General features: G+C 39.9%; 3 protein-coding genes across 6 annotated transcripts; 2 read left to right on the forward strand and 1 right to left on the reverse strand.

The window, feature by feature from the left end:
• Nucleotides 1–59,835: 59,835 nt before the first annotated feature.
• Nucleotides 59,836–86,841, reverse strand: XKR9 (XK related 9). Of its 2 annotated transcripts, XM_055800999.1 has the most exons (6): nucleotides 86,223–86,841; nucleotides 84,934–85,006; nucleotides 80,205–81,338; nucleotides 76,777–77,341; nucleotides 67,452–67,675; nucleotides 59,836–65,531 (listed from the first exon to the last, which is right to left on the reverse strand). In XM_055800999.1, exons 4-6 carry the CDS (start codon nucleotides 77,049–77,051, stop codon nucleotides 64,888–64,890), a joined length of 1,143 nt encoding a protein of 380 aa, XP_055656974.1. In that variant the 5' UTR covers nucleotides 77,052–77,341; nucleotides 80,205–81,338; nucleotides 84,934–85,006; nucleotides 86,223–86,841; the 3' UTR covers nucleotides 59,836–64,887. The 2 variants fall into 2 exon arrangements, with proteins under 2 accessions (XP_055656974.1, XP_055656975.1); XM_055801000.1 differs by having other exon boundaries at nucleotides 76,777–81,338.
• LACTB2 (lactamase beta 2) lies at nucleotides 86,838–101,080 on the forward strand. Of its 3 annotated transcripts, none has more exons than XM_055801004.1 (7): nucleotides 86,838–87,053; nucleotides 87,544–87,707; nucleotides 89,001–89,124; nucleotides 91,404–91,582; nucleotides 95,912–96,060; nucleotides 97,642–97,719; nucleotides 100,304–101,080. In XM_055801004.1, exons 1-7 carry the CDS (start codon nucleotides 86,932–86,934, stop codon nucleotides 100,430–100,432), a joined length of 945 nt encoding a protein of 314 aa, XP_055656979.1. In that variant the 5' UTR covers nucleotides 86,838–86,931; the 3' UTR covers nucleotides 100,433–101,080. The 3 variants fall into 3 exon arrangements, with proteins under 3 accessions (XP_055656979.1, XP_055656977.1, XP_055656978.1); XM_055801002.1 differs by having other exon boundaries at nucleotides 86,839–87,053; nucleotides 88,998–89,124; nucleotides 97,642–97,723; XM_055801003.1 differs by having other exon boundaries at nucleotides 86,840–87,053; nucleotides 97,642–97,723.
• A 3,900-nt stretch (nucleotides 101,081–104,980) lies between these two features.
• On the forward strand, nucleotides 104,981–121,476 carry TRAM1 (translocation associated membrane protein 1). Its single transcript, XM_055801001.1, has 11 exons — nucleotides 104,981–105,256; nucleotides 108,099–108,162; nucleotides 108,736–108,857; nucleotides 109,049–109,165; nucleotides 110,075–110,133; nucleotides 110,536–110,620; nucleotides 114,170–114,240; nucleotides 114,349–114,453; nucleotides 115,066–115,209; nucleotides 116,212–116,372; nucleotides 119,611–121,476. Exons 1-11 carry the CDS (start codon nucleotides 105,134–105,136, stop codon nucleotides 119,682–119,684), a joined length of 1,125 nt encoding a protein of 374 aa, XP_055656976.1. The 5' UTR covers nucleotides 104,981–105,133; the 3' UTR covers nucleotides 119,685–121,476.
• Nucleotides 121,477–121,896: the final 420 nt, after the last annotated feature.

The following is a 121,896-nucleotide window of genomic DNA, read 5'->3' on the forward strand; positions in this document are numbered from 1 at the left end:
TCACATTTGGTCCAATGCTCCTAAGCAAAGATTTTATACAAGGTTTGATTATAAATTTCATCATCTATTTTGGTTATTGACCAGGAAGCTTCAAGAGTAAGTATACCTGAACTCACCAAACAAGCCTAATTAATGTTTGAATTCATGTCTGGTTCATCTTTTCAGTAGTGCCTAGCAACAGGACAAGGGGCAAGGACTGCAACACAAGAAGTTCCTCCTGAATATCAGAAAGCACTTCTTTACGTTGAGGGTGGCACAGCACTGACACAGGCTGCCCAGAGACGCTGTGGAGTCTCCTTCTCTGGAGACATTCAAAACCTGCCTGGACATGACTCTCTGGAACCTGCTCCAGGTGGACCTGCTTTAGCAGGGAGTTGGACTAGATGATCTCCAGAGGTCCCTTCCAACCCTGACCATTCTGTGATTCTGTGTTTACAATGTGCTGAAGCCCATGGGGTGATGTGGATTAACCCTGGTGGTTGGCTCAGGCCCACTTAGCCACTCATTCATTCTCCCTAGAGGGATGGGGGAGACAATCAGAAGAGGAAAAGTGAGAAAACTCGTGGGTTGAGATAAAGACAGTTTAATATCTAAAGCAAGAGCTGGATGTGCAAATAAAGCAAAATTAGGAATTGATTCACTACTTCCCATCAGCAAGCAGGTGCTTAGTCATTTCCAAGAAAGCAGGGCTCCATCACATGTAACAGTTATTTGGGAAGACTGTAACTCTGAACATCCCCACTTCCTCACCTTTTCCCAGCTTTTCTTGCTAAGCATGATATCATATGGTATGGGATATCCCTTTGGTCAAGTGGGGTCAGCTCTTCCCAGTGTGGGCCCCCCCAAATTCTTGCCCCCCCCCGCCCCCCCCCCCCCCCCAGCCTCCTCACTGACAGGGCAGCGTGAGGAACAGAAAAGGCCTTGACACTGTGTGAGCACTGGTCAGCGATAGCTAAAATACCTCTATGTGTTTCACACTGTTTTCAAAACAAATCCAAAACAGCACTATACAAACTACTGCATGAAAAATTAACCCTATCCTAGCTAAAACCACATGGATTGATGATCAGCACAGACTTGGGGCAGCATCTCGGGAGTCTCTGGTAGCCATCTCCACAATATTTCTGTTTTGAGACTTGTCCTTCCAGCAAGACACCTCCCACCACAGATTCACCTGAATTCCTGCAAACACTTACTAACTCTGAAGTTAAATCTGAAACATTAAGCATCATTAGCACTAAATTAGTCTCTGGTTATCTTTGCTAAGGAGGACAAATGTACCCTGTCTATTTTTAGTGTATCAAATACTGAAGCTGATATAGAATAGGTCCTTGCAACACACTGAAGGTAGACCTGACCTTAATGTTGATTCAAGTTACCTGACTCTTAGAGTCTCGTAATATTTCTCACATCTTTATACAGCTTTTTAGATTGAGTTTGGCACTGTGATAGCATGGCCCTGTGGGTTCAGTCACATGCACAGCAAACTTATTTTTGCCCACTATATCCTATTTTGTGGGTATTTGCTTCCCACCTACCCTCCTTGTGCAAGGCAGCCTGGAATACCCCAAGAAAAGATGCATTTCTCTGGAGACCATGCAGTGTTTCCTAGTCAGAATCAATTCCAAATCTCAATAAGAAGGAGCACTTTAAGGCTGGATGCTGGAACAGCAGAACTGCTAATGTTGATCTGTCAGTTATCATCACTAGATCTGAAACAGGAAAAAGCCAAGGAAACCATGCACTAACTGATGATCTCAATCTATACCCTCAACCATTTGCACTTCTCTCATGTGCACTGTCAATGAGTGAAATCCATTTCATTTGTGCTGTAATTGCATTTTTAATCTATGTCTCCTTTTATCCATGAGTCCTGTTTTTTCTCTTGTTTGTGAGCAAGTAATGGACTAGTCTAGTCTTGTGATAATTAATGACTGAACACTGGAATTGAAATGGTTTGCATGCGCTGTGCTGAGTCAGGACTCTTTGATCACAGAATGATAGAATGATAGAATTGTTTACGTTTGAAAAGACCTTTAAGATCATTGAGTCTAACTGTTAACCCAGCACTGCCAAGTCCACCACTAAACCATGTCCCTAAGCACCACATCTACACATCTTTTAAATACCTCCAGCTGGGAAGCCTGTTCCAGTGCTTGACAACCTTTTCAGTGAAGAAATTTTTCCTAATGTCCAATCTAAACCTCCCCTGGCACAACTTCAGTCCATTTCCTCTTGTCCTACGTCAAACTTCATCCTCCTGTCTTTTCTTACGTAGCAATAAATAATAGTATACAATATTCAAAACCAGACATGGATCTGTTGGGATGAATCCAGAGGAGAGCCACAAAGATGATCAGAGGGCTGGAGCACCTCTCCTGTGAAGCCAGGCTGAGAGAGTTGGGGTTGTTCAGCCTGGAGAAAAGAAGGCTCCAGGGAGACCTTACAGCAGCCTTCCAGTACCTGAAGGGGGCCTGCAAGAGAGATGGGGACAGACACTTTAGTAGGGCTTGTAGCGACAGGACAAGGGACAAAGGTTTTAAACTAAAAGAAAGTAGATTTAGATTAGATAGTAGGAAAAAAATGCACCACCTGTGAGCGTGGTGAGGCACTGGAACATGTTACCCAGAGAAACTGGGTACTTAGTACACAATAACTGTCCTTACTACACAATAATGCAATAGAAATTTTAGATCAGTTTTATATGGGATGAGTGAGATTCAGGCAACGATTACATTGGGATTTCTTCGCTGGTATTCCAGCTGCTCCTAATGTGGATGTAATTGTGCTGGTAACTGTATCACAAAGGACCGCAGTCTCACATTAGAGCAAACTTTGTATCAAAGGAGGTGTTGGAGCAGAGATGTCAGAGAGCGTAGCGGTAAACATAGATCCTCTCTGCACATTTCTGACAGGTTCTCATGTCTTCATGGACTAGGCTGGAAGCTTGTTCTGAGGAACAAGAGAATGTCCTGGGTAGCAAGCCTGTGCCTATGGTAGGTGCTTCCTCTGGTACCGGTTAGGTAGCAGCTCAGTTAGTTTTGTCACTGGTTAACGTGTACCACCACCGGTCAGGTTTTGAAGGCTCTTAGAACAAACAGGACTTCAAACAGGGCCAACTGTTTTATCTGCACAGCATCTGGATGTCCAAAAGCATGACACATGAGTGGGAGGATCACAACTTATTCCATGAACAATTTTTGACATCTGAGGAAATCTTTTCTGGAAGAATATTGATAATCTGTTCATAAAAAAATCAGGTTAGCTAATGCTTCTGCCCTCATAGGTTTTGCCACCAAAGCAATTAAGCTTTCCACAGGGCCATGTTAGCACAGCACCATAATCAGCTGTATGGGGGATACACTGGGAGAACCCAACAGTCACATAACTTTTGAATCAGTGTTAAATCATGCCTGCCTTCAGTACAGTGTAAGACGTGCTGTATCAGCTCCCGTGTTTTCAGTATAGCCCCAGTGCTACAGCCAGGCTCTCGAACGTCTGTACATACTCTGCTCTGCTATGCGCTAGATGACAATTGTGGTAACCAGCACCATCATGCACTTAAGGCTCTGGTGGGGCTCCAGGTATTAGGAACAACTGGCCCATGAAAAAAAGTGTTTTTCAGCTGCGATATGGAGAAGCAGGCTTCACTGGTAAAGAATTTCAAGATCTACTGTTTTCTACCCAAGTGAGAAAGAAATGCTATGGCTAAAATGAATATACTAAACTCCTGATGCAATATCAAAGTCAGGGATTTCACTGGTCCTTCTGTTTGCACCAGAAGAAAAGCCAAGTTGGACACATCTGGCTGAGCAAAGCCCAGCATCAGCAGCTTGTGATGCAGACTGATTGTCTGGTTTTTCAACTAAAAAAAAAAAAAAAGATCATAGGATAATGAATCTTCCTTCAAAATAGTGCAGGAGGGAACTGGGCTGACACCTGATCAATGTGTGATGAGATGTCATTTTCATTGCGAAGATAAGAGTGTATCTTTAGCTGTTTCCACCAGCTGCTGAAAATACCTCTGCTAAAGTCTGTGACGTGTGCTAGCACAGAATGTCATGTGGCCAGTGGTTATTATGCTGTGTGATCAGGAAGACTCTGCAGGTAGGCATCATAGTCCAAGATCTAAAACGTGGCTCCAACTAAAATTTCTGATGCATCTTACAGACCTTCTGATCAGTCTTGTGCTTTGCCTTTGATAACTTTCAGGGTAGCTAAGGTGAAATTGTCTCTGCAGGTTTGTTTTGCTGAAATCACTGCTGATGGTGGCAACAGATAACATCAGCTGATGAATGTGTTTCTCAGATACTTGAAATGTTTCAAAAAACTCACCACTCTTTGTGAAGCACATTATCATCGCCAGGCTAATTATACCCAAAGCTGATACTCTAAAGGAGTTCAGGGATTTCCTTTTATATAAGAAAGTGAGATGATTAAATGCCCTTGCAGTGTCTGTTTCTTTCAACAAATGGATTTTTGCAGAACTGTTACAGTCTGAAATGTCCCAGATGGTGCTTTCCAGTTGCACTGGAGCATGTATTTCCTGGTAATTGCACAGCTTACCTAATTCCCTTGATCATGAAGTCTATTCTTTAGTAACAATCTTTTTTTCTAAAGGCAAGCATCTGTTTTATGCAAAAATATGCTTACCATTTTGAAGGGGTTGAGATGTGGAGGACATAAGAAGCATGACTTTGAAGACTTGGAGTGACAGTAGGGACGCATCTGGAAATTAAAGGAAAAACTTGAGAAAGTTGTAAGTAAATGGTAAAACTTGAAAAATTGTAAAAGTAAAAGGTAAATCTTGAAAGACATTGAAAGCCAAGATTAGCCTAGGATATATAAAGACGATTTGTAAATCAGGCCTCTGTACACTGTGGCATCTTATCTTGTCTCTCCCAAATTACTCATTATTTTGTTCACAAATCTTTTTTACTTTATCTTTTTTATCACAGTAAAGTGTATTGTGCTATAGCATTCTGTCTGATGCTTTAATGCGAGCAATTACTGCATATAGTTAAATGCTTAATCAGATACGTGGAGTGAAAAAAATTCTTCGAGGTACAACTGTGCTAGTAATATTCTGATAAAATTAATCACTAATAACACAGGCACTACCCACTACCTTAACACAAAATCTTTGGGAAAGGAACCAAGTTAGGCCCTGTGACTAAATTGTAAAGACTTTTTGCCCAAATGAGATTGGCAGAGACTACTGAGGATTAGGCAGAGGAAAGGGAATTTTTATTTCCCTGGGAATGGGGGCAGCTCTGAGGAATGATCCTAGGAAATTATCTTCACAAATAACTTCATTGACCAAATTCCTTTCCAACAAGAACAGCCTGGTGCATTGACAAAACTCTCAGTGACTCCTGATCTCTTTCAAGGGTGCATGGTAGTTTTTACAGTTTTTAAAGTCTGGGCATTTTTTTGTACTGGAGGCTTTGCATTTTCCACTGAGCATGAAGGAACTGTGTGTGGTGGAGGAGGGGATTGTGCCAGAGATGGGTGGACAGCAGAGTGAGTGTGAGCCAGATGTGCCTGCAATGAACAGCTATTTCTGGGGGCTTGGGACAAGGACACCTGAACTTCAGCATGAAAAAAAAGAAAAAAAGAAACAGAATTGAAGGAATTCAAATCCTTTGAGATTTTGCAACAGACCTGATCTATCATATTTGCACTCTTCAGTGACACATGAATACAAGATCACACCGGTAGCTGGCATTAGGCTATCCCAGAACAAGCCATAAGTTAATGAAGTGACATTGCAATTTTCATTTTTGAATCAAAATAAGTTGAGTGACAAATAGCCACGAGAATCAAACTTTTTTTCCCATATATTTTATTACTTTACACTCTGAATAAGATAGAGGAGAGGAATAATGTTTTGCTTGAAAATGAATGTCATTCTCTGGCAATTGATTCTTCAATTAATACTTTGAGCTGAATAGTGATCTAACGAGTATTTGTATTTTTGTTATTAGTGAAATGACTGACTTCACTGAAAAAGACATTAGCACCATTAAAATAAAATGCCACATGCTTACCTTTTTGGTTGTTGGTCTTGGGTTTTTTAGTTAAAAAAAAGGGGGGGGGGGGGGGCGGGGTATCAAACTAACTAAAATCAGAAATCAAAGCCTAGTTTTCCTGAAGCCACACAAATGCTATATTGTGTGTTTCCTTTATCAGAACCAAACTGGACAAGGCTGCTTTTGTCCATCCATCAAAATATGCACTGGCAACAGACATGGAGATGCATTTAAGAATCAGGTCACAGTTCTGTGTTTCTTTTGTGTTATTTACACCGTGTTCTCCACCATCACAAATGGGGTTACATGGTCTTTATCGCATAACCCATAATTCAGAAAAGTTTCTCCCAAGACTGCCCTGAGGACCTCAAGCCAAATGTGTGACCCAATACCCAACAAATGCCTGCCTTCATCCTCAGAAAAAATCAGGTTCATTGTACTGGAGGTCTGTATGCATGAGCACAGAGAAACAGCAAGCCAGTGACACCCTGAAAATGCTGCGATGTGCATGCTTCTGCAATTCCTATCAACTCATATCATGGACACTTCTGACCTAACTAACTTTATGTGGCCCCTGACTTGTCCACCCATTCAGTAGCCCACACTGCAGTGTTCACACTCCTAAACAGTAGCCATCTTTCCAATGTCCGCAGAAACTGCAAGCAGACACCTCAGTCCATCCCTCCGTAACTCCACAGGAGTAAAGATGAGCCTTGCAACAGTTCTGTTGCATCATGTTGTTGAGCTCTATGCATCAGGCTGTTCACTGAGAATGATGTTCTCATGTCCTGAAAGAGTACCAAAACCTGCAGCAACGTGGGTAAGGTAACACCTCCAGCACTTAACAGACTGGTATATGGCTAAATAGGAGCCCTAGCTTATGGCTTTGGCTTGTTAGGAGATATCTGGCTGTTTTTACAGAACACAGACGTGCATCCAAATTCCCTTAGCATCACTGAGGCCCTTTTTCTGATTTCATCTGTTTTTGAATACCTCAAGTGCAAAGATACTGCTCCTTGTGTGAACATCCATTAACCCTAATGCGTGCCTGGACCTGCCCCAGCTTCCTGAATCACCAGTTCAGAAAGCATGAAGAAGAAAAACCTGACAAATGCTGGTTTAAATTGAACTGAGTCCATCTCTACAACTACATAACGCAGAAACGGAGGGGCCTCAAAATACTGTCTAGGCCAAGCTCTACTCTAAGGTATGTTCAAGTTTACATCTAGGCTGTCCCTAGCAGGTGACACGTGGGCTTCCAGAGATGTAGTTAATCTTTTTATATCCCAGATGAATCTTTAATAATTAACTTAATGTCTCCTGTGGGTTATGTTTTATATATCTCTTTTGCTACTGCCAGTTCAGACTGTCTTTAATTGATCTGCACCTTTTTTGAAAGGACATATGCCAATATGGAAACAGTGGTCCAGATAAATCCTAACAAAAGTTTAAACATCTTTTCTTGAGTTCTAGCTAAAATGTTTTTGACACTAAAAACCAGAACCACATTTTCCTTTGGCCCTTATTTTGTTTACTTGTTTATTTTTACCTCAACCAATTATTCTGCCTGTCAAATAGGCCAGGCTGGATGTGGCTTTGAGCAACCTGGTCTAGGGGAAGGTGTCCCTGCCCATGGCAGGGAGGTTGGAACTAGATGATCTTTAAGGTCCCTTACAACTCAAACCATTCTATGATTCTATGATTCTATGAAGAGGTCTTATTTTTTCTTTCCTTTGCATTTTTCTCTATGGGACTCAGTTAATCCAATTAATTGATTTCTGACTTTCTCAGCTTTTCAAAGACACTTTCAATGCTGATCCTTTCTTCTAGTCTGCTAATAATCCTTCACAGACTTTTTCTATTTGCTTACTTTGTAAACATGTTCTCTAATCTACCAGCCAAGTCTCTACTGAAAGTGTTGAATGATACTGGCTGAGAATGTCCTTCCAGAACCCTACTTACATGGATAACAGAAAGAAATAACTACTGTTTGGGTACAGGTTTTCAAGCAATTCTGCATCTACTGATCTTGACCTAGGCTTGACCTAGGAAAGTCAAAATACTCTTTTCCTATTCTTTATGAATATGGCTCATGGAGATGGTATTTTTAAAAACTTTCCTAGAGGCAAAATATGTCACTATTATTGTTTCCTGTCTATCCATCACACTACTTATTCAACAAGGAAGAAAATTAGATTTGGAGCTAGCTTTGGCTCAATCTGGTCTTGGCAATCTGTTCTGACTGCTTCTCATCATTTTATTATTTATTATGTTTTTATTAATGTTTCTCATTACTTTATCGCTTACAATTTTGTTTTGTGTAGGACAGTTTCTGTATCTTCCTGGGGCCCTAAGGTTAAGCTTGAACAACTCACAATTCTCCAGAATGTCACACATAAAGCGTCCATTTAGCCCAGTGAAATCTTTCTGGCTGAACAAGTGTGATAGGCATGAGCAGAGACATTACTTTTGTGATTTATTTTACATTAGTGAGTTACGTTAAAAGCAGTCCAATACATGATGGTAAGTCATGCTGATGCTTCAAGCAGATATACTTTTCAGGACACAGAGGAAAATTAGGATTTCTACCCCAAGATTTATAACCTCCTCCATATTGAAACTACTCAATTCCATATTCTAGCTATAACAGGTTTTTTGAAGCCCTTTAGCTACAGAAGATAAACTTGCTCAGATATGCGAAATATCCTTTTACTTCCCTGGCTGCAATCATGCTTTTTTATTTGAAACTTGTATTATAATGGCATATACACGGAGCTGTGGCTAGCTTCTGCAGTTCAGTTCCCAAAATTCTACTGACTTTTTGAGTGATTTATTCAAAGCTTGTACAAACTAGTAAGGAATACCTTACACACAAGACCTGCATCCAAAACTATAATCACAACTCTTGAAATATCCTAGCATTTAACCTTTCCCATCCTCTCCCCCTGCCTTGCCAAATACATCTGTAGAAACAGATAACCTTGAAGGAACTGTATGACAATATCTAGATTATGAGGAACCTAATGTAAATAGTACCTTTCAGATTACTTATTCATTTTTTGTTTAGTCCTCTCAAGGCAATCATTTTCAGGAAGGATGTTATGGTAGATCAGAAAGTACAGTTCTGCCAGAGGTTCCTCATTCCCACCAGCACTAAATCTACCACCTACGTTGCCAGAAAAGCTATGTATACTCCAGCACATCATGAGTTAAAGAAGAGGAAAAGAGCAGCTCAACTTCCAGGATACTTTAGAATAAAGAAAAGGAGGAACATGTGAAGAAATGGTTGCATGAGACATCCAAGCTAATAAACCAAATGTAAGCAAGCATTTACCTTTTTCCAACAAGACACATGGGACCCTGGGAAGCTACTTGCTTCAGTGAACTGCATGCCTGAAGTGGACTGCAGAGTTCCCAATCACACAAACTTTTCCTATCCTATATGGACAGGAACAAAATTCTGATTCTTGGATTTTTCTGGATGTATAGTTTCTCCTATGACAATTCACCTGAAATAATTAGAAACTGTGGCAGAAGGCCTGAATGTCACCCATACAGAAGCCATGCATCATGCATGTTATACCTTTGAGATAATCAGAATTCTGAAAGGCAAGAAAGAAGTTGAAAACCATTAAAATCACATCTAGATCTGTGACCTCCTATTTACAGTAATAGGAAAGGGATTTCTTTTTTTCCTTTTCGAATGTTGAATTTGTTCATATAAAAACATCCACATGAGGTACAGAACTGCTTAGAATAAGGAAAATGCTGAAGGGGGTGTAAGGATAAAACCAGGGGAAATCCTAGGGACCAGCGGCATACTGAAAAGGCAAACTGAGAGTGCGAGAGGCTAGGAGGTTTTGAAAGAAAATGTGGGGCTCTGTCAGAGATCAGATGGGAGCAGGAGGCTGGGATCATAGCAAAGAAGGATGTGAGGAGAAGCAGAGGAAGATAAAGGCACATTGATAGGGTACAGGAGCAGTGTACCTCACCTCAGAGTCTTAGGGTAGGAAAAAGAGGTCTGCAATGAGCAGGAGGCACATGTTTTACTATATGCGCTGAAGTCTGAATTTTTCAGACTTAGGAAAACAAAATCAAGGATAAGACCACATAAGGAAGCTCAAAAGTAGGAAAACATTTCAATATATTTTAATGCTTCTGATATCATTTAGGTATAACACACTTGATTGTTTTAACAACTGAATCAGTCACATTATAAACTGTAGTGCATTATAAACCAGAAATAACCAGTGTTTCAAAGTGGTTTTAATGACCTGGTCCAAGAAGAGGTCAGGTTGAAAATGTAAACATTTAATCAGGAAATTAATCTGTAGGATACAGGGAATTAGCTATGTCCCTTTCTTGATTATTACATTTGGATAAGGCCCTTCAGTAGGAGGAGTCTGAATGAACAGAAGATTAATTACAATGTATGACTTTCAGGCACATTATTATTTCGTCTTTGCACTTTTCAGTTGGCTTTCATTATCACTCAGCAAAAAATTTCTTCATCATCATCTGTTAGCTATTTACAAATCTCAGTTATCATCTCAGAATCCAGAAATCCAGATCTCCCTGTACTCCTTCCTTTTCTGCCAACAATCTTTACAGAATATAGGAAAAGAATGGAAAGCTTTGGCCAGTGAACAGGACATAGCCGTAATTATCTTGTTTCCCCACACAACCGAAAGCCCCATTCTATGCCTACTGAGACATGCTTGATGACATCGTCCGGGATGATGGCTGTGTTTATGCTGTGTTTCAGTATAGTATTCATTGCACTGGTGGCTCTAGCACAGGGGTCCTCGAACTTTTTAACCAGGGGGCCGGCGAGCGGATGAAGTGGCAGGCAGTCATCTGCGGCTGCTTGGTTTCCCCTCCCCCAACCCCGGCGAGGGGGGGGGGGGGGGGGAGTTCTGTAAATACCGGGGGCCGGATTGAGGATCCTGGGGGGCCATATCTGGCCCACGGGCTGTAGTTTGAGGACCCCTGCGCTAGAATCACTAAGAGAGCTGTTGTGTCTACAGGAACACTACTGAAGATGGATTAGAAAAATCCATTTGCCTAGAATGGACTCACAGTCTTTCTCTGGACAGAGACTGCATGACACAGTAGTATATTTTTTATTGTCTCAGGCAGCACAAAAGAGTAAGGCAGGCATCAGCCTTCTTTTTTCCTCTCTCCTTTGTATGGAATTTTTTAGAAATGTTACTTTGATGTCATTTCAGCACCTGTGATGAGACCAGCTATTCCACAGAGAGCAGGAAAAGTGTGTAAAGCAGGAGCTACAGGGCAGTGGACTTCATCAAAATAGATGAAATTCCTTGAAGCAATAGATGCATAGACCTCTTGATTTCTTTGTGTATCGAATTTAAACACTGATGTTCATGAGTGTAGAACAAGGCAATGTAGATTTATAAGGTTGTTTTAGTCCATAATCTGTTCATTTGAACGTAGTCCGTATGTTCCTATTCTGGGTTTTCTAATGAGCTTGCCTTAATAGGGACAAACCATGTTGATTTCTATATAGCAGATTTTTGTCGTTAATCACTGGAAGAAGTTATTACAGTGATCTGGTACAGCATGGTGATTTTTGCTGCTCTCTTGTTGTGCAAATAAAAATGTTCCAAAGTGTACAGCATTTCCTTCAGTGACTTCATATAATCTATTTGGCTTTTTTTAATTACCTGTATAAGGCAGAAAATAGATAAATTTGTATTCATATTTTTCTACACAAAAGTCACATCGAGAAAAATGAAGTATTAACCCCATATTAACCCCATGAACTGAAAATCAATTGAAAGGAAGCCAAAGTAGTAGCTTAATCATCTCATCTTAACATGATTCTTTTTTGGTGAACAAGACAGTGAAGAGAAAAGACTTTATCTTATACTTCTGTCACTGAAAAGCTTTCCAGGAAATGCAGAGTGGTTAACTCCTACTCCTACTGCTTTCAGTACATATTCAGCACCTCACAGGATATACTTAATATGTCAGAAAACTGGACTCAAAATACTAAAAATGGAACTACTTAAAATGAAATTATGGTGACTATGAAACACTTTGTTTTGAGAGCTAAAAAGAGAAAAACGTAAGAGGAAATAGTGGGATTTTTTTTTCTTTTGCCATTCAACCACCCCTAATACATGACTGACAACCCCAGGGAGCATTTTAAGCTCACCATATGCAGATTTCTGTGCACATATTCAGATAGAATATATGCTTCTATGAAGTGACTGGGATGCTCTTTTCTAAATTGCCCTATTCTTCCATGTGCAGAAAGCTTTCAGCACACTTGCACCATTTGGAAATGCACTCTGCTAGCAGTACTAAATAAAATACTCTCTGTGCTTTTCTTACAAGTTGAACCTGGGGAGGAAAGAGCAAGCGGAAATAGTGAAACACAAAGCTCAATGAAACTAAAACAGTGAAGGAAAAAAAAAAAAAAAAAAAAAAAAAAAAAAAGCCTAACAGCTTTATCCAAGAGTAATGCAAGAAAAAGAGAGTTTTGTGATCTCACTGTTGAAAAGTCTGTCAGGAGCAGATGAAGCTGAATAGGTCAAGTACAGGTCAGAAACAGTTCGGCTTGCACTGCTTTTAAGTTTTATAGAAGGCAGCCTTCATTTGTCAGAAAGTCAATGGGACAAAGATATCCTATCTAAGTAGCTTAGGGTCAGTCAGTCTTCTTCCAGTATACAGATAGTCTCACAAACAAAAACACCCAGAAAACTCTACGAAAAAGGACTAAAACACAGCAGGCATGGAACAAAAGCTTCCTGCTATGTGATCTGCAAAATCACTAATTTTTGTCTTGTACCTAATGCACCCATGCAATCAAAAGTTCCTGAGTTCAGTTAAAAACTTCAGGTGCAAGCGAGCCAATTTCAAGGCAGCTCAGCCAAGACATACAAGAAATGCCCCACTCCCCTCACTGAAACACAACCTGCCTCGCCTCTGACCCAGAGGAATTCCAGTTGCTCTAAAAAGTCTTCTGTCTGAGCTTGTAGAGCAAGCTGGAGAAGTTACCTAATGCTTAAACATCAGTACACTTTGAACAAGGGTCTAAAGCAAGTCTTAAAATTATTTTTTGCAGCTCAGTTTAGCCCTATGACAAAACATTTTTTTAAATCCCTTAGAGGGAAGCCTTCATATGAGAGCCAGTGAAAAAGCAAAACCTAAAGGGTAACTATGAACAAAAATAATAGCATGCAAAACTTTAGACAAAATGGTTTCAGTCATTTTGTTTAAGTATCAGATACAACCAGCACCACTTACGGATTCAGACGTTCAGGGGATCTTTGCAACAGCATATAGAGACGTTGACCTAAACATTATTCTCAGGTCATAGGCTTCTCTCATACAGGCTAACTCAGACATAAAGAGGGTCATGTGCAACTGACCAAGTGTCATTGGCAACTCTGGAGGGGTTGCCCAGAAGGGTCCTGAGGTCATGAACATGATGGCTGGGATCCATGGAAGCTGTGGGCTGGGAGACTGTGGTGGAAATCTTTCTGAGCTGTTCCTCTACCTTATCTGCCTTCCAGCAAGCGATTTCAGACTTTTTTAACTCCATTCATTGGTACCACTGTCCTTTCTTCCTCCACATGGTCTTCCTGCCCCTTTTTACTTGAGGATGTATGAAGGAGCATGTACATGCTCTCTGATTTCTGTGCTCTCACACAAGGAAGTCAGAAAACAGGCTCGGGTTCCCAGGGCCACATGCGGGGCGAGTTGCTGTGCTTTCTACAGCGTGGGCAAGAGAAGTATTACCCAAAGAGGCACTGTTACTCAGTGTGATACTAAGGAATGTATCAGTGTGATGCACAGAACCGAGACACTAAGTAACATTTTGTGTAGGAAAAGCCATACCATGCCAAAAAAGACTGGCAAGCCTGCTGGCTGGTGTGGCAATAGCAAGGCAGCTGCAGGTCAGTTGGAATCTGCGGAATTACAAGTGCATTGTTAACTTCAATGATTATTCTCAGAATGAAAGTTAAGCTTAGACGGCTTTGGTGGCCTTTACTGAGAACACCACTTAAGTTGGTAGGTCTACAACACACAAAGTTTAAATATGGGTGCTGCGCAGTTAGACATGCCGACCTTAAGTCCTTTGAGTATTTACAGAGCACTCACTTTCTAAACGCAGTGTTCTAACAGGCACTTGAGGCTGTGAAGTGTCAACAAATATTTATACTGCTGTGGAAAGAACTCCTTCACACAAGTGTGGGGGGAAGCTTTGGAGAGCAAAGTAAATTAAAAACCCGCTGTGCATGTGTGTTGTGTTGCTTCTGTGCTCTACACTCTTTTCTTTGGCTGAAATCCAGGCTGAAGTCCCAACACTCTCCACGAAGGTGGGATAAAGCTGTCTATGGAACCTAGGCTTTTATCTCCTAGATTAGAATTGAATAGAAAACAGGAAATCTTTTCTATTTTTCAATGTAAAGCTGTTTTGCAAACAAAATCGTATTAATAAAAAGCTCTGCTATTTGGAGAAAAGAATTATGAAGAATCTCTCCTTGTCAGCCGGGTGGAAATCCCATTACCTGCCTCAATTCACCAGATATGGTGCAAATGGTAATTTCACACACTGCTTGTTATTGATCCATAATTATATATACACTAAAATACAAGACAAAAGAAAACTGCTGTTAGTATGGAAAACAAAGAACCAGTAAGGCAGGAAAGCATGATCCAAGAAAGCTCAGGTGACACTGAGTGGCTGTAGCCACCAGAGAATTTACTACAATCAAAACCAAAAGCAACCAACCAACATCCTTACCTCAAGAAAGGAAAAAAAAAAAAAATCAAAATTAAGAAAAGTAGAGGCTGCTGGTTTCCAAAACACTACCATGGCGCTCTGTATGCCAGACTGCATGTGTAAACACAACGTGCTGTCTGGGCAGGCTCTCTGAATCTGCGCTGTGATCTCCATGAGATGGTGAACCATGACAATGTCATATCACGATTCACTGGGGAGCTGCGTTTTTCCCTGCAGTGCACAGCCCACTAAGACAAATAAACCAACATAAATATAATCCCCATGAATCTCTGAGGCAATATAGGCAAATAAGTAAGACTTGGTTTTCAGAAATTTCATTTTTCAACCCCAAGAAACAAAAATTTCCACAGGAAATGGATGCTTTTTTAATGAAAAATCACACTTCATTCACAATCCAACTTTTCATCAGTGTAGTTTATCTGAAAAATCTGACTGGCTGATGAATTTCAGGTTCGTTATCTCAAGAGGCCAGATTCACACATGGTGTAAATGATCACAGTCCTATTGAGCTCGTCGCTGAGTTTACACCAGCTCTGGCCCTACATGCAATTATAACTAAGTACATGCAAACATTAGTTTTAATTGTCTGTGGTACAAGAGAGATCCCTGCTGCTGAAGCGTAGCTATTCATTTCACAGTAGTTTAAATGATGCATACTTGGCTTTTCTCTATGCCAACAAGCACAAAATAATAGTAACTACGTTCCTTACAGGAATAAAAAAAAAAAAATCCAAGCCCAAGTGGAGTATTTCTTAATTTTAACAACAAACTTCTGAATCTTAAAGTGTTTGTTCTTCAGGTACTTTCAAGGGAGAAGTAAAAGAAAGACCAAATGAAAGGGAAAGACTAAAACAACCTCAGAGAAGTGCAGCCTGAGGCTGTGATCCCGCTTTCAAGGGGAGACATTAAAAAGAAACCTCAGAAAAGCCTTCAAATATCAGGTGGGAGAGTATAAAAGTCATCCATGCTGGTTTTGATGTGGTGCCCTGATGTGGATCTTGGAATTGTTTTTATCAGCTGTAATTGAATTGAGATGAAGGAGACCCTTCACACACCCTCCCCATATCAGGCTGGAGAGCATCAACGCACGGCACTGCGCGGTCAGTACTCCATCCACTATCGGCAGGGCAGAAGCCTGAGTAAGAGCCCCTGACTTGTGCAGTTTTGCCGCTCTCGTAGAGTGCCCATAAACATATGTATCTTTGGAAAACTCTCATGTGTTTTCAACTTCCTGAAGAATTCTTGTAAAATATAACTGAACCACATTATCCTTTGTCCTGTGCTTTTATTCCACTAATGGACAAATTGGGAGGAGGCTGAGAACAAATGTGCTATTAATTACCCAGATGGCTTTTTAATAGAACCTTGGATGATTGCGCAGCCACTAAACATTGTCCAGAAATTTCTTAATAACGCTGGTGAACGAAGCATTCCTTGGGAGAGAATAAAGATACCATTGACCAGGAGGCTAAGTTATGTCAGGTTAGTTTAAGAGATAGCAGACAAAGGGTGTGTATTGTATAGAAGGAATGACAGGCCATATCCTAGCTGTCCGGCTCCTGCAGCAATGACAGATTTTCTAATTCGCTGCAGATTCTCATAAAAGTGGGTGGTCAGTTCTGGGGAACCAAACAGTGGACCTATTGATAGTGGGTGGGAGAAACGTAGTTCATAATTAACCTAGGTTGAGTTAATACAGCAGAGAGTCTTAGTATCAGCATAAAATTAGGATTAATACATTAAATGTTAGGTCAGAATGTTAAATCCCATTGCTGAAAGACCTACATGCAATCAGTCAAGGCTCAATATGAGTATTTCAGTTAATTAAGGCTACTGTCTGGAGTGTGCCATGCTTCCATGGCAGGAATGATGCATGAAGAAATTAGAAACTTAAGACACTTTCATGCTTTCTCTGCAAACAGTAACTTTAAACATTCACATTTTTAATCTATTTATGTTCATGCTAATTTTCCTTTCACCTGACATCAAAATGGGTAAGACAGTAACTGGCTCAGGCTTGTCCCAGCTTTCTTGGAATAATCTCACAAAAAGAAGAGCAGTTCCACATGTTTGCTGTACATACTGCAGTTCGCTTCTGCATTCACTTTCATAGAAGATTTTTGATACACAAAAAGCTGTATGGAAAATTATCTTATCCAGTATCATTATAGTTTTTTGGGCAATAGGATTTGAACTCGGGAGGAAGAGAACTGATTTGGCTTAGGGTTTTTCCTGCCAGTAAACAGATATTTAACACACACCAAAAAAAAGAAACCTAAACAGTTGTGAAAATTATGAGAGCAGCAGTGAGGAACAGGTAGCAGTAAACAAACCAGATGTGATGCTGCCAAAGGAAATACAATAAGGGAGTTATCTGGAGTTGAGGACAAAACAGAAGGCAATAAGTTCACATAAAAAGAAAAGCACTGTATAGGAACAGATTCAGCGTCATGAAAACTGGGATCTTCACCTACTGTAACATTCAGTAATGTTTGCCTTTTTGCTTCAAAAATTAGGATTAGTGGGAACTTAGTCCATGTATATTTTACAAAGACGTGATATGAAGTTAGAGAAGTAAGAATTTCTTTCAGCAGCACTCCCACTTTTGGGGGGCAGCTGACACTCCATGAGCTCTCAGCATGTTTCACAAACCACCGAGATGAGGTTAGAGACCAAGAGCTGCAAACCCAGCACGCTGAAGTCAATATGCTGGTGCACAACAGTGTGCTCTCCACTAGCCAGTCTCATGTCCTGCAACTGTTCTGCCACCTGAACATTTGACTGCACGGATTGCCTCTGTGGTGGCACCACTGTCCTCTGCTCACCGTTCTTACTTTTGTAGTCTCCTGCATGTTTGCCTTACCGTGCTGACACTTGTGGGTGATGACTGCAGGATCATAATCTAAGGAAAAAGGGTTCCTATTCATAATTTCATTGTGCAAAACTGGCGGTAGGAAAAGCGGCTAACCCAGCTAGGAACAATGGCACATTTTTATAAGGCCATATGATGTAGGAATTATTAGTGGTCCAAATAATTGGTCCATTACTAGGTCAAAATGGTTGTTTAATTTTTACATGTTCAGCATTTAAAAGGAACCCCCACCCACCCCCCTTATTTTAATTTCATTGTCAATTATTCTTTTTGCGTCGCTTAGGTCTGTCACTTTCAGCAGTGTACAATAGTCCCTCTGGTTAATCCAGTTCTTCTGCTTTAGGCAAGTTCAATAGAGTGAGTTAAGGTGTCGCTTACTTGTAAAAATATATTTATGCTTTTTTTATTCCTTTCTTTTCTTTTTTTTTTCTAACATGCAATGAGCCCACCCAATGCAGTCTTCACAAGTCAGAGGAAAATCTCCTGAGAAGTCCTTGATGAAGTATAAGTATCCTCTTGTGACCATCACAGAATAGCTATTACTTCTTTTGAATTTAAGAAGTTGATGTATCCCCATGAGACTGCTGTATTTTCAAAGATATGTACCCTTCAGCCTCAGATTTTTGCAGTGCAACTGCAGGGCAATTGGCTGAAACAAAAAACTCATCCACTGAAACAAAAGATAGTTTTACTACCAATGTTGCTTGTTCCTCTAGAGTACATTAAGTGCAGGTTATGGTTTTACTTAAGGAACTCTAGTTAAATAAAGATGAATAAAGCACTTCTACTTGTACTGCTTTTGCTCATCTTGGTTTGTTATGATGACATTACACAAGTGATCGTAACACACCTTTGCTCTCTGCTGAGTAACAGCCTTTCCGCATCAGGTCCACTCACTATGAAAACTGCTGTGATGTCAAAATAGACTCTACTATACTGGTCCTATATGAACAGCATATTCTTATACATTTACAATAGGCTATATAGGCTATATTACACCCATCTGCAAGCCTGAAATAGCACCTCCTTCAAAGGAGAGATTTTATAGTACAGTTCACTGAAGAACCTCAGAATTAATGAAATGTGGGTCCCCAAGGAATGTCCTTAACCAGGTTCCCAGCTTAGCTCTTACAATCAGTAAATCCCAATTTACTGGCTTTACTGGGAAAAGGATGAAATTCAGTAATTTCACATAGATTAGCCATCTATGCTAAAATAACCACAGTGTTGAGGATCTGGACAAGGAAACCAAGAGCACCATGGCTAAACCCAGCCAAATCCCACATTTTTAGGCAGGTTGTAGAGTCACACTTTAGCTTTTGGAAGTAGTCCATTGTAATTACAAGCTGATTCTCCAGCAGGGTTTTTACAGGAGTCTCTACAGTCCACCAGTTCCAACAAAACAAGATGTGAAGGCTGTGCGTGTTAAATGGTCACAGAGGTGATACCACGGGCATCTGCACTGTCCTTCCTGAGATGGTGGGAGAAGGTCAGAATGTGGCAAAGTGTGTCCGCTCTGCTGTTTTTTATAGATTTAACTCTGATCCTCCAGAATATTTTGCCATCAGTATTCCCATTTCATTGCAACATACCAGTGGGATAAACAGAGAAGCTGCAATCAGTCCACGCTGCAGTGCTGGTGCTCTTTTTAAAGAAATGGAAGGCTCTTTGGCTTTCAGCCTCTCTCAAAGGCTGCAACAGAAAGCCTATCAAACGGTGAATGTCTGCTTCAGTATTCAGAGTATTAGAATAGAGACTATTTAAGATTTAGGCAGTCCTGGAGATTCTTGCCTTAACTCTCTTTAAGCCCAGAAAAAACTTTATGAAAAATCCCTGCACAAGGAAAAAAAAAAAAGGGGGGGAAGGAAAACAAGAACCAATAAGCATTAATAGCTTATGAAAATATATTTTGTTCTCAGTCCTTCAGTGTTACTTTTGAGCAGAGAGCTACCTCTCAGAAACAGGTACTAGCACAGAAATGGGAACTTAAGTACAATGAAGCATCAAGGAAAATACCTGGAGAGTGTCATTTTTTTCTTTCAAAGACAACACTGCTACTAATGTACAAAACAAAATATGATACATGGGGTCAAAACAGAAGTTGCTTAGCTCTAAATGTGCTGGCAGTGTAACAAGCTAAGCTTTCTGTCTGCCAAGAAATACCTGGCCAATACAGTCTAATATCCTTTCTTGTTTTCTTTTGGACATATTTTTGTAATTGCTTGTCCTCAGGTACAAAGATGCTTACGGGAAGTCATTAATCTTTCATGAGACTGTTCTACCATTTCTTAATTCAGAACAATAAAAGCTTGGAAAGGCATGCATTCTCATGTCACTGTCTACTTCAAGGGAAAGGAAGTTTTAATGGAAGATAAATCTGATCAAATGATAGCAAAAGATAATGAAATAGCTGTGTTAAAAAGAGTAGTGTAACAGAGAAAAAGAAAAAGCCCTTGAACTTCACTCTTTTTTCTCTGGTACAAGACCAGATGGGCTCTGCAAACTTCATGAAATATTACAGCTGAAAGAGGTGTGATTGGTCCAGGATTTTTCATCCTTCTCTCCCCCCCCTATCTCACATAGCTCCCACCCCAACCCCCCTTTTCCTCCAGATCCGGAAGATAAAAACACTTCTTGTTTGCTATCTGAAGCAGGTGTGGTTGAAGTAAATGTAGTGAAGATGTCCAGCTGGAGGGACCCATCAGCCAGCTGCCCAGTGCAGGCTGCTTAGATAAATACCACCTGCTTCTAAAAAGCAGGAGAGTGGGGAAGAAAAACAAACCAAACGAAACAGTCACAGAGTTGAAGCCTGCTGATCCACTGGTTATTGTGTGAATGCTTTTGTAGCTGGGTAGTCCCCAAACTCCACATGAGTTTCACAGAAATGAGTGTATGCAGTATGCTTAATTTGATTCTGGACTATGATGAGACACTTTCAGACAATCAGGGGAAATAATTCAACTGATACTCATAGCACATGTGCAGAATGATAAACATCATCCAGGAGGAACGGGGGAGGATCCAAAAAAGGCACAAACAGCTTTACAGGTGCCTTCCAAATCAAAGACCATGTTGAAGGAAGGTTTAGCTAATAAGATTACAATCGTGAGAGCCCTGAGATGATTTATATTCCTCTTGTACTTAAAATGTTTATTCTGCCTCGCAGTGCACCACTAATATAATACAAAGTTGCTGTCCCTATGAATAACAGCCTGCTTTTCTAAATCAGTCTGTACAAAATGTCCTGTACTTTTTATTTAGAGCATTTTACAGATGTGGTAATCTCTCAAACATTATTTGATCTGAAAGCAATTATTAAGCAGTGATTACAACACATCTGTACTACTTATGGCCATATATGAGTGATTCATTTGACTAAGACAGACTGTTTCTTAACACTGTGAGACATTTCTCTTTCTGCTCAAATAGCCCCAAGGCAAACAACATTTTTTTCCTCAGAAGCAGTGAAGCACTGTGAATGTCCACAATCATGAGATTGTACTCACAAAAGTAGTTTGAATAGGACTGGAGAGAAATAATCACCCTTTTGAAATGTCTTTGTCTCCTTTGTTAGCAATATTGCAGATGAAATTAGCCCTAACTCGGGAAAGTGGCATGGTCCTGCGCTTAGCGTTAACCTGAGCCTGAAAATGTGAACCCTCTTCCACGCCTGCTGCTCTGCATGGCCTGTGTGACCTTCAGTAATTCATTTGCTCTTTTTCTGCCTCAGTTCCCCATGTATGCAATAGATACCCAGCTATAGCAAGGGAAGCTGAATTCATGGAGTCTGAATCTCATTTTAGGAAACTTATGGAAAATAAATGGAAACAAAATCCAAGGGCCTGGGGATTCAAAGGAAAGTACAGTTTTTGCAGGACCGTGGTTTCAGCTACGCTTCCACACCTACTTGTAGCACAGCGGTTTTGTAGACCCAGTTGACATTTTTTTTTTTTTTCATATATTCTGTAGATGGTGTGCATATATAAACATATGTTTGTGTTACAACCGCTACATATCTAAAGTGTAATTTATATACACTAAATACCCTTATACAGTAAATTTTCCAACAGCCATTTTTGGAATATACATCTTTTTACATTTCTTTCAAGTCTTACCCTCTGTGGAAAGCTAAAACCCATCTCCAGCTTTGCCTGTTTAAGATGCAAATATTCTGCATCTGTGCCAGGATGCTTCTGGACATGTTCCTGGGAGCTGTCACCTACTGCTTTCTCTGCTCAGTCAGCATCAGAAAATTCTGGGATGAGAGGTACCAGAGAAGAGTGAGCACAGCTCTTGTAAAGGGAAGTCACGACTCAGAAAACGATTACAGTACTTCAAATGAGGGACCAAGCTTCACATAAGCAAGAGTGAGTAACAGAAGCAGAAATTAAGACTAAAAAGTCGCTTTCACAACAAAGAAGGTGACCAGGGGAGTTCCCAGGGCTCTGAGGCAGGTGTCACTCAGTGTGCTTATAGACGAGGGGCAGCAAGGTCTGCTCACCATCACACAGCTGCATGGAAAGTCTGCCCACGTCTCCAGCGTTGTGCAGCTCAGATCCCTCTTCTCACAAAGGATATGGTAGATGGAAAAAGACTGAGAGAAAAGCAACAGGGATGATCAAAGGGACAGGAAACAGCGAGGACTTTTCAGCCTGGAAAAGACATCTGAGGGAGGCTGTGATAGAGGTCTGCAAAAATGAAGAGTGGCACAACAGATACAGATCAACTACTCATCTCTTCCTAACCACAGTCTAAGAGGCATCACATGAAATTAGTATGTGGCGGGTTTAAAGCAGAAAAAAGGTATATAGGCATACATGCACAGCAAATAACTAAACTCTGCAACTCCCTCCTATTGCATGTAATGAAAGGTAAGAGCTTACCCAGGATTTGAGGCCCTTGAACACCAGGCTCTTTTACACAGATCTCACAAAATATTTGCTAATGGTGTCCTGGCTTTCTTTTCCCTTTCTGCCAGGTTTTATGTAATTATGTTAGATGATGCTTTAGTCATTAGCGGTACTGCTGAGCCATACCAGCTTGCTAGCATGGTGTGGTACTTTGTTTCACCTCAAAAACCAAATTAATGGGGAGGATCTTGATTCTGCTAATTACTAATAATAATGATAGTGAATGACATGTAATTTCTGAATGTAAAGGACCAATAAATGCTTTATGCATTGCAATTGCTTAGATCTACCAAACTGTCCACATCAGCACTTCTAAAAAATTTTGTTCTTGTCAGATCTGCATTATTCCCTTCCTCTATCACGGTAAGAAAATGTTCTTTAGGACAAATTTGTAAGGAAGATTATTAATGTTTTCCTTTCTCTGACGCTGTATAACGCATTTCTCTGTGAGGAGGGTCTCCATTTTCTATCATCATTTTTTCATATAAATATATATATATGTATGCAATTTAAAAAAGTATATAGTTTTTAGTCTCTTAAACCTCTTTAAAATCGTTGACTTAACTGCTCGGTTTGCCTATATGAAAGCTAGTGACCCAGACTCTATTCTAATACTTAACATACAAATAAATGTACTTCAACTTGGATAGTGCATTTTTCTTTCTGTTTTACCTGTGGCATGGCATAAAGGGAATTCTTTATACACTAATAGTGGGTTCATCTTTCTAAATTGCAAAAAAAAAAAAAAAAATTCCTAGAACTATGGCCCAATAGTCTGAGGCCTTCTTACATGTCACTTTATCTGTGTAATCTGACCATGTACTTCAGTTAATGTCTGTCCCATTTCTGTGACCCACTTACTTTACTAATGTTTGTAAAATAATGACTTTCAGTAACGATCAGCACAAGTTGCATATAAATGACCAGGGAAAAAAAAAAAAAAAGAAAACCCTATAGAAGTTTCCTATTCGCTTATTTTACTCCTAAAGGCCAAGGGCTAGATGTTGTGATACCATATATGCTAAAGGAATTTATTTTGGATTTAAGAGCTTTTTGAATGACATCCTTTGTAATGTCCTTTAAAACATGGGCTTTGTTTTAATACACCCAAAAATAAATGGATCAGAAAGAAATACACCAAAAACTTATTTGATTAGAAAATACAGAAATGCAAAAAAGCTACTATACTACTATGCTCCTTTCTAATTACTGTTATCCTGGTATTTTTATTGAGAACATTCTTTAGTTTTCCACGTGGCATCCTTGGTTCCTCTAAACCACGTGTGCCTGGAACAAACAGCCCAAAACTGAACACATGGGTGCCTTTCTTAGCCATCTCCATTGCAGTCCAGTTGTTGTCTGTCTTTCAAACAGCCCTGGCTTTGGCCAGCATCTTTTAGGTTAAACATAAATAAAACCAATAACAAAACCCTGGGAAATGCTGAATATTTAATGTTTATTATTATTATTATTTAAAAGACATTCAAATTACTTGTCTTAAAGGGAAAATATGTTAACTTGGTCTTTTTCATGATTTTTACACATGCATCCTGTAGAATGCATGTGTAAGAAACCTGTAGAATTTTTTCTACATATATAGAGAATTTCTACATAAATAGAGAATCCTGTAGAATACCTCTTGTTCACTCAGACATAGCAGCTGATTCCACAAGATGTCATGTGCAGACTTCTGCACTTGAAGTCTGCACATGACATCAGAATTAAGCTTTTCAAGTCTAGAGACAGCTTACAACACAACTAAAATGGGTAATTTTTGTTCCTTAAGGTACCTATTTCTAATTCATGGTGATTTCTTACCTAAAAAAAAAAAAAAAGGACAAAATTTTAATAAACTCAGAGGCATGTTAGATTATCACCATGTTCTACAAAATACACTTTGATTTTAATCAGCTATTTCTCTATTCCTAAAATATTTCACTCCACTCCACTGATTACAGAGGGTTACCCTAAAGACTCTCACGTCTGAGGAATAATTTTTGAGAAAATGCTGTGACAATATGTATGAATAGTGAGTTACATAGACTAAGAAAACTGTTAGGTTCTTAATTTTTTGCTAATTTCTTGTAACATTCATTATATAGAGCAGAAAATAAGTCTCGAGTTTATTTTGGAAAAGATCAATAAAGAGTAAATTATAAAACTTAACTAATAATCAGATGTCACCAATCAGAGGGACTCTGACAGGCTGGACAATTGGCCTGAGCAGAATCTCATGCAGTTCAACAAGGAGAAGTGAAAAGTCTGGCACCTGGGGAGGAGCAACACCTGCACAATGACATGCTGGGGGCCAAGTGGCTGGAAAGCAGCTTTGCAGAAAAGGACTTGGGGGTCCTAGTGAACACCAAGTTCAACACAAGGCAGAAACACGTCCTCATGGAAAAGGCAGGCAAAAGCCTCCTGAGATGCAGTAGGCAGAAATTTCTCAGCAGGTCAGGAGAGGTGATCCTTCCTCTCTGCTCAGCACTGGTGAGACTCCTCTGACATGTTGGCTTGAGTTCTGGGCTCACCAGTACAAAAAATATATGGACTTACTGGAGAGAGTCCACAAGACCACAGAAATTATGAAGGGTCTGGGGAAACTCTCCTGTGAGGAGACAGAGAGCTGGATCTGTTCAGCCTGGAGAAGAGAAAGCTCAGGGCATCTTATCAATGTACATAAATACCTGAAGAGAGGCTTCAAAGAGGATGGAGCCAGGCTCTTTCCAGTGGTGCCCAGTGACAGGACCAGAGGCAATGGGCACACAATGAAACAGAGGAGGTTCCTTCTGAACATCAGGAAACACTTTTTCACTGTGAGGGTGACCAAGCACTGGCACAGCTTGTCCAGAGAGGCTGTGGAGTCTCCATCCTTGGAGATACTCAAAAGCCACCTGGACACAGTTCTGGGCAACTGGCCCTAGGTGGCCCTGCTTGAGAAGGGGGTTGGACCAGATCATCTCCAGAGGTGACTTCTAACCTCAACCATTCTGTGATTCTGTAAATATCAACAGAAGTAATTACAGACCTTTTCTTGTAAGGCTTTTTGTGAGTTCTTCCCCTCTTATGCGGTAGACAAATAGTTTTACCTTCATTTATAGGTTGGAAAATAGTGATCTATAATGATAAAGTACAACCAGTCTTCAGCAAATTCAGGAATATCATCCAGCTTCTCTGAGTCCAAGGACAGTACCTTATCCACCAGATCAAGCTGATGTAAATACCAGCCAGGGCAATGGAGAATGGTGTTTGCTAACTGTGATATTTACAGTATGTGTGATGAAAAAAACGCAGCCTAACAAGAGATGAAGCTCAGTCTAAAAAGAGCTGATCTGTTTTCAAAGCTGATATTGTGTTCCCTGTGTGTTCAGAAAATGTCTTGTGTTGATATTTATGCAGTAGAAAGCCACAGGAGCATAGTTTGGTTTTCATTTGAATGTCCTGTCATTTGGACACCCCATCCCTCTCCTGTGGGATGTACAATTTTCCATCTAATGGGATCAAGTTCTGACTGCAAATACTTTTTTTGGAAAACTCAGGTCCAGTGTTGGATTTTAATCATGATCTGTTGAAAGTATTTGTTTATTTAATACTTTCAGCTTCTTTGCAAAATTAACACAATGAAACAAGCCTGACAAGCTGAAATATGCTACCCATATATCTGATTGTTACTGAACACTTACATATTGTTTATAGGTTTTACGTTTGTAATTTTATTCTTTAGTAATATGTGATATCTATAAAAATATGTAAAATATGCCCAAATGATCTAACAAATACTGCCTTTTCTCATTTGAGGAAACTACCTATGTTTTCCTATCATTTCTTACTGAGAATCTGCATTAGTTTACATGGAAAATAAAGACAAAACATTGCAAAGTAAATGTGTGTTAATCACAGTAAGCTAAATGTATTGATAAAGCAAAACCTAAAATGTGCCCTAAGGTTGGAATTTTATTTTTTATCATTCAGGTAAATCACACCTCCTAAAATGAAGCAATAACAAATTACAAACAAGTTTGAGTCTGTGACAGGTGGCTACATCATGTCGCAGAAAAAATATAAATTATTAGAAATTCCATTAAGTTATTTGCTCTGGTGATATACAAGAAAATAATGTGATACTTACAATCCATTCATTGTGAGATACTTTGGGTTTGGTTTGTGTCTTTTCATTGCTGACTTCATGCAAAAGCCATATTACTAACTAGCACATCAGCTCCTACATTTGGTACAATGACACACAGCTGGACTATTCTGAATGTTCTTTACAAATTTAGCTGGTTTTCATAGAAAAACATTTCTGAATTGAGACTAGCTCTCTCTGAAGAAATCTTCCTGGTTTCTGAATGGTTTTAACAATAATTTAGACCACTGAACCCAGCCTTCTCACCAGCCCTCTGCCAACAATATACTTTTGATAGGAACTTCTGGACAAAGCATCCACAATTCCTGGCTGATAATTCCAAACTGTAATTCCTGAAAAAATTCTGCATGCATTCAGCTGCCTGATCTAGCAGTTTGCTTGCATGCCCATATGAAAGCTGCACCTATATTACAAGAGGGGGCAGGTGGCAGCATGGCCAGACATACCCACAGCAGCTTGGATTTGACTAGTTTGGGTAACCCTGGAAGACAAGTCCAGGGAAACCATGGTGCTGTGAAATTTCTGGAGCTCCGAGCTCTCCTTGAGGAGATCCAGACTGCTGTATTTTTACTTCTGTTGGTACCAGAGTTAGTTTGATCAAAAGCTGTTGATCAGAACCTCCCCTGTGCTACACATCTGACTACAGAGTAATCATAGTTCCTTTACAAATACTGTGCTAAGAGGAAGAGGTCATTTTAATGCACGTGAAACCAAGCCCAGGTCTGTTTCTGGATTTAAGTGGTCAGGATGATGTCTGACTGTATAGCTTTCAGTCAGTACCCGAATTCTGCAGAGGAGCAATAACTTCTTGTTTGAGCCAATAAATTCTTGTTAAATCACCATAGCAATTGAAATCTTTCACCAAAGAGAAAACAGTCAGCAAATTGTCTTGTTCTTTTTCCTGGTCCTTATGGTAAAGTGAGTTGCATGATCTGTAGCAGAGATGTTGCTGGAGTACATCGTGGTGTGGAAAGGTGAAATGTGTCTAGCACAAGGCAGGGTAATCCATTCCAGACTTGTGTGTAATGCGGGGGAAACAGGTGCAAACAATTGAGCTCGCTGTCAGTAAGCTACGGTGATCGCTTTTGATATCTTAATCGTTAGTTGATCCATGTGCAACATTGGCAACATCACTGTCATAGCTGACTGCCTTCTGCACATCTGTAAACCTTTTCTGGGCGCTTCTTGATGTGTGTGTGAGTCCACGAAGTCCTGACATCATGAGAAACTAAATTGGGCATGATTGCTGCCATTTCCGTTTTCCTGCTGGAAAACCAGAGAGTTGACAAATGTCAATAACTGCTAATAGCCTCACTACTGTTTCTCAGATGCCACACAAGGCAGGTGTGAAGAGAAAGCAGCCTGTTCCTCTGAGCACCACTCAGCAACCAATTCATTTGTGAAACTGCTATCCAATTGCTTTCGCAGATAAAGAAGTTGCTGTTGCTTCACTTCGTGACACCCTGGTAACAGTTCAGCATTAAATATGTTCCCACTGTGTCTACTGACCTCCAGCAAACTGTGCTGCAGATTTCCTTATAGGTATTAACAACAGTTTGAAAACAATTTTTAGGCCATAGCATAGCTTTATGTATAATGCTGTTGGCTAACAGATTAGCCACCTCCTCTCTCTTTTCCCGCAGAAAACACAATTATATACACCTAATTTATGACCTCCCCACAAAATGTGACACTGAAACTGACGACACAGGCTGCTGTGGTGAGTACTTCTATTTCCACCTCCACCAGGTTACACCAGCTTGAGGATAGCAGGTTTCCATGGTGTTCAATAAGATTTGTGTATTCTGCTTATTTAAAATTTTGATTTACTTTTGCAACAATAAAATGGGGGTTGTACTTCTACAGCCAGTTTGTATTCACAGCAGGATTTCAAGTGAAAACTGTTTCTTCTTAGAGGGAGGTTTGTTCATGCAAAAATATAGCCAGTGCTCTATATACTTCACTAATTTCTTCAATAATGGTTTTGGATCCCTATCTATTTTACATTATGATAGTGAATATTTTGACTGGCTAGGAAATACATTTCAGTCACCATTGAGTCAACTATTTCTATTTTGAAGCATTTCTTGAGAATAATATCATTACAGGGCTGACATGCAAGTGGCTGATCTTTTATTTCATGCTTTTATAAGTATATGACTGCAACATGTTCAACCGAGGGTCTCCTCCATTCACTGCATATTTCTTCTAACACATTTATTAACTTCCCCAAGAAACCAGACTAAAGAAGTTAATCAAGACATTTGATTTTCACCACTGTTTGATCCACTCTGGCTCACTGCTTTAGCTTAGGTAGGTATTCTCAGGCACCTATCTTCTAAACAGTCCCACAGTGAGGAGTTCCGTGAAGACCTTGTATTTTCTGCCAAGGAATCCTTTCAGAAGACTCGGTTTTCAGAAAATGCCTACAGAATTACTGTATCCTGGCTGGTATAAAATAAAGGTATGGGGAGTGTGGTTTGTAGGTTAGATCAGACTCAAAAATAATAATAATCCTTCTTTAACTATTCATCAATAAAAGAAGCAGATGGGTAAATAAAATCTACAATGGTTTTCCAGTATCATCAAAAGTAATCAGAAAATACAGACAGAGTCTGATGGTTCCTTATTAAAACTGGCAAAATCAAAACAGGATTCATTTCAGGTTGCCATGCCTTTGGTCATCTGAGTACCCACTGCAACCTTATGTCAAAGGCAGCATGCAAGTCAGTCTTGTTGAGGATTACATAGGATGCTTGATTTCAGTTGTTTCAGGACCAATGCACACCGATGATAAGAAATCTGTGTGCTCCACTTATTAAGGAATAATAAAATAAACATAAATTCTAATTACACTGAATGTGAGAAAGACCAATGTGTGTTGGTGCCTCGCCTTCTCCATCAGTGTAATACCGCAGCAAGGAACGACAGAAATTCCTACAGCCATACGTAACCTATCTATTGCCTTCTCTGTATTGTTATATCAGTTTTGGGGAGGAGCAGCAAGACTTTATGGAAGAGTATCCAACACAGTATTGCGGTTCGTCTCATAGAGTTAGAAATCAGAGCTGGATATGACTATGAGCCATTATTTAATCTGGCCCCTTCCTCCCACGCAAAGGAAGATCATCTATACAAGCCCTGATATGTTTTCTAGCTTCTCCTAAAGCCTTACCATAAGGAAGATGTCTCCTATTTCTTTTCTTTGCAGAGTTTGTTTAGAGAGAGATTTATCTCATGTCAGGACTCAGATTCAAATAGAGCATCACATATAGTCACTCTGTTAGACTGTGTCATTTCCTAACATAAAACCAGATGGGACACCTTTGATTTTTAGAATTGATAACACTTAGAAATTAGGGTTGGGGTGGTAGTTTCAATATATTTTATAAGATAGTTATTTTTATATATATGAATATGTAGACATAATACATATATTCATTTAACATATTTATATTTACAGGCATGTATAATCAAATCTATTTAGACATAATCATAAATAGCCTCCAATGCCTTTTTAATGTCAGTCTCCTTGTAAACACCTACAGTTAGTGCTCCTACTTCCCCCATCTTACCTTGAAGGGTTAACTCTTTATGACTGAGAATATATGTAATGTTTATGATTGGAAAATGACCAGCACTTTTTCATATGCTGAAAAATAGGAAGTTGTATCTCTAGGGTAAGAAATGGCAGTACCTTTTCACATCCAGATTTCACACTAACCAAACTTAGAAGTTGTAGGAGAGCAAGCTTCACCCACATTGACACCCACAGTGATCAGACGATCTCACTAATGAATTAAATTTTATCACTGTCAGTCAGAAATATGCTCATCACTTCTTTTTTTTTTTTTTTTTTTACTTTCTTTTCAGGAAGTTTTCAGACACCCTCTGTCTCAACTAGGAATCTGCAAAGTGGCATGTGTGGTTCCAGGAAGCTCATGTCTTACAGCCTGTAAGAAAAGCACCAACTCTGGTTTTGTTTGATATATTTGCAAAGGCACAAAGTTCTACCTATTCTCTCTTTTTGCAAGCTACATGTTTTTATGTAATGCTGTTTTTCCCCATTGGAAAGATTTAACTTCTAGTGGTAACCCTTTGGAGCACCTGGCTCAGGAGAGAAAGGGAAAGGAAAGCTTGATTTATAGAGGATGCCAGTGACTTTCTTCTGGCTGTAAAACTTAGCACTGTCCATCTGATAACTTTTAAAGCACAACCATGTGTGAAAAATAATGAATCTTTGTAACTTCCTTTACCTTTTAAAACAAAAAGGTAATATTTATTTAAAAAGCTGTTTGCTTTTTTTAGACTTATATTTCATTTCAAAATCCATTGCTTTATACAGCATGGATCATTTAGGATGGATGCTGATAGGTAATCCAATAGTATACCCTTATGGTTCTGTAATATAATTAAATATTAAAGCATGAGAAAAAACATATCTGAACAACATGACTGACCTTTGAAAGAAAAGCCTCATCAGACCACAAAGAGTTCATGTAATTTTATGCAAAATTATGACCATGTAGCAAGTCAAGCCCAGCTGTACTCCGTGACATAATGCCACATGTGTATTCCCTCATCCAGTCACATCCGTCCTCTATGAAGTGTGCTGCAGTTTGCACCTAACCACATCTGCACTTTGGATTACACACGGCCCCCCAGTACATGTCTGCCAGCAGCCCCCTGGCTCTCAGCAGCCTGGAAATGATTCCAGCGGAGCCACAAGGCAGCCCAGCTGATGGGGTCCCAGCCCGCCACCAAACCAGGGGGTTTCTCTGCAGCAAGCACTCAGGGAGGGCTGCCAGGACAGCGCAGGAGAGGGGTCAATAATGGTGGTAAGAATTTGCGTACTGCAGACAGGCAGGTGCAATGTTATGAAGTTTGACTCCCATTTTGCCTGAAAATGTGTGGCGGAGGGAATGAAGAGAGGTGAAGGAATGAGCAGGAGAGTGCCAGTACAATGTGTGTGACCACTAAAAGCCTGGTGCAGAGGGAACCAGCCTGGGCTGCACTGCAGCGTTCTGCTGCTGTGGAGAGGCTGGGAGCATTGCAGGCTTGGGGATCCACAGGCAGATCCAGCAATCTGACAAGTAAGTTTTTTGGTTTGGCAGCCAGCTTTATCAGATAGTCTCAATAACTCAGCCTTACAGAGAGTAATGTTTTTTGGCACATTCAGCTACATGCAACAGTAATGAGACATAATGTCTATATTAGAATTTGAGATGGAAAGATATGTATGACTGATCAGAGGTCTTCAGCATAGACTAAAATGCTTAGTCTGAAGAAGAGGCAATCAAGGCAGTAAAGATGGCAATCTGTAAAATCTTGTAGTATGAAGCTGAAAGGGGAGAAACTGCTGTCAGACAGTATACTAGAAGTAGGTGGCATCAATAAAAATTATCTGGAATTATGTTCAAAAGGAATAGAAGAAGCTTATCCCAGTACCTAGCAAAACCCTAAAACATAATGGATGGTGAGAGGTTACATGGGTTTAAGCAACTGACTGTACAAACTCACAGAAAAAAACTCCATTGAGGGCTATCAGATAAGATACCAAGATAAATTGTCTAGGTGAAGAAGATGCTGAGCTGCAAACAGGCACTGGACTTATGGCTATCTATTTGCTCTATTCTTTCACATTTCTGTAAGCATTTGCCATTGGACGCTACCAAAAACAGAACACTGGACTAGATGAATCTCTAATCTCCTGCTATACAGATTGATTTCTATAGATCCTTATTTGCACTGCGGGGAAAATGGGGGGAACAAATAATTCAGCAGTTAGTTGGCATTTCCACCTTTCTACAATGAAATCTCTCATCTAGTCAGAACAACAAAAGACTGTCCAATACTTTTTGGGCACAGTTCTCCTCCAGTCAAATCCAGTCCTTTGGCCAACTTCTGGATTACAGCCTCAGCATTTGGCCTATTTTTATCTACTTTTATCAGCTTGCTCAGCCAGGATCACCACAACCTTTCAGAAACTCCTGTATAGACAGAAAAAGTCCACCACTTTGACATTAAGGGGGCTCCACTGTTGAACCAATAGAAAGAATAAAGAAAACTTGAAATTTATCCGGAGGCCAGGTGAGCACAGCTAGCTAGGCTTGTGCCAACACATAAGGAACCAGAAATGATCCAAAACCTGCAAAAAGGTTGTCTTGACAGCTATAGCCAGGCTAGCCTTTACGTCCGTAACTCGCATCGAGGAGACTCTGGAAAGAATGAATTGTTCTGGAAGAAGCTGTATAAATCATGTTTTAAATTATTTTTGTGGGAAGGGAGCCTTTTACTTTATTAACAAATGGCTTGCAAACTGACCCTGTATTCTATTTATGTATTAGCTGAATAGTTTAATGCATTTCAGCTTTTTGTGAGTTGTTCCAAAACAGTCTGTCAATGGTTACATGAGTCATAGGTCATGGTTTCTGAGAGCTGATTGGATGGCTGCAGTTTTTAATAAGGAGACAAAATGTGAAAAATAGCACCCAGAGAATAAAACACTTTAAAAGGTCTGTGCCAAAAGATTAATCAATTATGGTGAAACGCTTTAGTTTGAAGAGTTACAGCCTTTTATGCTGTCTGAGCACTCAAAACACATGGGTGACATGACCTGCAAATAACAGTTAGCTGGATTCACCACTGTAGCTTGGACTGTTTCATACTCTACAGCCATATCTATTTTATGTGACTGGAGTCAAAACATAAAGTGTGTTTCTTACAAAATACATTTTTCATTTACTCTAAGCTGTTGATGGCAGACAGTAAATGCACGCCCTTGACTGCAGCCGATCTGAGCTGTTTCTCCTTGCTTCTTATCCAGTGAAAAGCAGCTGCACAATCAACCTCAGTTTAAGAAACACAATAGTCCTGTTGCAGAACCACGCTCCTCTAACTGCTGGTGTACGAGTGCTGATGGTGCATCACTCCTGCGCCAGGCAGCATCTGCTGCTGTGCCATGGATTTCCCTCCAATGAGCCCCAGAGGTTCTCAAACACCACACAACAGGTGACAGTGCAGGAATCTCCCCCAGGTGCCTGCTTTATGAAAGCAATGCAAAACAAACTATTCCTTTTTGCCCCAGCAGGTGCAAAATAGCTCTTCAGGAGCCCCAGCTCCTTTGTGTTACTGCATCCAGCCTGGAGTGGCCTGTCCTTTCCCCATCCTTGCCAGCTTTGGTTCTTCCTGCATTTGACTCAAGGGATATGGCTTTGCAATGTTTTGAGGGCCTGATCCCCAGAGCAAGTTTTCCTGTCGGTGCAGGCAGTGAGTCTCCTCGATCATCTGCAAGCCCGTCCACAGGCTGCCCTTGGGATCATGGCCACTCCACATACACCACTTAGCATTTCCCATGGCCACAGTTTGCCCCCAGGATGCTCTCACGAGCCATGGGCCCACCTTGGAAGTCTGTAGCCACAGTGCCCAAGCCATTCTTCCTGAAAACCCTGTTGACCCTATTCCTTGAGCATTAACTGCTTTCTGTCCTTGCACCATTGCTTCAGCTTGCAGGTACATGGTCATTACAAGCCCTTTTGCCTTGTACACCATAAGGACACTTTTCCGGTAGCTCTGCCCACCTGGCTGCAGGCTGCAGTCACTCAGGTTGACTACTGCAATGGGGTCATCTATGTTAAACATAGACATCTATCTAATCACCAAAGTCAGATGAGACGAAGCCCTTCCCAGCCTCTAAACTCTTGAGTAAAACCATGTTTCCTGAGGCCCAAAGCAAGTACAGAGGATATATAGCCTGAGGGCCCAGGGCTTTGTTCAGCATCACCCAAGCAATCATTCATAAATTGTTATCTTAAAACCAGCAATGGGTTTTAAATCCTCCTTTAAATGCTAAATATTCAGTTCTTTGGCTTAAATATTCAGTTCTTTGGCTTCTAAGCCATTAAAAAGCCTCTCTTAATGTTTTTGTCACAATTTTTGAGGACCTATAAACTTGTTGGGGTTTAGTTTAAATTTAAAGAAACTGGATTCTCATGAAACTCTCCCTGGGACTTCTAAGAAAAACACCAAACATCACCACAGCAATCAGTCTTGAGAAGCAGTTACTCTGCTTTTCAGTGGCATTTAACTCTTATATAAATCACAGCATTTGAACTGATTCCTTGACTCACTATTAGTGATTACAGAACAACAAACAGAAATGTAGTTGAAATTTAGGCCAAATCCACCACAGACTGAAGGAAATGGTTGTGAGATCACTTGCACCACAGCAAGGATCCCTGGGGCAGGTGGTGGGAAGGATGCTTGTAAGTGCAGTTAGAAACAAAGTCAGTTATACTGACTGTCAAATTTATCACTTTATTTACAGACTTACCTAGACTAAATAGTTGGGGGTTTTTTGGGGTTTGGGTTTTGGTTTTTTTTTTTAGTCGCTAGTTGATTTTTTAGTACCTGTATTGTTGGGAGCTGAATTTGAAGCATGAGGTAAGAAAAGTGGTCAGCACTTCCTGAAATAAAGCTATTTTTATAAAAAAGCAGGAGGAGACAACCTAATTATCCATTCAGGTCATTCATCTTGCACAGATCCTGGGGTCTTGCCTGATTCCTGCCAGTTGTACATCATATCTTTGGCACAAACCTCCCCTTTCGATGTGAGAAAAAAAACCTACTGAGAAAGACACCCTTACAAACTCTTCCCATGACATTTCTCATTGAAGGTTTTCATATTGTTTTACATTATCTGGGACATATGTGAAAAAGTAAATGCTGCATGTGATTTTTTGTGTTCTTTGCTTTCAGAATATTCTATGGCTCTATGAAACATGCACCAAAGCAATTTTAACTTTTAAAGGGCTTTTTATTTAGGACCATGAAGTCACCTGGTACCTGAATGAAGAGGCAGACTACCCAGTCCCTCGAGTAGCTGATATCTAATTAGATAGTGGTTGTCCACATACGTTAGACAGAGGGGGAATTTGGATCACCGTTTGCCCTGCAAGCATCTGCTGGGTGCAAGAACTGAGAGCAGGTGCTGACCTGACTACCTGCTGCTCTTCAGATCGTGAGTACCAGCAGTCCAAAAAGCCAAAACTTCAGAGCATCTTAATTGAAGGAATCTGTAGCTGCTCCCTTAGAGCAGTTTGCCGATTGATTTTCATTGGCACAGGAAGATCAAGCAGCTACAGCTAACACCAGCACAGATGCAGTACCCTGTTGAGCATCGGGAGTTATTAATTGATGGTTTATTTCTGGGAGTGGATGGTGAGAAGGCAAAGCGGAGGATGAGCCAGCTAAATGTAGGGTCTATGGTCAAACACCACATCCAGCAAATCTCAGGGTTATAAAAACTAAGCCAACCATCCAAACCACTTCTTTTTACATGGACTAGCACTTATCTGTCTTTCAGCCTGTCAGCAAATGGACTTATTTCATGGGCTAACACATGGGCTTTCTTCCTAGATGATACTACCACACAGTCTTGTGGTGCTAGGCACAGTAGGTATGTCCATGGAGAATCTCACAAGGAAATTATACTACTTGGAGGATTCCTAGATCCAATTTACCACAAGATCAGTGCTCCTTGGGATTGATAGGTCACAGACAAAAAGAGTGGCAATCCCTATGTTGGAGGATTTTTACCCCAGAAGTTCTCCAAGGCTGTGCCAAAACCTGCTTTGGGCCACCAGCACAGCTTTACAAGGACTCAGGGTCACATCACTGTCTACTTCACCTTTTGCTCTGTATTTAAGTAGAAGAAATGTGTGACTTAGTTTAGCCACCTTTGTAGGAATGCTTGGAAATTTCCATAGTTTCTCCTTTTTCCTATTGTACCTTTGTGCTCATTTTTATTAAAATCTTTGTTTTATTTTTGAGTCAAGAGATCATATCCCTGGAGGTAGATTGCATAATTTTGAAATCATAGAGACCAGAGAATCAATCCCGTAAGTACTCCCCAGGGCAAAACCAACATGGAAACTGAAGAAAAAAAAAAAAATGTTCTCCCAAGGCTGGTGCCTCCCAGACAGTCATAGCTTTCAATGTTCTGTCATCTTCTGTCTCGTACATAAACCATAAGACACATGGCCTCTTTGCATCATTATTTTGCAGCTGCTTTTGTTACTCCATCATTGACACTAGAACTTGAAATGCAGGCTGGAAGCAAAAACTTTTACAGTTGCTGAAAAAAAAAGATGGTTGACCTGACTTTCTTGTCTTGTCTTTCATAATTTTTTCTTTATTCTAGAACTGATTTTCAACCTTTTCAAAACTACCACAAAGGAAAAGCTGATCTGCCATAACCCAGAGAGGAGGAACAGCTCAAACAGTGCCAAGGAGTTGGGCAATCTTTTGTTTTCAGAGGGATTTCATCTTTTCTATGGTGTGGTCCAGTCTAACACATGCACGATAAAGGGGAGAAGGGCACTTTTTTTACCTGCCTAATAAGAGGATTTCATCCCATCCAGTCATCTTCCTCCACCTCAAGGCATTTTGTTTAATTTCCATATACATAACAGAAAGCAGCTGGATGACTCTGCCCAGACTTCTTTGTCCTGAGTTTGTCGGTGGTGAATTCTCAGGGGGAAGTGAGAAGGCTCAGGTGGTGCAGGTCAGGTCAGATGAGCCATTAGAAATAAGTCTACATGTAAGAAGAGATTCTCCTGGCCCCAGACCCTGCAGGATCAGCACAGGCTGAGACCTTGCTGGTCTTCACTGCACTGCACTGTCCTTCTGCCATGCCTTTTGCTGAGGAGGGACCTGTGGTCAGTGCACTGGGTGGCAGCCACCTCAGCAGAAGGTGCATCAGAAGAATTACTCTGGTTTCTGCCCAAAAATCCCTGAGACCTAAACACCTTTGTCTCTGCAGCAGAGCACCTTTTTAAAAAAAAAAATGTTGTTTGCATAATTTTTGAAAGGCTAGGGTCTTTTTATTAACTCTACATATCATGATTTACTTCTTTTACTGCAGCTTCAGACTGGAATTACGCTTTTAGTTCATGTTTCTCTATGCTTCTAGTGGACTTTGGCCATGTACTCCACAGTCAAAGCTGTAATAATGGCTATAAATACTTTTGCTAACAGAGAATAATTTGGCTTCTCATGCCAGAAGCCAGAGCCTGCCCCTGAGGTACCTTTGCTAAGGTAAAAACCCCTGCTCCCTTCCCACCCTGGGCTGATCGATTTCAAAACCTTCCCAAACATGAGGAGGGGGAGCTCTTTGATACCTCCCATCTATTTGCCACAGCGATCTATCTTGTGACAAAGTAAACACAAGAAGATGTCAAGATGTCCTGCTTTCTCTGGTTAGCATTATTCACAGTAGATACGATGTTTTCATGAGGGGGTAAGAGACTTTAAAGCAAAAGGTAACATCTAATTGAGGAAGGTTGGAGGGTTATTTAGATATATATCAGTTTAAAGCTTTTGATATAACATTGTGATGTCAGCTTGGGTTAAACCTTTAAGATTGAGACTGGATATAATAGGGATAGTCCATCACGGGGAATGGGGTTTCCAGAGATCTGTAAGGTTAATCTAAATTATCCCGGAGATTAGCCCTGAGACAGTGAATGGTTCCACAAACATCACCGCTGCTGTCCCAAGCAGTCATGTGATACCTTCAAACCTTGGTTAGCATTTCCAAAAAGACTAATCCTGAGCTCACCGGTGAGGAGAGGACATAATTTTATAGGTGAAGCTGTCACTCTCTCTCAGGGTGAGTTATGGGGCTGAGCTGGCAGTGGAACAGGAGCATACAAGTTACAGGTCAAGCTCTTCAAAGACTGTCAGCTCAAGCAAATCCACTCGGCAAATTTAAAGCTCTTCACCCTGAAGCGTCAAGCAATTTATTCTGTTTTGGAAGAGAAATAAGCTGTGACCCTGTTTCTTATATTTCTAGCTACTATCTTTGACTTATTGCAGTCATCATTCAACCACTTTGTGAGAGGTAAGTAGCATCGGTAACACAGAAAATTCCCAGAAAGCTTCTCGGCACTTAACTCTGCAAGTCAAAAAGAAAGATGCTAAACTACCTGCTCTTTGACTTTGGAAAGTACAGTTTGCTCTCTGCAGAGATTTGCAACACATTTAATTCAGGGAGTCTTTTTTAAAATAAACTTTGTATGCCACTATTGAAACCACACACCTGAAAAATGACTGAGCACCATGACTACAGGTAAAATTTGTGTATGTCATTGTCCTCCCTGTATGTGCACATGGTCCGATACACTCAGCTGATACATACAGTTTTCCTCGTAGAATGTAAACATCAAGTTTTCCCTCTTTGTCCCTAACTCATTTCATAAATCACATAAGGAAAACCTGCACATACTTCAGGTTCCAGTTGTGCGAATATTTGCTTTGGTGCAATTTTAAGGGAAGGCAGCAGATTCCCATTGCTAGAAAGCAGATTTAAAGAGCGCCATGGACACAAATAGGCCTGTAATAGATTAGGACAACTCAGAGTATGTAGCAGGGGAAATGACAAGGACAACGTGAATTACATTACACATTCAAATAACACCAGATCACCAGTTAGCTTCAAAATCATGTTTAGATAATTATAAGCACTATCTCAGTAGGCAAGTTAACACAGAGTAAGAATTCAAACTTTAAAAAGTAAGAATTCAAATAAAAATAATGTGTAGTTATGGAAGGATTGTGAAGCCAAGGACCAGTGCAGATGCTCTAATTATTTTTACTCAATTGCGTTTTTAAAGTGGTGGAAAAGGAATAAATGATGCACTAAAATTCAGGTAATATTAAATATAAGACGATTTAAAACCTCTCTGAAGCCAGTGAATTTTTATTTCAAGTGCCTGAAACTGCAGAAAACTAGAGGCCCACGTAACAAAAGCAGTTTTCTGTTTCACAAGTCTCATCTGACTTTCTTGTTCAAAGTGGAAGTGATGTGCAAATCGAGGAGTAGGAAAGTGTGTTTCTTAAAAATCTACGGGGATGTGCTGTCTTAACACTGCTGCTTCTAATGTCATTTTTCATATGAGGAAGTTTCTCACTATTGGTACTCTGAGTGTAAGAAAGAAGTGAGGAGACAGCCACAACCATTCGGGCACGCTCACATCTGCACACCTTTGCCCTTGTTACCACCCAACACTAGTCATCCGCTAGAAATGCTAGAAGTTTCGAAACATTCAGGTTTCATTTCTAGTTTCTGTTGAGAATCGGAATTGTCAAATACCACACACACAAAAAAGAAAAAAAGGCAGTTGGTCACATTTCCAGCTCAGTTTTCCAAATTCAAAAAACGCAGGCAGATTAGACAAGCTTCAAGTAAACACCCAAACCATTCAAAGCAGAGAGGTATGTCCAAACCAATCCAAGAACCTGGATCTGAAAGTTCCCGCATTTCATAGACGCTTGGATCCAGATCCAAAACTCTCTGTGGGCCCTATATGTACAAAGGGGTGAATCTAAGCAACGTCCAAATCACCTTTCTCTTCTTCGCCCTCCTGGAGCTGTGGAGGTGTTTGGGTCTGAAACCCAGCCTGGACATTGATTCCCTCGCTGCTCTCTGTTGGGCAGCTGGTCACACTGGAGCCTGACCACGGACCTTGTGAGGCCTGGTGGTGTGAAATTGCTGGGCGGGGGGAATTACAGATCGAATATTAAAATTCTTTAAGGAAACACCTGGCTGGCAGCCAGCGGACGTTCGGGCAAACCCTGCCGGCTGGGCTGCCAGCCCGTGAGCGCCATGGTGGGTCTGCCCCACAGGCCGCAACATTTTGGACAGCAACGCTGGCTACTTCATTTCTATCTGCAAATGCAGCTGCCGTGAGAGGCTCGGCACTTACAGGCCTGGTTTTTCAAAATTAACCAGTAATTTGGGGGTCTCCATTTGAGACACCACGTGCTTCATTTTCAGCAAATGCTATATATCTTAATTCTGAATATTGGAATGCCTCAGAACTACTGGTTTGTTGGGGGGAGGGTTAGCTGTAAAGCGTCAGGTAACATTTCCAGAAACGTGAAAATGTTGCCACACTGGCCATTATTTCTGTGAAAAACGGACAGCCTGCTGTTATTTACCCACTTCTATGTAGTGAACGTTTTTGTAAGCGCTGTCTATACACCGCTTCAGAAAGAGGAAAAAGGCAGCGCTGTTGCTTCAGGTTGGCTACAGTGGGTCCGCTCCCTGAGCAGCGCTATCAGCCCCTAAACCATACGCCGCGGTATTTAAAAAACCCTGGGAAGGTGGCCCCGGCCCAGCGGCTCCTCTGGGCTCAGGCGAGGTGCCGGGCCGCGGCAGCCGCTCGGAGGCTGCGCCGCTGCAGGCCACCCCCGCCGGTGCCCCCCCGCCCCGCCGGTGCCCCCCCACCGGTGCCGCCCGGGGCACGAGGACGCAGCGGACGTAGCCCCGCCAGGGGGCGCTGCGGGAGCCCGCCGCGCGCCCCCCCCGCCCCGGCGCGGGCGGGTTCCGCGGGCGGGCAGCGCCACCTGCCGGAAGAGACGGGCCGCGGCCCTGGGCTGCGGCGGGGCCGGTGCTGCCGCGGGGGAGCCCCGACCCTCCCCAGGCGTCGCCTTCGTCCTGTAGGTGACGGGGCGAGACCGCCAGGAGTTACCCGGCCCCCGCAGCATCCCGCGTGCTGCCGCAGGGCTGGCGGCTCCGGCAGCGTAGCACCAGCGCCCCGAGCTGAGCAGCAAGAGGAGCCGTGAGGTCGGCGGGGATCTGGGCAGCTCTGGATGGCATGGCTTGGCACGGCATGGCATGGCATGAGATGGCATGGGATGGGATGGCATTAGATGGCATGGCATGGCATGGCATGGGATGGGATGGCATGGCATGGCATGGCATGAGATGGCATGGCATGGCATGGCACGGCATGGCATGGCATGGCACGGCATGGCACGGCATGGCATGGCATGGCACGGCATGGCATGGCATGGCACGGCATGGCATGAGGGTCTCTGCAGGCTTGCTGCTTTGCTATGGTTGTGTGGCTTCGTGTAGCTCGGGGTGTAAGTAAATTCACGGCGGTACACATGGGTTAACAGGGGGCAGCGTTCAGCCTCCCAGAAGGAAATATGTATGACCAAATTGGCGGGATCAGCAGAGAAATTAAGATAGTGCTGGTTTACAAACTGATGGACTAACAGGGATGAATTTACACAGTGGAATAAAAAAAAAATAAAGTAACTACCTGGGTTTACACACTTTCGCCATTTATAATCTTTGTATAAAGTGCTGAGGAGACAGCTTTAACTTCAGTGTCAGTCAATTTAAAGTTTCCATCCTCATTATTTTATTCCCCTTTGTTAAATGCCTTTTCAGTACTCCAAGCAGTTATACAGTCCTTGCAGAAATAGGCAAGGACAAAAAAAAAAGTGGTTACTAGCCAGAAAAAAAGAACAAAATCTAAAATCCTCCCATATTTCCTCCATCATCCTCATCCTGCAAAGAGAATACCGTGAGATAGACTTACCTGTGCTTGAACTGATGATCAACTAACTTGGATTTCAGCAAGTAAGAAATCAGGAGATGTTTAGGATCAATAATAGTGATATTTAGGGCTAATGATTGCTGTACATTAATCAGAAAGCAGTGCCAAGGCTCAGCCACATATTTATCTGCAGTGGAGTCCTGTTGCTGTGTTAGTAGGTTGGCTCCTTTGGCAGCAGTGAAACACAATTTTTCTTCAGAAGGTATTCATTTCAAGTGTGGGAACAAACTAAATACAGGGACCGACTCAGTCTTTGATGTTACATGTGAGCATATTGTAGATCTCATCAAATGTAAACAGCTAACAAAGAATCAGGCATGTTTTAACAGCAAACCATTACAGCCTTCTCTGGGAATGCCTGTCTGGAAGTAAAGGTCTTCGGAAGAGAAGTGTATCTAGACATGACTTTAAAATAATTTTAACCCTTCCTTTTTACTTTTTCTGCCTGCATATTCTCAGCCATAATTATTTGTGCTCGTTGTAAACACATACAACAGCCTATCTGTGGATGAACCTAATTTGGATAATACTTCCGTGGATTCCTTGCAGCACCAGAGAACTGCAGTATCATACCTGAAATAAATTGTGGGCAGAAATCTTGATTTTAAAAAAAGTTAGTTGGGGCTTTAAAAATTATCTGGATTTGGCATGAAAATTAAAACCGTTGCATCCATGTCGTCTCCAGTTGTTTCAGTTTTGTAGCTGGCCTCATGGTATTTCCAGAGGAATGCCATCCATTGGGGTCTGCTCTGACACATCGGTCACAGAGAGAGGAGTAAGACTGTTACATGCTCATTTGCATTTTTTACATAAAGCATGTAATATGGCATTTATCTTTTTTGGCACTCCTGGTATTGTTGATATTGGACTGTCAGTCTATGTTAAGTGAGGCACAGTTTAAAGAGAGGTCAATATTTTCACTGTTAAACTTCTGTGGAGCTCCTTTTTCCTGTTCTTGATAATATGAAAAAATATATCAAGTTATTGCCTTTCTCTACATACCTGGCCTCACTTACATCCTTATTCTGTCATGCTATGGATTAAGCATAGTCCAGTTCCACCACGTGCTCAGTGCCTGGAGGGTGCACCATGACACTGATGGGTGACCAGATTTTCCTTTTGTTCCTTGGCTGAAGAACAGCTTTGGGATACTGATCACAAACGAGTTTAGTAGAAAACTAATAAAGGAACAGAGCAATAAAGTGACATTTTGCAGGAAAGAGATATTTTCCAGAAATTCTTCCTCCTTTCTTCTTTTGCAGTACTGCTGCTCTTCCCCAGTAAATTTCTCTGCTACCTTGGACTTCTTCCCCCCACCACCACTATGACAGCCCTTTGCTGGGTGGCAGCACTAGCCGTGACAGCTGGTGAAGTGTCTGGGACATACTCATTCCTATTTGACATGTCCCTCTTACCTCCCCCTCACTGACTCTGATGGGTGACCTCAGATGCTGGTGTAAGGCAGCAATCAAAATTGTCTGCAATCTATTCATTCCCAATGTCTCTCCCTAACCCAACTCATCTTGATGGGGAACAGCAACACCGTGGCAGTGGTCACAGCCACTCCCGCTGCTGCTCTGCACAGGGCGCCCGCAAAGCCACAGTCATGAAACCAGTCTGGTCACGGCTGGAGGGATTCCTATTTGCTTCACATCTAAGTTAGGAAGATGCATAATGTTTTGTAAGGCAAAAGCCTAGGAAAGAATTTAAAAGAAAAGAATGTGGGCAAGGGATCAGGAATTGCTACCCAAGATATATTACAACTTGAAAACAAAGAAGCCTAAATAATAACCAGCTACATGCTGAATGCAGTTTTTAAATGACCGGGATGGTGTAAGTCCCCACTGCTAATACCATCCTTCCACCTCTGTTCCACACACACACACGTATGCACATGTACGTATCTGTGTGTAAATCTCATCCGATTTATGGCTATGGCCTCTGTTTAGAAGGATCTTCCCCCAAAAAAGCTCAAGATCTGGTGCTCTGTATTTTTGAAAGAGCACAAGCTCCAAAACACTATGTTATAAGAGCAAGTCACCTTGCCCTAGTATATCCCATCCAGAAACGAGACCGCAGTAAAATGAGGTGATGTGTTGTTTATGTGAAAGAATATTTGTACTAGATACCATTTTTTTTTATTTTATAATCAGTCCTAATAGATCATTATCGAAGTAAAGTAAACCTCTTAAATGCTCAAATTGTGCGTGTGTAAATGAAGCTATGCAGAAAGGCCTCGGGATAGAATGAAGTTTATGAGCTTGTAAGTGAGCTCTATTTATAAAACTGTTTGGAAATGAAACAAAGAGTTGTTCATGGCTTGCTCTACACACACCATCATCCCTAACAAGCAGCCTGGGACACCGTACATTTGGGATTTCCTAGTTGAGAAGGATGAAAATATACAATTCCTGTGTTTCAATACAAACAGGGCTCTTTCTAGCAAATAGCCTGGTTTTGAAATATACTGGAATAGGATATGCTGGAAAAGTAAAAGAATAGTGGATCAACTTCAGTTTGTGTCAGGAAGTAAAATGTTGATAAAATCCATATTGTGATTTAACAAGCCTGATTTGTGCCCTTTTTTTAGAAGATCATGTTTCATGGATATCAGAAATTACTGGGACTATTTTGCACTCTCCTTCAGACTTCCAGACTTGACCCCACTGTAGACACCATGCACTAAAATACTATGTATTTATTACTCCATGTCCTTGTGCATGTGTATAGTTGCTTGATAGAGAATTTATGTTGTACATTAACCATCTGAAGATCAAACATTAGTTTTAGAATCTCAATAGATGCGTGCTATGGTCACTGTTTCCTTTGAGTTTTCATACAGATTGAATCATACAATATTTGAAAGAGAGTAATTATACCAGATTTTTATCTGTGGTCTTGAGGAGCAGCATGCAAATCCTTCCAGGCACTAATCTGTCTTTTTACGATCCATTCTTCCAGCCCTAGGAAATTAGTTTTTGCCTTGCTTCATAGTCATAAGCTGAGCACCTCTCTTACAGCAAGTTCTGACGAAGAAAATCAAAATAAACCATTCTGGTAACACAGTTATTTCTGTCTTTAGAGCTTTCACCTGTTGAACTGTTGGCAAAAATTCAGTTAAGGTTCAAACTAGAAAAAAATGTATGCCACCAACGCAGGTTGTTGGGGTTGGGACCAGGGGTTTGCAACAAAGATGAGTGGTAATTACCCTTTAGAAAGTTTACAGCAGCCTAGATAAAATATCCTTTAGCCTCCCATTTTATTTGCAAAGATCTGTTTTTATTAGTAGGCATGATCTTTGAAAAGATCTTTAAAATATATATATATCTCTCTACACATGCTTAAACACATGTACATATGTACAAATATGATGAGCTTGAATCATAGGTCCAAATGGTTGAAAATGTCTATTTTTCTTTCTCCTTAACAAACAAAGCACAGACTATGAAGGGGAAATTTCAAATCATCTGTATTTATTACAAGTGAATCATTGGAAAATGTTGTTTCAACCATTTTTAAGTTGTAGGTCCAGGAACTTTGTTGAAAGAAATGCGGATTTAACAGCGAGCGTTCAGCAAAACTCCTTGCAGAGGGTTGTCCCAGAGCCGGAGGTTCAAGCCTCGCTTGTGAAGGCTGGCAGTGCCTGGAGCTTCCCCTGCTCCCCTTCCCGATGCGTCAGGATGCTGCACCTGGGATTTCTCCCACACGTGCTCCATAGCTGTCTGGATCCAGGAGGAAATCAGTTTATGGCGAGACCTCGCAGGCATGCACATGATTTGGAGCTGGCTCCCCAAAGAGAGAGCCCAGCAGCACAGCTGTGGGCGATGAAGTCTGTGGCTGCCCCTGCCCAGTGTCCCTCAGCCACCCGCTGTGCCTGGGTCCCCCAGGCCGCCCTGCCTGCACAGTTAGGGCATCACCACGGCTCCTCCAAAGCTCCAGGTAAGGAGCAGGGCACGTTTTCAGTTGCCACTGGGAATTACTGTGCCGTATCACGGTGGTTCAGAAACTTCCCTGGGCAACTGAAAGTTGCAGGTCCAGGACCGTGGGAGCAGAAGGAGGTCTGGGCTCCAGTTCCCTGCAACTGCAAATGCTCTGGGGCAGAGCGAAAAGCAGGAGCAATGTCCTGACAGCTTCATGTACATACGGTCGAAAATGTTTCCTTCTGAACAAAAATGCAGACAAAATGAACATGAAGTGAGAGACTATTGCAGGACAAATTAAGCTTTCCATATTTCCTAAAAATTACATTTTTTTTCACTGTGGCAAAGTGAAAGCCCTTTGTTACAAGCTGAATTCATTTTTCTTCAAAAAATGAAAACCTTTTCAGCTGGGATGATAAATTGCATCTCACGTCTGCAAAATGGGCTTTCTGGCTTAGGAAAGTGGTTTGTTTCTCTCTCACTAGCTGACACATTCCCCCATGCAACCAGCTTGAGCTAATATTTAATTAGGTAAATAGAACATCAGTGTTAAAGCAAGAGGGGCTGGTCAAGTACTCCTGACTCAAGGCAACCTCTTTGACACTCTGACCAGAAAGGAAACACCGCTACATGTGGGCAAATGAAAAATGAGGCCTTTTATATGCAATATCATATATTGTTCTATTTGAAGTTTGGATAACAATTGTAAACCATGCACGTGCATACCTATGCATGCACTTAAAATAAATAGTTAATGAAATCTGGATACAAATGACACTGCTGATCTTCCTCTATACATATAGTGGACCTAGCCAAAACACAATCTTCAGGCTTTCCAGACCTGGATTAAGACCCAAATGTCGTGGCTCATGCCCACCCCTACTTCTTTGCGAGGAACTCATTCATCAGTGGTGTGGACATTTCCCTGGACTTCATCTTAGCTGCCAGAGATTTTTTGGCATTTTGTAATAAGACTAATTGCAGTGCATGTGAGCCCTGAGGAATGAAGACGCTTCTCTGCTTTAAAATTAGTAGCTGTGACTGCCAAAGTGACATGTAGAAATATTCTGGAGGGCAGATAGAAGACTCATTGAGAGTTTCCAAGGCCACGCAACAGAGTGCTGACTTTTTCAACTTAGCAAACATGGTTTTCCAAAATACTTGTCTTCCTTTTCTTCTTACAGGGCACTGCAGCTAATAGAGCAAGCAATTCTTGGACTTAACCACTTGATTTCCACTCTGATGAGCTTTCATCTGTCTCTTGCTGCATAGCACAAGTCTTTTCTTGACTGTTTTGAATATTGGCTCCTTGGCTAATAAAATTTTACAAGTGATTCTGAAAACAAACAATACTATATGATCCTCTTTTTTTAACTCATGAAATAAATATTCCATCAAAGAGACTTTTATGTTTTGCAGTGGCAGTTCTCAAATGACCAGCGTGGTATCGTGTTCAAAACAGGGCACGGTCCATTTTTACAGTAGATTTACTCAATCACAGTTACTAATCGGATTAGTACTGCTTTTATGTCTGACAAATTTTTAAAAGTTGGGGGCCATTAAAGCACTTGTAGAAAGCCTGTGGTGCTGGGCTGTGTTTTTCCAGTTAACTATTTCTGCTTTGAAACATATCAGACTTTTTTTTTTCCTAATGCACGTAGAAGCTAAGTTGCCCTTTTAGGTTGCAATGCCACCGAGCATTTAAATCCATGGCTTGACTTAGCAAAGCACACGTTTATGTATAGAGTTAAGAAAGAACATCAGTGTAAAAGGTAGGAGAGGCTGAGTGGTAGGGAGGGACTTATGCATGCCACTATCCAAAAGGAAAACATTTCTTTAACCTTTCTCTTTCCCCCTCAACTGTATGCAAGAAATAACCCTTACCATCTAAATCACAGCTTCTGTCCAAAATTCTAATAAAAAATGTTAGGGCCAGAATTAGCTGTCATGAGCTTGCAAGAGATTTCTCTAAGAAGTTAAGAAGAAACTACATTTACCTCCAAAGGGAGAATTTGCCCACCGGAAAGGTAAGTTTTATTTAAGAGGCTGAACTCCAGTGAAGTCAGAGGGTTATTCCAGATCTTGTAGAATTAATTATAAGAGAATGTAGAGTTAATTGTAACAGGCCTTGTTTGGATGCTATGTGTGTATCTCCTACTCCATCTGGTCTCATGAATTGCACAGGAAAATAACTAGAAACCTTTTATTCATAAAACCATAGGAAGGTCCACTATTCTCTATCAGATAGTTGGCTTAAAGCTCAAGCAGAATTAGTCCCATGTCAAAAAAGAAGCAGACAAAGCAAACAAAAAGGTTAGAAAATGAAGCCTGAACCTTCATTTCTACTGGAAATTCCCTCCTGGAGCTGCAGGAGGGAGCAGAAGGCATGTGGTAACCATTCCAATAGCTACTGCAGCATTAAAATGGTAGCAGTGGTCCTGACTGGCTTATTGCTGGACAGGCAGAAAACGGATGTAAAATTGAGAAAAAACATACAAAACAATCCAGGTGTCATACAGCACCAAAAGCAACTAACAGTGTCTGTCTTTTCTTGAAAGTCAAGTCTATTTTAGTTTTAGAAGACTGTTACCAAAAGGCTGTCTTGCTAAAAACACCACAGATGCTAATATCTGCAAATTGTTCCACTGCTTACTCCCCCAAATGCATGCAAACAAGCAGCTTTCATACAGCCATTGAAATGCCTTTATTTGCTCTAGTTTAGTAAGTCTGGAGGGTATAAGAAAAGATTAGATTTCTTAACGGGTAAAGAAAAATAAGACATTTAATTTTTTTTTAACATGAATCAATTATGCCAAAAGGATTTCAGTAGAAACAGATGCACTAGAATACAAAATAACTAAAACAAAAATTGAATTAAATGCAGTCTATGTTTGTACATGCTCTCTATAAATACTAATTTTATGAGAAAGCAAATGGGTTAGCATCAGCCAAGCACAAGTCAGGAAATGATCAAATTAAATTTACACACCGAAGCTTAGACTCTGTCCCCTGGGTACGTGCATTGCTGTGAGATCTTTGATATTAATATCATATGTCATTTTCCAAACAATAAAGTGCAGTAGCATACTTTTTTAAAAAAAAAACTAATTCACATAGATAAATACATATACAATGGAGTCATGCTGTCTGTGTGTCAACTCTCTTCTTTGAAAGGGAAAAATGAAATAAAGATTAAACCTAAAAGCTGAGGTCTCCTCTGCAAGGCTGCAAATCTCTGTAGAGTAATAATAGTATATAAAAATAAATCTAGCTTGCTATTCATTAACAGATCTATTAGCTAGTCTGAGGAGGAGATTATTAATGCAATTATGTCTCCGTTTTGTGGTCAGGGAGCAGTTTCATGCCTTTTCAGTGGAAAGCAGGAGAGGAGCCTTTTCTTTGTTCTACCCAAAATCATTAACTCCTCAGGATCCCAGAGCTGAACACCATCTGATATCTACAGAGATTGTGCAACTACCACTAATTCCTCGGCACTTCACAAATTAGCACAAATAAATTATACAGAGCAACACACTGACAGAGTTATACAACTTTGAAGGAGTAATAACATCTATTAACATAAGGCTGCTACTGTGAAGACACTGCCAAATACTGTATAAGATATGAATAATCTATTAGATATTATAATAGCATAATACTGTGTTGTAATAGAAAGGTCTTCTAGCAAAATTAAGGCTCAATGAGGTTTTGGCACTTATAAACAAGGGTAATGATTGAATTAACAGATACTCCCAATCAGGGGGAAAAAAAAACTTCTGGGCACAGCAGGTCTTCCAAAGGCTACTATTCAGCAAGTTGCCAAATGCATGAACAAAACCTCCTGGATCAGTAAACATGTTTTAAAGGAAAACTTAGGAGATATCAAATTGATCTCTATTGTGTTTTGTCAGTGCAAGTTCCTTCACATCTTATATCCCTTTTAGGGCCTCATGTGAGAACACCAGCATCACTACATACTGTGATTAGAGGGGCAAACTGACCCAAATAAGTAGTCCATGAAGCAAGGCATGCTGAGAAACACTAATTGTGATCCTGAAGATTCAGGAGCTTTTATGTCAGGGCACAAGGAGTAGGTTCCAGACAGAAAGGCACAAGAATTTATGTGTCTACTGTGAGCCACAGTCATCTTAAACTTTCAGCATAATCAATGGAGATCTAGTCAATACAGTCAACGAAGCCAAGAGAGAAATTCACCTTATCCTAAAATAAATAAACAGAAGAGGCATTCATTCTGCTAAAGAAAAATGTCTCGAGCTGTTTGAGATGCTCTAGGATACTTGGGACAGAAGCAGGGGACACTGGGCACAAGACATACAGAAAATCTTTGCCCTTCAAAAGCAACAAATGGTCACCAGGTGAAATATCCTGGGGCAACAAAAAGGTCACTAGACGTACATGATTAGGCAACTGAATCCCATCTGTACTGGATAGTCAGTTGAAGAGCTCCCTAAGGAGCTCTAAGTTTATGGACTAGACAGCTAGTGCACATATACATTCACTGCTAAATTTACCCATGCGTTGTATCAGCTCCATACTGCCTAGCTACAAGATGTATGGCCGTACGCTTCTGACTGCCTGAGTACATGGGACACTGAAAGCAGGGCAGAGGGTAATCTTAGGAGCAGTTACTTGCTAAACATTGAACAATGACAGCCCTCAGAGAAGAAAAACATTGAAAGGACAAACTTAGGCATTTCATATGTTTCAACTCTTGCCATGTTACTAGTCACACTGTCCCAGTTTATTTATTCTTCTCAAGCAAAAATAAACAACCACAAATCCCCACCTCTATGACAAGAAGACACTAAGAGTATCCATCCATTTCCAGAAACAGATGGGATGAAAGTATTGGCATTATAAGTTCATGATAAAGGTGGTCAAACAATCTGGGGGTAAAGGATTGCCACGGGAAAGACCCTACTCCTGGTTCATTTGCTAGGCTGTCTTTAACTCACACAAGCAAGCCCTACAGTAGCACAACATTTTTCCATCAGCAGGTCCGGAAGAAAGGCATATTTCATGCTCATGTTGGTGACCCAGACCTCTGGCTGAAAGGGAGTGATATTGATGCACTCTGGAGCAGGTTTATCTGACTCTTAATCAGAAAGCCATTACCCTGACACAAGGGTCAAAGCAGGGAGTATAAAATGCACTGATAGGAGGGATCCCCATGATTTCCAGAAAAGGCTTGGAATAAGAGAGTCTATGGCACTTCCTCTAATTATTTTTATTACCATGTTGGACTTCAAAACAGCAGCTCAGGAAAAGAAACAGCGAGGTAAAACCTTGACCCCACTGAAATCAATGGGAATTTTATTACTGATCTCAGTAGGACAAAACTTGGCTTTTCCCTAAAAGTGTGCCTGCTTGTTTTGAGTATATAAATATTGCAAGACGGGCAGGGATTTCAGTGAGGCTGAGAAATCTCCCTCTGATTTCCTGTGCAAACCAGAGGCTGTCAAATCAAAAATGTTGGCTTGGCTCATTTCTGCTGGGTACGCTTCCCTCGTGCCTGGCAGAGCCCCGCACAAATTGGCTTTGATTACCCTGACCAGCTTCACCTGGAACCTCCACCACACCTTCTGCCCACAGGCTCAGGAGCCCCATTTAAGTTTGCCTCTGGGCTGTTGACTGGTTTTCCTGGGTAGATGGCTGGGTCTGGGTGGTAGATAGCTTTCTTTCCAACCCTATTTCTAGCTGCAGCTCCTAGATGGACATCAGACCTGGGCAGTAGCCTTGTTTCTAGTCCTGTCGCCAGTGATCCTGACTGGTGTCTGTGGCTGGGCTTTGGACCTAAATCATCACTTTGGCTTGTCAGAGACTGACAGCTGTTGCTATCAGCAGCAGCAGGACCCTGTCCAGGTACTGTTGGACTGTGGCTTGGTTACATGGGACAATTGGTAATGAAGGGCAATTGTGACCTGTTTTCTAGGGAAAGCAAGCATAGTCATCATTGCTCCTCTGCTGCTCTGTTTACTGTCTGTCTCCCTAATATGATACCAAGAAAGCTAGATTCAGAAGTCAGGACTGAAGCATTCAAGCCACTGTGTTTCCCATTAGTTTTCTGTTTTGTCATTTTTACACCATGTGGTAGGTGGTTACTCATCTGTCCTTAATGTAGCTAGGTTGCTGCTAGTGATCCACTCTTATTAGAAGCTTAAAGATTACAAATTAGACCTGCATGTTTATTAAGATGTGGATCTCTGCATATGCAGTTTGCTGTCACACTGCAGCACTAACAGCACATCAAAGGTCCTGGATGATAAATTCCAATAGCTGCATTATATGACAAACCCACCACCAGTGGCAGTGCTCCATCTCCAGGTCCTGTTCTTCCATCCCCTGTGCTTTTATGGGAACATGTATGGGATATAAGCATCTGTTAGACTGGTGGTGAGGAACTGGGACAAATGTGTTAAAATTGTGTCTGTGTTTAATAGCCTTCAACTTCTATTTTGTAGGGAGTTTGTTTGTTCCCTGCCACTGGCTGAGTGTACTCACACAATCTCTTACCACCCACCACATGGCATGAGCTTTCATAGCATACAAAAGTCTCTCCTCCTGCTTTGAGAAAGGCACATTTTTTTTATTTGATGTCCCTTCTTATATCGCTAGAGATAAGTAAATAAGGAGTGATTCTTTCCTTTTCTGTGTCAATAGCAATTTTTCAGACCTGTAATATATCCCCTTTTTGTCCACTGTGGTCTGAAGACTTTTGATATAGTTTGTTCTTTCCTGTGAAAGTTGTGAAATACCTTTGATTGTGCTTGTCTCCCTATAGCTATCTTTTGTAATCATATTATGTTCTTTTTCTGAGACAAGGAAATGAGAACTGCATACGGTATTTGAGGTCAGCACATTGTGGAGTTGTAGAATGGCATAATATTGCTGTAAAAACAATCACTTCACAAAAGTGTTGAGAAACAAAATGGTATCTCAGTTTGGAGTTCAACTGCAGCTCTTCTGGTTTAAGGAGAGGCCAGGCCTACAGTTCATCTACAAAGGCAGGCGATTTACTCAGTAACATTAGGAATTTTAAGCAACTTAAACTGCCATCACTTAAATTATTATCCCATTCGGTCAAACAACTGATCAACTTGATCTGTTGGACCAAGCCTGGGGTAACAGGGAACTGAAATAGTCTTCTCTAATAATCCAGAGATTCCTATGTAATCCTAGGATAATTATAATTCTTCAAGTGAATCCAAACCCTCAGCCTGTATTTATGTACCTAACCTTCACTGCTTAGCTACAGATGTGCTTAAGCCCACACATTGAATATGTCACTAGAACTTCTCTGGTTACTTGCTAGCTCCACTGAAGCTCTCATCTGAGGGAACTGGGGCAATTTAACAACAGAATTGAAACTAAACGTAACAATTCCTTATCCCACACTCTAACTGACATAAGTAACGCTGATGCTGCCTTTTCCATGTGGCAACTTTCCTGAAATTTTTAATTTTCAAGATCCTACTGGCTGACACAAGTTAAACGAAGAGCCTGCCTTGATAGGACAGGGTGCGTTGAAAACATTTCATTACCCATGTTGTCGTTTTTTTGTGGATAAAAAGCAAAATTCTACTGCTGGCATTGTCAACCTCCCATCTTTGTAAGCCAAGGGGAAAAGAAAAGCTTGACAGAGGGGAAGTGGGCAGTAAAATGGAGTGACATAAAATGTTGTTAAAAAAAGGTAGTCTGTGAAATTATTTTTGTCCCTCTATTACACTCCTTTCTAATTCAATCTCAAAACTGGAGAATGCTTTCTTTACAAACTGAACTTCTGACATTATTACCATGCAAGGAAATCATCACAACATGACCTGATGCCTATTTGAAAGATTCAAAGTCTTTTTAGTAATTCTGCTCAGAATGTGTTTTTAATGGAAATCGTTTTCCAAATGAAAATGGCGCCAAGGTAAAGACAATCAGCTGCATGATGAATACTAGAACTGCCGATTAATAGTTCATGCATGAAGTAGATTAGTTGGTAGGCAACAGACCAAGGATATCAGGGTAGGATTAGGAAAATGAAAGGCAGTGCCCACACTTACAGTTGCTTATACAGGAAACAACCCTGCCCCTCCCAGCACCGCAACAACCATCTGTTTTCATCACATATATGAATATTTTGTGATGTTTCTTGCTATTTTTGTTAGTATTGCTTGCTCTGTTTGTTACACCAGAAGATATCGCTAGCAGAGATGCTCTTTTTGCAGTCAGCTATATTGCCTGAAATAATAGAGGTAAAACAATGAAGATGAAACAAATGTAGACTATACAGTAATACATAAGACAGGCTATAGGAACATACAGTTAAGTTAAAAAGAGATGTCAGAAACTCTGGAGTCACTGATCCAAACCAGTCCATCCACATGTACCAGTGAAGCACTGTGGGGATGTTTTGGCTGAAGCCCGGAGTCCCTCACTGTTATGCAGCATCATGTCCACACCAACAGACCCTCTGGGCCAAGGTGCTTGCTAAGCAGCTCTCTGCAGTGCACTTCTCAATGCCTCCCCTTGCCAAGGGGTTTAGGGCTGGTCCCCACACCCCTGCCTTCACAGCATGGTCAGTTTGCAGCTCCTACAGACAGCCACAAACAATGAAGATGCGACTATTCAACCTCACTCTGTAGGAAGTTAGGAGAACAACCACCTTGGGAAAGGATTCTGTGGTATTGCAGCAGTATGTCATCTGAGATTTCTCACAAACTGTAAATGAAGACTACTACATCAGGCCTTTCCATTAATATTTAGGTTTTGAAAGCCTTGTAAAACCTACAGCTCTTTCTGGAAATTGGGTCCATATTATGTTTCTCAATTTTACATACTGTGTATGTAATTTTAAGTACTGTGGCCCACCTGCTTGTGTGTCACAATGTTATTTCAGGATCTGGGGGGGTTTCGTAGCATGCTTAGTTTTTAAGGTTCTTCCAACTCAAAATTCCAGACTATATATTTTTCATGTAATAACCTCTGGCAATAATGAAATATAGACAGGAACGGCATTTCTTGCCTCATTTTCACTGGTTCTTCAAGATGATCTATGACAGGAATGATTATTTTTTCAAGTACTTTCTATTGCTGCTTTTCTGTAGTTACAGAAATTCCCCAGATGCAGTCCTGTTACCGCTGCAATACACAGCAATGTTCCTGGCTTTGAAGCCACGTTGCTGTCTAAAAATATTTCCTCTTCACATTACCAATACTGTCTGAAGATTACCACTGTCAAAATCAGGGGCTTTTTAACATTACTATTTTTGTCTTATTTGCTGACCTGCAGATGACTTGACACCACTTCTGTCTGTCCAGATGTAGTATACTAACTTCTGAGTGTTGCAGCTGATTGTTTCCTGAAGCTTAGAGGACAACCCCTTTTAGCTGGGGGAATTTTGAATGGATATGAAGGAAGCTGAAAGGCCAAATGAAGATCTTTGCATTGGTTCAGACAGGCCACCGATTCAAACACATTTGCAACTGATTATAGATCAAAGAATGGTCAGTAGAGTCTAATTAGCATGTTCCAACATAGTATGTTGTCTTATTGCATCTTACCAACACCCCAGCTGCCTCTAGGAGGCCCTGCTTGAGCAGGAGGGTTGGACCAGGTGACCTCCAGAGGTCCCTTCCAACCTCAGCTGTTCTGTGACTGTGACATGGCTGGACAGAAAGAGAAGTCATAAGTGAGTAACAAAATGCCAGGGCCAGAAGTACAGCCAGGGCATTGGTGTAGGCATTGGAGGACTGAAAAGGCACATAAAAGCATGAAGGAGCAGGACAAGACCTGGGAAAAAAATGAGGATGAGTGCAAAGAAGCAGTGAAATGGCAAAAAGGGGAGACTGACAGACTGCCTTAGGGAGGATGGGTGGAAAAGACACTGGAAAAAAGCTCCTGGAAAAGGTGTTACAGAACCTCTGGCATAGAGAGGGGTGGAATATACAACATTGCTTATCTGAAAAAGGGGAGGCAGCATGGCATCATAACATGTGGATGGGATACTGACACACAAAGGAAAAAGATGTGGAAAAACTAGCCTGCATATGTATATTAATGAGGCCTGCAGAAGCAAGGGAACCATGCAACACTCAAATTAGCTTTAGAGAAGCAGCAGAAGAGCTCATTTCTCTGGCTGCATAGCAAGGCTCTGCCCCTTTGCTCCTGCCATCTCCACAGGCATAAGTAGGGGACTAATGGAGACTGAGCTGGAAAAGGGGCTCTGTGCTGGAACAGGGTAGGGACTAACCTGCCTCCTCTTCATTTCTTCCCCACACCTTGGTCCCACTTAGGTTGTATCCAAAATCCTGTTGCCATTTGGCCTTCCCATGCATAGACTGCCTGGGTGTCATGCAAGGATGCTTATCAGTGAGCAGCAGCAGTGCTAACTCCTGAAGAAGCACCAGGTGGGCCTTAATAGAAAATGAAGGAGAGGGAGGGAGGGACACAAGGTACAGGCAAGTCTCTTCTGAAATTTTCTAATTGCTTGTGATGTTGTATGTGCTACCTTCATTAGCTGTGCTCTGAATGCCAGAAGATAGAGCAATGGTGAATTGCACTTGCTGAGAACATCCTTCTAGAGCTCAGCAGGGGAATCCAGTCTTCTGAAATTTATGAAACAAGCTTTTTTAGTCTGGTACCATATCGAACCGACCAACTTATTCCCCTGAGTAATACCTACCAGCTTCCTGAGATCAGCCACAGTAACCGTATCGCTGACCACGGATTCTCTCTAATTCGCTGCTGAGAAACCCCTTTTTAAAGCAAAAATTCAGATGGAGGTCTTAAATCACGTAGAATTCTTGGCTTGGTGTATGGCAGCCTGACACATATGCAAGACACCGGTGACACAATATTGTTGGGAGTTTTGTAAGCAGCAAATAATTCATTGCTTTGACAGTAACCCATTTGCACATTTTATTGATAAATGGAAGCTGGAAGTGGAAGATTTAGTAATTTAGTGGGATTCTGTTGCTTTCTTTCAAAGTAGTTAAGCTGAAAACTCAGGCCATTCTTTCTCATAACACCCAAGCTTAAGTAGCCATTAACAAGCAAACAAGTGGCCACCCACCTTACCTGTGGAGTCTGGCAACTGCTGAGTCTCAGAGGTCCAGCACATTTTGGTGAGGTGAAAGCAATTATTGCCCATGACAACGCCTGTAGGTTATTTTCATTCTCCCATGCATAATCTGTCATTAGCACACAGGAAAAAAAACAAACACAAAACAAAACAAACCCCCAAACAAAACTAACAAAAACAAACCTTGTGTTTTTGTTTTATTTTTCTTTCTGACTGAGGAAGGCAGTGCCCAGCTGCTTTAATTATACTTCTAAACACATACATGTAAACATTATTCCTTTGGTTGGAAGAACATTAGTGAGAGAAGGCTTTTTGAGTTTTCATTTCTTTTTTTTTCCCCCCAAAGAAAGGCACAAATTAGTTACTGGTAGCTACAATTGTTGTTCAAGTCTGATTATGATTATAGACATTAAATGACTAATTATAATTTTATATTATTTTTTTTCACACAATAGTAATTCTTGTTTGAAACTGCCATGCTTATTTCTTTATAAAATTCCCCAGACTGTTTAACAGAACACAGTAGAAATGGACGTGCAATTTGAAAAATAACTTTGCTTATATAATGCTTCTTTTAAAAGCTGTTGATTACAATAACTGTTTGCCAAAGTGTGAGCTCATTAGCCTATGCAAATTCTGATAGCACTATTTCAGAAGTTGTTTATAGAGAACTTCTATGTTATGTGGCCTAGTCTGTTTTCCTTTGTGTTTATGTAACTGTGCCATTCAGTTTTGTAGACTATAAGGGCACAGTTAGGATTGCGCAGTTGATGCTATGGCAGAGAACCCAGGGAAAATTCACCAGGGGTAAGTTCCTTCCCTTTTTCTCCTCAAGTGAGAAAATGTTACAGGGTCATATTAATGATTTACACTTAAGCAAAATCTGATACCAGTTGATATGAATTTAACTGTAAAATACTTGCAATGGTTGCTTACTATACTGAAGACATTAATACTAAGTCTCAGAGAAAAGTTATTTATTTCAACATGCTGTTCAGAAATGGTCCAAAGGCTTTAATAAGGCAGCCTGAAATGCTAAATGTAAGCTATTATGCAGGAGCAGCAAGTGAGATTCAAAGGATCTCAGTATCTCAGAGAAGTCTATGTCTGTTACTGGCGTTCTGCTACATGTGATAAATCATGTATTCTAAAACAATAGAAGTTTATTTATAAATATAAATAAAATTTAATAGAAATTTATTTTTAGAAGTAATTTTTTAGAAGATGGATAATATTCTGTTATTAGAAGACAGGTAATATTCTGATATTGGAAGATACATAAGGGTCAGTTATATCATCTAATCTTACCCACCAAAACTGCATCCTGCTGCTGTTCCTTCTATAGTCGATGGGGAAGGGCACCCCTAAAGGAAGATTCATCACATCCTAAATAAGTGCCAAGGTAGGCAGGATGACAGTCCTTGGGGTGTGATTTTTTTTCTTTCTCCATTGATTGTAGAGGACCCTATACAACTTAACATCCAGTTTGAATTAATTGTGTATGGCAGAAACCTGAGATAAATACCAACCTACAAGTAGGGGTACCAATACCACTCAGATAATGCTGCATCACACACTACTGGCTTTGGCAAAGCAGCACTGAGCTAGCTGTATGAGGTACTGTTTTGCTGCTTTAGAGTGCTGACAAAAGCAACTGACTGGTGACTAAGACATCCTTTTAAATTTAAGTTTAGGAATTACTATAGCCCAGCAAAACACAGCCCAAAAGAGCTTGGAAGAGACCTGCAGTATGTAATGTTTCTGTGCTATTGTACCTATTGTATGATGCCATTTTCCAGAGCCCAGATTACAAAAATACTTCTTTCTTCTTGCTCTGTCTTTTCATCTAATTCAAACAGTATAACAGACCTGATGGTTTACAAAATTATCAACAGCCCAGTGTCAGTTGTGGCAGTGACATGTATCCCCACACAGTATTAACTTCAACCAGGCAAATGCATTTCTTCTGTCAGGTGAATAACACAGTGTTCACTAGAGATGTGCGTCTTCATGTACAACAGTTTTGGAAAACTCCAAATGTAGGCATAGCAGAATTATAGAAATCAAACTGTGTTTGTCTGAAGTGTCTCAATTTTTTTTGTGAGCACCCAGCCAGATTCTGATGACTAAACTTTTGACATTGAAGAGAAGCTGTTTCCTAGACCATGGGCTGAATATTCATGAAAACAAATCTGATGGAAGCTAGGCCTTAAAGAAGGCAGGAGCTGAACTTCATCTTGCAGTGAAAACAAAGCATCTAAAGGGGAAAGAACAGATAAGACAACACTTCTGCACAAAAGTATTTGTTCTACAGTGCATTGAGCATGAGTCACTGAGAGTCATGATGTCATAAAAAAAGACAAAACCTGTAATTATGATATAAAAATAGGATTATAGACTGTGGACACAAGAAGTAATCCACCTGATACTCAGCAGTACCTAGGGTATGCATAAACATACTGGTCCTCTGCTTCAAGGAGGACATGGTCAACTGGAAGAGAAAGCAGCAGGAAGATCAGCCTGGGAAACAAGACATACATAATTAAGTGGTTTGATGTGTTTGGCACTGAAAGAAGTCTGAGAACATGATAATGATCATCAAATATGTAAAATACTGCTTCACAGAAGAAGGAAACCATCTGCTCTGCAAGGCAGGAAGGAGAACAAGGGGCTCAGACTGCAATAAAGAGTCTGGACGTAAGAGGCTTCTGCTCCACAGGACTCTGTAGATCTGGGGGACATTACCTAAGATGTTGTGTTTTTCACAACCATTTAGAAAACTTCTTTCAGGAATGGCATAAATACAGTAGTTCTGCTGTAGGGTAAACTACAAATCATGTTTGAGGTCCCTTCCTGCTCTACTACAGTACAACACACTTCAAGTTCGGCCAAATGTGTGGAGTATGCTATGTGGAAAATGGCAGGAAAACACCTGTTCCCCCTGTCTCTCTTTGTATGCCTTCTTCTCCATACCTTCTTCTTTGCAAGTGACCTTCAAATATATACCTTTGTCATTTACTGTCTCACAGCAGCCGAGAACTGTCCAGGGACATTTAGCCCTTGAGTTTCAGCAGCTAACTTACTCCCCACAGAACAAAATGGGTAACCATCTCTTTTCCAAGATGTTTGTAGGCTCCCATTAAAAAATACCTGTGCTTAATCAGAGAGAATTAAGATCACTTGTAGGTGCTGAGCAGACAAAGCACATAAGAACTTTGCTACCAACTTTTTGTTGCATTCTGGCTGCAACAGATACATATTCTTCTAAGTATTGTCATCCTCACCTGGACAAAGTGCCGGTAGTAGTAACAATAACGGTAAAGATGAAAATTTTGTATTAAGATTCGCAAAATCACACTAAAGTATGAGGCATGAATGCACACTTGAAACCCTTCCTATCCTTTCTCATTCTGCTCTGTTATTTACAGCTGTGTTCACTGTCAGAAATAAAAACTATATGCTAAAAATAGAAATATACCTGGAAACCAACATACAATCATAGGAAGGCCAATGCAATTTATAGTCTCAACAGGTGTAAGCAGGGTAAGGTAAGTTTGAAGCATTGCCACTATCCCCACCGCGGTCTACATTTTACTAAGCTAATGAAGACTGACATAGTGGGAATCTTCAGTGTGGCTTGGATTTGTTATATGTTAGCTAATCGGTGGTAAAAGAAGAAAAGATTTTGATGAGGGTGGATTACAAGGGGTTATATGCACTCCATTCAAATAGTGATTGTGTAGCACATCTACTTTGCTTAAAAATCTGTGAAATGAAACTGAAGTGCTAGGAAGTAGAGAAGAGCACAAAGAGGTAGAATAGGAAAATTCCTCAGCTGAAATGAATGACATATATATTGCCTCAGGTTCAGGCAAGATAAGTTGTTTAACCTCTTGAAGTTGTTTTGGGGTTTTTTGGCAAAATATATAGATGGCGGAAACTGTGGGCAGAATGCAGGTAAGCAAAAAAAAATAAAAAAAACAACAACTACCTTTGAGCTGTGTGCATGCTTCTACACTCCATAATGAAAATGAGATGTTAGGTTTGAAACCATCTTTGAAATGCAAGACACTGTGGTAGAAAAAAAAAAGAGTTGCTACAATGTCTAAATATATAAAGGTTAATGTTTGGGCTTGGGGGTTTTAGAAATAAATATGCATAGTACCAGCAACAAGCAAGAGGTGGAACTCAGCACTTTGAAGGGTTAAAGTGAACTTTAGTCTTCCACAGATCACCCCCTGGTACTGTGTCTTCATAAATTTCCCCTGTTTATGGAGTGTTTTTGATGGCAGGCAATTCTTTGTTGAAAGTTAAGTGCTCTTTTATATGAATAAATAAAGAAGGCTTTGGTTTGAATGAATACATTATTTTGACAAATGTTTATTGGAAACCCAATTATGGCTTCATAAATCAGTGCTATCTGTGGTACATCAGGTGAGCTCACCCATGCCATCAAATGGCACGTTGAATATTAGCAGGATAATTAAAATAATTCTGTTGAATGTTGTCTCTCTTACCCAGGTCTGACAGTAGTCAAAGCACGAAGAAATTGTTTATTATTTTTATTTAACTTATTAAAATACTTCTTGTAAGATGTAATCGACATACTTAACAAAAAAGAAAAAACACATTTGTTTTCAATTTGCAGTTAGATTAAAATGACAAGGTCAGGCATAATGCATGAACTGAGTGGCAGCTGAATTTTAAGAGTAGTCGGGGAAACAGAAAGGATATGTATGAAGTCTATTGTTCGAACGTTACACCTAGGTGAAGTGAGGCTTTGTTTGTTTTGTCTGAAGTGGTCACTGATGATATGAAATGTCTCTAGAGTAAATTCATGTGCTTCCTTGCCCCCCCTGCTACAGTGATTCTGAGTTACAATGACCAAATGAATGAGAAGCCATTTTCATAACTATGAAAATGAAGGGAATCAAGTGAAAATCTTGAACTCAAGGTCAAGAAGAAAGGGAGGAGGTTAAAGCTGAAAATAAATAAACAAAAGTCTGCAGGGGACAAGCTAACAGGAATTCCCATCTCTTGAGGCCCTCTGATGACCGCCAAATGGAGAGGTTCACAGTATCTGTGGCAGGACACTGAAGATCTGTTTTTTATGAAAAGAACTTACATGATTTCCAGAAGGATCATTTCCCAGTTTTTTGATATGGTTAAATTATACCCACTAGAACTTATAAACATTAAAATAGGGATTGGAACTCAAGTAACTGGGGTTTGTGTGTATTTGAATGAACGTGATATAAATAGCCACCTAGATGCCTTTCTTACCAAGTCAGTTTCAGTGTAACATTCTTCTCAGTGGCACAGGAGAGGGAATGAGGATGCACAGGGAGAACAGCACAACATTCAGATTTCTCCCATGAAAGAAAATTAGTGTTAGGAGTTGGCCAGAGAGATGGCAATGAAATCCCTTTACTTGGAATCTGTCAATTCACTGAAAGGAAAAAAAAAAATCACCAAGACAATTTTGTGTTTCACCAGAAACTAACCTTCCTGCAGAGCAACTCGGGCTCCAAATTTCTGGCATCTGGCAGCGCAGACAACCTGGAGGCTCCAGGGCTGAAACTCCCACACTAGGACTTCTCAGAAGCTCATATTTCACCAGAGATCTACTTCTTAGATAATGTACAAGGTTTGAGGTCATCTTCCAAATAAAGGTTAGACAAAATTTTGTAATCTTCTGCAAGATAGAGATAAAAATCTCCCTTTTCCACCGTACCTTACCCTAGTCCCTTCTCAGGATTTCAGATGAGCAAACAATAAGTGTGGGAAGCTATATAGGGTTAGTCTTGACTATTTAGGATCCTATTTTTCCATAGCAAAATAAGAGTACTTTCAGCCTAAAACCAGGCATGCATTTTGCTGCCAAGGGTACCATCATGAGTACTAAATACTCTGTAGATAAGAGACAGAACTTAGGGCAATCATGGTCCATGAAGCAGGATGGAGCCTTGGGGTTTTGATCTTACCTATGCAGCCATTCCAGGGCAAAAAAAATCTGGAAATCTCTCTTCCAGAGTAGACAGAAGAGAAGGTACTGTTCTATATATTCATTTAAGGAAAGCTATTGCTTAAATCTCATGGATCGTGGGGGTTTATGTCTTAACTTCTGGATCTGCATTCTAGCTACCCCTAAGTGGAAATGAGGGATTTCAGAAGTAAATTTTTCTTACTCCGCTGCTTTTTCATGCATATCCTCAGAGAGGCAGATCATTCAATCCAAGCTATGCATCTAGAAATTTCCTTGAATAGGATTAAGGAGGTGTAAGTGGTAAAGAGAACTATGGAAATGGAACTTCCCTGAGCTCTGCTAAGGATGGAAGGGTAACAAGCAAAAGGCAGTCTGGAGTCCATGGACTTGACACAAAAGGCACAAGACACAGCTTTTCAGCACTCTAATTATGAACCAAAGCACCAGCCCTTTTTCCAGAGTTTCAGGGAAGTTTGCTGTCAATAATGCTAACGGATTTGGTCCCTGGCAAAGTTTATCAGTTTTTCTTATCTTTAGTCTCTTTTCTCAAACCTTTTTTCCTCCCTTTGCCTGTGGCTACTGTAACTGCAAAGGTGAATTATTGGAAGGGGAAAGGAGGGGAGAGAAAGAGCCCTGTTTTTCATAATTCAGATTTAAAATGCAGCAGCTCCAAAAGACTTCCTCTTATATTTTATTTCTGAAGAAGCTGTGGCTATCAACCCTATTTCCTTTGTTGTTGATTCAGTATTTGAACATTAATTTCACTCTGCCTTCTGCCAAAAAATCTTGATGGACAAGCTGGCTATTCCATCATTTTCTAGCCCCTGTGAGTGCAGAACAGTTGCTTCTCTCTTCTCCAAGTGGCAAAGACAAAAGAAGCTGCACCACTGCATACCTTGCATAGCCTTCTATTTCAGGGGAAACCAGCTTTTAAAGTATTACATCTTAGAGCTCCAAGGAGAGGAAAGCTTCAAGGAAAACTGTTATTCCTTTATATGCAAGAATCCTATTGCCATCCATAAATCACTCAGGCTGCTATTATAATCCAGAACAACAACCTGGCATCACCCCTAAGTACAGAAGGTTGTGTGAAAGATGAGCAGAACAAAAACAATAAAGAAGTCATTAAAACACCTAAAAGATAAAATGCTTGAAAATATCTCCCCAAATTTCCTGTGGCAAGACAGTGATTGAGCCATAAATCAAAGCTATTCTTCTTCAGGGGATATTTAGAGAGAAGGCAGTACAGTTTGTAACTATGCTTATCTGAAGAAAAACTGCAGCTCTTACACTAATGGGGAGAAGCAGATAACTGATCACTGCACTCAATTATTTCAAATGCATGCCTCTTTCCTTCCAGCAAGAACAGAAAAGTAAACCTTGTTTTTAACAGAATCAACATAAATGAATAGAATATTGTTTCAATGCTAGCTTTCATTTGATTAACTTTTAGCTTTTCCTATGTTCTGTTTGCATTGCTAAAAACTAAAACAGTGGACTGTGTTGGACAGACAGATTAAAATGCTTCTTTTTCAAAAGTAACTTTGACCAGCACATAAGAGATATATTCATGTTAGAAAGGCTTTGTGCAGTATCACAGAAAACAATAGTTACTCAGAGCCGATAACTCTGGTCCATTATGTACTACTCAGTGATGATACATGAGAGACAATAAGAGAGAAACAGACCTGTCCAGCAAATATTTGCTTTGAAGTCTGCACAAAAAGATCTATACAGTTCATTGCATTATGAAATTTTGAAATCTACTGATTTTCACTCTATATTTTTGTCCTACCTCTCCATCACCTTCATCTGAACATGCCTGTGGTCTGCAATAAGCAGTAGGATGGAAACACCTATAATAAACAACAAGAAAAATAATACCTAACACCAAACTAAGAATAGTTAGGATGCTCACAACTGTAAAATGTATTTCTTTGATAATGGAAGGTTTCCAGAACAAATATACAAACAAAATACCTAGAGTTACAACAGTGTGAGTAGCATAATACATAGAAAGGCAAAGTTTTGTTTTTCTCCCCTTTACGTTAAAAAAGGTAAAAATGAGAATGATTCCAACTACAGTTCTGTATAGATATTCCATCTTCTTAGATTTGCAGAATGTTGTATGTTGTTTCAAAGTCCAGGTGAAGCCACAAATCCAAAGAAATGTCAGCAGAATTGCAGAACTACCAACACTTAGTAGAGTGATCAGTGAAATACTGAGTAACCAAGAAGTGATGGTAAGCAGTTTATAAAACAGATACATTAACCCGGGGAGCACATGAAATTCATCTTTATCAGGTAGAGATTTTCGTAATGATATCTGATAATCAACTGTTGAAAAGGAGATACCACAAAAAGACATAATAATGGCAGCATCTAAACAAAACAGAAGGAAAAATGTTAGACTGAGGAAAAAGATACTTATTTTACATTATAATTTCAGAATGAACTTTTGGAGACGTTCATACTTTCTTAACACTTCCTTTATAGTAATATTATATTTCCTCTGTACTTCTGAAAAAGTCACCTTAATTTTAAGGCTCAGTTTAGTTACCTAAATCTAGGCATCTAATGCTGTTTGGTATGCCTATGTTATCCTGCCCACCCTCTGGCCATTAATGGTCTTGCACAAGTTGTGTGTCATATTTGCCATCTCCATACACAAATGACTTGGAAATTCCCAAAGTATTGCAAATATAGCCCAAAGAGTTGTGGTGAATGGAGTTAAAAACAATTGGTGGCCGGTCACAAGTGGTGTTCCTCAGGGCTCAGTACTGGGGCCAGTCCTGTTTAATATCTTTATCAACAATCTAGATGAGGGGATCAAGTGCACCTTCAGTCAGTTTGCAGACACTGCCAAGTTGGGTGGGAGTGTTGATCTGCTTGAGGGCAGGAGGCTCTGCAGAGGATCTGGACAGGCTGGACCGATAGGCCGAGGCCGAGTGTGTGAGGTTCAACCAGGCTCAGTGCCGGGTCCTGCACTTGGGTCACACCAACCCCACGCAGCGCTACAGGCTGGGGCAGAGCGGCTGGGAAGCTGCCCAGAGGAAAAGGACCTGGGGGTGCTGGTCGACAGCCGGCTGAACGTGAGCCAGCAGTGTGCCCAGGTGGCCAGGAAGGCCAACAGCCCCCTGGCTTGTGTCAGAAACCGTGTGGCCAGCAGGACCAGGGCAGTGACCGTCCCCCTGCACTGGCACTGGTGAGGCCGCCCCTCGAATGCCGTGTTCAGGTTTGGGCCCCTCACTGCAGGAGGGACACTGAGGGGCTGGAGCGTGTCCAGAGACGGGCAGCGAAGCTGGTGGAGGGGCTGGAGCACAAGTGTTACGAGGAGCGGCTGGGGGAACTGGGGGTGTTTTGCCTGGGAGAAAAGGAGGCTCAGGGGGGACCTTATTGCTCCCTACAGCTACCAGAAAGGAGGTTGTAGCGAGGTGGGTGTCAGTCTCTCCTCCAAAACAACCAGTGATACGACAGGAGGAAATGGCCTCAAGTTGTGTCAGGGGAGGTTTAGTGGTGGACTCGGCAGTGCTAGGTTATACAGTTGGACTTGATGATCTTAAAGGTCTTTTCTGACCTGAATGATTCTATGAAATAGCTCATAAAAACCTATGTTTCAGCAACTGGTATTGACTCTAGGCTGTCTGTGTTGTAGAAAATTATAACTAAGACTTGACTCTTCACATAGTCATATTTAAGATGAGATTTGTCTGACCGTTTTGTCTGAGTACCTATTGACTCCATGGACTACAAAGGAACAATAATAGCAGTGCTGTTCTATCAGTTTGGTAAGTCAATGTCTTGCCCATGGTCATGCTAGTTTTAGAACTGGAAATGGTACAGCTGCTGTCTTGCTTCTGAGAGTTAAGCCAGTATCTCTTCATGATATTGCATTCTGCAATGCGGACATATCCTTAGGTTTTTTCTGATTCTGTCCCTCATTTGTAACATGGATGATGGTAGTGAAAGCTCACAGGGCTGCTCAAATACATTACTGATTTCAAGATGTCAAATCAGCAGTTTTCAAAGAAACTGTAAGCAAGAGCACACATAACAAAGTGTTCTGCAAATTATATACTAATTACATTCTATTAGATGTTATGACTTTTTACGGTGAAATCTTCTCTTTTATGAATTTAGCAGAATGGACCATATACTAGACAGAAGTTCTATCTAAATGCAGAGTAATTATACAGTGGAGTGTATGTTTTCCAAGGTATGTTTAAAATGTTATCCAATCACATGAGTTATCTTTTTAGGTAAGATACTCAACTTGCAAATTAAGCAAAAAGGCAGACTCACATTGACAGAAATCATTTTTGCCATGTTCCATGAGGATGTAAATCTGGACAAAAAGTTGTGGTGTGGTCTCAAGAAAAGTCTTGAATACCCTGAGCATGTTAATATCAGTCACTACATCAACAACTTGGTTTTGAATGAAGTTGGGAGGCTCTGTTTCTGATGTATCTCCGCTGCTTTTTTGTTTAAATGCAGCTTGGCAGCCATACTTCAAAGCAAACCAATACCTATAAAAAAAGGTGACTTGATTAGACAGCATTTTTTAGAAGTGCAACTCAAAATGATGTAGCCTAGCAATGATTTTTTCCCATTTCACTCTCCATTCACATTTTATCTTTGAATGTAATCCAGCAGCTTCTACTAAGATAAAATTTTGTCTGATATCTGTCTGGTTTCAGTGATATCAGATAATCATTTAAGCCTATTGATACCAATGCGATGTAAAAACTACTAAAACAGCATGAGACTTGCCTGAATAAAGATTACAATCTTTATTTTGTTAGGTTCTTATTTCTTTAAAAGTACCAAATTTCTGAAGTTTCCCTTAGCATCTCGCCTCAGTCTCTTTTTGATACTCATTCACTTCCCTTGTAGTCTTTTGAGGGTATTAGGGAATATCCAGCTGTGAACATCCACATTTATATAATATAGATCCATAAGCCCCAAGAATAGTATCTGATGAATTGCAAACATGCAACAGGCTTTTATAAAATTAAAAAAAAAAAATAAATCACTGGAATGTTATTTTCTAAATACTCAGGCAGACTTTCATTTCAGAAAATTATTTTCAAGACGTAGATTCCTGGGGAGACAAATTCTACTAATAATCTGAGTGAGTTTACATGAAGAACAGTTCTGGATTATTTTCAGTTAAGCCTAAACTATCACTTCCTCTGAAAGAGCAGTAAATGCAAAGATATGTGGAATTAGTCATAACTGGTGTACATTCTGTGCGGTAAAGAACCTTTTCTGTTCAGGATGTCTCTAATGTTTTGCATAGATATAAATAAAACCTAGCTCTCATCCCCATGTTCAAGACATTTGCTTCAGGCCTGGAGGTGGCATAGCACCTTAGAGGGGAGAGAATGCTTAAGTTTTAATCAGAAACCATTTTGGTAATTAAGAAGGAATGAGCTGTTGTACATGGTAACCTTTATAGCTGCGCTTAGGAAAACAGAATGGTGGCTACAACCTGATGTAGGACCAGACCTCCAGCTGCTGGAAATTACAGTATTTCTGCTGCCCCTGGTGGGTTCACACACAGATACACACAACTCTGGTGAATGATCTGACTCATTGCACTACTGCTTTAGAAGATAAAGGAGGTAGGCAATGCACTTTTCTGTAATAGATTAAATGGAACAATTCCAGAAGAGGTTTTCACAGCTGAAGATCTCTTTCCAGTTGAACTGTTAAGCAGCACACAAAGACTCTTTCGGAACTAGTTAACAAATGAAAGCTGGGAGAAGTATCCTTGTAAGTATGTATGTAAATCCTACCTTAGAGCAAACCAATGCTTGCTGTCTTCTGCTAGTTAGTTGACTTCAAGCAGTCAGTAACACTAGCTGAGCAGACAGTTGACTAAGCCTCTTAACTCTGCAGCACCATAATAGGCACTTTCATTGCTAGTAACAGCATAAGCTTTTGCAAGGCATGAGGACTGAGGCTTGCTCTGTTTGAAAATTTATTGACCTGTCTGTGACATTTAGCTTGGATTTTCTGCAGAAAAAAAGATGGTGATTTCTTCCAATTGACCAAGTGGCTGACTTGTTTTACTTTTGTACATTTTTGTGGTACATCCATAGTTTCATATGGGTAACAGTAACAAACAGATATTCCGTATTGAAGGAGATATTTATGACAGACGTGATGAAGTAGGATAGAGAAATATAGTCCTAGTATGATAGCAGAGGTCCTGAGAGATGGTGTGCAAGAGTACATGCATAGGATGATAAGAGATGTACACTTGTACACTGGAGACTCCATGGCTATAAACAACTCACCAATGGTCAGTTATAGAAATGCAGACCTGGAGCTGGATGAAACTAGTTTTAGGGGTAACAAAGAAATTATATCTAACATGCATAAAAGGCACCATAGATACTAAGTTTGGATGTAACATGAAGCTGCAGAGAATAAAGAGAAAGCTAAAAGTGTGTTAGCAAACATACAAAAAAGACCCAAAGTGGATCCTAAGAGTGAAGAAGAAAACATCAACAGGAACATCAGGTTCCTCCCAGCATGACTCCACACTGATTAACGCCCATAACCCACCCACACACCAGAATGAAACTGCTGACCTTAAGACCCAGAGGAGCTGAGGAAAGGTGAACAAAAGGGATAGGAACTAAGAAATATGTAACAATTTTAACTGTGTTATTATTACTGAAACTTTTTATGCATAGAAGTATTATTGCTTTCCCTGTAGTAAAAAGATCTAGACTAATAATGATTCTTGGAATCAACTGTTACAATTTCATTTCTACTAATAGTAAGTTCTTGGCTTTGTAGGTATATAAATCCTGTTTCTATGCCCATAAACTTAATTTTGAGCATAACAGCCTTCAGACATCACTTTCAAGGCTATTTCTGCCAATTTAGTTCCCAGATGTTTTGAGCTTCCAGTTTCTTCTCCAATGAACCCATTTTGACTATAACTGGCAGGCAAGGACAGCAAAAGCAGTCCTTTTTCAAGAAAACTCACTGGTACTCAGCTGATTTTTCTAGCACTATAAATATTGCTAAAGGCCTTTCCCCTCACCAGAAGAATTTAGTCATCCGGATTACGAAGATTAAATCATTCGTTCAGATTTATTTTCTTGAGAAATCAAGCAGAACACCACAGACCACCATTTGGTTATCTTACACAGCTGTAAAAGCCTGTTAATGTGCAGGGTAAGAAAGGCAAGGTCCTATGCCTCAGTTCACCTACTTCCATTCTTTAGGGCTGCATCTGAGGTGATTTCAAGATTCACGCTGAAGTGCTGCAGGTTCCTGATTCCCTGATAGTCCGTAGGATCGTACGCACCATGGACCCCATGAAACCCATGCAGCTGCATTTCCTTCACATAGAGCACAGGGGGCAACAGATCATCAGACACCTAGATCTCACAGAATCATCTCTTCCCAATACGATATTGGAGCACAGTCCCCTTCTGCTTACAAAGGGAGCTAGGAAGAATTCCTGGGTTCTCCAGGTGTCAAAAGTTTAATACCTTCACCACCTTTAAAGACCAAATCCTTTGACCACAAGGGAGACAGTGTCAGAGGTTCTTCCACTGCCGAAAGCGAGATAGCTGGGATCTGCAGGTTTAAGTGCATACATTACTTATTCCCTGGTCTGTTACAGTATGCCAACCATACAAGTGAAAATTGCAACATGGAAGCATCAGTAGTCAGTGTTGGAGCAGCTATGTTACTGCTGAGTAACCCTTTGGTTACTTCTTGTAACCCTTTGGAACCTTTCTTGCAGAGATTCACAGACCGCAGCCCTGCCATGCAGGCCATACGTTGATTCTGCGAGCTGGCTCTAGATCCATTATTTACTCCCAAAGGAAACTGTTTTCTACTTTTATGTTTTTGTGTATTTATCTTACTGTTCTCTGAATAATCACTCATAAGCAAAGAACTGAACTGTTTGGCAAGGCATCTATAGCTTTTTCTGTTTATAAAGCAATTAGTATTCCAAAACATCTGGGTCTTGCATCCAAGTTGTAAACATCTGGAGAGTTTGCAATGCTTTCAAGAAAAAACAATTGGATAGACCAATCTGTTAGTTGTCCATGGACTCATTCACCAGAGCCTGTCTTTGTCCAAGCAGCAACAAGTGGAAACCAGCTGCACAAATTTTGAGCTGCAGAGCTCACAGCAGAGAAGGCAGATGATACATAAGGCAAGAACCAGATGTTGTAAAAGCAGTATTTCAGCTGGATGCACACCTGAAATCACTTGTCACTTTTTGGAAGCATATGCCTTCTGAATATGGTATATTAGGTTTATATTGTTATAAGTTGGTATATATATACCATAAGATACTATAGTTTCTTTCACTAGTTGTAGTGATTTCAGTTAGTCCACTTCTGACCTTGAGTACTGTATAAAAGACATCATTTTTTCTAGAAAAGTCTGTCCAAATACTTCCATTGCTCTATGACTATGCATTAAGCGAGGTGGTGTTCCCTGAGCTCCACATGCCTATGTCACTTACAGTAATTCACTGTGACAAATTTTTCCTCTTTTAAGAGTATTTTGAGTTTACACTCCTATTCCCATCTGCCCATGTGACATGTAATATTAGGACATTTTAGGAAGGGCCCGTAGCCAACTATGGCCTAGTGTTGAACAATTGCATTCACAGATTCACAGCCAAGGGCAAACGAAGTTCAGTCCATACTAAAAGGTAGGTCAGGCTCGAATCTTCTCCTTTATCATGCCCATGGCGCACCTAAACACTATGCCTACTCTGAACCTATCGTAATTACATTCCTATAATCTATTTTCCTATATCTATTGATATAAAAGTTTTGTGTTTCAGTCTTCGTAAACTGAAAAAAACCCCAAACTTTTAAAAAGCTGCTTCAACTGGAATAATAATACATTAATTAAAAGTATTGGATTAATTATGTATTTTAAGTACAGGTACATCTTAAACTGAAGGTGAAAAGGTCTGTCGTTAATACAGACAAAGGTAGGGTTACCATTTACTTTTTCTCCCTCTAAACTCATTAAGGAGGAACTTTTCATTAATCCAAGGTACATAAGCTACATGGAAGCCAACAGAGTAAAAAACTCACAATTTCTTTACAACTGGAATTGTCATATGTGAACAGGAAAGTATTATCAGTGTTTCTAAATATTATATCCACTTTGACAGGAGAAAAAGAAAACGTTTCTGCCTTCGTAGTGTTGGTTTGTGGAGGATGCAGATGATAGGACTCCTACCTGTTATAAACATTCCTTGAAACGCAGCTCCACTGTCTCTCAGTTCTTGAGATACTCCTACATTTTCATCATCACGTCATAAGGGATGAAATTTGCTCCTGATCTGCTGTAAAATTAGGAAGGCTCTGGCTCTGACTGGGAATTCACAGATGGAACAGCTACTTGGTTTTGCTGCTTCACAGCCTTCACATGCCACAGGCAAGCTGCCTTGCCAGTGCTTCCATGTATCACCTGCTTCCCCTCAGATTTCCAATAAGGACTTTCCACCACAACCCCAGTACACTGGAAGACTACACGTCCCATATCATCAAACTACACTGATAAAGACTTGGGTGCCGTTTAGAAATGCAGGCAGGCAGGGTGTGAGAGACCTGGCAACAATGACTGTTCTGTCTAAATTCTACCCACACAGCCAGTTTGCAGCACTGTATAAATCCTTAATCAAAGGAAAATTATTCTCTGATGCATGTTAATCTTCTATAAGACAAATATAATCTTCTAAGTATCAAAAGGCATGGATTAAATCCATGACACTGATGCAACTAAGTCAATAGTTAGGTCAGTAAATTTATATTAAGAAAATATGATCAAGCACATATTATTGTGTAACCTCTAACTCACTTAAAGTAGCATTACAAACCTTCCACTTCTAATTGACTCTCTCTACCTCTCTGACTTGGTATTGTAAAAACCTTTCTATTTGTTTTTTCCTGTGGAAATTCTTGTTATATACATGAATTGCTAGAGGCATGTTACCAACTTCAGCCCTCATTTTTGACTAAACTAAACATCACTTATCTTGACTCTGATTTTTTCTCATTGCTTTCTAAAAACATGTAATTAAATAATCCCAGGCTCATCAAAGTACTCACAGTTACTCTGATGTCTCATGGACTTACAATTCATCTTTACAAATATGCAAAAAAATCTTCTTCACCTGCTTCTGTTCAAAGACACAGGGCCTCTTGAGCCTACCTTCAAGCATCAAAAGACACAACAGCAGCTGCCAATATCGCTATGTCTGCTGCCTGCATGGCCTTCTATTCTGACAGTGAAGGTTATTAACTGATAAAATTTAGTCTTCTGCAGGTGTCCTTGACTGATGCTGTGAACTGCTACATGTCAGTGGACTTCAGATTTTGTACGGTGCCCCAAGGGAAATGTCCCCTTTTTCCATATTCACTGACTGTGGTGCCGTCTTAACGTTGACTGTGATGCCACAGTCTGTTCTCAATTCTACCAACGTGTGACGCATTTAAATCATAGAATGTTTCGGATTGGAAGGGACCTTAAAGGTCATTTAGTTCCAACTCCCCTGGCATGGGCAGGGACACCTTCCACTAGACCAGGTCACTCAAAGCCACATCCAATGTGACCTTGAAAAATATCAGGGACAAGGCATCCACAACTTCTCTGGGCAACTTGTTCGAGTGTCTCACCACCTCCACATTAATTTGTTCCTAATATCTAATGTAAATCTACGCTTTTTCAGTTTAAAACCATTACCCCTTGTCCTATCACTACAGGCCCCGCTAAAAAGTGGGTCAGGCTGAAAATAATTTTAGTCAGCATAGCTAACATATACTTTACCAACTTAATTTTGTCTCCTTGCAGAGAATAACATTTCATATGAAATATAACTACAGGTCTACATTCTTTCCATTAAAAGAAACTGAAGCCTTATTTGATATTAAATAATTTAAATTTCATTCTTTCTCTCTCTTTTAATATAAATGTGCGTAAGTGTATACACACATGATTTACATATTGATTACTTAGCACTGGCAGTGTGATAACATACACTGATTCTCATTGTGCTGTGTGCTGTACAAACATAACATAATGAAGTTCCCTGTTTCAAAGATGGAGCAAGAGGTATAAAGGATGTATGAGAGGGAAGAAGGGACAGAAGAAAGAAAAAATGAAGGAAGATAATTTGGTAAGGTGTATTCACACCTTCTAATTTCAGGCATCCTACGTTCACTGGCCAAGTCATATTTACTAGCTAGGCCCCTATTTCCTTTGTAGTGAATGGAAAATATTGGCTCCTGCCGCAAATGACCTTCTGGAGAAGATCACCATAACAAGTATGACCTGACTCCTGACAAAATCTATTTTTATCCATTGACTGCAGAGATAAACTTGAGAGACTCATTGTCTAAATTAACTGGATACATCAGATGACTAAGAGGGAGAACAGGAGGGTGTTGTACATGGATACACCTAGGGAAACACATGTAACAGGAAGTACGTAATAGTTTATCACAAAGGTACTAACACGGATGTCAGCTTGCTGTTATCAGTTTATTTTTTTACGGTATGCATTATCACACTGCTGAACTGTGAGGAGTGGCTGAAAGAACTTTGTAATTCATACATACCAGCTTGGAAATTTTCCAAGTGTAAGCGGCACCATAGGAGAAAACATCATTTGTGCAACAGAGAACAAGTGATCAATTTGACAACACTGTTAGTGCAAAGGGCAAAATTATATTTACTAGATAATAAGCCACTTAGAGAAGACAGGGCTAATTCTGGGAAGGAAGTTTCAAAAATTACAGTAATTCACGGTAAGAAGTGTTCATTGGAAAGGGTATGAGTTCAGGTAAATCCAAGAGTACCATGGATTACCTTAGAATGTAGGTAACCCATTAAGATTTTCCTGTAAAAGCAGCATTTTGGATAGTACAAGCACTGAGTCAAGATTACAGTATCTAGAATTGTAGATTATTGGAGCTTGGATCTGAATTCTTAAGGTCAGTGTTGAAAGGTGAGGTCTTAGACATAGGCACTAACCAGCAGGAAATTTTAGGGGCAACCTGGGAGTGTAAAACCAAGTAAAGGTGAAATTAGAGTTGCAGTCATGAACAGATTACAGAGAATAAGGTCATGGAAGAGAAAGGGGAAGAAGGGAAGGTTTTGGCCAGACATTGCAACAGTGGCTTCTGCTATTCTACACCACGGTTACTGGCTTAATATTTATCATCAGTTATCAGAAAGACAGGTCATGGATTTAACTTCCTGTGGAAGAAACAGATTCAGAGAGGCAGGTTTGTAAATCACGAGCACAAGGATGGCACTCCCAGCCACACCTGAAGATGAAAACCCTTGGGGACAGACAAAAAGGAGAGTGCCACTGTGGGCCCAGAGGTAGCGCCTCTAAAAAGCAGTACCTATTAAGAGTCCCTGTGGCCAGGTTTTGGTGTATCTCACATGAACCAACCCATGTCCATGGATCTGGTTAGTGAATAGGAAAATGTCCAGAGAAATTGAAGAGGGAATTTCTTTTTCTTAAAAAATGTAGTATTTCTAAGTTTTTCTAGTACCTGACACCAGAAAAATTAAACCTGTCAGTAAATATTCCTCTGTGAAGTCTAAAATGGCAGGATTGTAAGAGGAGAGGCTGGAAAATAAAGCTGACAGGCAATAGGAAGAAGAATATTGAGAGGCAAAAGTTAATTGTGATATGTAAAAGCTCCATCAGTTTTCTTAATCCATGATAAATAACATCAAGAGAACAACATATGTTTGAGGGGAATTCTTCCATTGGCATAAATATAGCTTTCATTGCTGTCCATAGAATAGTACAGGAAGTTAAAGGAGGCATTTTAGGTGTTTTATTAAGTGCCTCTGACAGTTCTATATTCACTCATTTCATGTATGTTGCACACCTAAAATAATTGAAAATCAGGACTTTTTGCCAACATCTTTCACCTCAGTTTTAAAATGGAAGTAAAACTTTGGCACAGGTGATCTCTATAAAGATAACGATAATTTTATAGCAAAGCCACTAGAGAATGTTAAGCATATGGTAGCTTAAACTATTCCTGGACATGTGCCTTTTAGCAAACAAAAGTTCCTGTTGCTGTTAACGCAGTCACTGCAGGAAGTACTACTGCAAGTATTCTTACTAACTATTCAACTATACATTTATCTCCTGAATCTTAGTGCATTTTCCACATATAGGTGGACTCTCAGGTTCAGAAATTACTTCTTTCTTCAGGTGTCTCACCTGCTTAGTGTAATCAAATTAATTATCTTCTTAACATAATTTTAAATACTTACGTTTACCAGTTACAACAGTATTACTCTGTAAAGCAAGCTTTTTTATTAAATATGCCCTATGAAAAGGCTGATGAACCAGAGTTAGGCTATGAATGATAAAAATTATTACTTACAGGTAAAATGAAAGAAGACCTACATTTCCATCAAAACCTGACATAATTTACCTTGGCATAAGCAGACAAAAATCCATTTGCTTACATGGAGCAATAATTATTAAGGCCAGAAGTGGTCTTATCCCTAAAGCCATATTAAGCATTTCTTAATAAACTGTTCTAAAGCAGTATGATTTCTCATTTAAAAATAAATGTTAAAATGTGCTTACCTTATAAATATTCCGCACTGAAAGAGATGAACCAGAAAAATCCATTTCAGCTTCCCAGTATCAGTACCTTCCCAGTCATTTTTAAACCATTCATAACTGAATATCTGATTTATTAATGATGAAAGGCCTCTAAAACACAGTATCAATATACTCCAAGAATATTGTCCTTGACAAAAATATTTACTAGCTACCCAGAAGTCCACTCCAATATCAACTATGTAAATTATAATTCCACCAACTAAAAAAATAAAATTCTGCTTAGTAAATTTCATCATGCATTAGACTGTCACTGTTGTCATTCTTTCCTTACTTTATGTAAAAAAAAGTCAGAATTAATCTAAAGTGCTTTCCTGCAATGGAGTCTTTTTCCTGATGATACCACCTGCTCATAGTACTTTATACAAAGGAAAGTCAGGTTATGGATTTTTATTATGGCAAAGGGACTTGCATTTTTCTGTATTCTTGATTTAAATATTAAATTAACTTCACTGATATACATGTATTCTGGAAAAGATAAATGTAAATTGTATTTTTAATTGGTGGAGTCATTCTTCATTACTAGTTCCTAAAAAGAAGAAGAAAAAAGAAAGATTAACAACATTTTCTTTTTCAAGTATCATACAGCAATTCTCACAATCATTTAAACAAGCAGGTACAAAATGCAGAATGTATTGAAGTATCAGTGAACAATCACTTCAAGAGGAGCTGCACCTCTGAACCTGCTGAGGTCACCCACTCTCCCAGCCAGTGATCTTCACCTACCAAGCAGCTGTTGAGATAATTCCTAATAGTTGCAAAACACTAAGAAAACAGCTTACCTCTACTAGTTTTTAAAACCAGTTTATGGAAAAAAAGATTGATTCCTTCCCAGAACTTTTTTAACTGCTGAGCTCTGGTCCCTTACTGTGCACAGCACAAAACAAGAAAACTCCTGTCTTGAATACACACCATTATATCAGAGTACACATCATTATGTCATTTCCAACTGTGTTACTGCCTTTGTATGCATACATATAGTGGTTTTATCATTTCTGCTTGGTTTTCCATATGCAGCAAGAAAATGCTGAATAGGACTGCAGCTCTCCTGTTAAAAAGACCTGTAAGGAGCCAGACCCGCACCATTCCGCACCTCTCTGGGAAATGTCTCCCAAGCTGTGTGAGGTCATCACACAGATGACCTACCAACATAGTCTGCTATAGATACAATTAATTTGCAGTCTGAACTATGTTTACGTTGCTTAACATTGAAAGGTCTTGTGACCTCTTTGAGTAGTCCTTACACATCTTTCCTCTGTAGATCTGTGGTATTTACCAGGTGAAACAGAAAACCTGTAAGGCAGTATATTCTTTGCCTCATTGATTTTCACCTCTGCAAAGCCATAAACGTTAAAATGACAATGTCCCCTATTTCATTTGTGTATCTTAGGGAGAAGCTGCTGGCAGCAATCCCAAAGGATATGATGCAGGACATGCCAAAGCACTGGGTTTGGGCTGGTGCCACCACCAAACAGCAGTAGTCAATACACAGGGAACAGCTGCGCCAGGGAACTCAGAGCAAGGGAAGGGCACGTGGAGCCAGGTCTCCTTTGGTCCTAACTTTCTGTGAAGTTAGGTACACTGCCACAGAGGAATGAAATAAGGCGATCGGTTAATATCCCATGATAAAAGGTAATGACTATTTTTTGCTTGTATTGACTGGGCTGGTCTACACTGTGACCTAGGTACAAATCCAAAAACAGGGAACTTAAGCCTTTAATTTCCTAATGAAGACAAGGGGGAACATAACAGCCTAAAAAGGTGCTGAGTGTCTACACATTTTTATTTTTTTTTATATAGGCCTTAGCTATTTCTAGCCTTCTGCTCTATGTCCTACTCAGGTTTCATGTCCTGGCACAGAAAAGGTCAAAAAAGATCAGGCTATCTCACAGCTGGGATAGCTGGAATCCTTTCACTGTTCTTTCCTATCCTCTCCAATAAAATACCACTAATCTTTTTCAAATCACTAATGCAATTTACATCCAATTCACAGTCTGATTTGGGGAAGCAGACTTTGATACAAAGTCCAGCATAAAGTGAACTTTGTGTTTACACGTTTCACATCTGAAAACTTGTGTATGAACCAACTTAAAGAGTTTATTACTAGGGTTCATTCAAGAAAATTCCAAAGGAATTGTATTTACTCTATATAAGAACATCATATCATTCTGCAGCTTGATGTACTACCTTGGTCAAGCTGTATCATTCTTTGTGACAAGAACATTATACCTGGGATTTAGAACAGACAAAAAAACCCCAAAAAACAAACCAAACCACAAACAGGTTCACTATTTGGCTGTTGCAGAAAACACAACGGTAAAACATAAGTCAATAACTGGATCCAAACAGAAAGTTCTTTGGATAGGCAACTTATAGCCACAGTATATCAAGGTTCACATTTAAGGACTAATACTGGCTTTTGAGTGGCAAGGAGTAGCCTCAAATTTTGTACCTGAAATGAATAAATATGGTAACTGGATTCCTTCCTCTTTACAACCTCCCTATTCTTTTGTATCTGAGCACTTCACAAAGAGGAATTTTCTCATTATCATATTACCCCTAATAAGAAAGTAAGTTTTACAGACTATGTTCAGACTCCTCTGAAACAACAGCACGAAGAGTACCTGTGAGCCAGGTGATTTCTACTTCCAATATCCATACTGTACAAACTGCTGCCATGCTGGCAGTCTGCAGACCTGCCTAGACATCTTGGTGGTATATGAAGCCATCAAGGAAGCTGAGATAAACACACACGTTATCAAGCATGTCAGCTTGCTCACAGTCTCATAATTATTTTGAATAAGGAATCTAGTCTTGAAAGAGCCTTGGAACAGCTACACATAGGGGTTATATTTTGCACATTGCAACCTAAAAAAAGCTAACAGAAACTCACAAATTTGTATTCCAGAATGTCCAATGTCTTAATTCCAAGCCCAAGTACAAATGTGCTCACAGGTGCACATTAAATTTCTGATTTAGATAAAATTCTGATCATCTAAATTGATGATCTCAGCCCTTAATATCCCCTATATTTTATGCATGATAGCACTCCAAAGAGCGTCATAGTCTCACGTATCATGTGGGGTACTAATTAAGTGCCACAGGAGAGCGAATCCTGTATCACTCTGAATTATATTGTTCTCGATCTTATTAAATATATGAGATCTAACATGACAGGAGCAAAAAGAGTAAAGTGTCTGTCAGCCAATATAAATATAAGCCTGCTCTAAAAACTAACATTTTACTTTTTAAAATGTTAAAAAATAAAAAGTAAAAAAAAAATTAACTTTTACTAAATCATTTTGTGATAAAGCAGAAACAATAAGATGTGATTAGCAAGGCCTTCAGTTCTCACAATACATCTAAAATGCTATTACAAAATGCAGACTTACCTTCATACTGGCCACGGATAGAGATTTTTCACTTTTAAAAACTGTAGATTTGCATCTACAGGTTTTCCATCTGTACCTTTACAATACTTGCAATCCATGAAAAGTTAAAGGGCTTACTGATACAAAATGAAACTAAAATCATATGGAAACCACATGACACAGTTAATAATTTGCCACCTGTCAGGAACTGTCATTCTCATTAACATATTACAAAAACTCTGTTCTAAAAATTTGGTTTAGAAGTCCCTGTCTATATTTAATACTAAGTTTAATATTATAAAATTTCCTTCAATAAATTAATGTCACACTTTACTCCATAGAAGTAAAATAGAAGTAAAAAAAAAAAAAGTATCACTTTCCCTCTGTATATTTATATATCTGTGTAAGCATGTTCAAATTTAGAGACTTAGGTTTGTTAGACCTGTTGAGCAAAAGTCAACATATATTTATGGAAACACATACGGGTATATGTGTGTGTTTATATGTATAAGTTTGTTTATTATACATTTACTTGTATACACATTTATATATCTCAACGATTTATACAAAAAGAACAATCTCTTTGGCTACAGTTGAAAACTGTAGTACAACACACTTTAAAATATGTACAAAATGCTTTTCTGTGCAATGACACATGAAGAGACTGCATGTGTCCAGCGACAAGTGACTAAAATTGTTTTCCTCTGGTGTAACTACAGGTGTTTGCGAGTCTGCTCCAGCTGAGCTATCAGCACTCAACATACAATTTTTATGCATGTTTAAAAGAGCTGCAGTGTACAAGGAGCAGGTGTAGTGTTTTAGCCTCTATGACTGTGCTGTGCAGGATGATGCATACCCTCAGCCAGAGCAGTCTATAGCTTTTCTAGCTCTTAGGACAGGAGATACAATTCTACCAGTGTCTTCATAGTGAACATAGTATCAGTGCCTGCCTTCTATTGTGCTCCTTCCTGCTTCCCCTTATAGGTTGGAAACATCCTAATTCTAAGCAGTTCTTGCAGTGCTTGAAATACCATTATTTTCACATCATCACTTGAACAGAATCCACACATCAAGTTAATTTTCCAAAGATAAAAAAAGTGTCTGAATCCAAAGCAGTACTGCAGAAGTCCTGGTTCAATTGCACATGGTTCATTCCTGCAAGACAACACATTGGGAAAACACCTTAGGACATCAGTGAGGCAACGCATTATCTATAATGGCCTTCTGCACAAATGCAGCAGAGGCCTTTCTGCCTGTGCAGGATCATCTCAGTGATGATTCAAAGGTAACAGGCCTACTGCATGCATGCTCAACAAGCTCTTCATAATGGCTTTGAGCATCATGAATGCACTAATTAAAAATGTAGTTGTATATTGCTAGACAATAAAATCCCAATGACTTCAGAGAAGCAGCAGCTCAGCAATTGCAATGACACCTGTTCTGTCCTATAAATGATAAATGAATACAAGCACTCTGTCAGAATATAGCTTTTGTGGATGACATTTCTTTCAATGTTGGACTAAGCTACTGTGTGCTTTTGCAGTGAATTTATGATATCAGCGAACCTGCTGATATGCTGAGACCAGCACAAACCTATGCAATCTTTGCTGAGAAAAACAAAAGTGATTCATCATGCCCATCCTGTCTTGTATTTCCCTGAATTGATTGTTCCCATTTACAAAAAATGCACTGGAATGGTCTGGACCACTGGTTCTTCACTGGGACCAAGATGGATGAGACTGCAAGAGTAGCTGCAGACAGGATGAGACCGAATACAGCCTAAACTATCTACATTTAGCAGCTTTTACCAAGACTGCCCCTTTCCATGGATCTGAGCCAGATTTGAAAAAAAAAACCCTGCCCTCCAGTACACCATATATTTCTTTTAAATCCTAAAAAATCTCTGCTGATCTTAGTCAATGATTAATATAATTCCTTTATGTATGAAAAAATTTGGTCATCTGAGATATGTTCTCCCTGAATTATAAACATATGCATAATTTAGCAGCAGAGCAATAAATACATTATATACCGAGTTTGGTAGTTTAACATTCTTATAGCTCCACCTCAGCTTTTTTTTTAATTTGTAATAGGCTTTGCAAGCTATTTGCCCAAATAGTGATTAAGCTCCTACAGCTTTAAAGGAAGGCATCTTAAATCAGCCAAGTCAGAAACTCATCACTGTGACCTTTGTTATTAAAAAATGACCAAAAGTCTCTAGCACAGAGAGAGAGACAAGGTTTGTGTATCTTACTCTTGGAGTGTAAATCAAGCAGCTCATGAGCTAAATTACTGGCTGGATGATTTATTTGTTTTCTAGTCAGACTTGCCATCAAAGAAAGTACATCTTTAAATTGTGACAGAACTCTTATGCTATTCAGTACACATCTTGTTATTTGCTTCCAAATGGGGTAAAAAGGACCTGTCTTACCTGCTTTGATTAGTGTTAACAGAAAATTGCATATTTTATCTTTGGAATAGTCACCTTATTCCAGACATGGGAAACTAAGGCCCTCACTAGGACTAGCAGGATGAAATGCCAACCTGAAAAACCTTGGGATTTCTGAAGATTCACTGTGTGTCTTTTAAGCTTTGCAGTCAATGAACGTTTTTGCCATTGGTATTAATGGAAGTTACAGAAGAAAATGCATGGCTTGAAAGAGCGTATTGGCTTGTTACTTCACCTCACTCTCTAGATTCCCTTGCTTCTTCATTAATTATTCCAATGTACTTGTACAAACTACCACCACTGCTACTTGGTACCCTGCTACAGCAGAACCCCATGTCACCTGTCCAGTGGACCGAAAAGTTGAACTCACATGGAGTATTTTTGCTCTGAGCAGCATAAACATACAGAATTTTAGGAGAAGCTCACAAGATCACAGAACAACTGAGGCTGGAGGGACTGCTGGACATCATCTGGTCCAACCCCCCTGCTCAAGCAGGGCCACCTAGTGCAGGCTGCCCAGGACCATGTCCAGACAGCTTTTGAACATCTCCAAGGATAGAGACTCCACAACCTCTCTGGATGACCTGTGCCAGTGCTTGATCACCCTCACAGTAAAAAAGTGTTTCCTGATGTTCATAGGGAACCTCCTGTGATTCAGTTTGTGCCCCTTGCCTCTGGTCCTGTCACTGGGCACCACTGAAAAAGACTGGCTCTGTCTTCTTTGCACCTTCTCTTCAGGTATTTATAGGCATTGAGATCCCCTGAGCCTTCTCCAGGCTGGACAGTCCCAGCTCCCTCGGCCTTTCCTCACAGAACAGATGCTCCAGTCCCTTCATCATCCTCCCCTAATCACCTCCTACAAAACAGCTCCTCTGGCTCTCTACATTTTCGACTCAATACTGCCTCCTAATGTAGGAATCTTGCAGCCTATGTTCTCTCTATGAAATGTGCTTCACCTCTTTTTGGTTTAAGATCTCTACTCATCTCTGTGCCAGGTAGCAAGCATAAAAACATAATGAAACTTAAAGAAAAGTTCTGCAAGTACCAAGAAATATATGCATATCTTACTTAAAATACGTTTTATAAATAGCAGCAAATGACACTAAACCTTTCCAACCAAAAATCCTCTCAAGAAGACTTCCATGTACCAATGTTTGCGAAGATAAGTATCTCAAGAAATTTTCTATGTACTATTCAATTGATTCTGTGTAATTACCACAGAATGACATGCTTGTGCATAGATCTATTAGGCTATTACACAGCCACAGTGGAGAGGTATTTATTCCTGACATTTACGCTTTAAATGGGGAAGAAAGTCAAGTGCCACTATTCTTGAGTGCTAAAAATGCAAGCAGTGACCTTGTGAGATTTTCAGAAATACCAAACTGCATTTTATATATCTCATAGTTGTAGAAAATTAACTCTCCATCAAACATCACATTGTATTTACCAGGAATATCACTTTAGGTTTATTGAAACTCGGCTTTTCTCTTTTTTTTTACTGGTAGTCTAACATTTCCTGCTTCAGAGTATTTTTCCCCTCAAAATTTTGTCTTAACAATGTAAAACTGCCAGTGAACCAAAAGAACGTGAGGATATATGCTCATATTTGCTTGTACCATATTAGAGTATAATAGTAAGAGTTTCACCACATGGCTATTAACCCCTGTATTATAAGAGAAACAATACACTTTTTAAACCGATGGGGTGTGTAGGAAATGAAATGGTCGTAGAACCGGTACTTCGTTCTCCAAAGGCACCCACTGCTGCCACCTACAGACCACACACATTCACAGCGTCTGTCTAATACTAGAAAATTTATTCTGCTACAGGACAGTAATAGTCGTTATAAGTATTTCTCGGAGAACAAGCCTACAGTTCCCCAGACAATTCTTAATTAAGAAAAAGAAATGTCTCGTGATGTTAAAAATAACTTGCAACTTCCTACTTCTTAGCTATCAACTACATGTAAAACTTCAGGTAAATTGTTTCAGAAATCTTCTCTACTTTCAGAATTTTCTTAGAAATAGGAAACCACTGAAATACACAACTTGCCTTTGCTTAGGTAGTACCCTCTTCTAATGACATAGCAACTAAACTTTACCTAAGAACTGAAAATGGGTTGAACATACCACCAAATAGGTATACACGTGTGGTACAAAATCAGTGTAATAGGGTACTTCATGATTAGGTAAGTTCAGATCTATTCATAGTTACTTATAAAACAATATGCAAGAAAATTATATGGGAAGAGACTGGAATATCGTGTGTAGGGGTGTCTTGCCTACTTCAGCAGCATACCTGCACACAAAAAGTCTTCTTTCCTTTGACCTGAAACATCCTTTCTGTTGTCCGTAGTTCATGCTTTGATGAGCTTGAAAAAAAAAAAAGTAATTATTTTGTATCTCAAATAAGTAAAGTTTTGATGTATCAGATAAACCAAAGAAATTGGCTTGAAGGCCTAAACAAAAGGATGGCCAGTATCTGTTTGTGTCTGTGTTTTTTGTGATGCCTGGCAATTAACAGCTGCAATTGAAGTCCATGCCCAGGAGTAAATCTTTTTAATTGCTGCATAATACAGGCCTGCACAATGTACTGCAGCAAGCCCCTCATGCATCACAAAGCAAATAGTTTGGCTGAACGAGTGACTGCAAGGTAATGCATATTGTTTGTGTAGCTGAAGGGTTAGCTAGCACTTTAAATTTAGCTTGTTAGTAGCTAAACTAGCACTGATGAAACAGCCTAGAGGCAAGCATGGTGTTGGACCCTGGACAGTGAAGATGCAGTGCTGCTGTCCGCTCAGGCAGCTGAAAGGCACCATTTGTTCTCTGATCTTGGAGGCCAGCTGAAAATCTGGAGTTGTGAGCTGACATAGCAAGTGCAGCATGGCTAGGCAGGTAGTAGGGCCTACCTCAGAGCTGCCTCCCCTGCCTCATGCCATCCTCTGCCATGCTGCCTAGGAAGCCAAATGCATCAGATGAATCTGCGACAGGCTGAGAACCAGTGATGGGGAAAGGAGAAAAGAAACGAGTATTAAAACGGGGAACATCAGTTTGTCATGCCACGCAAGATGCAGACCTTTGTTAGTATGTTGAAGCCTTTAATAGCTCATCTCCTGGCATGTATTGCATGTATTACTTGCCCACATTAGCATTTAAGCAAACCAAAAAAATTTAAACTTCAAAGTTTCATGAAGTTACAAAGTTCTGTTGAAGCCACAAAGTTTTGGTTTTCAGTTCCACGCTGTAGTCCGACTTGTTTGTGTCTAACAACTCTTTTGGAAGTTTGCCTGTCAAGATCATATTTGGGGATTTCTGCCCCTTCAGAAGACAGTGGGAATCTGTTTGGTTTGCCCATGCAAATCCCAGAAATGGTCCCAGATCACATGTAAGGGTTGCAACTGTATTTTCATATAATGAAAAATCATTTTAAGCAAAACATATGCTACCACCAAACACTTTTTTGTGCTTTGTATTGCTACGATCACCTTATAAATTCATATATCTTTGTTACAGGTAATATATATATATGGAACAAACAGATAATATTTGAAATTCTAATATTGGTAAAGTTGCCCACAGAAATATTACCCTGGTCACCCTCATGTTGAAAGAGTGTTTCCTGATGTTCCGAAGGCACCTCCTGTGTTCCAGTTTGTGCCCACTGGCTCTGCGCACCCTCCCTTCAGGTATTTGTGTACGTCACTGAGCCCCTCAGAGCCTTCTGCAGGCCGGCCAGTCCCAGCTCTCTCAGCCTTCCCTCAAGAGATGGTCTAGTTCCTTCATCACTTCAGTGAGCCTTCACTGGCCACTTGCCAGTAGCTCCCCCATTTTCTTCAAAATGCTGAATCCTCGAGAGCTCCTATATGCCGTATAGGGGCATATGTAGCTCCCACATACGCTTTAGTAAGTGACATGTTCTCAGAACATACAGAGGATGCAGCTGTCGCTACAACAAATTCCTCCCAGCTTTAGGAAGAGGCCAGCAGAACCCGGACCTGCCTCCCACTGAGCGGCAGCGAGGCACCGAGACGTCAAAGGCGCACATCGCCTTTATTCTACTGAATCACCACAGCGTTTGCTCCCAGAGGCCGAGTTTTAAGCGAAAACCCGCCGCAGCGGCAGCGGCCCGTCAGTCACCGCCTGTAGCCGCCAGGCCTCACAGCCGGGCGGAAGGGCCCGCGCCCGGCGCCGGGAGGCGGAGCGGGGGGAGCGGCGGCTTCCGCCTTCCCGCCCGCGCTGCTCGGCGGGGCGGTGGTGCGGGGCCGGGAGCGGGGCCTCGCGGGGTGCCGCTGCAGAGATGGCGTCGCTGCTGCCGCGCATCGAGCGGCTGTCGTCGCGGGTGGTGCGAGTGCTGGGCTGCAACCCGGGGCCCATGACCCTGCAGGGCACCAACACCTACCTGGTGGGCGTCGGGCCCAGGTAACCACCCTGCTCGGGGGCGGGGGAAGGGGTTCGAAATCCGTTGATTAGGGTGAAAAAAGAGGGGGGGGGGGGGGGAAATATACAGCGCTAAGTTTTGGGGACTGGTGCCCAGGGGCGGCTGGGGCAGGTGGGGTGTGGCGCCTCGGGCGGGCGGCTGCGGGGGTGCCCGGGGGGAGGGGGGGCGCCGCGCCTGGGCCTCCTGGCGGGCAGCTCCTGCGGCCGGGCGGGAGCGGCGGGCGTGCGGGCCAGCTGTGTTATTTATCGTCTTTGTAAACTGTTGTGTCATGGAGGTACAGGATCACGGAGGGGAGGGGTGGCGTCTGGAGTACGGACACGTCCCTTATTGCCACATTTCCATGCAATGTTGGGTTCTTTTTTGACATTAAGTAACCGTCACATGAACACTTAAACGTCTGGCACTGTTTCACTGGGGGTTTTCCCTGTCTGTCTGTCTGTGTCTCACTCTTTTTTTAATGTCCACGTGTAGAAGAGTCCTTATTGACACTGGGGAGCCAGCTATTCCTGAGTATATTGGCTGTTTAAAGCAGGCACTGTCAGAATTTAACATCTCAATTGAAGAAATTTTAGTGACACATTGGCATCGTGATCATACTGGTGGAATACCTGACATCTGCAAAAACATCCCTAATGGTAGGCCAGAATTTCAAATTTGAAAATGTTAGTAATGTGGCAAGAAAAAACTTTTACTGAGTGCTTCTGTGTAGATCAGCAGGATTATTCTTCTGGAATCTCCATATAAACTACATGTAATTTCATGATACTGTTGTTGTGTGTAGAATGAGAGCAATGAATAATCTGAATATTGTAGTTGTAGTACCACACTTTTTCTTAAACACCTGTGCCTACCTTTATTGTAGGTTTTATGTGTAAACAATAAGAACCTAGATTACCATCAGCAGTTTACATGATATTAAGAGATGTGAGAAAAAATTGATACTCGTTCCTTTCTACATTGACAGTAGTGACACGTTAATCATTATTTTTGTTTGTGTAAAAACAACAAATAATCTCTGAAAAAGAAAGATGCATATCTTTGAGAGCCCTTACAGCAGACCATTAGTAATTGCTGACAAATTCCTAGGCCTGGGGTTGAAGGGGAAAGCAGGTGGGGCAGTCTGCAGGTAAATTCTGCACAAAAAAATAGGTATTTCATGTTGATAAACATTAAGAGACGCTTCTGCTGTAGTTTCTGGGCAGAGAATAAGCAGTGTGGATAATGTGGTTCTTAACATTGTTGGACATTGTGACAAGCTTTGTAACAGGCTTTTATCATATTCTGTAAAGTTGCCAGGTGCTTATCTGCAAAGAAGCCTGGGCACTACTGAAAATGACATTGGTGTGTTTGTGAGGATTTTGGTCTTGTCAACCCATAAGCATGGTTGTAAAGGCTAACAAGGGATGCAGATACCTTTCTGTGTCGGTATCCATAGCTGTTCTAGCTAAGCCATTCACAGTTCAGAATGACACATGCCGAGGGAAGTTTCAGGCCAAAAAGCCTCCATCCAGTGTTAGGCAAATGTTAAGTGGTGCTTCTGTGACTCATAATGCAGAACAGGAGCACAGAAATCAGTGTTGTAGAACCTTGGGGGTTTGGGCTCTTGATGAGTTAAGAAGGAACGTTTGTAAAATAGAATAAATATTGATATTTCTTTATTATTTTCACATGTGCTTTTTCATCTTCAACATTGCTGCTGCTACAGAGTACAGTATTCAGATTCAGTGGCTTTCACTATTCAGTGTTTGTGGCTCTGGAATAAGGTCACATTATAAACATAAAGTTACCGTGCAGAATTTCTTGTTTATAGTTTTGTATTCATAACGTGTAATAATTAATAGTACTTATTCAAAAAACAACCTTTCTGTGGAATTAGCTTTGTTTAGTGACAAATGCAAAACATTGTTTTCTTTGCTTTCTTTAAGTAGACTCTGAATATCGCATCTGTAAGCTTCCTCGTGTCCCTCACCGTGAAGAAAAAATAGAAGGGGGACATAAATATTTTTACCTTAAAGAGGGAGATGTTATACAGACAGAGGGAGCCACGCTCAGGTAAACATCAATTTTTGCAAGTTTGCTGGATCACTTTTTTCTTCCTAATCCTGAAACAGCTATGTATCATATCTTCTAATGGTTGGCAATCCATACATGTAATCTTTTCAGCGCTTACGCATGGAGACTTCCTGTCACGATCCAGCAATGTTTATACAAATAAATTGTTTTTATGAATGAGGATTATTGGGAATTAGCCTTTTGTTTTTGGCCTCAGCAGAGAAATTAAGGAACATTTCCCTTGAAAAATATTTCCTCCAGGAAAATCAAATAGGATTTTACTTATTTCTCATCGCTCTTAGATAAGTAGTTATTAGTAAAACTGATAGTTCTGGGGGAAGTTTATGGTAGTCTGGATGGAATGTTTAACAAGCTTACTTTAAAAGTATTTCCCAAGGAGACACTAATTAAAACGTTAAATTTTAGACCTTTAACCTGTCAGGTTCTTGTAGGGTGCCAGTTTGGGAGGGCTTCTTCCCAGCGAGCATATTGCCTGTCTTGTTAGCTTGAATGAGTCTGAAACAGAAAGCCACTCTGCCTCACACAATAAAAAGATCTGACCGTTCTGTTTCTGGACTTCTTTCATTAACAAGGTGTTACTCTTTTAAGGAAAATTTTTTCTTGTTTTCCTCAGTTTACATGTGAATTATATCTCACCTGTAGAATATGCTAGCTGGCTGATTGGAATTAAAAATGTAAACATAAAGGATATATTTGACCAAAGGCATTTTATTTTGTTAGTATTAAAATGAAAGAATACATGGAGAGTGTTATATTGAATGTTGACGACCTGTCACTACCGTAAGTGACCCATGTTTGGACAAAATCAATCTAGAGATGGAAAACAACTTGTTGAGTTTGAGTCTAAGTAAGACAGAGGTGGCACATTTTGAAGTTTGAGGTAATAGAGCCAAACTTTATGTTTGGTTAAAAGCAGGTATTGTCGCCTGGTTAATTCAGTAAGCACTTTAAGGATACTCTTATATCCACACTGGTTCCAAAGTAGCAGTATCTGCATGTTAAATTCTAGTTAGCAACCTTCGTGTTTTCAAGGTGTGCCAAGCAGCGTTAGGTTCTTTTTCATTTGTTTTCCCATGTTAGTGGTTAAGCTTCCTGGTAAAGTTTCATCAGGAACTGGAAGACAGCACTTCCTACAAAGGCAAGATACAACCTATCAGCTTGATTTTTGTTGCCTCCACAGGGCACTGGCTCATCTGCTTTCTGCTGAACTGGGTATTCAGTGAGAGCTGGAAGTCATCGCATCAGATGGTGCCATGCTTCTGGCCTCCCAGCCCTGCACTGGCATGGCTGGGTGCTGTTTAGCGCTGGCCTGTACCCCATGCTTGGTACCCAGCTCTGTCAGTTCCCCATCTCTGCTTTGATGCATCTGCCATTAACAAGGAAATTGTGATGAACTTCAGTGGTAATGCTGGTCTGAGTTGCATTGATTTCAGTTTGAATCAACCTCAGCATGAGGCCTTCTGCCTCTCCTTAGCAGCTCAGGTTACTTTATACATATCAACTGTCTGTTCACCTTTTGCTGCGTTCAAATGTAGTATGCATTCAAGTTGTGGGGTCCTGCATCCTTACCATTCAGATGTTTAATGACCTGCACATATAACAGCTAGAAGACCATGATTCCGTGTTGTATTTGACATGTATTTCTCATGGGGCTTTCAGGGAAAAATAACTTTTGGGAGACAGAACTTTATCTGGGTTAGGTCCTAGTTTATTTCTATTTTTTAATATTAAATATTTATATTAATATATTTAATTTAAATTAATAAATTTAAAAATAAATAATAAATATTGATTTATATTAAATGTTAAACTATTTATAGTTCATTTCTAAAAAAATTGGCAACATCATCCTTTACCCTCTTTTTCTAAGTGCAAGGTGTAGGTCAAGAACTTCACACATTTCAATCTAGAAATAACGTATTTTTTTCTTTTTTAAGGCTTCAGAGTAAAGCCCTCTATAACATTAATACTACATGCTCTTAATGCACTTTTTTTATGATGTGTCATGTAAGTAAAAGCATGTTAGATATGGTCTGTGTTTTCTACGTGGTGTGAGAAAATTGAGTGGGATGAGACAAAGTGATAGCCCATTTACGTTGACGTTTCAGCCTTTGTTAGTCTATTTTTTTTTTCTGGTTCTTGTTCTGGGCTACTACACTACTAAGTATATGACTTGATCATTATTTGTTTCTAGCTTCTGAAAATGAAGCATATATACTGTATGAAAAACTTACGCTTTTTTGTTGTTGTTTAAACAGAGTCTTATATACACCTGGACACACTGATGATCATATGACTTTACATCTAGAAGAAGAAAATGCTATATTTTCTGGTGACTGTATTTTAGGGGAAGGAACAACAGTAATTGAAGACCTGTATGATTACATGAAAACTTTGAAAAGGTTGTTAGAAATGAAACTAGATTTAATATATCCAGGTAAGTGGTTCTAGTTTGTGGTTTTTGTGTTCTATGCTGTGGTTTACTATATAATTTTCAAATATCTCCTCTAAGAATTTGAGAACTCTTACTACAATCAAACACCATTACTAATGTAACAGTTCAATTTCATTACTTAATATATGTCCAGAGGTAAGCTAAGATGATTTTATGGCATGGTGGTTTGCAAGACTTGAAAATTTTTCAGTGATAGGTATCTTTCCTTCCTGAGATTCTCCATTTGAGGGTGAATTTTGTGCTTCTGTGCCCAAAGCCTACAGAGGCCAGAATCTTTCACTGTTGGAATCATACAGTAAATTTATTTTTCTTATATTACTCTATCCATGCACCTTAGTGTTACCCTGGAAGAAAAAATGATCATTCTTCTTCTGGTCCTTTGCATACCCACATACACTGCCAATGTGAGTAACCTAGTAAGGTTTTTTGAGAGACATCTATCCTTTGCAGCACAAAATAATCACAAATTCATCTTGGAAAATTGAAGAACTATCAAATGGTTGTCTTAGTTAATGAATTAGCTTAAATTTGAACAAAAGCCAAGAGGCCAAACATCATATTCTAAAAATAAGTTGCTGATTTCATTCAGTCCATGACACTGCTTTAATTGTTTTCCTCTATCTCCCACAAACCTTGAGAATGCATTTACTTTTCATATAAACCACACGTCTGTTTGACAAGACTGGATTTTAAGAATTCGTTATGTAACTAAGGTTTAAGATCCTCATTTGCTTTTCAGAGCTACATCTCGGGATTTTTTCTGACTTTTTCTGTTTCATCTTTTTCAACTTGTCATTCTGAGTGACTGTGCCTACATTGAGTTCTGTCTTCCTCAAGTAACCATCTATGTTTAGCCTACATAAGCAAATCTCTCTTGTGCTCATTTTTAAAATATGCTTCTTTTGAAGTAGGTGTTCTTTAAGTGCTTTAAGATCTAAGCATAAAAATGCCATTTAAGAAAAAAAAGTTTACAGATATTCCATGATTGTGGAGACTGACATAGACAGAAATAGCGACTTGCTCACTGTTACTGTCTTAACTACCGGTAAAACTAGGACTGTTTTAGCCTCCAAAATCTCAATCTATTGGTCAATCGAATGTTGCACTTCCTTTCTTAAATACCTACAAAACGCAATCTGTTCCTCTAATTGAATTTCTGCCTTCCAAAGCCCACCGTATGCCAAATTCTACTAGGTTTATCAGTTTTATCTGTTGTTTCTCACTCTCTCCTTAACCAGTGTTTATCTAGATTACACATTCACCAAGGCTGAATATTTGTGCCATTTTTCTGTAACTGTTTGCCTCACTGTTGTAGGTATGTTCATGCTGTTCTTGCAATTGGGAAGCCAGCTGAATATTATGCATTTTCAGTGATAAGTAGCTAAGTATTGAGATGGTTTGGAACTAACTTTATTTTTTTTATCCATGCATCACAAAACATATGTGCAATTGTGTAAAAGAGAACCATTGCCAATCAGAACATTTGTTTATACTACTGGTATGTACTACAGTAAAATGGTAATTACAGCAGAAGGTAGTTTGCTTTACCCCAGTACATTCTATATAAGCTCAGTACTTTGACTTTATTGCAGTTTTATGCTTTCATAGTTCTTCAACTGTTTCTGTTCCCCATCCATACTTCAGCACTCACATTGCAGTCTCAGAATTACATGTAGGGGAGCATGAAGTTTTGTAACAAGCTGACTGCTGGCTAGGTGTGAGTAACTAAATGTTGCCAGTCCTTCCCCTTCCATGTTTCTTTTTTAATTTAATGTGGAAATTACTTCAGGCAGAATACTTGTGACAGGCTGTGTACAGTTGATAGTTGACCAGAATCCTTGGGACCAGAAAAGGGTGTTTTAGTCAGCAGAGGGCTCCCCATCCTGTAATAATAAACGATGTTCCTTGATAATACAGAAAAAAAATGGTACTGGACTTAGGAATCTGTGCAACATTTCAAAAGCCAATGATTTTCTTCGATTTTATCCTTTTTTCTTTAGTTTACTGTAAAATAAGAGAATCTATGTTACCTCACAGGGCTTTATGAGAATAAAAACTTACTGTTCCTGATCGTCTGGGCTATACAGAGGTCTGAGATAATATGAATCAGTCTGATACGAAGTCTGAATTATTGGAAAGAAGGTCATATTTTGAGACAGCTATTTTACATGCTCAGAAACTCTTTACATTTATGCAGATACTAATTTATTTATTGGTGAAGTTAACTCTGTTGCTGTCCCTGAAAAATTACGGATCAGAACGATCCACATCTGGGTTTAGTTCCAAGCTTTCTGACATCTTTTTGATATATATATATGGATACACAGTGGCTATGGATCAGATGATGTAATGCATATGAAATGTCTTTAACTTGCAAATCATGGGTTTCATTCTAGATACTGACATTGATCTTGTAGTCTAAGTCAAGTAAATCACTCTGAAGAGTAGGGACTAGTTTTAAGACTGCCTTGAGATTCCATGTGCAGGCCTAATTTTTGAATACTTTAATGTGACTTGTGTCATCAGAGAATGCAAGAAAATGGACAGTTAGCATTATACTCTCTGCCACCCTGTGTATCATAGTGTATTTTTTTCTAAATGTAAACTTCTGTTTTATAGATGGTAATATATTTACTAGAGAGGTTGTTATATTTGTAATTTATTTTGTAAGGAACAATAGCTGCAGATTAAATATGTTTGAAATCATTAAATATATGTGCATATGACAGTATAGTTTACATTTTACATCTCTTATTTATAAATCTGTCTTTACACAAGGTAAGCTTCAACGTCTATTTAGTAATTTCAAATCTGCTGAAGTGACTGTATAAGATGAGATATGCATAAATATCTTGACTTGTTGAAGGATAGATTCCTTTGACACTATGGCACAGATACTCAGAACATGAAAAATTAGTTGCTTTTTATATAAGCAGCTTGTCCTCAGGCAAAATAAACTCTTAATTTAAAAAACCTTAAAACGAAGAACCCATTTAGTCAGTTAACCCAAAAGTAAAAAAAAAATACAATGATTTTTTTAAAAATAGTCGGAGAACCTCAAAAGAAACTGTCTCATTTGGATGACACCCAATAATTTGTAAAAGCAAGCTATTGTTTTTTACAGTGGTTTCTGTTCTACTCATTTTATAAATTATGTGGAGTTTAGAGTGACAGGGCTGGAAGTTGCTGCTGCTACTTCAGATGAGGTATACAGGCAAAGAAATAGGAAGCCTTGTGATACAAAGCATGTGACAAATATTCATGCAAGTAAATTTCTCTACAGGTAAAATACTAAGTTTAATTTCTGTGCATGTAACTCTCACGTCTGAAAAATATTTTCATTTCATCTGTCATTTTTGTGTATCATGAAGCAGTATTTGATTTTTCCACAAAGGTTAGTGCTTTACGAATGAAGCCTTTTTCTAATTTGATTCAAAGACCTTTCATAAGTTGAACATTTCTGATCTGCCACAGTAAGTCCAGGAAAAAATGTGTGCTTTGTTTGTTAACAAGCCAGTCATAAAATCCACATATAACCTTCCTTGTGTGTTGCTTATTCCTGCTCTGACATGATCTGGTTGGCTCACTGATCTGCCTTCCATTGATTTTTTTGGTCATACTTATGAAAGTATGTTTTTAAGGGAATAAAATACAGCGTGTGAGTCTGTTTTGAAAATCTGTCCTGGAAAACTTATCTACCATTATTAAAGATGTTACTTCTCTTAACTCGTTTTTTGCTAGATAGCCCCACAACAGGACAGTAGTACATGAGTCCTTTGCCTCAGCCACTACTGTTAAAAACCAGTGTCAGTTTAAATCATCAGTATTGATATCCTTTGGGAAGAGTGAGACAGGCAGACAGAGGCAATATAATAATATGAATCTTGTCTTTAAAATCTGTTCAGCAGTGAACTCCTTTCTCTTTTTTGGGGGTTTTTTGGGGGGGTTTAAATAGCCTGAAGTAATCTTCCCTTGCTTTCCGTTTCCCCTTTCAGACTTTTTGGATCCTAATTCTTCTTTTCCACCTTAATGCTTTTCAATTGCAGACTGTGATGCAGACATGCAAACTTAATTTTGGCTTATTTGTATGCAAAAAAAAAAAACAACCAAAACAAGGCAAAAAACCCATGCAAAGAGCATCTTGCAATTTAACATCAAGGGTACTGTTGACAAGGTGGTATGTACAGGTGCTGCTCTCTTCTTATGACTTGTAAGTCTACCAGAGTTTATATAAGAATGATTCAATTGTTCAATAGCATACTTCATTCCAAATTTAAGAAACAGTGCTCTGGTATATGTGTTTTCATTTAGGTCATGGCCCAGTAGTACGTGATGCAAATGCTAGAATCCAAAGCTACATTTCTCACCGAGTTGCACGTGAACAGCAGATTCTGGATGTTTTAGAGAAGAATGCTGGAAAATCATACACATCCTCGGAGCTTGTCAAGATAGTATATAAGGTAATTGTTGATTAAAAGCTTTTAGATCAAACTAAAGAAAATTGAGATTATGTTCTTAAAATTGTATGTAATTGTTAAGTGTTTGAGTGAAGACCATGGGTCACTTTTGAAAAGAGGGGGGAAGAAAAAAAAGTATTTCTGCTTGTTCAGAATTCATATATGACTGTGTGTTTAAATTGCATTGTTTAAGCACTTTGAGTGGGACCCAGGTGATTCTTACAAACTTCTTATTTCTTTATCTAGATGGGTCCTAAGCACAGTTTAATAGGACCAAGATAAATGAAGTTGTAGCACTTGGTTCTAAGTGAAAAGTCTGAGGTTACTGTTAATTTTAATGTTGATTTGTCAAAGTGTTTGGAGTCTCCTGAAAGGTCTGTTAAAACATCTGGTCCCTGATTGTCGGTCTGGAGGAGGGTGCCAGGTGAACTGCAGTTCCACAGAGATGGATATCGCGCTCAGAAGTTGGGTAGCTTGCATGGTCAGTAGGCTGGCCTAGGAGTACTTCTTCATTCCTCATGTAACCTCATTAATTTATCCGTGTGGTGTTGGGGGTTACCTCTCCTAGCAAGTAGCGATAAAAGAGGTACAGCGTTTGCTTTGGAGGAAGATGTCACGGTTGCCAATGGCAGTGGTTTATGAACAGGTCTCTAACAGCTTCGCAAACTCATTTTTCATAGTTCTGCTGATCCTCAGTTTCCAAAAGAATGACTACATCACATTGACTGTTTTGCAATGCTGATGTACTGTTACCTGTGGCTGTTTAGCTCCTGCAGTTTTCCTGACTGAACAACTAGTGTTCAAGTATACAGCCATTCACACGTTTCTGTAAATCACAAATCACTTGTCCTGTCACTATATGGTAGGATTTTTTTCAGTATTCTTAAAGCTTTCATATTGGGGGGGTTGGGGGGGGAAGTGTAATTTTTCAAGGCTTTCTAAAGATTCACGATTTATTGAGCTAGTTTTCTAGTGAATTTTCCTGACAGACTCTCTTGTTATTTGGAGAACTTTTTAATTTTCAAAAAGAAGCCTTTACTTTTAGGATGATAGAGCTGGAGAAGGGGGATTTTGAGATATGTTACTAGTTTTACCTAATAAGCATTGGAAAATTGTAAGATGTTTTGTCCTCCTGAAGCTATTGTATTTATAAGTTGTTTACTCATTTACAGATACTAATTGCTAAAGGATATTTAAACCCATAAAAATACTGTCATGGAAGAGAAGTGATAGGTCTCTGTGGAAAAATGCATCTTTAAATTTGTCTTTAAAAATGCTCAACTACATTGACAACCCAGTGCAGACAAAGCTTAGAAGAGTCTTCCGAGTGTTGGCTGAAGTTTGTATAATATAAATGGTTAATTCAAAAAATAAATAAGTAAGCAAAAATGTGTTATTTAGGCTACTAGTTTAACTGGTATAAAACTGATCTTATTTCAATTTCCTGTCATATAATCAACTGAGTGTTCAACACAGCAGTTCAGAAGAGGAAAATCTATGTTAATAAACCATGAATTCTGTACGCTGAAAAATAATTGGGAGATACTGAAACAAATACAGAATGCATATTTGTGTTCCCATTAGGAGATCCCTGAAAATTTACTTCTAGCAGCAGAACACAACCTCCTAGTCCACTTGAAAAAGTTGGAAAAAGAAGGAAAAGTGTGTAAGTTGTGGATGGAGGGTGGAAGGAGGGTCATTTTCATTTTGATATTCTATGTACTGTTTCTCATTATGTTTTAGTGCATTATTTCCGGGGTGGTGGTGGAAGGCAGTTAGTTGCAGTAGCTGTCCTTCAGACAATCTGAAGTAGAATTATATACAAAAAGCCTATGCTTATACAGTATTTCCAAACTTTTAGAAAATATTTAATAACGTATTTGTGACATGCTTAGAGCACAGATTACTGCAATGCATATACCTTTAAATTTTTATTTAAAACATACCATGGAATACATTCCTAATGCTAGTGTTTATACCTTTGTGTATTTTTTTGACATTCATACCTAAATATGCATGTACATAGCATTTTATGGGATTACATTTTACATTTCTGCCTTTCCTAAACGTATATTTTTGTATATCTGTGTTCTAGATATGGTTAAAGTCATGTAGTGTAAATTTTTACAATTTCTGATTAGTATAGTACTTAATTAGAGCAACTGTATTTGGCTTACTGTTTTTACATTCTGGCTTTAGTTCTAGTGAACAAGGTGGATTATTCTATTTCTGTAATGGCATGCACATGTGGAAACATTATTTAGCCAGAAGCTAAGGAAAATGTTTCTTTCTGTACATTTCATGACTGCACCCAGGACTGTGTACTTATAAGTAAATAATTACATGCATATTTACAACTGTTTCAAATTTTCAGCATTTACCAACCTGAACAACAACATGAAATCAGTGGATTTTTTCCAGTGTAGATCTTCTGTTTCTTTTAATGATAAATCAGCTACTAGGTAATAATTGTTTGAACAATTGAGACACATTTTGTAGTAATAATAATGACCTGATTTTTATTCAAAGAAAATGGACTAGAGTCACATTAATACAGTCATTACCGACATTCAGAAAATTATGTGTTTAAGCATATTTTGTGCAGAATGCCATGGATGCTTACCAGCACGATACTTACTGCACCAGCTTTTAAATGTGATCTCAGGTCTTGGTTATTAACATATATTATTGGCCTACACATTTCTCCAGTTTGGCTTCATCAGATTCCTCTGGGGCATTAGGTGCTGTTGACTATTTAACTCTTCCTTTCACTGCAAAAGTGGCTCAAGCAACAGTAATGACTTTAATCTCTTAAGTCAGGTGTGGTTTTTTGGTGGTGGTGGTGGTTTGTTGGGGTTTCTCCCGAAAACACCTTTTTCATCCTTCTGGACAAAAGTAGCTCAGTTTTCCTCAGAAATCAGCTTTGAATTTTGAAGAAGACAGCAGATACAGAGCTTCAGGCAGTTAAATGTTCACAAAGTAGCAACTGCTTGAAACTATTAGAAAGTTTAAATAACTAGAGGAGATACTAATCAGAATTGTGACTTTTCTACTCGTTGGAGGTCCTCGATTCAGCTGTGTGCTCCTGCTTTCCATGAAGCACAGGAAGTGCCCTTTAAAGTTTTTTGGTTTGGTTTTTATCTTTAGCTGGTGCTCACAGAGGAGGAGAAAAGCAATCTCATAAGAACACTTAGGTTTTTTTCTGTGGTGACCTCTGCAGTGTGGAAACAGTTGCTAAACTTCTAAATACAAGCTTAGACCCAGATCTGTGATAAACACAACACCATGTGACCTTTGTCAGTTTTTCAGATCAATTTAAGGACACCCGTTAAGGAAAATGGATTCTGTTGGTTCTGAGCATGTAGCTGCAAATGCTGCAAATCTGCATATTCATAGTACTTGTTTTGTTTTGATACTATACCCTTTGCATCTAGTCTGTTGCAGTATTTCAGGTTTTTTTCTCATTACAGAAGACTTGAGTTGCAGTCATAACACTGCTTAATTTTCACAAAATGTTTTTCCAAAGAAACATGTTGTCAGTATCAGTAATGAATGTGGCGGGCATGTTACAAACTTACACAAGAGTTACTCAGTGCAAATTGTGGCTGTATGCTGTCTGTTGCAATCATTAATTCACTGCTTCATTCTAGGGATTGCAGTTTATGTTGGTACGTAACTTTTATAACTTCCATTAAGAGTGATACTACCTTTACAGATTTGCTTTTTTCACTTAAAACTGAAAAATAATGTCTTGTTTACAGGAGCATGGCACAATATGTGCATGTAAGCTTTCTCCCATGTTTGGATATAAATATCTTGGTCACTGTTTCACATTTTTAAAACACAACTTATGAAGAGATAAAAATAATTTGTTCTAAATTTAGCAGTGCAGACCTTTTTTCCTCTAAAGTGTCTTAAGTTTCAGAAAATGCAACAAGTGCTCTGCCACCTCAAATTTCTTAGTATCTAAAAATTTTAATATTCTGAACTTTAAATAATTGTAGGACTATTAAATCCTCTTTTCTTAATTATTCTTTATGTTACTGGGTTACATAGTGAAACAGTTAATGTTTACCACCTTCCATTAAAACTCAACACTGTCCTGAAGGAAAGTATTCCAATAGTTTTTAATAAAAAATTACACATATAGACATACATATGCATGTACAGGTTAAGTTTGAGATAGTCTAATGTTTATATATAGCATATAAGAATTTGTGACTAATTTGGTCTTTTTTTGTGACAGTACATGAGGCGTCTCCCAGCTTCAGATGGAGGAACAACTTATAAATTGTGCAAGATTGCTCAAGAATATTTTGGATCTGCACAGTTGCTGCATGAAAAAAATACAAAGATGAGCTCAGACAATATATAAAATAAAAACAAATTCTTCCTTCTTTTTTTTTAAACAGTAGTAACACAATTTTAAAGCAATATTACAGTCAGTTAACTAATGTTTTTCATAATCTTTATGGGAATTTTAAAAACAACCTGATAGGTACTGAGTTAATAAAATAGAATGAGTGTGAAAAACTGAATAATAGAAAATATGTTATTGTAAACCTGTTTTCATTTGCTTGTGCTTTTCAGAAAGTGATTTTCTAGGAAGTTACCTGTACGTTCTAAAAACAAGTTATTTTTGATAACAGATGTAAATACTGAGGTTTGTATTCCCTTTTTTAATTTAGCTGCCTGTGCACATCTTTGCAGGTTGCTCACTGCAATAGGTTTTAACAAACACTGGAAGTAATTCCAGACTTCTCTGTTTTCTGCTGGAAACACTGTTTCTATGGAATTCATTCAAAGGATTCATTAATTTTAACTAATCAGTGTCAAAAAATGCACAGAGTTGGAGCAGACTCTTAAATTCTTTATCTTACAAGATTCTGCGAGAATATGATTAAAAAGCTGTATAAATTGAGATATGTGTTACACGCTATATGAACAAAGTTTGTCACTTTATTGCTAAAAAGCTTCAAGTTTTGCTGCTAAATCCATTTAAAATACAGATATTTTAACTAAAGGTTATATTTGGTTGTAAGATACTGTGTCATTAAAATACAATGTTTGGAGATTAAACTGCAAAAAAGTGTGTGAAGCTTTTATGATATATACATTTGTTTCACTGCTGGCTCAACCTTAAAAAAAAAAGGGATACGAGATGTTTGAAAATACCAAAGACAAGTGTGTGTCCTTGAAAGTCTTTCAACTTTCAGTCCTGTACCTTCATTTGTAAAACATGCATATGTTTGCGTTGTTTAAGGTATATCTTAACCATTACCATTATTTTATGAAGTTGGTGGCATTTGTTCTGGTCAGCTAAGCACAATCCAATACAAAAACACTCCCAGGAACAGCAATCCAAAACTCAAATCATATTCTGAAGTAGTAACCAGACCCCTGAAGATGGGAAATAGTAACTTTCAGCTCTACAAAATGGTGCTTTTTGCAAATTTCATTGATCTGATTTTTGGCCACAACCTTACTTTTGCTCCCTTTTAACTTTCTGTGCAATGCCATTTTGGGGTCATTTTCAGGTCTCCTGGTTTTTCTTTGTATTGTATTTTCTATTTACTTGCATTGTTCCATTTCGGCCACTTTTGTCCCCTCCTCCCACAAACTTTATTTTTTTTCAATTCCATTTGGATTGTTTCGCTCTTCGTAATTACTCAGAAGCTTCCACATGAAGTTCTTGCCATTAGTAAGTACTGTTTTCCTGTAGCTATTTCATTAATTTATAGTTACCTTTTCCATTAGGAATAAAAACAATTATCACTGTTTTCTTTTTTAAAAACTTAATGTGCTCTGACTGATGCCATTTTGCTTCAGGAAAATAAAGATCAGTGAAGTGGCACAATTTTCTGTCACAAGGTCTAAGAACCTAAGTCGGCAGGAAACTGGTGCGAAGAGGTGATGTCTCACTACTTGCCTGAGCTAAAAAAGAAATCTAGTGGCAAGCAAAATGCTGCTGAACCATTTTCTTCCATTTTACTATACTTCGTTTTTAAATACACAGAAATAGTTTCAGAATTCAGTTAAAGCATTGTTGAAGAAAGCAAGAGAACACAAATCATAGAATTCCATGTTTGGTGCTGTGCTGCAGCAAATGCCTGATATTCTCAAAAAATGAGGGAAATTGCAGTTTAACCAGACATGGCATTAATGATTGTGTATGGTGTCTCCGGAATACTAAAAGCAGAGATTGCACTATTACTAAGATGTATATACAGTAAAGGATACTTCCATCAGCTATGGTACATTGTAAAAGTCTTAAGACTCCTTGTTGATTATGAGATTATAAATCAGAAGGAGTGATTGTTTATTTAAAAATAGTGGTAATGTAAGCTATAGGCCATGTATGTATAAAAATGGGTATTAGCCTGTTTACATCCCTTGTACTGAATATATTAAACTGTGCAGAATGCATTAGAAGTTAAGAATAAAAAGGGAGCAGGGACAGTTTCTGTCTCATCGAGCTAGAAGGACAAATGTCATTCAGTGCATTTACTTTCTAAACAGCTGGAGACAGAAGCTGGAAGAAGCACAAATTGCATTTCCAGCTTCCTGCCAGCTAATCGGCAGAGCCTGTGCTGAGAGGCAGCATCATTTATTAGGGTTAAGGCCTAGAAGAGAAGTTTGGTGGTAGTTACCACCTTTTCTATATTTTCTATCCAGTTTCTTACTAACTTGCTTATTTATACTTAGTTTAAAATGTTGTTCTTGGCTATATTTTCAAGCATGTTTGATGATGAGTGAATTCAGGAAAGGTTCCCAAATAGGAAGGGCACTGTTCTATTTGTGTCTGTTACTGTGGGTGCAGCAATACGCTGCCTGCCAAAATCCTCTGCAGTCTTGCCACCGGAAACAGTGTATTGGGTTTGTGTGGCTGGGGGCAGTTGGGGGTGGCAGGGCACAGGGATGGCTTCTGGAAGAAGATACCAGAAGCTTGCCCCATTTCAGACTTGGGAACTTCCTTCCTAAGTGATGCAGTCATTTTGAAGCTTGGTATTTCAAAATGTAGACTTCTGGAAGGAAACCTGGCAAAGAGCCCGGCAACACATTGGCATGAAGCACACTAAGGGGCAACAGTCTCAAGTGTTTTAGATATCCCACTTTGCCTGAAGAGCCCTAAGAAACATCATGTGGCAGAAGAGGGAACAGGAGGGTGTTGAAACTGCTCGGATAAGGCGATGGGTTGCCTGGTTTTCCATTTCAGCATAGCAGTTTGCACTGTGTCGTCAGGATAAACACAAAACCAAATTGCGACCAAGGACCTCTGTGCCCGTGCAACAGGACTTCTAGCCAGACACTTGAGGCACTTGGTGATGATAGCTTGAGGAAAGGATGCCTTGTCCCAGTTCAGTCCTGTTTGTTACGTTCTGTGGGGATGAGATGACCTGATTTCTTTTAAGGCTGAGGTGGGAAATAGATGCAAGACTGCATTGCAAAAAGGATTCTAATTTTATCCCAACCCAATGTACTTCACAGGCAGCCTGTTGCATCCGTGACTACACGGTATGCAATCAGGGGTATACTTTCATATCATTATTGCTGAAGTAATGTTCTGTTCACTTTTGAGTTACAAAATACTGGTGTGGCCAGGGGATAAAGAGATTTATAAGATATAAAAGATCTTGGGACCGAAATATGAATGCTCATTCGTTGTGAAGGGAAAAATTTCTGTAGCCTTTTCTGTATTTTTAAGTACCCCAGAACATGTCCAGGTACCAAATATCCCTGTCTCCTGATGTAATAAATTCCTACAAAACGTCTGAGCACATTCACCACAGCTGATGAAGGTGTTTCATAGCTGGAAAACCTGGCCGTACACTATCAGTCTTCTCCACATGCCACTCGCTGCTCCATATGGTAGGAAGAAACCAGCCTATTAAAAACAGCTCATACGGTGCATTTGGTGCACACTCGATTCTGGCAAGGCAAAGCCATCCCAAATAGTTGCATATTAATCTCTGACCCTGTATTCATTAGCTGCTGGCAGCAAAAGCCTTTCTGCCCATGCTCAACTTCAGCCATAAATTTTCTTTTCTTGATCCTTCTTCTCCATATAACCGCTGGGAATGGCTGTCAGGCAAAGCTTTAATAAAAGTTACATGAATTTGGAGGGGTTTAAGGACAGCTCAGTTCGGCCCGGGTGTTTCCTCCGTCGGCGTTGTTTCTCAGAGCTCCCCGTCTGTCCGTTTACACCCGGTAACAGCCTACTGTGACTGGGTTGGGGTTTGGCTGCACGTCGCCTCCCTTCTAACGCCTGCTCTTTCTGTACTTCCCAGTTAGTTTTCCTTCCCTTCTGCTTTCTTGCCATTGGATTCCTCGTTCCTGATACTGGGATAACGCGTGTTACTCCCGGCCGTTGCCGGCACGGTGGCGGCAGCGCCTCAGCCTTGGCCCTCAGGCACCCGGCGAGCGCGGCCGCGCTGCGCCCTCCGGCCTCCAGGCCAGCAGCAGGTAGCAGCAGGTAGCCAGAGCCCCAGGGGGAGGCGAGAGGAACTGCAGGTGAACCTGGCTGCGGGGGGGAGCGCAGGCAGCCCGCTCCGGCCGGCCGCGGCCCGGGCAGGGCGCGGGCCCCGCTTGCGCCGAAACGCGCGGCCTCCTTCGCTACCCCGGCGGGACGCGCCGCCATTTTCTGCCGCCGCTGCCCGGGTGGGAGAGGGAAGCTGAGCGGGCGCCCGAGCCACGCTCCGGGCTACCTCCGGCACCGGGCGCGCAGCACCGCCCCTCGGCCGGGCTCGGCTCGGCCCCGCTGACGGGCCGCGGCCCGCACCGCCCCCCGGGGCGGCCTCCGGGGGCGGGGAGGCGCCGGGCGCGCCGCCGTTGGTGGGTTTGAACTGCCGGGCGCTGCCCCGCGCCGCCCCGGGGGCCGGTGCCGGTTGAGGCCCCGCCGGCCGGCAGGGGCGCTGCTGGCGGCGGCGGGGCGGGGTGAGGCCGAGCGAAGCGAAGCGGCGGCTGCCATTCCTCGGCTGCGCGGCCGCCCCCGCCCCCTCCGCCTCTTCCTGGCCGCGGCGAGAGGAGCTGTGCTGGCAGCGGGGAGGCGGCGGCGGCGCCCAGCTCCCGGCCCGCCATGGCGATCCGCAAGAAGAGCAACAAGAACCCGCCGGTGCTGAGCCACGAGTTCGTCGTGCAGAACCATGCGGACATCGTGTCCTGCATGGCCATGATCTTCCTGCTGGGGCTTATGTTCGAGGTGAGGCGGCGCCAGCGCCCTCGCCCCGGGGGCTTCGTTCCGCGTCTCCCCCGCCGTCGCCGGGGGCTGTCGGTGCTGGGCGGGGAGGGCGCGTGGGTCCCGATGCGCCGCGGGAGGCTGGGCGGGTGGGCGGCGGCGGGTCGCCGCGGCTGCCCCGGGGCCAGCGTGGGTCCCTCCCGGCGCACCTGCCCGCCGGCCCACGCCCTCCGCGGGCCGCACGGCCCCCGGCCCCGCCGACCCCGCGCACGGCCGCAGGAGCCAACGCGAGCGGCTTCCCCGCGGCTCAGCCTCGCCCGGCCGGGCCCGGCCCCTCGGAGCCCGCCCTGTTCCCCGCGCCGGCCCGGCGAGGCGCAGCCCGCTGGCAGCCGGTACCGCGCGGCTGCCGTCCGCGCTCGCCGCCCGCGAAGGGAGGCCGTGCCCGCGGCACCCCCCGGCAGCCGAGGGGACGGGGAGCGGGGCGGCGCGCTTCCTCCGGCGGCGGCGGGCGGTTCCTGCTGGCGGCCGGGTTACGTGGCAGTCGGAGCGCGGCGGCCGGGGGAGGAGTGTGCGGCCGCGCTGGCGCCGCGGGGGGGCGAGGCCCAGCTGCGGCGGGCGATCCCCGCTCTTTGTGTGCGCGGCCCGGCCGGGCCCGCCGGCACTACGGCTCCCGTCGGCCCGCGCGGCGGGGGCGGGCAGCGGGCGGTGCGTGCGCGCACGGCCGCCGCTCGGGGCTGCAAGTGTGTGCGGGGCCGGTCCCCGTGTCCCGGCTGGCACCTGGGCTGCGCCCCCCGCCCCGCCGGCGATGGGGCCGGCTGCGGCCGGGTTTGACGGCACCGAAGGGAGCTCCGGCCCCGCTTGCTGGGGCGCGCCGGCAGGCCGGGCCCTCGCCCTGGGCCCGCGTTGGGTGCCGGGGATCTAACACGGGCCATTTGGGGCTCTTGGCTGCCTTCCGAGGGAACTGAAAAGCCAACTTACCTGTGTGACTTCCAAAATGCTCTCAGTGGTGTCCCGTCAAAGCAAGACGCTTCCGTTTTTGTTGGCTAAATGTTCCAGACTTTTTTGGTATTTTAGCCATTTGTTTAGAGTTGAAGGCCTTTCTATTAAATGGATGGCTTTCAGAACGATTTTGTCCAGCTGTTGATACTGCTCAGCGCTGGAGGCAGTGGAGTTAAGAAAAAAAAAGATGTATATGGAAAGCAGAAACAGGGCAGACCCAGGAAACCGTTATGTTTGGGTTTACTATCAAAAATCACAGAGACAGGCCATATATGGTGGTTTTCTGGGGATTGAATTTAAAGAGATGGGACTTAAACCATTACCTTCAATGTCTACATCTGGCTTACTGTATTTACAGTATTACTGGTAGGGTTGGAAGTTTTAGGAGGACTGGATGTGCTGAAGTCTTTTGTTTCCATTTTTTTTAATCCAGGGTGTTTTCTGTCCCAGCATGGAGGGGCCATATGCCTTTGTCGGTACAGATGTGGCATGGCCGAGAAGATTGTTGCAGTTTTTTACATGCTTTGGTATAGGGTCTTGGAAATCATTTGCTGTGGTTTGTGTTGGTATGGTAAGGTGTTTATACTGCCTGACTTGTGCAACTGAATTAGGACTGAGTAGCTGACAGAGCCTTCAAAGGGCAATTCAGAACTGACTAACCTTTTGAATTGACCCCTGAAGGCTCCCTGATGAATAGGGAGCCCTAGGCAACTTCACTAATTCAGGCAAAACTAGTTGGATTCCCTGAAGTCACATGAAGTGAACAGTCCACTGTGTATTCAGGGATTCCTGGAAAATCTAGAGTTTGTTTACAAAGTATTAGTTATAAAAATAAATAAACCTTTTTTCTTGTGAATGGTAATAAATGCTGGTAGTAACCTAATTGTTATCTTCAGATACTCAAAGTATCTTTCCAAGACTGTGGGTTTTTTTGGTTTTGTTGGTCCTATAGATGCAACAAGGTTGCTACGTTTTTTATAGCAATGAGAAACGATTAGACTGTAAATATTATAAAGCATGGTTATTTTTCCTTGTCTGTTAAGACGTATTGATTCATGTTGGGATTCAACAAAGGTGTTAAAGATTAATCTATGTTTATTCATAGATAAGAACTTGTACTCCTGCTCATTTATTGGGGTTTTTATAGTATCACCATCACCCCAAAAAAAAGCCTTTAAAACAGACTTACACATGCACAGATCCCATTTATTCTTGCTTCTTTTTCTTACTGTCCATCTTAATGGGGTAATACCCCTACTGCTAGATTTCATTTCTTTTGTTTTACACTTCTTGCCACAGGATCCCCAGGGGCAAACGAATGCCAGTTGCATTGAGTTGGTATGCTGCTGGCCTGAAATGGTTCTTCGTTCTTCATGCCTTTTCTCCTTTCCTGTCCCTGTTTTCAAAATCACCCAGAGATTTATAAACATGATACTGACCTTCACATTTTGTCAAGTTAAAAAATAGTTTTAAATTTAAGTTTATCGTCGGCCATTGCTGCGTGCATTATGGTCTAGGAATTATACGATATTGTACATTCTGTTAATGTATTAGTACAGTATGGACTGGAGAAAAATATTGCAGCATGTGGTTTTGTTTTAATTTAGAAAAGACTATTTGTAAGTGGCATTTTTGAGGAGCATTTCATTCAGAAGATTAGGTATTCTGTAAACAAACCAATAGACATCACACAATGTGTTCTGCCTTTGGAAAGTGAGGTGAAGTAGTGTGATAGTGCGAGTTGATCAATTTTATGGGAGGGGTCAAATGTGCTTGGGAAAAGTGCTGGAAGTATGGGCAAATGTATTCAGTTTAATACAGTTTATTTCTGTGAGAATTTATAGCACTTTTATTTTTTCTCTTTCAGATTACAGCAAAAGCAGCTGTCATTTTTGTTACACTTCAGTATAATGTTACCATTCCTGCCACAGGTATGTATCTTACAGGAGTTTAGTTAGGAGACAGTGTATTCAGACATTAGTGTGTAGTACTTTGTAGACTGAGAGTAAGTGAATTTGTCAATTTGAATAGCTCTGCAGCAATTTTCAAGAACTTTGCTTTATTTTTAGTAAAACTCCATTTTAATTAATTAGGTTAGGAACGATGTTTCTATTCTACTGGATTCATCATCAGGGCTAAACTACCATCTGACTGGTAGATAAGTCCACGTTAATTCTTACTCTGGTTTTGCAAGTGACAACCTTTACTAGTCAAAGTGGGATGACAGTTTAACATAATTTTATTGTCCCCTTTCAGTGCATTTGGAGAAGTGCACTTACGTTTTCATTTTTATAGTACATCTTTCCAGAATCACATTTAGTTTGTGATGTGATAGAGATGACTGTAAACAATTCAGTGACCTAGCTCATGATGGCAGATTAATTTACCCTTCTCTTTGTCTAGCTGACTACAAACTACTTCCGTCTGAAAGGTTGCACTTTGAGAAACAAACTTACGTAGCCATTAAACTGTATTGGTGCTTAACAGTTTATTCTGTTTTTTAGAAGAACAATCTGCAGAAACGATCTCTCTCTATCACTATGGCATCAAAGACTTGGCTACGATTTTCTTCTACATGCTTGTAGCAATAATCATACATGCTATAATTCAGGAGTACGTACTGGATGTAAGTACAAGATATTAAGTCCTTTCATCAAAATAATTGTCAGATTTTAATTAGAGTAACTTAAAAGTAAACTTTTGCATTAAAGCTTTGAATTGTTAAAACATACGTTGAAACCTTTAGATGTTCTAATGCAGTTAACAGGTAAATGTTAAGTACTACAGCGTCTAAATAACAATGGACTTTCATTTCAGAAAATAAACAGGAAAATGCACTTTTCAAAAACAAAGCATAGCAAGTTCAACGAGTCTGGGCAACTTAGTGCATTCTACCTTTTCTCCTGTGTTTGGGGAACAAGTATTCTTGTCTCTGTAAGTATGCTTTCTCTTCTGTTTGTATTATGAAATTTCAAAAACTTCACTTACGATGATGATAAATAAGTTTTCAGCTTATTTTTCTGGTTTTAGCTGGTTTTTAAAGTGGGGACAAGGTTAGGGATTCTTTGTAGGTTGTAGTCGTAACTGAGTATAAAGTCCAATAGTGTTACTGTTGCTCAGTTGATTTACTGACAACTGAATAAGGTAAAACTTCTATTATGGTATTGCATTCTCTGTAGTTTTTCTGTGTTGGCATATTAACATAAACTATATATTAAAAAAATACATAGCATTTTGGCAGCCTAGGGAGTAGGTGTCTGGGCAGATTGCCAGAGGCTCAGACGACTGTGTGCTTTCAGGTGACATGCTCTTTGCTAGTGGCTGTACGTATATGAGCTTAGTTTCAAAAAAAGGGGAAGTGTAGGGGTTTTGTTTGGTTTTTTTTCCTTAACATAATGACTCCTGAAAAAATTTCCTTCTCTTAGTTAAGCTCAAAGCTTGTCAGAAGTTTGCAACGAAAGACTTAGGGCTGTAGTGATACTGAAATAATCTGCATCTCATAAGGGCACTCTTAATTTTGAGTGAATGCTTGATTTGTTTGGTTGCTTTTGATTTTTCTAAGCCAATACAGCTGTCTTTTGGTTTTGGGGTTTGGCTTTTGTTTTGAAGTTGGGTGGGGGAGTGCTTTTTGTTGGTTTGGGGTTTGATATTTTTTTTTAAAAAGGAAATACATTGATCTGCAGCTTTTACTTGTGTGTGTAGATGTGTTGCATGTTTGTATCTACACATATGTATTTACATAAATACATACACATATGTATGATCGTTCATTGTTTATGCCGAGGAAGCATCATCTTTGAGGCTTTATTTTTTTTTTTGTTTGTGGTTTGTTTTTTTTTTTAGGAGAACTATATATCAGACCCAACCTCTCTGTGGAGGGACTATCCGCACACTCTGATTCCGTAAGGCCTCTTCCTTAGAGGATTGTTGGGGAAAGGAGGGAGTGTTTTAAACTTACCGTGTGTCACGTACAATCTGTGTAGAATAAGTAGCCTGTTAAACTGTATTGGTCACGAAAGTATTTTTGCTCATATTTATGGAGGAACTTGATTCTCTGTCAGTTTGTAGCATACAGAGTTTTCTTTTTGTAGGGTATTATAATAAGAGTCAAGTTTTTGCAAGCTTTATATATCTTACTGGTTTTGATTTCTTTAAAAATCTTACTTTTGAGTTGGCTGGCAGGAAGGATCTGTATTTTTCTTTCTTTAGAGACAGTGATTAAATGTGTTCACTGGAAAGCTTCTGACATGTTTTAAGTTCATTAATAAAAAGTAATACTCTTCAATTCTTGCTGTATTGTACAGGTTTCAAATGAAGTTTTTCTACATCTTACAGTTGGCATACTGGTTTCATGCTTTTCCAGAATTGTACTTCCAGAAAACTAAAAAGGTAAGTTTGAAATGTAAATCAAAAGAACTCCAAAGCAAGCAACTCAAACAGTGAAACAGTGAATTTATTTTGGACTTCAAGTAATGTGTTACCCTAGATTTCTCATCCTGTTCTTACTTGTTACCCACTTTTCCTGATGGAATTTTGGGTGCTCAAATGTCCATGTGAGAAGGTAGATGGTTTTTTCTTTTCAGTTAAATCCTGTATTTCTAATAGCAGTAAAATTGCTATGTATCCGCTGTGTAAATAAAAATTACTGGTGTTTCTCATCTACTGAAAGAATTTTCCCTTGAGCAAATGAATGTGAGGTTTTCTTTTCAGACTGTTATTTTTGTTTCTTGTAGTTAGTAGTCAGAATAGTCTCATTGAGATGACAATTGCTTCATGAATCATGATACAGGTGTAGAATATAAGCATGAATTACGAATAATTTCGTAAACCTAAGGAATATCAAACTCTGGGATTTTAAGTACCACTGTCCTCAGCAGATATTCTTGTTGGTTGTGTAGTAAGATGTTTTTCAATGCTCAGTTTTTAACAGCATCTTTTTCCCCTATGGGTTTTCTCTTGGGGTTCTCAAAACACCAAATTTACCATAGACATTTTGTAGCACACTTTCTGCCTTCCTGCACTGATTTAAGTAGTCTCTTTACATGTTTTTGCTTGGGCTCATTTTGCATATGCAGTTGCTTTTTTAAACTTGTCTGTTTTAAACTCTTCAATGTGGCTTCACCAGTGAAGTGACTGCATCGGTGGATGAGGGAAGAGCTACTGATGGCATCTACCTGAATTTCTGCTAAGGCTTTTTGATAATGGTCCACCACAGCTTTCTTGCCTCTAAACAGGAAAGAGATGGATTTGATGGATAAGGAACTGGCTGGATCACTGCTTCGAAAGAGTTAGTCAGTGGTGCAGCATCCCAAGTGAAAACCAGTAACAAGTGGTGTTCTTTGAGGGTCTGTACTGGGACCAATGCTATTTAATATCTTCATCAGTGACGTAGTGGGATTGAGTGCACCCTCAGCAAGTTTGCAGATGACACCAAGCTGAGTGGTGCAGTTGATTTGCTTGAGGAAAGGGATGTGATCCAGAGGGATCTTGACAGGCTTGAAGCTTGGGTTCATGTGAACCTCATGAAGTTCTGCAGGGCCACGTGCAAGGTCCTGCACCTGGATCATGAGAATCCCCAACATCAGTACAGGCTGGGGATTGAAGGGATTGAGTGCAGCCCTGCAGAGGAGGACTTGAGGATTACTGGGAGATGCAAAATTGGGCATGAGCCAGCAGTGCGCACTCGCAGCCCAGAAAACCAGTTGTATCCTGGGCTGGATAGAAAGAAACATGGCCAGCAGGTTGAAGGAGGTGATTCTGCCCCTCTACTCCACGCTGGTGAGATCCCACGTGGAGTACTGTGTCCAGCCCTGCGGTTGCCAGCGCAAGAAAGACATGGATCTGTTTGAGTGGGTCCAGAGGAGAGCCAAAAAAATGATCAGAGGGCTGGAAAGGCTGAAAGAGTTGGGGTTGTTCAGCCTGAAGAAGAGAAGGCTCTGGGGACACCTTCCTGTGGCCTCTCAATATCTGAAGACAGCATATAAGAAAGATGGAGAAAGACTTTTTATCAGGGCCTGTAGCGTCAGGACAAGGGACAATGATTTTAATCTGAAAGAGGGTGGATTTGGATTAGATGGGAAGAAATTATTTGTGATGAGGGTGGTGAGACACTGGAACAGGTTGCCCAGAGAGGCTGTGGATGCCCCATCCCTGGAGGTGTTCAAAGCCAGGCTGGATGGGGCTTTGAGCAACCTGGTCTGGTGGAAGGTGTCCCTGCCCATGGCAGGGGGTTGGAACTAGATGATCTTTAAGGTCCCTTCCAACCCAAACCATTCTGTGACAGTTGTTGCTCTGTGACTAGGCTCTGTCTCTGCTGCCAGAGTTCGGCTGTGTTCAAGAAAATGGAACATAAATGCTATGTAACCATAGGTCTTTGTTCCCTATGTCCTGGGAGAGGCCTGGGAAAATAGTTATGAGATGCTTTGTTTTCATGCTGATCAGATGCAGTATAAACTAATGTTTTGCAGCTGATGTTCCCATGTTGTGCTAGTGATATCTCTTGAATTTGACTTAATATCTAAGTGTAGATGTTTTTTAGCATAACTTCTAGAAAGCTGTGGGAAGTGGCAGAAGTGCTGTGTATTGAAATGGTAGTGTTTTACTGAGTCACTGCTTGGAATTTTGGCCTCTGACATTTGAACTAAGAATGATAGTTCATTTCATTTAGCAAGTTCAGCCTCTGCCATCTTGGCTTCTCTTGAAGGAACTGGCTTCTTTTACTCAGGTCTAGTTGTCTGTACTGCTGACATAGACAAGAAAAGTTCTTAACTCGCCTATCTGTGTAGTAGTTGTATGCCTCCACCTGCGTTATTCCAGTAGGCCTGCAGTCTCTGACAGTTTGTCTAAGTAGGCAGCACGGGCTGTTTAAATGCTACCTCAGGTCTGAAGATGAAGTCCAAAAGGCTCATCCTGGTTGTACTTGAAGAAACTGAACGTTTGTACTGACTATTCTCTAATTTGTCAGAACTAATTTTTTGTTTTCTTACTGATCATTTAGAGTACATCCTTCTCTCTGTTTTCTTGCTTTGTGTATGTGTGTGGTATTTGCTGTTGTCACAGGTGTTTGATTTCATGCTTTTGATGGCATTGAGACGAAGTATTGCATAGATCTTACAAGATTAAATTTTTAGGCCTTTTTTTTTAATTACATGTATACAAGGTAAAGCTGAAGCCCTTTGCTTGAACTTTAGGGAGCCTTTCCAAAAAGTAGTAGTTTCTTAAGCACAACTGAATGTACTCTGCATACCACTCCAATACATATTTTTATTGTGATCTAGCATACTTTAGTGATTCTTCTGTTCACAGCTGGCACCTTCTGCTTTCAATGTGCTGTCTATACTTGAATTTATGTCTTTTCATCTTTATTGTTTCATCTCTATGGAATGTTCAATTTAACTTGAAATGTGACCATGTGGCTTAGCATGACTGGTTAACAGCGTTATTCTCTGTATTTGCCCGCAATAGTGCCAGAATCTTGGATGATCTTGAATTTCTAAAATAGATGTCAACACTTGGAAACCTTTTCATTTTGGTTCATAGACTGCTATTTTATTTCTGCAGCAATGTGACAGAATCTGATGGGCAGCAGACATGTGGAACTGTAGGAAGTTATCTGATGATACATAGCAAATAAATATTGTAATAGCTAGTACAAAATCACGGTAGTCATATCAAATAAAAATGGGCCCTTTTAAAAAGCATCTTTTTGATGTTTTCATTTTCTCACAAGAGCATATGTGTAAGATACTGGATACTATTGGTAAGTGAGCAATAAGTTATGTCTGGAATTAGATGATTTAGAGTAATTCAGTGCCAGAAGGTAGCTGATAAACCAAGAATATCCAAGACTAGAGAACTAGAGTTTGTAATAATATGTAACATTGTACAATAATGTATAACATTGTGTATAACACATAACTAGTTTTTTCTTCTTAATAGGAAGATATCTTTCGCCAGATTGTTTACATTGGACTTTATCTCTTTCATATTGCTGGAGCCTATCTCCTGAAGTAAGTCAGTTGTAAACTTTTGCTGACTTCAGAGAATTCTGAATTCCAAATTCTCTGTCTTAAACATCTGACAAAATGTCTGAATGTTTGTTTTATTTGTTTTGATAGTCTGACCCACCTTGGACTTGTTCTTCTTGTATTGCATTATTTCGTTGAATTTCTTTTCCACATATCTCGTCTTTTCTACTTCAGTGATGAAAAATACCAGAAAGGGTAAGTAGTCTTTGTCTTTTAAATTCATGTAATTTTTGTCTCAAAGACTTGTGTATTTAACTAACCAGAAACCAAAATTACAAGGAATTTTGAAAACAAAAATTACAAGAAATAAACAGTGTTTCCTTAGAGGCCACAGTTCTCCATAGTATTTTTAATATTTATATCTCATAACTTTTTTTTTTACCTTATTTGCCTATTTAAGTAGTGGTATAAAATGAAGTAAAATCTTACACTATGTACTAATGTTTACAAAAATAAAAAGGCTTGTAGAGAAAGCAACAGCATAGTTTGCTAATATAACCAGTTCTATAGGAATTAATAACATGCTTATGCTCTAATATAATAGAAAGCACTTTCCATTGAGTTGAAATTAGTTTTCAGAACATACTTTTGGTTTGTAAAAAAAAAAAAAAAGACTGTAATGCAGGACCTTTTTGCTTCTTAGTTTCTGTGAATGCTAAAAATACAAGACTAGTTTAGGATAGGTGAAAATAATGAATTTAGGTAAGTTATTAAATTTCAAGTGAATTCACATGGTGAAGAGTAAACATTGGCATTGCTAGTACTCGGGTTGTGTTGATTTAGTGTTTTTGGTGTTTTTCTTTGTAGATTTTCATTGTGGGCAGTTCTTTTTGTTTTGGGAAGGCTTCTCACCTTGATTCTCTCAGTCCTCACTTTTGGCTTTGGACTGGCAAGAGCAGAAGATCAGCAGCTGAATTTCAGTACCGGAAACTTTAATATCCTGGCTGTTAGGTATAGTAAACTTGAAAGAGTTCTTGAGTATGAGCCGTAAACCTGTGTTAAATACACAATATAAATAGTATATATTAATGCTAATAGTTCTGAATGGTTAGATGTTTTCATGCAACTGATGGGATCAATAGGAATAGCTTATGTAACAGACTTGTAAGGCATGGTGAAATTAATTGAAGAATTTACAGTTTACAGCTGAAAAATCTAACTGGTTACTTGGATACTTTCTTTTGTCAGGAAAAACAGGATTAAAAGGAATATCCAATTGCAGAGATTACTTTCAAATGTTTTAGAGCTAGTTAATTGAATTCTAAATATAATTGCTCTGAGTTTATCTATAGAGATCAAGGCATTATGCCCAGAGCATCTTTGGTCCTGGTTGAAGATTCCTACCTCTTTCTCTGCCTTCATTACAGTTCATATTTTTGCTATGTGATGCAGAATGTTCAGCCAACCACCTGGACTTTTTATTAATTAAATCCAGGAAAGGAAGTTGTTAAAACATTGACAATGTCAGCATTGCCCTGCAGAATTGATACTTGGAACTGCAAGACTCTCTTAAACCATTTTCAGTTGTTACTACCTGGTACCTGGAGAGTATACTGAGGAAGGAGAAAGCAGGAAAGAAATCTAGTACTTCCCAGTTTTGATGGAGGGTCAAAGACCTCACTCTTACTGTACATGTAGTTTTGTTAAGCTGTGCTAGGCCCAGTCACCCTATGTGAGCTAACTCTTGCATGGCTTAGAAATGGATATTGCGTGGGGGTGAGGGAGTCAAAAAAACCCAACCAAACAAACAAAAAACCCAAGCCAAAACAGCCCGAAGAAAACAACTTCTACAAATCCATGTTATTTAGAAGGAGTCACTATGTGTTCAAAGAATCTTGAGTAAAAAGGCAGTCTGACATAGAACAAAAATGATCTGAGGTGATGTTCTACTTGCCTTTTCTATTTACATGAGATTAATCTACTGATAAACCTGTACTTGTGTTTTGTTTCTAGAATCAGTGTGCTGGCCTCTATTTGCATGACTCAAGCATTTATGATGTGGAAGTTCATTAATTTCCAGCTTCGGAGATGGAGAGAGCATTCTTCTTCTCAGCCTCAGTCAGTGAAAAAGAAATCCGTAACAGCTAAAGGAAAGACCTCCAGAAAAGAAAGAGGTTTGTGTTTTCAGTTTTTCTGTTGCCTTGACTTCTCAAAAAGCATTTTAGGTAATAAAGAGCCTTGTTTCTTTGGCATTATGTTTAAAAAAAAAAATGTTTAACTTACAAGTGAGATGACTCAGTTACAGAAACATGTCGTTGATGAGGGGGGTTAATTAGACAAAAAATCAACTATGTATTGAGTTTTCTCTTCTAATTGAATGGAGGAAGGTGTTACCATTGCTTTAGCTAATGCAACGTAAGACTGTTATTATGTCTGATTTTATTACTTGAGCAAAATGTGTCATGCTTGTGTTTTGTTCCCTTATAAAAAGGAAACACACGTTTTTAGATCTGTTCACATAATCAATTACTAGTAAATTTTTCTTGCAATGAATTTCAAGCTTGTTTTTCATGGCCACTAAATTCTGATGTTTTAAGGCAAGGAGGTGCTTTTTCCATCCAGTAAATAGGCTTATATTGGACTGTTCTTTTCTAAAAATGGGATTTTTATACTACGTTTAACGGGGAGGTAATAACTACTTGCTACTCTAAACCTCTGTAGAAGCATTTGGAAATGAACTGATGACTCCCAAGTTTGACTTCTTGATTGTCACATTCTTGTTATGGAAAGGGTATGAAAGAGAACTGAATGCTTTTTCCTACAAGGAAACTTACATGCTCCATTAAAAAAAAAACCAAACCCACACTTCAGTATTTCTGTTTGGTACCACAATTAAACTTCTGTGTATTTAATTGCTATCTTGAATAACTTCTGCGCTTTTTTGAAACTGCTGAAATAATTTCAAAAGCTTAGTTCAATGTGATCCCTTGCTACCAATCATGTATTGCCACCAATCTGTTTCACTTTTTTATATACTGAATGTAATGTGTGTGAAGACCATTTGCACTGAGAACTGAGATTTATGGTCAGAGATCAGTTCAGTGATTTATTTTTTTTTCCTTCCACCAAATTTCTTTATTAAAATCACATGCTTTAGACTATTCCTGTAGTGTTTTTGATCATCTTTAATTATCACAGCTTGGCTTTTGTCTGGTGTTAGGGTGTTTTGTTTTTGTCAGAAAATGCACTTGGACTCTTCTAATTGAGTGAAGGTAGTTTCCCATGTAGATATACTACTGAATCAGAGCTTCATGTTCGTTGCGTCTTACTGTGGTTTTTGTGGAATTAAAGTCTTCTGTGACAAATATTTTTAAAACATAAGTGGTATTTTAATCAGTGAGTCAAAAGTGTAGTAGCTTTTTAATATCTGTTAAACTATGTCATTCATGTAATTTGGTGAATTTGCTGGTTTTCACCCAACTTCAGTGGAGACCTGCAAGTGGTAAATGAATAGTGAAACAGTCAGTTCATTGGAATTGTGGTTTAATTCGCAAAATAACTGAGCTATATAAGTCTTAAAGACTGGAGAATTTTACAGCTGATTTTAAATGGAAATAAAAGAACTTTTAAATCTGAAAGGTTAGTATTTCAAATTCTTCTGTTTTGAAAGTTCCTGTGACGATGTCTGTTCGGAGCACTTGCACAGGATGCAGCAAGACAATGTTTTTGAAAGAGTTACATATGCAATTAAACTGTTTTAAACAGTCTTTTTTTTGTTGGTGGTTTTTTGTTTTGGTTTTTTTTTGTGTGGTTGGATGGATTTTTGGGAGCCAGGGCACAATAAAACATGTTACTTTTAGACTGTGCCAAAAGCAAGAAACGACAGTAGAACTGGTGAGATGTAGGTGTGGCACCCAGGCACATGCTGAGTCTTGTTTTACTTTCACTTGTTTTGACTTAACTTTATTTCATTTATTCAATTACTCATAGAATAAATTTTATTTTAGTTAGCTGGCGTTGGTCTAGCTCATTGTTTGTAAGCTGCTTGATTTAAGCATAACACAATATATATATGTATATGTTTTTGGATAAAAGTATCCAAAGACCACCTTATGTGGGTTTAAAATGGTGGTGTCATTTACCACCAGATATGTTGGATAGACTTTGACTAATGTGACTAATGTGACTATGTGACTAATTGGGCCTGTGTCTGGTCTCCTTCTCATGTATGTTATTGGTTTTGCTTGTTTGCATAAATGGGAGCATATGAGAGAGGGACATCAACAGCTGTTCTTGTAGATTGGCCACATGGGTGATCTGCAACACATCTGCATATGGAAAACATTCTTTTAACCAGTTACTTGTACAAAAAAAACCCAGCAACAGTTGCTTGAAGTCAGAATGATACTCTAAGTTGGAGCAGAGGTGTTAAGCAGCAAGCATTACAGCTGGCTATGCACTCTGCTCTTCAGATCTGTTTTACAAATATAGTAACTGTCAGGCAACACCTCTCCTTCCTTGGGTTGTGGTGACACTGAATAAAGGGGATACTTTTAATTCACAATGGTACCGTGTTGCTTCATTTTGCTGTAAGTTGTGTTTATTATAAATCTACAGATTGTGGGTTACTGTTCTAGGGCAAATGTTTGCCATCAGATTGTTACTGTGGTGCTTGAACAAATTAAAATTCTTGAGACCTTTGAGTTCCAGAAGTGGGATAGAAGTAGAGAGTTGAAGCTGTTAGCACGTTCTTGCTTGTTTTTATTCTTAGGTAGGTGCCTGGTCTTGTGCCTGAACTCTTTCCGTGTACTCTCGTACTCATCTCAAATCTAACTAGTGTTTTACTTCTGTCCATCTTATCTATGTAAATATCTTCATCAGAATGTAAGTGAATTCTATCTGCTGAAGTATATATTTAAAAAATTATGTAGGTGTATTTAAAGATTTCATATATATACGGATAGCTTGTAAAGGTAAGTGAAAGAGTGCAATTTTAGCAAGAATTAAAACATGAAATAGGTGGGATAAACAATTAAGACCTATACCAGGGAATTATGTATATGCTGTGTGTCTCCAGAATTTCACAGGACAGTCTACATATTGTGTTACTTTTTGAGAGAGTATCTCCTAAAATGTTATAGCTGGTCTTGATTTTCAGTCTAGATGTACATAATGCACACATTTCAGTTTCTGACCATGTCAGGAAACAGGACTTTAGTGTAGTAAGCTTTACATTTTGCACTTCATAAAATCTTAATTATACTGTTGCATTATGAATGATAGTGACAGGGTTTAACAAAGAAGATGCATCAGAAAAGAAGTTAAAAGTTTGTTTGTACAGGACCTACAAAAATGCGGTGAAATATAAAGCGTCTCATTGTATTTGAAAAATGTTTTCTTCTTTTTTTCTAGAAAACGGAATAAATGGAACAGTGACCTCAAATGGAGCAGACTCACCTCGTAGCAGGAAGGATAAATCCTCGTAAAACTGGGTTTTATTAAGTTAATTGACTAATGTCCCCAAAGAATCTGCTTTTTACATGGATGGCCCTTCAGCACTAGAGATGTTACGGATTAAAGAAAATACAGTTCATGTTTTTTGATTATTGCTGTTGTTTTGAGAAACTTTTTAAAAGCCATTTTGAATAAGGAAAAAGGTTTATCTGTCTTCAAATACTTGGGGGGGGTTACAACACTTTTTAAATAACATTGACACTTTTTTAAACATTTATTGTGATGAAATAGCTTCACTTAATGAGGATCACTGTTGCAATGTATTATTTCCTTCCATTTTTTGTAATCTTGGTGATATATACTCTTCTACCAGCTACACTTTTTCCAAGTCCTTGAAGAAATATTGCAAAATTGAAGTAAAAATCTAGTATGCATTTTCAGATACTCTGGCTTTTCAGTTAATTGCCTTGGTTCAAATTTACAGTTCAAATTGGGATTCCAAGACCATGCCAATAAACCTCTCGTTGTAGTTATTAGCTACACAATGTCTGCTCTTAAGAATTGCCCCATATCATTAAAACAAAACTGAACTAATTGGAAACGTTGCAGAGTCTTATTGTTTGTTGGTTAGAAATCTCTTACAAGGAACAAAAAACCTTTTTGAGATACAGCTTTAGCACTTGAAAACTAGGAGGGAGCGTGTATGGTCATAGAAAGAGTTGATTTGAGTAGCGCTGTTAAACTCCTGTCTGTACTTTTAAAGTGTACGTATCTTGGAGAACTAGTGTGCATTGGACTTTCTTTGAAAACTTGTCTGATTTTAGAGGGTGGGAGGTTCTTACAATGTGTCGTTGTGTTTGTTTCAGGAGTCATTTAATGCTCTGTGAAGAGGGAATTTATTAGATAAATTGATCAAGTTATGAGAAACATTCCTTTATTCTAACTGCTTTGCTTTGTTTCACCTCTGTTAGGAAATAGTTTGATTTCTCCTATATATATTTTTATGAAAAAATATTTAAAAGCTACAACTTCTTAAAACTGACTTACTGTGCCCTTTGCTACAACTGGAGAAATCTTAATTTAAGATTTTTTCCATTATCTGTCTTTCATAATTGTATTCAATGTGAAGCTTTGTCCAGTTAATTATCCAGTTTAATAAGCAGTTAATGTTTCCTCTGTACCCTTTTGTAATGGCTGTAATTCAACCCATTTCACTTGAGGATGAGTTAGAGATTTAATTCAGTCTTAAGAAGAAGTTGCTAAATTAGTCTTTCAAGTTAACCCAAATATTGGACTGCTTATTGATTGAGAAGAGTAATTATGTGCAATCAAGCTGATAAATAAAATATTTTTAATTAAAACCTGTTATTATAGTTGAGTTTATACCCAACAAAATAATAAATCTGCATTCTGTGTCTTCTGCAGTTTGGTTGCTTACTATACAGAATAAATGTTTCTAGTACAGAATCTTCAAGACAATTAACTATCCATTCCCATTCTACAATTGTTTAGTACTATTTAGAGTTATTGCAGTATAATTTATTATATGTTTCGGTTAATTGCAGTCACCATTCCTGAGTACTTGTTTCACAGCTCCTGAAGTGGACTTGACAGACTTGGACTTGCATAGCTTGAGAATTCTGGGGCAGCGTGCCCTGTAATATGCCCAGTCTGCCTCAGTGGAAGTAGCTATAGCGTGTCTTGATTGTAAGCAATAAAGCACAAGTGGAGAAACTGAATCTATCTCATCTGACCATAAAACTGGAAAATTGGAACTCAGAAATTTTGAGGGAATTGCATACATTAAATACTTGCTACGCAAAATCATGTTTCATGTCTGATGTTTCTAATAAGACCTTCATGGATTCTGTGTGCCTTGCTTTCAAATTGTACCTTAAGCCAAAAGGGGAAAACTTTTGAAGTTTCTAGTTGGTACTTTGACGCGAAATCAATTTGCATGTGGTATTTGGTTGTTAGGGGGCGTCAAAATTATGAAGGGTGGAGGAACAAATTAAGAGAGCTTTAAAGGTACTTCTAGAGGTCTTTAAGACTTGTTGGAGTCTGAGGGTTGTGATAGTAGTTTCCCTAAGGCAAACAGTTTCTTGTAAACCTCATTCTTTAGCATAGTAGTCTTGAAATGTGAACTTCAGGTTCACTTCCAAAAACTTCAAAAAAGTAGATTCTTGCTTGTTAAAACTGACATTGCTTTTTGTCTCCTTTAGGCCTTCTGGATGTTCTTGGCCT

The sequence above is a fragment of the Falco peregrinus genome, chromosome 3 (assembly GCF_023634155.1).
Source record: "Falco peregrinus isolate bFalPer1 chromosome 3, bFalPer1.pri, whole genome shotgun sequence".
Taxonomy (NCBI): domain Eukaryota; kingdom Metazoa; phylum Chordata; class Aves; order Falconiformes; family Falconidae; genus Falco; species Falco peregrinus.

What these genes read in the sequence shown, in the direction of transcription:
- XKR9 (XM_055800999.1), bottom strand. Translation starts at nt 77,051, where the DNA reads ATGATGAAATTTACTAAGCAGAATTTTATTTTTTTAGTTGGTGGAATT. An exon ending in CAGTGCGGAATATTTATAAG is followed by an intron (nt 67,676 to 76,776) that starts GTAAGCACATTT and finishes CTTTTTTTATAG; the next exon opens with GTATTGGTTTGCTTTGAAGT. An exon ending in CAAAAATGATTTCTGTCAAT is followed by an intron (nt 65,532 to 67,451) that starts GTGAGTCTGCCT and finishes TGTTTTGTTTAG; the next exon opens with ATGCTGCCATTATTATGTCT.
- LACTB2 (XM_055801004.1), top strand. Translation starts at nt 86,932, where the DNA reads ATGGCGTCGCTGCTGCCGCGCATCGAGCGGCTGTCGTCGCGGGTGGTG. An exon ending in ACAGAGGGAGCCACGCTCAG is followed by an intron (nt 89,125 to 91,403) that starts GTAAACATCAAT and finishes TTGTTTAAACAG; the next exon opens with AGTCTTATATACACCTGGAC. An exon ending in AGTTGGAAAAAGAAGGAAAA is followed by an intron (nt 97,720 to 100,303) that starts GTGTGTAAGTTG and finishes TTTTTGTGACAG; the next exon opens with TACATGAGGCGTCTCCCAGC.
- TRAM1 (XM_055801001.1), top strand. Translation starts at nt 105,134, where the DNA reads ATGGCGATCCGCAAGAAGAGCAACAAGAACCCGCCGGTGCTGAGCCAC. An exon ending in TGCTGGGGCTTATGTTCGAG is followed by an intron (nt 105,257 to 108,098) that starts GTGAGGCGGCGC and finishes TTTCTCTTTCAG; the next exon opens with ATTACAGCAAAAGCAGCTGT. An exon ending in TTTAATATCCTGGCTGTTAG is followed by an intron (nt 115,210 to 116,211) that starts GTATAGTAAACT and finishes TTTTGTTTCTAG; the next exon opens with AATCAGTGTGCTGGCCTCTA.